Here is a 144,179-nt window from a genome sequence, read left to right on the forward strand (position 1 = left end):
AAAAAGATCTTGCTGTGATTTATGTCAAAGAGTGTTCTTCCTATGTTTTCCTCTAAGAATTTTATAGTGTCCGGTCTAACATTTAGGTCTTTAATCCATTTTGAGTTTATTTTTGTGCATGGTGTTAGGGAGTGTTCTAATTTCATTCTTTTACATGTAGCTGTCCAGTTTTCCCAGCACCACTTATTGAAGAGGCTGTCTTTTCTCCATTGTATATTCTTGCCTCCTTTATCAAAGATAAGGTGACCATATGTGTGTGGGTTTATCTCTGGGCTTTCTGTCCTGTTCCATTGATTTGTATTTCTGTATTTGTGCCAGTACCATATTGTCTTGATTACTGTAGCTTTGTAGTATAGTCTGAAGTCAGGGAGCCTGATTCCTCCAACTCCGTTTTTTTCCCTCAAGATTGCTCTGGTTACTTGGGGGTCTTTTGTGTCTCCATACAAATTTTAAGATTTTTTGTTCTAGGTCTATAAAAATTGCCGTTGGTAGTTTGATAGGGATTGCATTGAATCTGTAGATTGCTTTGGATAGTATAGTCATTTTCACAATATTGATTCTTCCAATCCAAGAACATGGTATCTCTTTCCATCTGTTTGTATCATTTTTGATTTCTTTCATCAGTGTCTTATAGTTTTCTGAGTACAGGTCTTTTACCTCCTTAGGTAGGTTTATTCTTAGGTATTTTTATTCTTTTTGTTGCAATGGTGAATGAGATTGTTTCCTTAATTTCTCTTTCTGATCTTTCATTGTTAGTATATAAGAATGTAAGAGATTTCTGAGCATTTATTTTGTATCCTGCAACTTCACCAAATTCATTGATTAGCTCCAGTAGTTTTCTGGTGGCATCTTTAGGATTCTCTATGTATAGTATCATGTCATCCACTAACAGTGACAGTCTTACTTCTTCTTTTCCAATTTGTATTCCTTTTATTTCTTTTTCTTCTCTGATTTCCATGGTTAGGACTTCCAAAGTAATGTTGAATAATAGTGGTGAGAATGGACATCCTTTTCTTGTTCCTGATCTTAGAGGAAATGAGATTTTTAATCACAGTTTCAATTACATTACATGTGATTAGTCTGTTCATATTTTCTATTTCTTCCTGGTTCAGTCTTGGAAGGTTATAGTTTTCTAAGAATTTGTCCATTTCTTCCAGGTTGTCCATTTTATTGGCATAGAGTTGCTTATAGTCATCTTTTAGGATGCTTTGTATTTCTGTGGTGGCCATTGTAACTTCTCCTTTTTCATTTCTAATTTTATTGATTTGAGTCCTCTCCCTCCTTTTCTTGATGAGTCTGGCTAAAGGTTTATCAGTTTTGTTTATCTTCTCAAAGAAGCAGCTTTTAGTTTTATTGATCTTTGTTATTATTTTCTTTGTTTCTATTTCATTTATTTCTGCTCTGATCTTTATGATTTCTTTCCTTCTCCTAACTTTGGGTTTTGTTTGTTCTTCTTTCTCTAGTTCCTTAAAATGGGATCTTATATGCACACTGTCTGAAACTTGGAGTATTCTTTGGAAAATAACCATATTTTCTTTTAAAAAATTTTTATTGAGTGTAGCTGTTTTTCAATGTTGTATTATTTTCTGGTGTACAGAAAAGTGATTCAGTTATACACACATATAATTTTTTATATTCTTTTGCATTGTGGTTTATTACAGGATATTGAATATAGTTCTCTGTGTTATACAGTTGGAACTTGTTGTTTATCTGTTTTATATATAGTAGTTTGTATTTGCTAATCCCCAAACTCCTAATTTATCCCTCTGCCACCCCCTTTCCCATTTGGTAACCATAAGTTTGTTTGTGAGTATCTTTCCGTTTTGTAAATAAGTTCATTTGTATCATATTTTAGATTCCACATACAAGTGATATCATATGGTATTCATCTTTCTCTTTCTTACTTACTTCACTTAGTATGATAATCTCCAGGTCCATCCATGTTGCTGCAAACAGCATTGTTTCATTCTTTTTTATGGCTGAGTAGTATTTCATTGTGTATATATGCCACATCTTCTTTATCCATTCATCTGGTGATGGACAATTAGGTTGTTTCCATGTCTTGGCTATTGTAAATAGTGCTGCTATGAAACTTGGAGTGCATGTATCTTTTTGAATTACAGTTTTGTCCAGATATATACCCAAGAGTGGGATCACTGGATCACATGACAACTCTACTTTTAGTTTTTATGAGGAACCTCCATAGTGTTTTCCATAGTGGCTGCACCAACTTACATTCCCACCAACAGTGTAGGAGGGTTCCCTTTTCTCCACACCCTCTGCATCATTTGTTATTTGTAGATTTCTTAATGATGGCCATTCTGACTGGTATGAGGTGATACCTCATTATAGTTTTGATTTGCATTTCTCTAATAATTAGTGATGATGAGCATCTTTTCATGTGCCTATTGGCCATCTGTATGTCTTCTTTGGAGAAATGTCTATTTACATCTCTTCCCATTTTTTGATTAGTTTGTTTTTTTGATATTGAATCATATGAGCAATAATATATATTGGAAATTAAGCCCTTGTCTATCGCATTGTTTGTAAATATTTCCTTCCATTCTGTAGGTTGTATTTTTGTTTTGTTTATGGCTCCCTTTGCTGTGCAAAAGCTTAAAAGTTTGATTTGGTCCCATTTGTTTATTTTTGCTTTTATTTCTATTGCCTTGGGAGACTGACCTAAGAAAACATTGGTACAATTTATGTCAGAGAACATTTTGCTTATGTTCTCTACTAGGAGTCATGGAATCATGTCATTTTATGGAGTCATAAAATCATGTCATGACATTTTATGGAGTCATATCTTATGTATAAGTCTTTAGGCCGTTTTGAGTTTATTTTTGTGTATGGTGTGAGGAAATGTTCTATATTCATTGATTTGCATGCAGCTGTCTAGCTTTCCCAACACCACTTGCTGAAGAGACTATCTTTTCTCCTGAATATTCTTGCCTCCTTTGAATGACTGTATTTTTGTTCTTTGGGGATAAAATTGATTTTCAGACAGAAAAAATAGCACTAGATGTTTTGATGGTCAAAAAGATAGTGAGACTACCTAACTCTAACAGAGACTTTACAAAAATGGTTCTTTGCCCTGTTCACAAAATGTATGGAACCTTAAGGTGTCTACTTTAAATAATATTCTTTTGGATGTATGCATTTGCAGTTTACTTTTCAAAGTCTCATTATTTTATGGTTAAACTTTGATATTACAAATAAACTGGAATTAACATATATATACCACTATGTATAAAACTGATAAGTAATGAGAGCCTACTGTATAGCACAGGGAATTCTACCCAGTGCTCTGTGGTGACCTAAATGAGAAGGAAATCTAAAAAAGAGGGGATATATGTATACATATAACTGATTCACTTTGCTGTACAGCAGACATTTACACACCATTGTAAAGCAACTATACTCCAATAAAAATTTTTTTAAAAATGAATAAGCTGGAAAATAAAGTACTTACTTGAAAATCTCCAGTGAAGCTAGAGGAATTTTGTCACTAAGAAAATCATGAAAGGAGTGTTGATTGGGTAGCAGCTGAGCTGGACATGGCCACTGCTTTATTAACCCCAGTCTCTCCTGCTCCTCTTCATCTGAAGGTCCTCTGGTGCCCCTCAGATATGGGAATAATTGTAAAAAGAAATCTTAGCACACTGGAACTACTGGGGAGTAGCCAAGAATCCTCAGTTGTAGATGCTCTTAACGTAAGTGAGAAATGTTTATTTGAGCTGCCTCACTCTGTACTAATAGCAAGTTCAATGGCTACTCAAAGGGCCTGTGTGTATGTTGTGTGTGTGTGTTTAGTGAAAAAAACTTTTAATATTCTTAGCACCATCTTCTATTTAAAAAGATACTGAAGAAAAGGGTGACCAGAACCACGTGTTACAGATTTTCTCCTAATTATATTATTTTTATAATTTTCTTTGTTGTGAAACTAAGTTTACAGTACTATTTAGGCATTATTTAGGTAAATTAATTTAGTATTTAAATTAAAAAGGTGTGACATCTGTCCTAAGTACAGTTCTTTGGTTGCAAGTAACGAAAACCAACTCTGGCTAATTTAAACAAAAAAGGAAATTAGTAGAAGGATATTGTTGCCAGAACTCAAAGTGCCTGGTCTCTAAGAGGATGGGAATTAGAATAGCTCCAGGAGTAGAGGTAACAGGAATCAGCGGACAGTTCTTAAGGTCACTGCCATCGGAATGAATGAACTTGAATTTATCTTAGTTCTTGTTACTTGCTCAAGATTCAGATTCTAGGAAGAGAGCCTCAGATTGGCCTAGTCTTGATCACATGCTCATTTCCTTGATTTCAGTCCTCTCAAGGGCATAGCCAATGAATGAGACTTGGTCTCCCAAAGAGGAACAGTTAGTAGATGCTGAGTGGGCAAAAACAACAGATGTGCGCTTCTCAAAAGCATCTTCACTTGCAAAAATATAAAGTGCCACATAAGTAGCATTTCCGTTGTACTATGCACAGTGATTCTTGAGCTTGAAATTTTGATTAAGATTCATGCCTATGAAACTATGATTGTCATGGCTTTTTTTTTTACCCATTAGTACTTACTTCTAGATTCTAATTAATGTGGTCCAGAATGCAGACACTCAAACACAGAGATACTTCTGTATCAAACGTTATTCTTATATAAATGCAAGTTACATGCCTACCTTGAAAACCAGAAAAATAAACAGTTTTCCAGAGTCACATGCTAAAGTCTTCTCAAAGATAAATCACAATTTTAGTCAAATTACATGGGGTTGGGAGACAGAACCATAATCTTTTCAGGACTTGGAGTCAGCCCTTAGCAAGAAAGGAGGCAGAAATATGAGTTGGGAGAGTGTTGAAGCAGTCTTGATATGAGATCGTCATTTAAAAAAAATAATAAATTTATTTATTTATTTTTACCTGCGTTGGGTCTTCGTTGCTGTGTGCGAGCTTTCTCTAGTTGTGGCGAGCGGGGGCTTCTCTTCATTGCATTGTGCGAGCTTCTCATTGCGGTGGCTTCTCTTGTTGTGGATCACGGGCTCTAGGCGCGTGGGCTTCAGTAGCTGTGGCATGCCGCCTCAGTCGTTGTGGCTCACGGGCTCTAGAGCGCAGGCTCAGTAGTTGTGATGCACGGGCTTAGTTGCTCTGCAGCATGTGGGATCTTCCTGGACCAGGGCTCGAACCCGTGTTCCCTGCATTAGCAGGAGGATTCTTAACCACTGTGCCACCAGGGAAGTCCCCAAGTCATTTTAAATTAGGGTTATGATGATGGAGATGAAGACAAATATGTAGATTCAAGAGATATATTGGAAGTGGGATTTATAGGATTCTACATTGTAAATAATTTTAGAAGTGAGAATCTGAAATGACTGTGATAATACTATGAAGTATTTGCTTTTAAAATCATCTTACCTGGTACTGTAAAATGTCCCTCTGAGTATGAGTAACATTATTATTACTACAACTCTGCAAATACAAAAAGAAGACCTGCACGTATTTAGAGCTTTATACAAGATGAAAATGGAATCCTGTCACCTTCTTTTATATTGTCAACTTGTTTTATATTGTGTTATAGCACATGTGGTATCTCATTTTTCTTCGTTTTTCTTAACTATAGGTTTTCAAGGCACTTCCAGTTACCTTGCTACCTTCAAAATCAAGACGTGTTCATCTATCTGTCTAAAAGCCCCCATTTTTTTGTGTGTTGTTCATTTTGGAATGGAAGACAACAGTATATACATTTTCAATGAGGAAACGGACAGCATATCACAGAAATCAGGACCTTTTCAAAAACCTGCTTGGAAATTCTACTCCTTTTATATCTGTTTTGTCATATTTTGTTCGTTCTGACAGTTAGTTAAGATGATGACAATTTTCATGAAAAATGTTTGTTAGGGAAGAAACCCATCATGATTGCTTTTTACCACATCTACTATGTGGAGACTCTACAACTGCAAAAAGACAGATGGCAAAAACCATGTCTGCTCTGCTGAAAACATGAGGTTTCTTAGCATTTGTTTAATTAAATACGGCTGCTTCCACAGCGTCTGAGCTGATGTTTTGAAGAAACAAACTCTCTTTAAAGAAAAACTTATTCATTTCATTTTATTTGCACAGTTGATGCCAAGTTTTCCAACCAACTTTCTTTACAGAGCTGTAATAATATCCAGGAGAACTCAGGGAAATATGTGAAAAATGGGTTGACTATGGAATGTTTAGAGTAGGGATTTGGGTTCAGCTCTGGGTGCTCACAAGTTCGTATTTAGCACTTGCTGGTGGCATTTACAGTTTGCCTGATTTCTAGCCATTGGAACACACACCCCGAAAAATCCAGTTGCTGAGGTTGTGATGCTTGTTGGAAGGATTTAGTGGATTAGACTAAAGGAAATGGGGTTTTGGTTTCTGGCTCTGTTAGTGATGTCTGTGTGACTTCAGACAAGTTACTTAGCTTCTTTGTGTACCCCTCTCCCACTTTTTCCCCCAGCAATGAAAGGGGAAGTGAAAAATAGAGGGGAAGAATATGATACTAACATACATTTCAGGGCCAACATAAGTAAATCTGAGTTGATGCTTCGTGATACATTGTCTCTTTGTGATCCAAAAAGAAAAGAGTGTGATTAAGAAGTCATCTTATGTAACATGGTCCTTTTATTTACACTTTCAGAGGACTCTTTTATTATATACTTCCCTGCATTGTTGAACTTCAAGATTTCAAAATTCATTTCAATCAGGTTCTCTTGGGTTATATCTATCTGAACCCCATAATCTGAAAATGTATCTCTTTTTAAGAGATCCTTGTCCATTATTATTTTTTGCAAAGGTTTTTATTGTTCTATTTCATGCCTGACAAATTTCACTCAGAGGAAAAGATAATAATGACTGATGTGTCAAAGGAAGTTTGTTTGGGCGTGCATTAAGGATACAACTTGACGTTTTCATAAAATACTGTGCACAATAGAGCAATAGATCTAGTCCAGTGCTTGCTTTTAGCAGATGCCTGGTTCTAAAAGAGAGCGTTAGTTTTTGTCTGTGGGCAGTAAAGTACTTGGTAATTGATCATCTGCAAGTATATTTTGCCTTTTACAAGTGATCACTTTGTGATTATTTGTTCCTCAATTCCCTTTAGCCTGGGAGCATTTACCCCAGTTGAAGGCATGGAAATACACTTAAGCCATATGCCATGATGTCTAAACTTGGGGACTGTGTAGTTTTCCTTAGTCCGGCTCAGGGCTGTGATGTTTGTTGCTCCCAGTTCAACTGGGTTGACTCCATCCCCTGGCATTATGGTTGGCACATGGCCCAGGACTCACTGATGAAGGTGCCACTCTATCCCTTAACCGTGGTGACTGGTTCAGTGGTGTGTGTGTGTGTGTGTGTGTGTGTGTGTGTGTGTGTGTGTGTTATCCTATCCAGGCAGTGACAGTCAGTTTGGGAAAGAGAGGCTCTTTTTGCTGGCACTGCTATGCTAGTAGGATGTAAGCCTAAAGCTAATATTGCCCATCTTTGCCATCATAGTCTATTCATTTTTGTAAAAAGACGTAAGTTTGTAGGGTGGAAATTTCTGTAATTTTTTTCATACCCAGGACTAATTTATTTTGTAACTGAAAGTTTGTACCTCTTTCGTTCCCCTCCCCAGATCCCTCCCCTCTGACAACCATGTTTGTTCTCCATACCTATGACTGTTTCTGTTTAGTTATGTCTGTTCATTTGTTTTGTTTTTTAGATTCCACATATAAGTGAAATCATACAGCACATCTTTCTGTGACTTGTTTCACTTAACGTAATACCCTCTATGTCCATCTGTGTTGTCACAAATGGCAGGATTCCATTCTTTTTTATGGTTGAGTAATATTCCACTGTGTGTGCACGTATGTATATATATATATATATACATACGTGCACACACACATATATAAAGCATCTTCTTTATCCATTCATCTGTTGATGAAACCTTATGTTGCTTCCATATCTTGGCTGTTGTAAATAATGCTGCAATGAACTTAGGGTGCATATATATCTTTCCAGATTAGTGTTTTCATTTTCTTTGGTTAAATACCCAGGAGTGGAATTGCTGAAACATATACTCTTTTCCATAGTGGCTGTCTGTAATGTTTTTTGAAAGCAATTGAAAATACTTATCAATATTCTTTGTCAATATCATATTCTTTGTCCCAATAACTGGGAAACTATTCTAAAGAAATAACTCTAAATACAGAAGAGTTTGGGACACAAAACCAGAAACAACTAATGTCCAAAGACAAGAAAATATTAAATAAATTACAGCAGATACATTTGACATTTTGAAGTCAAGTGAAGAAAGAATAAAAAATTGTAAACTCATCATCCCTAAATGCCATTTATATTATAATTATAATTGATTTGTTATAAATATGATTTGTGTCTATGATACTTTCCTTTATAATATATATTAAACACTCACTGTTGTCACTTTAAATATCTTTTCCCCCATATTCCAAGTGCTAATGTGCTGTCTCAGCCAGTGGTACCTAGTGGAGTCTATAAGACCTTTAGCTTTAGCTCGCCCACATTCAGTATATTGTGCAGTGGATGCTGTTTATTCTTCCAGGGTCTCTCTTCCTGCCATTTAGTTTGTACTTAGGGAATAGTTTTGCCTCAAAATGGTTGACAAGATGTGTGCAACTAGGAGTGGAGCAACTGTTTCCAAGCATCAGATGTTAAAACTCAAGTTTTCTGGAAGCTTGAGGAGTCTTCAAGGAAATGGCAGAGGCAATAATAAATAAATAAAAATAAAATAAAATAAAGAGGATCAGGAAATTAGGGGTTGGTGGAAATCCTTCAACCGTTCAAAAGTATATACACATCACTACAAGTGAGTAAACATTTTTAGGACAGAATTCCTCTCTGTGAGAAAATAACTTTCTGGCTATGTAATTTGTAATACATAATAAAGGCAAAAAAATCTCTACGTAATACACTACATAATAAAAACACTTTCTGACTACATAATTTGCAAGATAAAAAGAAAAATGTGGAGCCCTTGTTTAGAAAGCAGGTGGAAAAGTAAAGGTATATGAAGCACCTCCCTGGTGGCACAGTGGTTAAGAATCCACCTGCTAATGCAGGGGACACAGGATTGAGCCCTGGTCCACGAAGATCCCACATGCTGCAGAGCAACTAAGCCCGTGCACCACAACTACTGAGCCTGTGTGCCACAACTACTGAAGGTTGCGCGCCTAGAGCCCATGCTCCACAATAAGAGAAGGCTCTGCAATGAGAAGCTGGTGCACTGCAACAAAGAGTAGCCCCTGCTTGCCGCAACTAGAGAAAGCCCGTGTGCAGCAACGAAGACCCAACACAGCCAAAAATAAATAAATAAATTTATTTTTAAAAAAGAAGATATATGAGAAGCTTTTTCCTTTTTGCCATCCTCTCTCTCTTGACCTTGCCATGGTGGTTTTTTTTTTAATTTGCTATTTAATGTCATTCTAAGTAAAGAAAAAATTCGATATTAGATAAAAATTAGATATTAAATGAGTATTCTCACTTATCTTTATATTGCGCAATGTCCATTTTAATAAATATCAGAGCACAGTATAAAAATGAAGTGGAAATATTTCCTGGCTCTCGGGGGCCAGAAGAGCAAATACCAGCGGTACTCAGGAGGAAGGAGGAAGAGAGGGCCCCCCTCTAGACAGGAGCTGGGGGTACTTGTGGGGTGAGTGCAGCCCCTCACAGCTGCCCAAGGTCGTGTGTGCTTGGGCTTGACAGTTACCAGCTTCTGCTTCTGGCAGCTGTCAACCCAGGCAAGGTGCCTCGGCTGGGGAAGGAGTCTAGGGAAATTGAGGCCACAGCAAGATGGATGACCCCCTGAGATCTTTAAACCTCAGGGCCTGCAGGTGCTCCGGATCTGGATGAGGGTAGGGAAGAGGTTCGCCCACGCCCAGACGCAGCCTCTGGCCGGTTGCCCAGCAGATGCTGCTGTCTGCCGAGGGCGAGCAATGGCCACCACTCATCCCTTCCGTCCCCACACTGCGCCCGGGCTGCTGTCAGTGGAGAGGGCGTTAGCAGTCCTAGGCCGGGAAGGGGGAGGTGGGACTGCCTAGTGTGTGGGGCGTGGGCGTGTGAGGGGGAGAAGGCCGTTGCGAAGCAGTCCCGGGAAGATGGAGGTGGGGGGTATCACGCTGGAGCTGAGACGCTAAGATCCTGGCGCCTGCTCCATTGCCTCGTTGGACTTCACTCACAAAATCCAGATCCAAAGGTAACATTATTAAGAATTTCAAGACAGCAACCACAGAGCATTAAACCCCAATTGTGGGACCCTTCCAGCACCTGGACCTGTGTGACTGCGCTGCTTTCACGGCCCTGTCTTTTTGTGGGAGGCCCCTGGCCTAGTTAATCTTGCCGCAGTCTTCCAGTTTCAGGGTATGTGGTTCCAGTCTAGGTCACGTTTCTGTCTCTCTGTATGCACATGGCATTTAAGATTATATAACCTAATTTAGTACTTATTAAAAAACATTGCCCCAGTAAAACTACCTGGACACCAATTAGACCGGTAGTGTGGACAAGACCAATGTGAACGTTATCTATTTATTTTCTTACGTGAAAGTCTGTCTCCCCAGCTGGCTTGTTAATGCCTTGGAGGGCAGAGACCCTGTTTTATACTTCTTTAACCCCCTCATCATCACCTCATCATTGCCTAACATGTGACTTGGGTCTTCTGTGTATGATGGTGGTAAAGTTTGCTCTCTCCAGATGAGGTGTAGTTACCTTATTTAGAGCAATAAACACATACCTAGTCTTAGATTAATATTTATGATTCATTAAAAAAGTATATTGAGTCCTATGATTTTAAAGCTGGAAGGAAGATGGGAGAAGTGGGTTTGCATTACTGGTCTAGAGTAACACAGCTTATTATTGACAGGTTCAGGACTAGAAACCACGTCTCCAAATTCCAACTCAAATGCTCTTTATAATGTATGATACCCCTTCTGCTGCAAGTTAAATTAGCAACCTACTTTGAATCTTCATCAGCTCAGAGCTAGTTGTACTATACACAACGAGGAGATGACTTAAGTTATATCTGAGAAACAAGAACAAATTGTGAGAGTTATACATGTTAGAATATGATTCATTAGCAACTTGAGGAGGATAATGAGAAAAAGGAATGGCTATTCACATAATATAAATAATACTGCTATTTGTATTTTCCTGTTAAATCTCTGCTACCTCCATGAAGTGTATTCTTTGTAATATAGAAATGGAAAATGTAAATTCCAGACCAGCTTCCCCCATCATTCCCCATCTCTCTGGCAGACTTCCTTCACCATCTATGATGCTAATGTTAACCTTAATTTGCTGCCCCTCCAAAGATATCTCAGTTGATTTCCCCCAATTATTCAGTGCTTATTTAACTCAACACGTTTTTGCTGAAAACCTATACTGTGTTAGCTACTGTGGAGCATATAAAAATAATTAAACAAACAAATCTAAAAGACCCCATTTTCAAGGAGCCCAGGAACAAGGAAAGGGGGCACCGAGTTTATTTGCTATTTTGTTTAATCCAGCTCACTGCTACCTCTTACTATGACTAATCAAAAGTTGAGGTGTAATAGAAAAAACTAACAGCAGATGGGGAAGCTGGAGACATGGAATCGAATTCTTACTCAACTTTTAATTAGCTGTATGACCTTGGGCACGTCACTTAATCACAATGGTTCTCCATATATATATATTTTTTATCCCTAAAATGAGAGGTTTAGACAGGAAATAATTTCAAAGCGCCCTTCAGAGTCTATAAAGTCTCAATTTATGATTACAATATATTTATGGGAACTAAGCAATCTTCTAATTTATTCCAGATTATGCCAAAATTAACATAATTAACTGATGTTACCCTCACTTTAATTTAGAACACTGAATAAAACTGAAATTACAAATTGAAATCAAAATGAAACAAAGGTTTAGTGTTAGTGATGTTGGCAAGAAAGTTGGTAGTTAAGGTTCAAATGACTACTATAGATTCTTTTTGTTTAGCTTTTGCCCAATCTATAGTTGCTGAGCCCTACTGTCTGATGTCTTTTTTTTTTTTTTTTTTTTTGTGGTACGCGGGCCTCTCACTGTTGTGGCCTCTCCCGTTGCGGAGCACAGGCTCCTGACGTGTAGGCTCAGCAGCCATGGCTCACGGGCCCAGCCGCTCCGCGGCATGTGGGATCCTCCCGGACCGGGGCAAGAACCGGCGTCCCCTGCATCGGCAGGCGGACTCTCAACCACTGCGCCACCAGGGAAGCCCTCTGATGTCTATTTATTGTGATTTAAGGTACAAAGCATGTGCGTGCGTGTGCGCACACACACACACACGCACACACCCACATACACACAAATCCTATTTAAGGACAGAGGAAGGTAAAAGAAGGTATTTTGACCCTGGGCTCACAATTTACCTATTCTTTGCACCAAATGAGGGTTTCCTCTTTCAGCTGCGGTTAGTCTTGGTTTCTGTGTGGAGCACTGGACAGGCTGGTACAGATGCATATACAGCTTTGCCACAGATCATGCCCTTCACAGCTAAAAACTGTACATTGGTGGTCCTGACCCTTAGGAGCCCTATTTGACAGGGTGCAGTATAGAAGAACTCACATTCTTGTTTGTGTCCTCAAAATTGGTGTGTGTGTGTGTGTGTGTGTGTGTGTGTGTGTGTGTGTGTGTTTTAACATTTCAGCATATCTTTGCTTTCCTTTGATTCTTCTGAGGTTTAAGGGTGGTCATTGGCAGAATTACACAAATAGAGTGTTCACAGCTCAGCAGTCGTTGGATCCACATTTGGAGTTCTACGTGGGTGGCACAGGAATAAATGCCAATGAGAAGCCAGGACAGATCTGTTAACAGAAATTAAATGACTCAGGATACAGCTCTGAAAGCTTCCATTAAAAAGCCTGAAACACTTAAAAATTATAATAGTAGGAAAAAGGCTGATTTAAAAATTGCTTTGAATCTATTAATCTTTTCAAAAGCATATATCTTTTCATATGTCCAATAATTAGTATTTTTAATATTTTAAAAAGTGAGAGGAAAAGTAGCCTTCAGAATTGAGTTTTGCTTCACTTTAGATTTTTAAAAATTGAAGCCAGAAACAGAATTTCTTTGTGTTCCTGCTCTGGCAAAAATGGGGTTGTGGGAACATATCGAAAGATGAGAAAAATATTACCCAAAACATAGTCTATGAAATACAGCCCATTCTTCTAAATTTATACCTTTCTATGGGATGTTATCAGTTATACTGATGCAATCAAAATTGATTTCAACATAAGTATTTCGTTCCATTTCCAGAATCCTAAGTAGTGAAATATCAATGATCTGTGCCCATCTTTCTTTTTTCAAAAATATTGAGCTTGGCTCACCTCACTATTAATACGTAGCTTGCTCAAGAGTTTCACTCAAAAATTACAATGATTAAACAATTCATTTTGCATATGTGTAGAAGTATAGACATATTTTTCAGAAAATAGTCTCAATTTTAGCTTTTAGGGTAGCAGCTGTTTCTGGTTCTGCTTCTGTCTGGTTGCAGGCAGGATAAATACTGAAATATATGGTAAAAAATAATTAATTTTCCATATTTTCCTTTAACCATTGAACATTAGAAGTATCCTAGGTTGAGACTATCCCCGCAGTTGCTGCCCACCTGGTTTGCTGGCCACCCATGTTGAGAAGCCACAGACCCTGATTTCTGTAGTGAAGCATTATTTTCCTTCAGTGGTCACCATACCATGCGAGGATTGCCATTAAATGATGGCCTTAGGGCTTTCCTGAGACACTGTAATGTGTTCTTCCCTGCCTCATTGCCAGGGAGATTATTCTCAGGAAAAGCTATTTCCAGGGAGATTATAAGAGACGTGCTGGCTGCTCAAGAAGGAATTTTGAAAAGAGCTGTGGTGCTGGAAGAAATGATCCTGACCACATGTGTTCTCTGAGATATCACAGAGAGCAAAGCCCAGAAAAAGAGGCCATTTAGAGAAGACTTTTTCTACTGTTCTTCCCACTGAAAAGCAATGGGGCCTGCCCCTGTGGAGTTACGGAAGAGAGATTTAGGATGGGAAGCAACATTCCCCTCTGCAGATCATGGAAGGGCTAGTGCCTTTCATCTGTAATTTAACAAGTCAGAAGGTAACTGACATTGAACTGGAGTCCATTGGCTCTATTGTCTGTGGAGATGCACTAGAGGAAGCCTGCTCATCAAATTATTATCTATGTCATGCAGCTTCAGCTTCTTCATAGATTTTCATGAAGATGAGCAGGCATGAGGATATCAAGCCCCAGGTGACAGTTACTGAACACTTGCCTTGGGAGGATTGTTCCTCCTGTGTCCTGTTGACCCTCACAACCTTCCTAAAAGCCACATAGGCTCTTTGTAGAAGAGTTTGTGGAATCCAAAAACTCAGGTGAATTGCTTAAACTCATCCTTTTTAGGCAAGTTGGGGCAAAGGAGAAAGACTAAGACTCTTACCTCCAAACCCTATGGTCTGTATGCTAAAATTCTCAGGCAGTAAGACCTTTGGCCAGAAAAACTCCTTTTCCCTCATGGCCCTAGCAAAACTGGGTAGTGAGCTCTGTACTTTTGGCGACTATTCTAGTTATCTGTGCCATGTTACCCGAAAACTTGGTGGCTTAAAATAACAGCATATTTTATAATATTTTGTGGTTTTTATGGGACAACAATTCAAGAAGGGCTCAGCTAGGTAGTTCTGTCTCAGAATCTCTCATCTAATTATAGTTAGACAGTGGTTGGAGCTGGAATAGTAGACAACTAGAACATCTGGAAGCTGGCCAGTCATCTCTCTCTTCCTATAGTCCTAGAGGCCTTTTCTTGTGGACTGTGTGTGTAGGTTTAGTTTGGGCTTCCTCACCGCATGGCAGCTAAAAGGTAGAACTTCTTAACATGGCATCTCAGGGCTTCAACACAAGTGTTTCAGCAAACTGGGTGGGAGCTATATCTGAGATTGTATCCTGGCTGGAATTTAGTCATACGCCTCTCCCTAGGTACAAGGAGAACTAGACAGTATCATGCCAGCTTGGCAGCCATGGGTTCAATTAAAATGTGAGATTCAATTTCTAAAAGGGAGATGTGAGGATAGTGTCAGGGACAATAAATAGTCTCTGCCACAAAACTCTCATGGAGTTACAGAGTCCACATAGAAATGCTGGTAGAAGGTATGATTACAATGATGATATCGTACCCTCTTCACTCTTGTCTGAGCCACTGCAACCATATCTAGTCTGAGTATATTTGCAGAATATCCAGATTATAAAAGGGGTCTGACTGAGAATCCAAAAGGAATGGAGCCAGATAGCTGATCAGCTCGATTTACAAGGGACATTTTTTACTTTGTGGTATTTCTTTTTTTAAATTTTATTGAAGTATAGTTGATATACAATGTTGTGTTAATTTCTGCTGTACAGCTAAGTGACTCAGTTAAACATATATATATTCTTTTCCATTACAGTTTAGCACAGGATATTGAATATAGTTCCCTGTGCTGTACAGTAGGACCTTGTTGTTTATCCATTCTACAGATAATAGTTTGCATCTGCTAATCCCAAACTCCCAATGCTTCCCTTGCCCTCCCTTCCCCTCCCTTGGCAACCACAAGTCTGTTCTCCATATCTTTCAGTCTGTTTTTGTTTTGTAGTTGTTTTAGATTCTACATATAAGTGATATCATATGGTATTTGTCTTTCTCTTTCTGACTTACTTCGCTTAGTATGATAATCTCTAGGTCCATCCATGTTGCTGCAAATGGCATTATTTTATTCTTTTTAATGGCTGGGTAATATTCCATTGTATATATGTACCACATCTTCTTTATCCATTCATCTGTCAATGGATATTTAGGTTGTTTCCATGTCTTGGCTATTGTAAATAGTGCTGCTATAAACATTGGGGTAATGTATCTTTTAGAATTATAGTTTTGTCTGGATATATGCCCAGGAGTAGGATTGCTGGATCATAAGGCAACTCTATTTTTAGTTTTTTTTAGGAACCTCCATACTGTTCTCCATAGTGGCTGTACCAGTTTACATTCCCACCAACAGTGTGAGAGGGCTCCCTTTTCTCCACACCCTCTGCGACATATATTATTTGTAGATGTTTTAATGATGGACATTCTGACTGGTGTGAGGTAGTACCTCATTGTAGTTTTGATTTGCATTTCTCTAATAATTAGTGATGATGAGCATCTTTTCATGTGCCTGTTGGCCATCTGTATGTCTTCTTTGGAGAAATGTCTATTTAGGTCTTCTGCCCATTTTTTGATTGGGTTGTTTGGTTTTTTTTCTGGTTATTGACTTGTAGGAACTGTTTGTATATTTTGGAAATTAAGCCCTTGTTGGTCACATCATTTGCAAATATTTTCTCCCAGTCTGTAGGTTGCCTTTTCATTTTGTTTCAGGTTTTCTTTGCTGTGCAAAAGCTTATAAGTTTGATTGAGTCACATTTGTTTATTTTTGCCTTGGGAGACTGACCTAAGAAAATATTGCTATGATTTACATCAGAGAACGTTTTGCCTATGTTCTCTTCTAGTTTTATGGTGTCTTGTCTTATATTTAAGTCTTTGAGCCATTTTGAGTTTATTTTTGTGTATGGTGTGAGGGTGTGTTCTAGCTTCCTTGATTTACATGCAGCTGTCCAACTTTCCCAACACCACTTGCTAAAGAGACTCTCTTTTCCCCCATTGTATATTCTTGCCTCCTTTGTTGAAGATTAATTGTCCATAGGTGTGTTTATTACTGGTCTCTCTATTCTGTTCCATTGGTCCATATGTCTATTTTTGTGCCAGTACCACACTGTTTTGATTACTGTAGCTTTGTAGTATTGGCTGAAGTCTGGGAGGATTATGACTCCAGCTTTGTTCTTTTTCCTCAGGATTGCTTTGGCAATTCTGGGTCTCTTATGGTTCCATATAAATTTTACGGTTATTTGTTCTAGTTCTGTGAAAAATGTCATGGGTATTTTGCTTTGTGGTATTTCTAGGGGACCACTTTGTCATTGATTGTATTGAATAAAAACATAAAGAAACACTAATCTGTTGAGCACCAAAGATAATGCAGAGCATTGCCTTGGGAACCTGAGAGATAAAAGGAGTATGAGATGATACTTGTCTCCAAAGAACACGAAGTCTACTTGTGTAGACTCAATCTTGAAAAGTTAAAGAGCCACGAGGTTACAAAATGATGATTTAACATTTCTTTGGTTACTGTTCGTGTGCTCTGTAACACAAAGGAACCCTATGGCCTATTGAAGATCCATCTAAGCTCGCTATTAGATGGGCTGTCTTATGTAGGCCAAAGACAAGAAAGCCAAAACAACAGTACTGAGTGGTAAGGAGCTGGAGAGAGAAGATGCTCTAAGAGTGTGTAGACTGGGGATCGACAGCCTCACCCAATTGCAACCATCTACCCCCTTAGTCCCACTCATAGCCTAATGAGTTCTATAGAGAGAAGCACAATGGAGTCCAAGGATAGAGGGCCTTTTGGAGATTGAAGTCCTCTTAAGAAGTTTCCTGAAGAAGTAAATGTCACCTGGAGAATGGATAAAATAGAGAAAATAAAGGAAGTCTTTTGAGATTAAGAGACAAAAAAGGGAAAATGAGAGGCATGTTCTAGGACTAGTTAGTTATGACAGTTGACTGGAGAGAAAGGTCATGCAGACACAGAGTGTGAGGAACAAGGGCTGAGATCAGTGTATGAAGGACCGTGAAGAAATCTTTCTAATGTGCTGTCTGTTGTGGAAAGCAACAGGCTGGGCTTGGCAACAGATGTTTTTAAATAACATGCTACACCTAGACAGTGCAGGCACACCACTTAGCTACATTGAAATTTAAATGTTAGCTGGAAGTTGTTAATCACAGTGGTTTCTTCTGGAACCTGGGGGCATATACACAAAAGTTCCATTTTGAAGAGATCTATATTTAACTAGCTAAGCATCTTTTTCCAGACTTTGGTCTTTGAGTGTTTAATCAGTTTTTGTTTATTCTGTTTGATGAGCCTGCTCTCACAGAGCTTTCTTTGGGGCTTCCGAAGTATGAGTGTCTTCAGAAGGGAGAGGAGCAGGGGTTCACAGACATCTCTCCAAGCCTGACTCTGCCTCGAGGGGGCGTGGGAGCTGCTGTGCCATTGCTGTTCTTAGCACAGAACCACAAAAAGACAGACGTGAGGCCTGCGCACTTGTGCCTTCAGGGCTGAAGGCGGTTCCGCTGCTAACAGCAAGTGACATTACTTTCACTAAAGATCAAAACAAAGTGATTTTAAAAAGTTTGCTTAGTCAGAGTATGTCTACTCTCAGTGACGTTAAGAAAAGGTGGAGAGTAAGGATCAGGTGTAACTTGGAGCCTGCATTTCTAGCACCCTTCCATAGGTCAATGAAGAGGATGTGGCTAATATTTGTTTGATAAACACATGTAATGTATGTGTAGTAGTGCATTGCAGTGCCAAGCACAGTGTCTGGGACATAGGAGATTCTTAATAAATAGCACTGAATGACTGAATTAAGTAACCTACATAAAATAGCTGTGGAAACAAGTATCAATAAGAAGAATCGTTAATTATGTTTCTGCTTGTAGTATAGTCTTCTGTTTGTTTGCTTTTGTTTTAAACAGCTCAGAAATTTTTTGGGGGGGTGGGGGAGAAGAAACACATAAAAAATAAAAAGAATCACCTCTCATTTCACTTTTCAAAGGTAATCACTTTCAACATGGAGGTATATTTCTTCCAGTCTTTTTCCTATGTATATCTTTGTTCATATATAAATTGTAATTTATTTAAATCAAGTATATAACCTGAAGAACAGAAGCAATAATTAAAGAATACTATATGGATTTATTGTCTTCTCTGCTCTAGTCTGAAAACATAAAAAAGATATGTAAATATATACCTATATTTTATGTGAGTCACCATTAGCTTAATCACACATTTGGAGCCTGCTGTATCAACACACACACATCATATTATACATGTGCTCCTTTTTGCTCTCGATTTTAGCAGCATTCATTTAAAGTCGAATTAATATTAAACTAAAAACAAAATCCAAAACAAAAAGGCAGGCAAAAACTCACAACGTTTTGAGGCCATTCAGCCTTCTAATTAGGCAGCTGTTCAGCGTGTGACCATTAGTCAGACCTTGCCTTCCTCACTAAGGCTTATGCAAAAGATGTTAGAGGTCTGTGTATTGATTGCCCCCTTGTTAGTTATTTTGCTGAGACATGATTACAGCCTCTGAAATTGGCTTGTAGAGGGAGCCTCCAGGCCAGAGATCTATGGTGAAGATAGCACAGGAGCCAGCAAAATATTTTAATACATTGGCACTATAAAATTGGACAGTATCCTTGTTTTCCATAAGCCTTGGAAGGCTGTCCACGTACTTGATGTTAAGGGTTTTGAGTATCCCCACTCTGTCAATATGCTAGGAAGATAATGGGCTTTTCTTAGTTATGATATAAGGGGGTTTCCATGAAGGGCATTTACTTGTGCAGTTGGGATGTTTTGCCCTCCTTTTCCTCCTGCTTTTCTATCTAGCTGCACAGGAGGTAGGATAAGGCGCCCAGGAGGGGTATGAGGTGGCTGGTATGTGCTCTCCCAACCCTTCACCACAAACCCAGCTGCCTAAGCTGAAGCAGCCACACAGAGAGCTAAGGAAACTTTAAAAACTTAATTAAGGGGAAAAAAGCAAACAAAATAATGCTATAGTGGATTTACTTAGTGCTGTAGCCTTGCCAGGGAAACCACAGAGTCTGCATTTATATAAGACATATCTAATTAAAACGGGAGACGGGACAACAAGCTTTCTTTTAAGTTCATTTAAATACATGTTTATGTTGTGTTTAAGTTCCCTGTGGGGTAATGTAACGCTGATCCCAAGGCATAAAAGCAGTTTCATTAGGCAACTGTAGGTCTTCGTGAATACTTTGAGCCTTAAGTACTTAAGACTTAAGCTCCCCCATACCCCATACCAAGGTTATCCACTGAGGCTGGGCGAGCCCCACCCCTGAAGGCAATACTTCTGAGGCTGGACTGATTCATCTTCCCTTTGTAGTCTCCTTTCTCTCCTGCCTTGGTTCTTTAACTCAAGGTTATCATACTTGAGCCTTATTTTTGTTCTTCTCTGCTCTCAATGATTTATGTTATCCTTTCGGATGATATATTTATTTAACAAAGAATAACTCTCCTTTCTCTTTGCTTCTCATACCACTTCTTTTTGAGGGCAATGCAAATATTTTAAATAGGACTTCAATTTGGAGAAATTTTAAATGTTTACAAGTCAGCCAGAATATCCACATTCGATATGTATCTCAACAAGAAGATGAAGTTTGGGGAACTAAAATGTCATTCTCTGTTTGCTTCTGATATGTATTATGTTTTAGGTCCTCACTTCTTAAAGCGAGTCGTCCAGCAGCATTAGCATCACCTGGGAGCTTGTTGGAACTACAGACTCTCAGGGCCATCCCCAGGCCAACTGAACTGGAATCTGCATTTTAATAAGATACCCAGATGATCAGTGAGTACATTACAGTTGGAGAAGCCCCAATTCCCTCAGACTCATCTCCTTGAGATATTATGTAGATTCTCCAGGAGAAGACTGTGGAAAACATTCTGTATGCTCAGGTTAGATTCTTCCTTAGGCATCTTGAATGGCCTTTTTATGGACTCATTAGAAGTCTGCTACACAGAAGAAAAATGAAGAATCACTGCACAAAGTTTTAAGTCTCCCCTTTAATTATGTCTGAATTTAATTTATAATGATTCTGAACTATAATTAGTACATTAAAATTGATTTACTATTCATTTACAAATACATTTAAATTGGGTACTTGTGAACAAAAAATTTTCTTTAATATTATATACCTATATGTGGCAAAGTAGCTTCTCTATAGAATGTTGATTCTGCCACAGATTTTGAAAAAGGCTATAATCACATCATATATCCATAAAGGAACACTAGAGTTATGTTCTTCTTTTTAAATTTTTCGTTAATATAGACCCTATTTGCTCTAACTGAAATGAATATTTCATCACTGGCTGCATGTGTTGTCACATTCTTGAGAAAGAATGTAACAATTTTAAAATAATCTCATCTGCTTAAGAACATTATTGTACTATCTGAAAGGCCATTTGGGATTCGATTAAACAAAGTAATTAAAATAAATTTATGATTTGTTCTAAAACGTGAGCTGAATTTAAGATGTATATGATATTTGCTGTTATATTTTTAAAGAAATACTGTAATCTTTTGTTGCCAAAGTCTTGTCTAATGAAGGAAGAACAAATGCTTCTTTGTTTAACCACTCTTAATGCAATCTTGAAATTAATTTTTAAGAAGTTATTGGTTCAGGGCTTCCCTGGTGGCGCAGTGGTTGGGAGTCTGCCTGCCGATGCAGGGGACACGGGTTCGTGCCCCGGTCCGGGAGGATCCCGCATGCCGCAGAGGAGCTGGGCCTGTGGGCCACGGCCGCTGGGCCTGTGCGTCCGGAGCCTGTGCTCTGCGGCGGGAGAGGCCGCGACAGTGAGAGGCCCGCATACCACAAAAAAAAAAAAAAAAAAAAAGAAGTTATTGGTTCAGAATTATGTAGTTTCGATAGTTATACAGCCCCTACTCTTTATTCTATAGATAAATGATCCTCCTTCCTCATCCTCATGGCTACAGTATCGTAGACAGAGACTAAACACTAATTTTCCTTTAATTTTTTAGTCATTCCCAGCCATCATGAGTAATAGCAATTCAAGTGATTTCACAACACAAGCCCAAGACTGAAAAGTTCCGTTCCCATTGTTGATGCTGAGGGCTTGTTAGATACTGCGGGATTTATCTTGAATCAATAAACACAGTCCAGATTTACAGCAGATTCTTACCCCAAGAGCAACTGTCCTTGTTGCTCAAAGGAAAGCCATCATGCTTGTGTATAGTAGGGGCTCAGGCACAAATGTTGGTTTATAATTTTAGGTGTCACAGTGTAATTGCATTATATCATTTCAGTTAGTTAAAGTTTCATACCTCTAAGATTGTTGTATTCTGAAGCAGGAAACAGTTTTAAAAAACCTTAAACTAAGATTCACAGTTTTTACTGGCTATCATTTTATTTTTTTTAATTTTTAAAAAAGATTTATTATTTATTTATTTTTGGCTGCATCGGGTCTCAGTTGTGGCATGCGGGCTCTTTGTTGTGGTGTGTGGGCTTCTGTCTAGTCGTGGTGTGCGGGTTTTCTCTCTCTAGTTGTGGTGCACAGGCTCCAGGGCACGTGGGCTCTGTAGTTGTGGCTCACGGGTTCCAGAGCACCTGGGCTGTGTAGTTTGCAGCACGTGAGCTCTAGTTGAGGTTCGTGAGCTCAGTAGTTGTGGTGCGTGGGCTTACTTGCCCCGTGGCATGTAGGATCTTAGCAGGGATTGAACCCGCGTACCCTGTATTGTAAGGTGGATTCTTTACCACTGGACCACCAGGGAAGTCCCCTGGCTATCATTTTATGTCATCATCATCATTGCTAACACTATGCGCACTTTCTATATGCTGCAGACAAACTAGTCTAAATCCCTTTTACATATCAAATCATTAAAACACACAGGAAGCTTTTTAGGTACATGTTATTCTCATTTTAAGAGAAGGAAACTTGCGACTCAGAAAGCTTAAACAACTGGTCCAAGATCACATAGTTAAGAAATCGTAAAGCTGGAACCTAATGGTATATGAATATAATTTAGTCACTTTAAATTTGTGAGCATGAAGAACACATACTGTGAACTTATTCTAATTTGGGGGGTGGGGAGAGGAATGCCTTCTCTTGTAAGACAATTACTTTTTGCATTTGTTTTATTATTTACTTACTTTTGCTTTCTGCAGGTTAAAAGTATAATGGCATTATAAAATTGAAATCTCTGAAGTTATCATTTAGGATTTTTCCTTCAATTTTAAGAAAATTGTATAATGTATAGTTGTATATTATAATGAAAATATAATTTTATACATTACAATATAATGAAAAAGTAGATCAATAATAGCTCAGCTGCAAGTCTTGCCTTTGGTTGCAATGTGATTTTTTAAATACAATTTTATATTCTGGGGGCACATACTTTACCCTGAAGACAATGGAAAATCTTTCGAATTTTGAAGAAAGGGAATCCAATCAGAAGACTGTTGTAGTCATTTAAACAAGGGATAGGGAGTCAAGGCAGGTGGGTCAATGACATGGGAAAAAAGTGACTGATTTACAAAAGAAGTCTCAACAAGGGCTCCTCAATAACAAGATACATGAAGAGGGTGAAAGGTGTTACAGAACCCTAAGTCTTGAGCCTAGGTAAATTTAAGAATGGTGGCAAGAGAATGGTCTTTGGAGAAAAATGATGAGTTTAATTTGGGACATAGACTCTGAAGGAATGACAGGATATCCAACTTGAATTTATCCAGTGCTTAGCAAGGAAGGTTGAAACTGTAGAGAGGTCGGGGTGGGTGGGAGAGTTGGTTAACATGTCCTTACCCTTTCCAGGTAAGGGTCCAGAGAGGACCTCCAAAATGGTTAGAATGGGGTTGGCCAGGAGGGGGCAGCAGAGCATCACCAATTGCTGAGGACAGCTGGCCGGGACAAGGGCGCTGACACTGACGTTTGAACTGATGCATTCTCATTTGGATGCAGGAAGAACTGCAGCTAGGTAAGGACACAGAGACAGTGGGGCCCTAGAGGTGGATCACCTGGACAGTACAAACATATGGAAGCCGAAAGATGGAAAGATTTCTAGAAGGTCAGCGGAGGGTAGATGTGTGAACAGAAGCAAGTAACTAGGGAATTTGAAGAAAGTGATTATAGAGTAGTGGGGACAATAATAGATTTAAAGGGATTAAGCAGGGAATGAGAACGGAAATGGAGAAATATTTGTTTCAAATTTTCCAATGAAGGAAGCAGGGTGATAGGATGGTGGTTTGAGGGGGAGGTAGAATAGATGGAGGGATTTTTTAAAAATGTGAAGTGTTCTTGTGAATGTTTATGAGCTGAATGGACTAGTCTTATGAAGAGAATAATTGAAGATGCCAGTGAGAGAAAGAATGAGTAGATAATTATGAAGCTACCTCTCAGAAGAGTTGGGATACAATCAAGAGCTCTAGTGGAAGGCTTGTGTTGGAGGAGAGTACAGATGATAGAGCTTTTGTGGATTTTTATTGAGTGCCAACTTTGCATAAGTAAGCTGTGTTCTGAATGTTCATTACTTATTTGGAAAGCTTGAACCATGTCCTCTGGGAGACACGGTGGTGCTTGTGGATGTGTCATGTGGGAAGTGGAATGATTCTGGAGTGAGCTCCTCAGATAGCCCTTAAGTTATTAATCACCTTCTGTTGATAAATGCATATAGCCCGGAGTTATATAACTTATTTTTCACTCTTACATTCTCTTTCTCAGAGATGTTTTACTTTTTTTCTTTCTTTTCGATTATGGTTTTTAAAATTTTTATTGCAGTGTAGTTAATTTACAATGCTGTGTTAGTTTCAGGTGTACAGCAAAGTGAATCAGTTATACATATACATATATACACTCTGTTTAGATTCTTTTCCCATATAGGTCATTACAGAGTACTGAGTAGAGTTCCCTGTGCTATAAAGTAGGTCCTTATTAGTTACTTATTTTATGTATAGTAGTGTGTATATTTCAATCCCAATCTCCCAATTTATGCCCCCCATTTTACTTTTATGTTTAAAATATTTTTAGCTATATGAAAATCTTTATCCCCATTGTTGCAGGAACACTTTAATATTGAAGGACTGGATATTTAGTAATCAGTTTTTAACAGTGTCAATAACTTGGGTACTATTCCTGGAACCCAGATGTTTCCAAGTTGCAAACTTAGGCCATTGGTTATCAATCCTGGCTGCACAGTAGAATCACTTGGAGGGGTTTCTAAGCAATAGCCACGCCTCACCCCACTCGCAAAGATGCTGATTCAAGTGGTTTGGAGTGGGCCTTATCAGTTTTTTAAAACCAGTTTCCCAGGTGATTGTAATATGCAGCCAAAGTTGAAAACCACTGACTTAGACCAACAGCACTTTTACTATTAGGCAACTTGTTCAATGCATCATTTAACATAGGCTGTCCCTGCAAACTCAATATGACAAAAGTAAAACGCACTTCCAAAAGTAATTTTCCCTCTGGGTTTTTCTTTGTCAATTGCACTTCCATAAAGGAAAACATGGAGACCTCTGATTCAAATTTTGAGGAGTTTCCCCTTCTTAAACAAAAATCTTTTCAAAGCAATTATTTCAGAGTGGGTACATATCTGCTGCTCCTTTTACAAAAAATTTTGGAGGGGATTGGGGAGAAATCATGATTAGACTAGCAGAGTTGAAAGGAACTGAGAATTACCTAACCCAATTTATTTGACATGTGAGAAAATCGAGGTGCAGATTGCTTGAGTGACTTGCTGAATAACTCACAGGAAAACGAATTACATGGAGGAAGGATAAAGGAAAGGCCTGCATGAAGTGTACTGATCTGATCTGATTAGTGGCCAGGAATAGAACTCAGATCTTATTTTCAGTTCATGGCTATTTTGACCACAAGAGGAAAACTGGTCAGCCTAAGTTGGAAGGTCAAAGAAACAGAAAATTTTGTCCTCAAAACATAACTCATTGTCCAGCCCACTGTAAAAAAATAAAGGTCATCTACCATTATTCTCACTGTTATTCTTGATTCCTCTCCTCAAGGCCTAACCACACCATTATGTCTTGGCTTTTCTCTTACCCATCATTTGTCATTTTTGAGCATTGATTACCCAATGCTTTATGGACCTTTTCTGCTCCCTTTATGCTGAATTAATTCTTTTATTGTTATGTTTTGTTAATTTACCGGCAGAATTTTTCCCCACATTTTTAAAAGAGCTTTGGCTCTAAAAGAAGCATTTATTATACATGTACTTTAACCCCAAAGAAAACCAGAAAAAAGTAAACTGGAACAAGAAATTAATTTTTAATTTACATGGATATTAAGAGATGAAGTATGGTTAGAAAAAATTTCCTGAAGTAAAATAACCATGCTGCCATTCAATCCTTCATAAATGTGGTTTGTCAAAAAACCAAATTAAATCCATTAAAAAAATGTTCTGTGTTCTTTTAAACAAATATTTTCCTACAATTTAAGCAAAAGGAAAAAGTCCATTCAAGGGAATAAATATTAGAGTGCTTACTATTTGTAAGGCACTGCGGTGGACCCTGAAAAGAATACCAAAATGAGTAAGTCCCTGCCCTTGGTAGAGGGTTGTGTGTCTTTTTGTCTTTCAAAAAGTCTTTGCATAAACAAAAATCTGGGGTCTCGGAGGGAATCACATAAATTTTCCCACATTCTTACCCTTTCATCAACAGCAGGCCATATAAATCACTTGACACCCTTAAAATCACAAAATCCCTGCCCTCCAGGAATTTGTAATCTAGTGGGGGCAAGGCGGAGGGGGCAGGCAATAAGCAAACAAGTAAAATATGTATGTGTTACAGAGAAAAATAAAGCAGAGAGGGGGCTTAGGGAGTTCTTAGCATGATGTTGTAGAAATATCAAATATGCTTGCCAGGGAGGATCTTAATCAGAAAGAGACCTGAAGTAATGAGCTGAGTGAAATAAAGGTATTAGCCAAGAAAGATACCTGAAGCAGAACATTCCAAGCAGATGGAAGAGCCAATACCAAGGCCCTCAGTTGGGAGAATGCCTGGCCTGTTCAAAGATGAATTAGGGGCTTTGAAGACGAGTGTGGCAGGAATCGGCCAACTAGGGAGAGAACAGTAGGAGAAAATTTAGAGAGCTAAGAAGTGGAGAGTCTTTGCATTTTACTCTAATGAGAAGCCACTGGAGGATTTTGGCGAGCAGAGTAGTGACATTTTTTTTTAACCTATTAATAATTTAATAAAAAGCTATGTAAAAAGGTGTGGTCAGAGTGTTGGGAACCAGCAAGGATTTATAAGGCAGCCAGATGCTACCAGTAGCAGAGGCTGTTACAGTTTCGGTGGATCTTGATCAAAGTTTGATCGTGGCAGAAGCAGAAACACAAAAAGTGACTACAGCATCCGGTAAAAAGAGACGATTGTGCAAGAGGGAGTAGTGAGAAATGATCAAATTCTGCATACATTTTGTTGGTGGAGCCATCAGGATTTGTTGAAGGTCCAAAGGTGTGATGGGACAGAAAGAACGAGGCTAAACTGCTGCCAGCTTTGATTGGTCGCACTCTCAGTATCGCCGTTGTAAAAGGTGAAGATTTGTGAACGTTCTGATTCTACGTTTTCATCTCAGACTATTTAATCAGAATCTCCTGGATCGTGGCCTTGGACACAATACATTTAAAATGTTCTCTATTCTTCTAAAGCCAACTTGACATGAGCTAAGGATTGAAACCTGCTGGCTCAGGTCTCACTTGAGTTACATGAAACAGGCCACACCTTCAGGGTACAAATTAGGAGCACAGCCCTGTGCAAGGTACGTGGGTGGGTGGGCTCGTGAATGGAGAGATTAATCCCATTCGGATCCCTCTCGCAGAACGCAGGAACACTGCGAAGACATCTGAAGTGTCTTTAGCCAACCATGGAAGGCTTCCTGGAGGATCCCGATTTTGACGAACCCTTTCTTAAGCCTTTATCAGGAGGGAAAAGGGTAAGATGAATGGAAAAGATGATGGGGTGTAACTGAGGAGTGACAAGCGCCCAAGACAGACTCCTGGTGGATGACCCCTCCGCCCCAGACGCAGCCCTTAAGTAGTCGCTGCGCTGGCGCTCCACGAAATCTACGCCCCTTTCAGAGAAGGACCGGCCCATTTCTGCCCGCCGCTGCAGCTCGCGTTTCCGGAAGGTCCTGATATTAGAACGGACCCAACCGGATGAAAGTCGCGCGCCCTCTTCCGCTTGTGTTTGGGTTACTTATACTCGGCTTGTAAGGAGAGGCAGGCGCGCGTGGTCTCTCTGCGCAGGCGCGGCCTGTGGTTCACGCGCGGAGTTATGCCAGCTCGGCACGTTTCGCGTGTCCGGGCCTTGTATCGGCGCGTTTTGCTGCTGCACCGGGTTCTGCCCCCAGACCTCAAAGCCCTTGGTGACCAGTACGTGAAGGACGAATTTAGGAGACATAAGACCGTTGGTTCTGACGAGGCCGAGCGATTCTTGCAGGAATGGGAGGCAAGTAACTGCCCCTTTTTCTTCGCCCCAGATCTTTGAGGTCCCTCAGCTGTGTCCCGGTTTGTCTCTGGGAGAGACCGCCTGACCCGGCTGGTTTCCCCGGGCCTCACGAGCTGGAACACAGCGGCAGCCTGTTCCGTTTGAATTAAACAGCGCAAAGCCGTTCAATACTTCCCAAAGCCCACGGGCTCCTCGCTGGAGCACATCCCGTTACAACAGCGTGTCCAATTCAGTTCAAGTTTTGCCAGGCGCTGGAGGGGTGAGGATGGAGGTTACAAAATTGAATAAGTCACCGTCAAGTGCTTAAAGAGCTTACCGTTTGGCAGCTTTTTTGTCTCCTCCAATGCCTTGCACGTATCAAGCGCCTATTGATAAATTAATGGTTTTCTCGTTACTAGTTTTCAGAGTTTTAGAGGCTTGTTATAATAATTACTATCTTTAAAATCCCAGTGCTCTTTGTTGGGTCTTGATAATATTCTCAGTTGACTGATACAGAAATCGGATAAGACTGGGGGTAATTACAAGCGGTGGGCAGAAATGCTGGTCAGAGGTAAGTCAGGTGAAAGTGGTTTTTTCGTAGTCTCAAGTCACGGTATTCTGTTGAATTGCTCTGCATCATTGCATTAAATCTTAATCAGACACATGCATTAGGGATTAACCCTTTGACTTTCCCTCCCTTTTTTGAGTGAAGTCAAATGATATTCAGAGTATTTAATTTAGAGTATTTCGTGGGGTTGGGAGCCATGCAGCACTGCCCTTAGTTATTTGCAAATAGCAAGAAATGAATGAAATTGGCAATTAGAGCGACAGGTGTTTGAAAGTATGAAGCAGTGTTGGTTTAAGAACTGAGGTAAGCAATTCTTCAGCCTAAAAAGTTGATGCCTATAGAGATTATTGAAGTCGGTTTTTTAAAAAAAATCATAAAGAGTGAACATTAGGGTGAACACCGAACTTTTTCACTGAATTGCAGAGTTTTTTATTGTGGACTCATTGACGCTTGCAAGAGGGACATTTAGGACAATGGTGAAATTTAGAACTTGCCTAAAAATCATGTGTATTAGATGTAGTGAGGCTGCCTAGAGCCAGGGAAGTTGAATCTTAAAATGCAGACTGCTTTCTTTTAATATGGTAACTTGGTCTTGAAGCCAGAAGAACTGGATTCAAATTCAGGTACCGGCATTTATTAAATGTCAGATCACTTTTCCTAGTCTTATTTTCTTATCTATAAAATCATAACAGTATTTACAATATGCACCTCTAAATTAGTGTATGTAAGTGTAAGTGACATCTTTTAAGCCAAGTCAGTTTGTGGCAGGACAGGAAGAAGTCTAGCTCTATGTTGGGAAGAAATAAGGGCACTTTGGGAGGTCCTAAGAACTGGGAAGCCTTTTAGGGAAAGAGTAGGAACCCAGAATAAATTGATAAAAGGCGAGAGGAAAGAGACTTTTTTTTTTTGCGGTACGCGGGCCTCTCACTGTTGTGGCCTCTCCCGTTGTGAAGCACAGGCTCTGCACGCTCAGGCTCAGCGGCCATGGCTCACGGGCTCAGCCGTTCCGCGGCATGTGGGATCCTCCCGGACTGGGGCACGAACCCGTGTCCCCTGCATCGGCAGGCGGACTCCTAACCACTGCGCCACCAGGGAAGACCTGCTTTACTCTAAAAGGCAAAGTTGGTTACGGATACCACTGGAGAAGAGAAGGGAAGGATCAGGAATATGAGAGGACTCAGTACTGGGAGGAGAGTTCTCTATTCCCTTCATCTCTATTTGCTTTCATCTATTCCCTTCTGATCACAGAAAACTGTGGCAAATATTAGAGCAAATTCATCGGGGGAAATTTCTGTTCAAGGACCTTTGGGGGAAGGTAAGAGCTAAGTATTTCATTTTATCTCAAGGATAAAAATGTAAATGCATATTTACAGAGTTAATAGTGAATTTATATAATTCCTTACCATAGAGAAAAAATGTTAAGTTCAGGGAGAGATGTTTGATAACTGGTTAGTAAAATACCCCTTGTAATCTTATTCCCAAGCCTTTTAGGGGACAACTGTTAAAAGTGGATTTGGGGCTGGGTAGATCAGGGGGTCTTATTATGGCACTTCTAAAGTTCTGACTATTTTCAGTTTTGAAGAATAGCTGTTTTAGGTAATGCTTTCCATTTTTCTTTCTGTGCCGACCCAATTGTGGAGAGAAGAACTTCTTACCACTATTTTCTCGGAAATTAGAATAAACGTTGAAAATTAAATAGCAAGTAAAAGACGTTTGTGTTAGAATGTGAGACAAAACACAGCTCCTTTGGAGCCACTTTGAAAAGACTCTGTGTGTTTGATTTTTCATTTTTTTGCCCCATTTATTTGTGTTTGTTGCTTTCTTGCCTGGTTTCCATTGTTTTCCTTAAGTAGCTGTTTTGCTCTGTGTCTCTTCGGGGAGGTTTATAGTGGAAGTTTCTGGAAAAAGCAAAATGCTTAAACATTCTTTAAGTAGTTATTGATCACTTACTGCCAGGCAAAGTGCTAGGCATTGTACGACACAACAATGAATAATATATGTATTTTACTTTTATGGTGTCCAAGTTTAGAGTATAATAGATGGTTATAGTATGAAAGGGTGTCTCTGAAGTGCTGCAGGGACAAGCAGGGAATGGAGGAAGCTGAGGCCACGTGTAATGTCTGAGCTGAGGTTTGAGCAGGTAACAGTTACCTTGTCAAGAAAAAGACTCTCTAGAAAGAGGGAATAACCTATGCAGTGGTATTGAGGTAAGAAACAGTATGACTTTTTCCAGGATCTGCAGTGGTGTGTTTAGAATTTAGTGTATTACATGGGAGATACGGAAGAGATAAAGCTAAAGAGGTGACAAGAGACAGGATATTCTGCTAAGGATTTTAGGTCTTTATTTTGAATCATTGAAAGATTTTAAGCAGTGGTGAAAATGATTCAAATTATATTCTAGAAAGATCACTTTAACAGCAATAGAAAGGAATGATTGAAGAATGAGACAGATGGAAGGTAGGGAGAACTGTTAGGAGAGATGTAGTAATCCCAAATATGTATGTGCCTGAACCAAGACAGAGGTGTTGAGGATGGAGAGTATGGGTTTTTGTGTTACCCTTTTTAAGGTAGAATGGGATTTGACTTGGTGACTGATACAGGATTAATTAGAGGGGAGGCCATAGAATGGATAACTCTCAAGTTTTGGAATACAATACCAATAACCAGAATAAGTATATAGGAGGAGCAGGTGGGGGATGATTTCAGTATGGTACATTTTTGTGTTAAAAATTCTGGTGGGACAGTCAAGTGGAGATGTTCTGAGATATATTTAGTCTGATACTCAGGAGACAGATTGTGGCTGGAGATAGAGATTTGGAATTCATTATTTGTAATTGATGGTCCAAAGGTGTGAATTAAAGTGCCCAGGCTGGGTATAACGGGGGAAGTTAGATAGATAGTGGTCAAAGATAGACCACTAACATTTAGGAGTTAAAGAGGATGAAGGTAGTAGTGTAGTGCCGGAACTGTTTTGTTCTTTTCTTTCTGTACTCAGTTGTTCCTAAGCTACTTCTGCAAAGGAACATACTTTTTCCCTTCCTGGTTATGTTTGTCTTTAGATTTGTATGATAGTCTTTATCATAATATTTGCTTTTTTGTTTTATTTTGTTGTATTCATTTTAGAGAGGAGGAGATGCTTCTAATTTCATGTAACTGTCCATTTGTAACTCATGTGGGATATCTTATGAGTTTGAAGTGGATCATCAGATTAAAAAATGTATGATTACGTTGCATGTCATCTATATTTAGAGTTTCCTTAACTTAATATAATTAGGGTTGGATGGGTATTTTGCAGTTTTTATAATTGTACATCTCTCTTACCTAATTTGAGGACCTCATTTTGTTGCTTTTGAACATCCTGATTTGAACTTTGTATTTTAGTTTGTGGGAGAAAAGGAATGAATTACCTCTCTGTTCAATAGATGGATTATATGTGTGGGGGATCATCTACCAAGTATGAGGGAGTCATCTGGGAACCTCTTAGTTGTACTGTTTATTCTGCATGTTACTCAGTGTGGTGTTTTTGTGATGGTTTATTGGATGGTGATGGTTTATTGAATGGTGATATGTCACACATGTGTGTTTTCTACATTAAGCTTTACCATTTAAAAAATTTTAGCCATACTGTGGTCCTTAACAAATGGTTGAAAAAGGGGTGAAGGTGAGGATTTGAAGCAGGATATCCTTGGAACATAAAATGTTTCTTTTTTTTTTTCATTTCTGAAGTATTTGGAAGCTTTTATGATATTTTTTGTTTAGAAATACTTAACTTTTATTGGTGTCAGATGTGTTATAACAGTGCTTATGTTATAAAGTAACTTAAGATGTTTTTAAAAATCATAGTTTGATCAACATTGCATATATTATTGACTTTATACTATATTACTGGAACATAGAGGTACATCCTTTTATTTAAGTGATTTTAAAGTTATTGGAATTTATAGATTTAAAATAATGGTAATAGCATGATAATATTAATATGCTAGTAGTTATGGTTCTAAAACAGATCTGTGTGTGTGTAGGGGTGTGTGTATGTCTATATACCACACAGACTTAAGAATTTGAAGTTTTTCTGTAGAATTTAATAAAAGGATTATATATATATGCATAATATGGATTTTACTGGTTTACTTATTTTATGAGATAAATTATTTTACGGTTGCTTAATAAGAACAGATGTCTGAAATTTTACATAGGGAGTATTAGAATTGATTGAAAGGGGCTTCACATTGCTTCAGTAAACTTGTTTTTTCGGTTAATGCTCTTAAGCTTTTTTGAAAAACCACAGTAATGTATGTATGTGGTTAAAAAAAAATAGTGTGGGAGGGCTTATAATAAAGAGCAATATATTTTTTCTATTCCTTAATTTATCTGTTTTGGGGACATTTTTCATTTTATTTTGGTGTCTTTCAGGATTCAAGTATCTTGTGAATTTGGTTATCTGTCCAAATTTACAAGTAAAGCATTAAGAAACTGAGAACTCTGCATATAGGTAGGCTTGTTGATTAGAAAATTACTTTTAGGATTACAGAGTTTCAGTAAATCTCCCTTGGATTTGCTTCTTGCTCCTCATTTTCTTTACCTCCCTGGTGTTTGTGTTCAGTTGGTTCTGGCAGTTTGGCTTTATCTTCAGCTGTTATTCTCTGTTTTGTTTTCTAAGCTGTGGCTGCTTCTATGGAGGCTGTTTTATTAGTTAAACTTCTCCACCTGCTTTCCATCTTGAGAACCTTATGGAAATCTCTTGGCTTCTAATGGCTCCTTTCTTAGTCATTATGGATTGCTCCTTTAAAAGTTTTTCTATTAATTCAGTGGAGTTTTGGAAGGGAGAAGAAATAAGAAATAAGCTTCTGTGATTTCTCCAATCTGCCATCTCCAACTGGGGATTCTCAGTTTTTTCATTTTAAAGATGAAGAAACTAAGGCCTGTAGAAGTAAAATGACTTGTTTGGTGCCTAGGTACGATGAAAATCTTGTGCTCTCACCTCATGAAAATCAGTTAAGATTTTGGAAAATAATGTTTCCAAAAGACTATTCAACTTTTGTTCAATGTAAAATGATTATATATTTTTTAATTTGAATTTTGCTTGTTTGCTTATTAGTTTATTTGTATATTTGGTTTATTTTCCATTTTTGGTATTTTTCATAAGGTACAGGGAAGTTTTTAAAATCATGTTTCTATCTAATACACCTTTAGCATAATTAGGAAATGTTTAGGTATTGTTTAGGTAATGATTTATTTGTATGTTTATTAGCCCAAGGTGCTAATTGCGACACATTTTTCTCAAATATTTTTTTCATTAATGACATGAGAATAGAAGTTGCTGCAATGTAACTGTTAAACTATTGTGCTAGTGAGGCACATATATTTCCTGTGTGATTTTTGGCTTCAGTTGTCTTAGTAGGGGAAGTAATATTTTACCCTTGAAATTACTGATGGACCAAAAAGTTATCTTTTACCTCTAAGATATGATTATATTAGGAGATGAGTTAAAACTATATCAAACGGCTTAACCCACTTTACACTTTTCATTGGCACCACTGATTTTTCTCTTTAATCTTCTTTTAGCTTTAGGGTTATGTGTTACCATAGTAATACCACGGACAATAAAAATACAGTACATTTTATTTCTCTTTGTAATACTTACCATTAACATAAAATTAATAATTCCTGAATTAAAAAATAGTTAAAAGGCAAATGGAATGTATTTGGGATTAATGTGGTAGGTGATTGATAGCATTAGTATAAAAAGAACTTAGCTTGGACTGGGAAAACACTTAACAGCTTTAATACCGGAATGGGCAAAAGGGACTCTAATAAGAGGTCATTCTCTGATTTATATATGAATTTAACTGCTGTGTTGAATGTATATGGTAATAGTGAAAAATTTAAATCAGTATACATGTCCAGTGATGGCAGAAGAATGAAATTATAACATAGCCATATGATGGATGGGATAGTATGCAGCTCTTAGTAATGGTGTTTCAGAAGAATTAACGGTATACAAAACTGCTCATGATACAATAAAAAATAAACAGTGTTTATCTTTGGGTGCTGGGATTAAGGATGATTATAATTTTCTTCCTTGTACCTCAGAATTCCAGATCATGTGCTACTTTAGTAATTATAAGAAAGCCAATAAATGTGATTTTAAACAATGCAGTTGGATATACTCAACATTTTTGTTACCAATCTTGTGTCACAAAGCACAGGAAAACACATACATTGCATCAGCTAGCACCTTATAAATATAGTTCCTAATTTTGCCCTTTAAATTTTGTAGGTTAAACTTAGACTTCTTCATGTTTAATAAATAATGTCAGCTATATATTTTAATTATTTCTTGCTGAGTTTTGTAAAATTAAAACAATCTAAATGTGTAGACTTTTTTACTCAGTATTGTAAATGGCCACTGAAATAAGAGAAGAAATAAAAGGCATCCAGATTGAAAAGAAAGAAATAAAACTGCCTTTATTCACAGGAGATATGATTATGTAGACAATTTGATGTAATCTACTAAAAAACTTGTGGAATTTAATAAGTCAGTTTAGCAAGGTTGTGTGATACATGATCATTATATAAAAATTAACTACTTTTATATACTAGCAGTGAAAACTTGGAAATTAAACTTTTTAAATATCACCATCAAAAAATATGAAATGCTTAGGGAAAATTCAGACAAAGGATCTACAGACCTCTACACTGAAAACTACAAAGCATTGCTGGGAAAGAATAAACATGTATAGATTAAAAATTAAACTTTATCTAGTTACTCTTTTTTCCTTAACAACTAGAAGACATTTAGAATTTAGAATCTTTAGGGCTCTAAACTGAAATCAGAAAAGAGTCATCAGGGCCATCTATCTGGTATAATTTTAAGTCTTTTTAAGCAACGTGAAGATCTTCTCATGTTAATTTCTTAGAGATCATACTTAAATAGTCATAATTCTCCAATAACTTACTTTAATGAAAATTAAGTTGCTGCTTAATAACTGTTAGAAATCTATTTTAATTTTTTACCTTTTCTTTTTGTAAGTTTTGTAAAAGGTTGCATGAAGGCTGACAATGTATTAGGATTGGGAGAGGAAACTGTTTAACTGTTGGTTTGTCTTCAGGCAGGTGAGACAGAGGATGGAAGGTGGCTTGGAAACCAGTAGGCTTAGGAAGGAGATTCTAGGTAGGTTTGTGCCACCCAAGATTGTCATTGTAAGTCCTGGTAATTGATCTTGTACATTTGGAATTGGACTTTATCAGCATACCCAGAGATGATCGAATATTGACTTCAGATTCACACTAACTAAATTTATGTAATACTGAAATATAAGCTAGAATGCTGATTTCTATGGGTTGGGGAGTGGGGGCTGATGAAGAGGGCTCTCCTTTTCCAGGAGTCAGAATATTCATATTTAGAACCAGGGACACTTCTTTCAGAGGTGTCTCAGAATTTAGAATTTTTTAGATTTTAGAAAGGTAAGAAGGAGTATGATTGAATTTTAAGACACACCCCTGTGGGATCTGGAGTGGTACCCTGTAATCAAGTACATTAATATTTCTGAAGTAAAGCATTTGACTGTTAATATTAAGCAGAGTAAATAAACACTTCACATAATCCATTTAGGCCCGGATTTGCTACCAGATGAGTTCTGAAAGAGCTTTTGTTTTTTGAAACTTTGACTTCAGAATGGCAAGTAAGGGATTGTGGACCTCTATTAAGCTTTCTAGGAAACTGAATTAATGTTTAGAAGGTTGCCTGGTAAACATGGAATTAAAATAATGGGAACTGGCCTTGCAACCATCAGTTGCTTCTGCCCTTCTGATCCCATACCTTGGTGGGTTCAGTTCCCTAACCCCTCTCGTCGATTGTTGCTACACTTTGAGCACCCGCCGCGGCTGGCGGCAAAGTCCCACTTAACGTAGAGGGTATGCCCTTCTCCACAACCCCTTCAGCATTAATTGTTGGTAGTTTTGGTGCTGATGGTTCTTCTGACTGTTGTGAGCCGATACCTCTGTGGTTGGATTTGATGTGTCTCATAAAAAGCCTTGAAATTGAACTTTCAGGGATGTCCTTTTTTTCTTCAAACTGTGTGTGTAGCTTACCTCATCACATTCTTTTCTTGAAGTATGTGCCACATTTTGAAATATTTTGGCCAGTACCTCCCTCAAGACATTTTGAGGGCAGGTTTCATTGACAGCCCTCCAGTACTTGTGCACATGAAGTGACCATTAGCATGGGTTTTCAAGCTGCTGTTGCAGGTAACGGCCAGAGGGCTGCAGCATTTCTGCATTTCCCACTCTGGTAACTAGTGAAACAGACCTTCCTGCCAGTGGTGTTCCTCGGTTATCAATTACGGTGGAATGTGTCTGGAGAAATCCCCAAAAACTGGTGTCTCCTTACTTATATCTGTTTTTAAAATGGAATTTCTACTTTTCACTGGAGTACTATTCCATTGTGTACATGGACCACTTCTCCTTTCTGCATTCCTCTGTTGATGGACATTTTCATTGCTTCCAAGTGTTGGCTATGGTAAACATTGCTGGATTGCAGGATTGCCAGCCCGTGTCTTTTTGATTCTCATCCTCTCAGGTGATAGACCCAGCAGTGGGTACGCTTGATTGAACGGTCGCTCAATGTTTACTCTTTCCAGGCAACTCCACTGTGTTTTCATTAGGGGCTCTTACCACGTCCCACTTAGAACCGAGGGTACGCATTTCTTCACCACCCCTTCAGCATTTATTGTTTGCAGAAGTTTTGCTGATGGCCGTTCTGTTTTGATTCTCATCCTCTCAGGTGATAGACCCAGCAGTGGGTATGCTAAAAAGAAAAAAAATAATAATAATGGGAACTGGGTAGGCATGAGAGATTTTTCATCTGGCCTTGTAGTAAAAAAACATCCGTTTAATTTACAGTAGAAAACATTGTGGGTCCTGATGCTTCACTGCCCTTTTTTCCTGGACAGTGCTGAACACACATGAGGAAGTTTGCCCCCTCTTGATACTTTATTTTTATTTTAAGCACATTTTTTTCTGCCAAAGCATATTATTATTATCAGTGTGTTGATAGATTAAGCTACCTAATTGGTCTTCTGGGCCTGAGAGAATTCAGATGTTTCCCATTGTGTGTTGATTTTTTTAGCTCAGTTCCCAAGGGAGGATCATATTTATCTTATTTAGAAGTTTTTGGTCTTCCCTAATCCTAAATTAGTAAACTTGAAGCATTTCTAAAATAAATTGAATTTTGACTTCTAAGTTTTCAAACAGTAAAATATTTATGCTTTATTTGAATAGATTTTAAACATATACATGGTCAATTTTTTTTTAAAAAAACATTTCATCATTATAAACAAAAAAATAGAATGTTGTATGTTTAAGTAGCAAAGCTTTCTGGACTTTGTTGCAGTGACTCTTCACTTTGCTGAAGATGATGTTGTCTAGTTTGTTTAAAACTATCCCATTGAATAAAAAAAAAACCACACGCTTCTCATAGGAACTTTCCCCTTTCCACGCTAAGAATGACAGCTGATGGCATGGCAAATACGTATATATAAAAACAACTATAGGGCTTCCCCGGTGGCGCAGTGGTGCCAATGAAGGGGAACTGGGTTCGAGCCCCGGTCTGGGGAAGATCCCATGTGCTGCGGAGCAACTAAGCCCATGTGCCACAACTACTGAGTCTGTGCTCTAGAGCCCGCGAGCCACAACTGCTGAAGCCCACACAACTAGAGCCCGTGCTCCGCAACAAAAGAAGCCACCTTAATGAGAGGCCACCACACCGCAACGAAGAGTAGCCCCGGATCGCTGCAACTAAAAAGAAAGCCTGCACACAGCAACGAAGACCCAATGCATCCAAAATAAATAAATAAATAAATTTATAAACAAACAGACAAACAACTATAATAACATCAGCATGCAGCATCAATGGGTCTAGCCTCACAGCACAGACCCAAAGCTCTAACCCCTCCAAAAGGTACCTTGTTCATTGTCTCACACTTCCCAGCCTGGCTGCCTACTTATTCATTCTGTAAGGTATGAATACGTACAGTTGATAATGCAGGATTTCTAGCCAATAACCATAGTTAACACCACTTCAAAAACGCCATGAACATATTTAAATGCCTTTACTAGGCTAAGCAAGATGCACAGAGTGAGAAAAATGTCTTATTTTAAAATATTTGGAAATACATACAACTTTGATATAGTTTCGGGGTACTAATAACACCCTTGGCTACTTCACGTAAATTACTTTAAATTTCTAGTACACTTTTAGAAACTGCAATATGATTATGTTCGAATTTTGTAATTAAATCTAATGAGGGCAGAGCCATCTCAAAGAAGTTTATTGTATTTTTCCCTACTCTGGAATTCATGTGGAGTTAGATTCTCAAGTTTATTTCTCTATCCTCCTCTTTCTCAAACCCCTTCTTCTTTAATTCCTCCTGTCATCCTCTTCATCTTCCTTTTTTTAGGCAACATCTGTCTCCTTTGCACCGTCAGATTTCCGTGAGTTGGCTAAACCTTTTTCCTATTTCTCCTTTAGCCTCGCTACCTAATTATTGTAAGGCTCCTTTTTTTGCTATCAGATTACTCCACATCTGTTTGGTCTTCAGTGGAGATGCCAGGGTTTGTGGATTTGATCTCAGGGTGGAATTCTGAACAGAACCCTCCCAGTAGTGGCTACTCGGGAGCATTAGGCTCCTTCCTGCTTCCCGTAGTTGTTCCAAAATGCTCCATTTCTGGATCATCAGATTTGGATTTCCTTTTCCCAGACATTGTCTTCTATATCTCAGAGCACTTCTTAGAAAACTGCAAAGGGAAAATCAAAAACAAGCTTCAACGCTGATGGGATCTCTTGGATTTTTCTTCTTTTGTACCTCTGGCTTGCCTGCACAATGAAGGCAGAGAAGACCCTTTGCTCTGTGGTTTCTTAGGTCACCTTGAGCCATATTGATTCATTGTTTGCTAGCCTCTGCATGCAATTTTACTGCACGCAGTAAAGAAACAGTTGACAAGAAACCTGTGTTAATGATTATGATAGACATACATGTATATAGTTAAGAACTATATAAAATTTGCTTTTCTGTGCTATTTTCAGCTATTTAATTTTTTTGTGTCACCTGCTAAGTTAGTCAAGTGATTGGGACAAAGATTGTAATACGTTTTGGAAGCTTGATAACTTTTGTAACTACTTTTATGCTATGAGTGTATTTCTGAAAAGTTGTTTATAAGTTGATTTTTAAAAATTTTAACTGTATTTTAAGTATACTGGCAGATGAACTATTTAAAGAAATTCTTTTGTTAATCCTTTTGTAAAATGAATAATCAGGCCATAATTTCCTTCTTTGTGTAAACCTGCATTTGCATACATGAAATTTGTTTTAAATAGGGTTTGTCTACAAATGTCGATGCATGTGTCTAAAAAGAAGAAAATTTAATTTCTGTTTGTAAAGAACAAATTCAGATTTGGCACTTTTGATAAGTAAGACATACCAGATTATTTTAGTTCTATTCTTTTCAACTAAAGCATATTTTAGATAGCATTTTGCTATCTAAAATATGCTCTACACCTTTAATTAAGGGGTGGCAAGAAGTTCATATGTTAAGATTGATTGTAGTATATATATATTTTTTGCGGTACGCGGGCCTCTCACTGTTGTGGCCTCTCCCGTTGCGGAGCACAGGCTCTGGACGCGCAGGCTCAGCGGCCATGGCTCACGGGCCCAGCCGCTCTGTGGCATGTGGGATCTTCCCGGACCGGGGCACGAACCCGTGTCCCCTGCATCGGCAGGTGGACTCTCAACCACTGTGCCACCAGGGAAGGCCTGTAGTATATTTTTAAACTATATTTTCTTAAATAGTAATAGAGCTAGTGTGAAGTTATATAAAATTTAAAAAGTTTTTTAGTAGTTTTATCTTTTCTTTCTTAAAAGCATTACTGGAATCTCAAATCTTAATGATTTTTTTCTTTAAAAATTTTGCTTTATCTTAGTCTGTACTTGTAGATGTATATGTTGCTTTTAATTATGTTTGTTAGCTTTCTACTTAACTGTAGTTTGGTGATACCCAGCAGTTTACTCCTCTGCTTGATACTTGGATGATAACTCATCCTTATTTTAGTTTGGATACTGAAATCTTGTTAACCAGTATTAACCATAAACAGCCATTTAGTCCACAGTATAGCATAAATATGGTACATTTATGATGAAAAAATTAAAATGTAATTGCCATTGTGTAATATTTTAACTGTACTGTGGTTAAATAGACTTTTTCTGCAGGGCTGTCTGGGAGCCTTACTACTGTTTGTTACACTGTTTTTCTGGGAAAGTATATACAGATTAAAGTCTAGAGCATTGGGAACTTGACCCCATCTCTTAGACCAGCTGCACCACCTATTGGATAGTCAGTCAAAGGAGAAGCCTCTCATGATTTAACATGGGTACTGTTTGATTCCATGGAAAGTAAAGCCTTTCCTCGATAACTGAGGAAGAAGTCGGTGGGTTAGAGAGCCCTTGGAAACGTCCTGGGATCTAGTAGAGACACGTCTTCTAATATAAATAAGGCCAGCCATTTGTTTCTTCATGGCCTTAACAAGTTGAGTGTCAGGGATAATCTAGAAGACATTATTAAGGACAAAAACTGGAAAGAAAGCAAAGAATCAGGAGGAGAGGTTTCAGCAACAGGTTCAAGGTGGGACATGGAGAAATTGTTCCAAATGTAGGTCTTGAATTGTGTGAGGCTGTTGGTCACACTACTAGGGAGGACTAGACAGGAGGAGCCAAATGAGTTTATTTGTTCACTGATTCATTCAATGCCTACTATTTTTCAGGGGATACAGAGATTAATGGTCAGTATCCGTAAGGAGTTCATAAGTCTGGTACAAGTCTGTATAAGATAGAAGACTCATTGTGCTCTAAAGAATAGTAGTTGGAGAATGTTGGTCTTCTGGCAGCAGGGCAAACAAAGAGTGATGTGATTACAGGAGGAAACTTCTCTTTCCCTTAGCCATTCAATTTATGATTGTTAAGCAGTTCTCTAACCAGTATATCTACCCTGTCACTCGCTGTTCCTTAATCTGACTCTGTTCTGTTGGATTTTGAAGATCTTTTTATCTTTGAGTTTCTTTTTAAAATATAATTACCCTATGAGAGATTCCATTTTAAATTATTGGCAGCTAACACTTTAATGATTAACAATGACATTGATTAACATCCAGCTACTTACTGTGTGAACTTGGATAATTTGATTAACCACTCCAAGCCTCAGTTTCCCCATCAGTGAAATGGGAATACCAACAGTATCAAATAAGATAATATATTATCTTATTTAAATATATTATCGTATTTAAATTGAATACGATAATATATGTACAATAGTTGCGTTGTACCTGGTAAGTTCTCAATAAGTGTTAATTATTTTAGCTGTAGCGTGTGGTAGGAAGCAGATTTGATAGGAAGGAGTTTTGAAGGTACTGAAAACAAATTTTGTAATTTCATTATTCTTAATTCTTCCTTCTTTCCTATCTTCCATATCCAGTTAGTTGCCAAATCTGGTTGATTCCTTTTACCATATCAGAACTCTGACCTGTTGTCTCCATTCTCTTTGCCTCTGGATGTTTGTAGTAATTTCATAAATAGTCTTGCCTTTAGTCCCTTTTAAATGTCAGTTTATAAAACACAACTTTGATCATATTATTGCCTTTGTCAAATGCCATCACTGTTTTCCCATTGACCTCTCTTGAACCCGAGTTCAAAACTATGCAAAATCTGACTTGAATATGTTTTTCCTACCTTACATCTCAATATACTTTGTCAAGTTTCCTAAGTTCCAGTCATACTCAACTGAGCATTGTTCTCTGAATGTGGCCTTAAGTTGTCTTGGCCTCACTATTCATTTGCCCTGAATGTTTTCCTGTCTTTTTCTGTATAGCCAAATCCTAAAATGTCTTTCATAACAGCTCCAATCCTTTGCTATCACCTGTTTCTTGATTAATTCTCCCTGTAAAAAGCAAAACTCTGTCTTCTAATTTTCTAAAACATAATTTTGTATTTTTGTTTTCTTAATGCTTTCTACAGTGTATTATAATTATTTGTGTACATCCTTTTTGGTGCTAGTTGAGGGTAAATTCCTTGAGGACGAAAACTATGTTTTACTTATCTTTGTGTACCTTAAAGCTTCTGAGACAGTATTTTGCTTATGATAGATGCTCAGTAAATCTTGGTTTTTTTCCTCCAAAAGAAAAATGTGTGATTTTTCAGATGAGGACCAAACATGTTGGATAAAAAGTTAACCAAATATGTGAATTATAGTTTATAAAGATTAATAGTTTAAGCAAAGGCTTTTATCCTGATTATGGGAATTCTTAAATTGTATTTCATAAATAAATGAGAATTCAGTGTTATATTTCATAGTGTACTAGGCTTATTCCAAGCACTTTAGTCCATGTTTTTATCTAGATATGCTGTCAAGTCACTAGGCATATGAATGCATGAATAGCTGGTTCAGTTTTTTTTTTTAATTAATTAATTTATTTTTGGCTGTGTTGGGTCTTCGTTGCTTCACGCGGGCTTTCCTAGTTGCAGCAAGTGGGGGCTACTCTTCGTTGCGGTGCGTGGGCCTTCTCATTGTGGTGGCTTCTCTTGTTGCGGTGCATGGGCTCTAGGTGTGTGGGCTTCAGTAGTTGTAGCACACGGGCTCAGTAGTTGTGGCTTGTGGTCTCTAGAGCATAGGCTTAGCTGCTCTGTGGCAAGTGGGATCTTCCTGGACCAGGGCTCTAACCCGTGTCCCCTGATTTGGCAGGTGGATCCTTAACCACTGCACTACCAGGGATGTCCTGGTTCAGTTTTATATATGTATATGTATATATATATATTTTGCTATGTGTAAAACTTATATCAAGTGTCTGTGGTTCCTAATGATTCAAGACAATTTAAAGTAGCTTAATATCTGTTTCTTTTTCCATTTAATATAGTGTTTTAAGTGCCTAAGAATGGAGAGAGATAATTAAAGAGTATTTAGGAAATTTAAGATCATGAACTGGGAGAGTCCTAGGACAGGCATAATTGCTAAGAATCTTGGAAACAGAAAAAGAAGTTGAGTGTCTGTCATGCAGTTTCCTTAAGCTACAATGAACACCATCTTGTCTCCAGAAGAAGAGAGAAACTAGGAGCAACCGTGCATGGTCATTTTCACTAAATTCTTCTAAGAATATTTACCTTGTTTACAACCAGATTCATTCATTCCTTCTAGTATTGACTGGAATACTCCAGTCAGATACAGGAATTTTTTGTGTAAGTGTAATTTCAAAAATTTCCACATGATGGCAGAAGATATCTGGAAACATGTTATTGAATGAAATTCAGAAAACTTTGTATTTCAATTTTATCTGAAATAGTGTCTTTTCATGTTTCTACTAGTAATTTTCACACTTGTATTGTCTGATAGAGATAGTTATTGCTGTTTAGAACATTTTAAATGTTTTCACTAATTTTAAAATTTTAAAAAGAATTTTTCCCCCAATTTCTTTTACATAATTTAAATTCATTTTTGAAGGTTTCATGGGTTTCCCCTGAATAGTGTTTTAAATACTTGTTTTGGTAAATGTCTTTTTTCTTAGTAAGACAGTTTAGCGGAGATTGAGTTCAGTTATTTACTATTTATAGATAAATGTGTGAAACCAAATACATGGACTTTTATTTAACTTTATTTTAGAAATTAAGGAATTGATTCAACATACATTCTTTTGTGTGAATGTGAATGCACCTCATGCTGTCTTGACTGTTTTGTTTTTTGCCTCCCTTCTCTATCACTGTCAGGTCTTCTCTGAAATCTTCCCTGTCTTAATTTAAGAAATTCATTCATTCTGGGGCCTTCCCTGGCGGTCCAGTGGTTAAGACTCCACACTCCCAATGTAGGGGGCTAGGGTTCAATCCCTGGTTGGGGAACTAAGATCTCACATGCTGCACAGTGTGGCCAAAAAAAAAAAAAAAGAGAGAGAGAGAGAGAAATTCATTCATTCTGTATATGTTTGTTAAATATTTACCACGCTTCATATACTGCCCTCAACATTGATAATTCATAGTGTTAAAAAAAAAAATTCACCTGATTTAATCTTCATTTGCTGGAGTTCACAATCTTACAAGGCAGATAGCTACCAAATACATTATTGTGTTTGAGTTAATGTTTGTAGTTCTTATAAAGCAGTATACTTTGCATAAAATTTTAAGGAGTATGCAGCTTTTACACAGTTATGGTAGATTACTTCTGAAAGCGTGAATTAGATGAAGAATGACCTGAAAAACATCAAAATAAAGATTTGGAAATTTTGTGAAAATGTAAATAGACCAAGGTATTTTGTTTGTTTGTTTTTTGAACACTAGGCGATAGATGATGTAGTTAAAAAAGAGAGGGGGAAATAACATGGCATTTTTTGTTTTGGCTAGTAACATTCTGTTTTTTAAAAAATTATGTGTATCAAGAAGCTATTTTATTTTTACATATTGATGTTCATTAAGCTTTTTAAAATTTTTTATTGAAGTATAGTTGATCTGGTCTTTTTCAATGTGCAATTTTATCTTATGTCTGAATTTGATTGTATAATTTGTTGTTAAAACTGGGACACTTGGAAGTTTAGAAGTACTAAAATAAAATCATAAAACACACATACACATCTGAAATGTATATTTATTGACTTATAAATTTGGTTTATTATATTGATAGAGCTATAAAATAGTTCTTTATGAAAACTGTTTTCAAAAATAAGTTTTTAAAATGTAAAAATTATATATATCTGTTTAAGGCCGAAAAATTGGCCTTTATAATGGTTATATGACCATTACAAAAAGAACATAAGTAGAATAATTACTCTTGGGATATATTAAAGTACTTTCTTTTTAGATGTTGTTGTCTGTAATGTGTCATTTTTTCTGAAGAATATAGGTTTTGCAATATGGTTTTGTTATTTAAATTTTTTTCTTAAAATTGCTTGCAACAAGCTTTATCAAAGTTACATTTTATGACTAAAGTATTTGAATTGTTGACTTCTTTAACTGAGAAAACTTTCTATAAATGTTGAGATATCAAAGGAGCTCAGGGCAAATTCTGCTCAATGGAGGATATTTTCAAATCAATATTTTTTGTATTGGAATTCTATAAATATTTAAGCCACAATATTTTAACAGGTACTGTCTTTATCATCATTTATAGTAGCTTTTTTTGACAAATTTTTTTTTTTTTGGCCATGGCACGTGGCATGCGGGATCTTGGTTCCCCACCCAGGGATCTAGCCTGTGCCCCCTACAGTGGAAGTGTGGGGTCTTTTTTTTTTTAACTTTTTAAAAATTGGAGTATAGTTGCTTTACAATGTTGTGTAAGTTTCTGCTGTACAATGAAGTGAATCAGCTATATGTATACATATATCCTCTCCATCTTGGACCTCCCTCCCACCCACCACCCCCATTCCACCCATCTAGGTCATCACAGAGCACCAAACTGAGCTCCCTGTGCTATACAGCAGGTTCCCACTAGCTATCTATTTTACACATGGTAGTGTATATATGTCAATCCTAATCTCCCAATTTGTCCCACCCTCCCCTTCCCCTGCTGTGTCCACATGTCTGTTTTCTACATCTGCGTCTCTATTCCTGCCCTGCAGATAGGTTCATCTGTACCATTTTTCTAGATTCCACATATATGCGTTAATAAACAATATTTTTTTCTCTTTCTGACTTACTTCACTCTGTATGACAGACTCTATGTCCATCCACATCTCTACAAATGACCCAATTTCATCCTTTTTATGGTTGAGTAATATTTCATTGTATATATGTACCACATCTTTATCCGATCATCTGTTTTTGGACATTTAGGTTGTTTCCAGGTCCTGGCTATTGGAAATAGAGGTGCAATGAATGTTGGGGGTACATGTGTCTTTTTGAATTATGGTTTTCTCAGGGTACCTGCCCAGTAGTGGGATTGCTGGGTCATATGGCAGTTCTATTTTTAGTTTTTTAATGAACGTCCATACTGTTCTCCATCGTGGCTGTATCAATTTACATTACCACCAACAGTGCAGGACGTTTCCCTTTTCTCCATGCCCTCTCCAGCATTTATTGTTTGTAGATTTTTAAAACGATGGCCATTCTGACCAGTGTGAGGTGATATCTCATTGTAGTTTTGATTTGCATTTCTCTAATAATTAGTAATGTTGAGCATCTTTTCATGTGTCTCTTGGCCATCTGTATGTCTTCTTTGGAGAAATGTCTATTTAGGTCTTCTGCCCATTTTTTGATTGGGTTGTTTGTTTTTTAATATTGAGCTGCATGAGCTGTCTATATATTTTAGAGATTAATCCTTTGTCCGTTGATTCATTTGCAAATATTTTCTCCCATTCTGAGGGTTGTCTTTTTGTCTTGTTTATGGTTTCCTTTGCTGTGCAAAAGCTTTTAAGTTTCGTTAGGCCCCATTTATTTTTGTTTTTATTTTCATTACTCTAGGAGGTGGGTCAGAAAATATCTTGCTGTGATTTATGTCAAAGAGTGTTCTTCCTATGTTTTCCTCTAAGAGTTTTATAGTGTCCAGTCTTACATTTAGGTCTTTAATCCATTTTGAGTTTATTTTTGTGTGTGGTGTTAGGGAGTGTTCTAATTTCATCTTTTACATGTAGCTGTCCAGTTTTCCCAGCACCACTTATTGAAGAGGCTGTCTTTTCTCCATTGTATATCCTTGTCTCCTTTGTCATAGATTAGTTGACCATAGATGTGTGGGTGTATATCTGGGTTTTCTATCTTGTTCCATAGTTCTATATTTGTTTTTGTACCAGTACCATATTGTCTTGATTACTGTAGCTTTGTAGTATAGTCTGAAGTCAGGGAATCTGATTCCTCCAGCTCCGTTTTTTTCCCTCAAGATTGCTCTTGCTATTCGGGGTCTTTTGTGTCTCCATACAAATTTTAGGATTTTTTGTTGTAGTTCCAGAAAAGATGCCATTGGTAATTTGATAGGGATTGCATTGAATCTGTAGATTGCTTTGGGTAGTATAGTCATTTTCACAATGATTCTTCCAATCCAAGAACATGGTATATCTCTCCATTTATCTGTGTCATCTTTGATTTCTTTCATTAGTATCTTAGTTTTCTGAGTTACAGGTCTTTTGCCTCCTTAGGTAGGTTTACTTGTAGGTATTTTATTCTTTTTGTTGCAGTGGTGAATGGGATTGTTTCCTTAATTTCTCTTTCTGATCTTTCATTGTTAGTGTATAGGAATGCAAGAGATTTCTGTGCATTAATTTTGTATCTTGCAACTTTACCAAAGTCATTGGTTAGCTCTAGTAGTTTTCTGGTGGCATCTTTAGAATTCTCTATGTATAGTATCATGTCATCTGCAAACAGTGACTGTCTTACTTCTTTTCCAATTTGTATTCTTTTTTATTTCTTTTTCTTTTCTGATTGCCATGGCTAGGACTTCCAAAACTATATTGAATAATAGTGGTGAGAGTGTACATCCTTGTCTTGTTCCTAATCTTAGAGGAAATGCTTTCAGTTTTTCACCATTGAGAATGAGGTTTGCTGTGGGTTTGTCATATATGGCCTTTATTATGTTGAGGTAGGTTCCCTCTATGCCCACTTTCTGGAGAAACCCATTACTTTTTATCATAAATGGGTGTTGAATTTTGTCAAAAGCATTTTCTCTATCGAGATGATCGTGTGGTTTTTATTCTTTGAATTTGTTAATATGGTGTATCACATTGATTGATTTGCACATAATGAAGAATCCTTGTATCCCTGGGATAAATCCCATTTGATCATGGTGTATGATCCTTTTAATGTGTTGTTGGATTCTGTTTGCTAGAATTTTGTTGAGGATTTTTTGTCTGTGTTCATCAGTGATGTTGGTATGTAACTTTCTTTTTCAGTGATATCTTTGGTTTTGGTGTCAGGGTGATGGTCACCTCATAGAATGAGTTTGGCAGTGTTGTTCCCTCTGCAGCTTTTTGGAAGAATTTCAGAAGGATAGGTGTTAACTATTCTCTAAATGTTTGATAGAATTCGCCTGTGAAGCCATCTGGTCCTGTACTGTTATTTGCTGGAAGAGTTTAGATTACAGTTCAATTTCATTACTTGTGATTGGTCTGTTTATATTTTCTAATTCTTCCTGGTTCAGTCTTGGAAAGTTGTACCTTTCTAAGAATTTGTCCATTTCTTTGTGGTTGTCCATTTTATTGGCACAGAGTTGCTTGTAGTAGTCTATTATGATGCTTTGTATTTCTGCAATGTCTGTTGTAACTTCTTTTTCATTTCTAATTTTATTGATTTGAATCCTCTCCCTTTTTTTCTTGATGAGTCTGGCTAAAGGTTTATCAATTTTATTTATCTTCTCAAAGAACCAACTTTTAGTTTTATTGATCTCTGCTGTTGTTTCCTTCATTTCTATTTCATTTGTTTCTGCTCTGATCTTTATGATTTCTTTCCTTCTACTAACTTTGGATTTTCTTTGTTATTCTTCTCTAGTTTGCTTTAGGTGTAAGCTTAGGTTGTTTGTTTGAGATTTTTCTTGTTTCTTGAGGTGAGATTGAATTGCTATAAACTTCCCTCTGAGAACTGCTTTTGTTGTGTCCCATAGGTTTTGGGTCATTGTGTTTTCACTGTCATTTGTGTGTACGTGTTTTTGGATTTCCTTTTTGATTTCTTCAGTGATCTCTTGGTTATTTAGTAGCTTACTGTTTAGCCTCCACGTGTTTGTGTTTTTTACAGATTTTTTCCTGTAATTGATTTCTAATCTCATAGCATTGTGGTTGGAAATTATGCTTGATGCAATTTCAGTTTTCTTAAATTTACCAAGGGTTGTTTTGTGACCCACAATGTGATTTATCCTGGAGAATGTTTTGTGTGCCCTAGAGAAGTACGTGTATTCTGCTGCTTTCGGGTGGAATGTCCTATAAATATCAATTAAATCTATCTTGTCTATTGTGTCATTTAAAGCTTGTGTTTCCTTATTTTCTGTCTGGATGATCTGTCCATTGCTGTAAGTGGGGTGTTAAAGTCCCCAACTATTATTTTGTTACTGTCAATTTCCCCTTTTATGGCTGGCAGCAGTTGCCTTATGTATTGAGATGCTCCTGTGTTGGTTGTGTAAATATTTGTAATTGTTATATCTTCTTGGATTGATTCCTTGATCATTATGTAGTGTCCTTCCTTATCTCTTATAACAGTCTTTATTTTAAAGTCATTTTATCTGATATGAGTATTGCTACTCCAGCTTTCATGTGATTTCTATTTGCATGGTACATCTTTTTCCATCCATTCGCTTTCAGTTTGTATGTGTCCCTAGGTTTGAAGTGGGTCTCTTGTATACAAGCATATATATGGGTCTTATTTTTGTATCCATTCGGCCACTCTGTGTCTTTTGGTTGGAGCATTTAATCCATTTACATTCAAGGTAATTATTGATATGTATGTTGTTAATTGTTTTGGGTTTGTTTTTCTGGGTCTTTTTCTTCTCTTGTTTCCCACCTAGAAAAGTTCCTTTAGCATTTGTTGTAAAGCTGGTTTGGTGGTACTGAATTCTCTTAGCTTTTGCCTGTCTGTAAAGCTTTTGATTTCTCCGTTGAATCTGAATGATGTCCTTGCTGGGTATTGTAATCCTGGTTGTAGGTTTTTCCCTTTCATCAGTTGAAATATATCCTGCCACTGCCTTCTGGCCTGCAGAGTTTCTGCTGAAAATATCTGCTGATAACTTTATGGGGATTCCCTTGTATGTTACTTGTTGCTTTTCCCTTCCTGCTTTTAATATTTTTTCTTTGAATTTAATTTTTGTTAGTTTGATTACTATGTGTCTTGGTGTGTTTCTCCTTGGGTTTATCCTGTATGGTACTCTGCACTTCCTGGACTTGGGTGGCTATTTCCTTTCCCATGTTAGGGAAGTTTTCGACTATAATCTCTTCAAATATTTTCTCAGACCCTTTCTCTTTCTCTTCTTCTGGGACCCCTGTAATTCATACGTTTTAGTGTTTAGTGTTGTCCCAGAGGTCTCTGAGATTGTTCTAATTTCTTTTTATGTTTATTTTCTTTATTCTGTTCCTCAGCAGTTATTTCCACCATTCTATCTTCCAGCCCCCTTATTTGTTCTTCTGCTATTGATTCCTCCTAGTGTATTTTTCATTTCAGTTATTGTGTTGTTCATCACTGTTTGTTCTTTAGTTCTTCTAGGTCCTTGTTAAACATTTCTTGTATTTTCTCAATCCGTGCCTCTGTTCTATTTCTGAGATTTTGGATTATCTTTACTGTCATTACTCTGAATTCTTATTCAGGTAGGTTGACTGTTTTCTCTTCATTTATTTGATCTTGTAAATTTTTACCTTGCTCCTTTGTCTGTAACATTTTTTTGTCATCTCATTTTTTTTTTTTTTTGATGGGTGGGGCTGTGTTCCTGTCTTACTGGTTGTTTTGCCTGAGGTGTCCAGCACTGGAGTTTGCAGGCAGTTGGGTAGAGCTGGGTTTTGGTGCTGAGATGAGGACCTCCAGGAGACCTCACACCAATTAATATTCCCCAGCGTCTGAGGTTCTGTGTTAGTCCAGCAATTCAGATTCAGCGCTCCCACCACAGGAGCTCAGGCTTGACCGCAGGCCTGAGAACTATGATCCTGTAAGCTGTGTGTGGGGAAAAAAAAAAATGACAAAGAATAAAATATAAATAGAAAAAGAAAAAATATGTTAGAAAAAATAAAAATATAAATGAAAAAAGAGCCAAAAAGCCCAGAAAAGGCCTTGGTTGGGGCGGGGGGGCACAGGCAGGGGTGGGGCTTAGGTGGGGGTGGTGGGGCCTAGGCATAGCGCAGATGAAGGGGGCCCTGAAGGCAGAGGTTCAGTCCTGGGACCCCAGCAGGCTCGTGGGGGCCTGAGTGGACAGGGGAAACGCTGGTTGTATTCCCCTCTGATCCCTGGATGGTCTCTCGTCATTCCTGTGAATCCCAGCTCTGTGGGTGGGCCCCTCAGAGTGTGCGAACTCCTCCCCCCACCACCCCTCAGGGGTGCCGGTCCCTTCACAGCTCCACTTTTCCTCCCCGTCTCCCTCACTCCCACACCATCAGGACCCACTCGGCCAGAGGGGAGCCCTGGAGGGCTGAGGTTTAGGCCCAGAACCCCAGCTGGCTCGCCGGGGCCCAAGTGGTCGGGGGAGTCACTAGCCATGTTCCCCTCCAATTCCCTGATTCCCTCAAGGTCTCTCCCTGTCCTCACTGATCCCTGCTCCGTGGGTGGGCCTCTTTGATCTTGGGAACCCCTCTCCTCCTCCAGCCGCCCCTCAGGGGTGCTGGTCATGACCCGCCTCTACTTTAACTTTCCCCATCGTTCACCTCCCGTGTCCTACCCAGTTGCATGGGGATTTCTCCCGTCCCTCTAGGTGTCCGAGCCCCCACCTGGTATGTGCCCTAGTTGTGAGGAAATGTGAACTCCGCGTCTTCCTATTCTGCCATCTTGACTTCTCCCTCACCCCAAGTGCACAGTGTTATCTACTGGACACCAGGGAAGTCCCAACAAATATTTTTATAAGACAAAACTTGTTAGATAAATTGTCTTTTTTTATTGATTATTTTGAATGTTTTGTCAGATTCAGCTGGCCCAAAATCACAGGCCTTTTAAATTTTCATCCATTTTGGTATGAATATAAATACATCCAACTATAAATATTGGAGATCCTTCAAAAGATTGTTCCCAGGAGGCTTCCCTGGTAGTATAGTGGTTAAGAATCCGCCTGCCAATTCAGGGGACATGGGTTTGAGTCCTGGTCCGGGAAGATCCCACATGCCGTGGAGCAGCCAAGCCCATGCGCCACAACTACTGAGCCTGCACTCTAGAGCCCATGAGCCACAACTACTGAGCCTGCGTGCCACAACTACTGAAGCCCGCGTGCCTAGAGCCTGTGCTCTGCAACAAGAGAAGCCACCGCAATGAGAAACCCATGCACCACAACAAAGAGTAGCCCCTGCTTGTCGCAGCTAGAAAAAGCCTGCACGCAGCAACTAAGACCCAACACAGCCAAAAATAGATTAAGTAAATTAAAAAAAAAAAAACAACGAAAGAAGTTACCTTGTTTTAAAAAAAAAAAAAAGATTGTTCCCAGAAGTTGAGATAAATATGCAATAATAGAATTTCATAGTTAGGTCTTGTATACCATTTGTGTTCTTAAAATTTAATTTTAATTTATTTATTGTTTCTTTCTTGTTTTTGTAGCATTAAATCTCAGTCTTCCTGTTTAGAAGCTTTATTTTCAAAAAATGCCATTTGTTAAGAGTTAAAAGGTTAAGCTTTTTGCTTCTTTGTCTCATATTTGAAGAATTCCTACTGATTTGAACAAAATGCAACCAAAATGTAAGGAACTCCTTTACAAAGAAGTTCAGTATCTTTGTAGGACACTTAAGTTGATTTATAAATTAGGTTTTTAAAAGGTCCAATATTTCTAAAATTTGTATGTGATAGCACAAAGAAAAAGTTCGTACAGCAATGCTGAATTGTTGCATTCAATGTCAGCCTTGTTATAAAGATTTTATAGATTATTCTTTCTGTATAAACTACAGAGTTTTAAAAAAATGTATCAGTTTTGACAACAGATTCTGCTTTGATTAGTAGAATATCACAGTTTGGGCATAGTTATAAATTATGTACATAGCACAACCAATGCCAAGTATATTGCTTCTCTAAGGGTCTCTAAATTTAATAATAACTTTTTTTCTTGGCATTTTGCTCTACCAAAATTTATATTCATATTATCACTGTAAAAACAAGTAATTTTATCTTTCATGTTGAACTTTTAAACAGAATTTATAGTAGCTCAATGGTGTCAGATATTTCACCTTTAAGAATGAATTTCTGGGCTTCCCTGGTGGCACAGTTGTTGGGGGTCCGCCTGCCGATGCAGGAGACACGGGTTCGTGCCCTGGTCCGGGAGGATCCCACATGACGCGGAGCGGCTGGGCCCGTGAGCCATGGCCGCTGGGCCTGCGCGTCCGGAGCCTGTGCTCCGCAACGGGAGAGGCCACGGCAGTTAGAGGCCCGCGTACCGCAAAAAAAAAAAAAGAATGAATTTCTAATAGCTTTACTTTGATTCCATGAATTGGATAAAGAAATCAAGCTATTATTTAATTGGTTTTCTATTTGAAGCATCTGGTATCACTGATACCAAGCTAACATCATTTAACTTTTTGCAAAGTTACTCTTTTGCAAACAGTTTAACAGTGATTGCTTTTTATTTAAGCATATGATAATCTGGAGTAGAAATGAGTAAAATTAATTCAGACGATTAGGGATTTGATCTAATTGAAAACATCCTTCTAGTGTAATGTGTAAACATAGTATCTATAGCTACATATGTTAGGTTGTCTCCATGCACAGTCTTCTTAAAATACTTCATTATAACTTTAAAGTAGATACTGGTGCTGAATCAGTGAATTTGTATCTGCTGCTTTTCATGTGGTCAGTGATACTGCCTGCAGTAGTATCCATGTTGCACATTTATTATCAAATTATTTTAAGAAGTGGAAATTCTGTACTTAATTTTTTATTCAAGATGCATTTTTTTAACACTGGTGCTAAAAGTTGATGACAATATAAAAAAGCATTGCCAGGCAATATACATAAATAGTTGTAGATTTGTGCTGTATGTTAAATGATGAAACTACTCTGGTAGGTTCAAACTCTGTTTTTTTCCCTATATACTCTATTTCCCTTACATACCTAACCTATAATTTCCCATGTTTCCTGCTGAGCCTACTGAATGGCAGCTTTGTATTTGGGTGAAGCACAGACCAGAGCAGAACTGCCTGGTAGACTAAGTATCTGGTAAGGGAAGTAGAGACAAAAACTTATTTGACTGTTCTACTCCCAACCAGAAGGAGTTATATCTCTGGACCCTCTGTGCCTCAGTGCACTTGATTTTATTTGTTTCATAGCTGGCCAAATCTACAGGCTCCGATCCTATTAAAAATTGTTTAGGGGCTTGACTGGTGGTGCAGTGGTTGAGAGTCTGCCTGCCGATGCGGGGGACGTGGGTTCATGCCCCGGTCCCGGAGGATCCCATGTGCCGCGGAGCGGCTGGGCCCGCGAGCCGTGGCCACTGAGCCTGCGTCTCCGGAGCCTGTGCTCTGCAACGGGAGAGACCACAGCGGTAAGAGGCCCATGTACCGCCAAAAAAAAAAAAAAAAAAAAAAAAAAAAAAAATTGTTTAAAATTTCTTTACTTGACATGTAATTCTGATTTTAAGTAACTAATTTTATCAGTTCTTTTTTAACTTTTGAAAGGAAACTTATCAAAATCAGTTTACTAAAAATGTCTCTTTAGATTGTCTCTTATCTTAAAAATACTTTTTTACATGACTGGGACCAATCAGCAGGGGAAACCACACAGTAATTTGAATAGGAAAGTGTAATATAAAGAATTAGTAATTATAACAGGAGATTGGAATAACAAGAGATTGGCTAGGAAGAAGTGAAGGGAATAGGAATAACATAAAAGGAGCAACCACTCCCCTCAGGGCTGAGGGAGAGTGCACAAAGCCATGTCCCCCCAATCCAGCTGAGAGCCAGACCTTGTTGGAGAGGGCACAGCAATAGCTGTCTGGATGGCAGAGAAGTTGCTGTGGTGCGCTGTTGGCAGAACTTGCCAGAAATTAGCACCTAAGAGTGCTGAGGAAAGATGTTTACAGGGAGGTGTCTCACTGGGGACCTCTGATGCGGGTGACTAGAGGAGCTGTGGGCTGCTGATTGTTGCTGGTTACCAGGCACTGCAGGAGATGCGAGTGCTACAGGAGCAGGTCTGGAGAAACCTGTGCATGCTTAAGCACTCCAGAATAAGGAGGCAAAACTCCTCCTGCACTCTCTCCCATGCTCTCTCCTGACACAGCATAACATCCACCCTGCTGGCAAAGGAAGAATAGTTAAAGGGCCCAGATGCATTTCTCAGAGCAGGCTTTGAGCGAATTTGGAGCTGTGGCTGTAAATTAATAACCAGCACAAAAACAGCCTTCTCATTTTGCTATGCTCTAGTAAATTGCAGTTGCCACTCATCATGAAATTTGTAGTACCTTCTAACAGTCTTTTTTTTTTCTTTTTTAATGTTTTGGTCATCATACTAGCTTTTGCATCTACTCGATTCTGCATCAATAATATGCCTTTCTATTAAATTTAAAAAGTTGTCCATACTAAATTTTTAAGCTTAAAAAACAAATTTAATTATGTTTTAACTTTAAAAGTATTTTGATTTAATTACCAATTAATAGGTATCACTGTAAGTCATTCTGTCTTGCATAAAGTATTCTAATACATGTTATCTTGGTGCCTATAAAAACATCACTTGAGCTGAACCAATCCATTCACACTAACTGGATTCGTTAATATGCTTGTGTGTAATACAAGAAATAATGCTTGCACTCCCCTTCCCTTAGTATGATACAATAATGATATCTTATACAAAGCAACTGTTAAACCGAAATCAAAACAAGAAAGTTGTGTTTACTGGGAAGATATTTTATGCTAGTAGTTTTTTTTAAAGTTTATTTTGAATTCATTATAGATTCATAGGAGGTTGCAAAGAAATGTACAGGGGTCTTGATCCATCTTTGCCCAGTGTTAACATCGTGTATAACTATAGTACAATATCAAAACCAAGCCACTGGCATTGTTTACAGTCCAGAGAACTTATTCATATTCCTCTAGTTATAAGTGCACTTAGTGTGTGTGTGTGTGTGTGTGTGTGTGTGTGTGTGTGTGTGTTATAGATCTGTGCAATTTTATATGGATAGGTAAGTACCACCACAATGAAGATAGATATGTACCATCACTAGAAGGCTTTTTTGTGCTACCCCTTTGTAGGCACATTTACCCCATTCCTAATCCCTGGCCACTAATCTGGTCTCCATTTTAATAATTTTGTTATGCAGAAATGTTATATAAATGGTATCATTTTTGAGGTAACTTTTTGAGGTTTGCCTTTTCCCTTAGCACAGTTCCCTTGAGGTTCATCCAAATTGCTTTGTGTAGCAACAGTTCCTTTTTATTGCTGAATAATATTCCATGGTGTAGTTGTACCACAGTTTATTTAACCATTGTTAAACCACTGTCCACTGAAGGACATTTAGGTAATTTGCAGTTTTTGACTGCTATGAATAAAACTGTTATGAACATTTGTATATAAACTCCTATATAAAATGTCCTCATTTTTCTGGGTTAATTCCCAAGAGTACAATTGCTGGGGTATATGGTAAGTCCATTTGAAAGGAATTTCCAAGCTATATGCTAGTGACTGCCATTTTATATACCTATCTGTAATGTATAATTGACCAGTTTCTCTCCATCCTCATTAGCGTTTATTGTCACTGTTCTTAATTTTAGCCATTTTGATACGTGTGTAGTGATATCTCATTGTGTTTTAATTTGCATTTTCCTAAAGACTAAGATGGTGAACATCTTTTCATGTGCTTATTTGTCATCTGTATGTTGTCTTTGGTGAAATGTCTATTCATGCCTTTTTGCACGTTTTCTAATTAGATTTTCTTTCTCCTGAGTTTTGAAATTTCTTTATATGTTCTAATACTAGTCTTTTGTCAGATACATGGTTTGTACATATTTCTTCTAGTCTGTAGTTTGTTTTTCATCCTCTTAACAAGATCTTTTTCAGAGAAAAAGTTTTAAATTTTGATGAAGTCCAACTTACTGTTTTTTTCCTTTTATGGGTCATGTTTTTGGTGTCAAGTCTAAGAACTCCTCATTTACTCCCAGGTCCTGAAGATTTGCTCCAGTTTTTTTTATTTTTTATTTTTTATTTTTTTTTGTGGTACGCAGGCCTCTCACTGTTGTGGCCTCTCCCGTTGCAGAGCACAGGCTCCAGACGCACAGGCTCAGTGGCCATGGCTCACGGGCCCAGCTGCTCTGTGGCATGTGGGATCTTCCCGGACCGGGGCACGAACCCGTGTCCCCTGAGTCGGCAGGTGGATTCTCAACCACTGCGCCACCAGGGAAGCCCTCCAGTTTTTTTTAAATGAAAGTTTTATAGTTTTACATTTAACATTTAAGGCAATGATTAGTTTTGAATTAACTTTTGCATATGGTGTGAGGTTTAACTCAAGGTTCATTTTTTGGCCTATGGATGTCAAGTTACTTCAGCACCGTTTCTTGAAAAGGCTGTTTCTCTTCCATTGAATTGCTTTTGCACCTAAAAAATCAATTAGGTATGTTTCTGTGAGTCTGTTTCTGGGTTCTCTGTTTTCCATTGATCTTTGTGTCTATGCTTCACCACACTGTCTTGTTTGCTATGGCGATATAGTGAGCCCCTAACATCAGGAAGTGTGATTCCTGTCCCTTTATTTTTCTTTTTCAAAACTGTTTTGGCCATTCTAGGGCCCTTTCTTTTCCATATACATTTTAGGATAAGTTTGTTTATGTCTAAAAAAAAAAAATTTCTGGGATTTTGATAGGAATCGTGTTAAAACTTGGGGAGATCAACTTAGGGAGCATTGACATCTTTACCATGCTGAACTGCTTCAGTTTTTAAATTTAAATTTTAATGAAATAAAATTAAGAATTCAGATTCTCAGTAATCATATTTCAAGTACTCAATAGTCATGTTGGTTTGTGCTACTCTGTTGGACAGTGTAGCTCTAGGCTCCTGTACCTACTGTTCCCTGTTTCTGGAACACCTTCTTCCTCTTTAGCTTTAATCAACTTCTTATTCTTTTAGACTCAGCTTAGATGGCACCTTGTCCTAGACACCTTCTCTGCCCCATGTCTCGTTTCTCAGCCCAAGTTCTCCCATTGAACTCTGTTCATCTCTGTTTATGGCGATTGTTATGTACTCATTCCTCTTCATTATTACATTGTATGTTAATTACCTTTCTTACTTGTCTGCTTCATCACTAAATTATAAACTGCCTTGAATCAAATTGTGTGATTATCCTTGTATCTCTAGTACTTCACATTAAGTGTGTGCTCAGTAAATAATTGGTGAGATATGAATAGTAGTATCACATCTAGTTAATTTACTTATTTTCTAGAATTGTGGTCTCACCTTTTGGAGCATGTATTACATACGTGTATATATATTTATTATAAAATCTGAACATGTCTTATGATTAGCTAATATCTGCAGCATATTATAACTTAGGGTAGAGCATTCATCATTAACAACAGTGGATGTCAATTTGTATTTCAAATAGTCTTGATACTTCTGAAAATTTGTGGCTGATTTTTTTTAGATCTGATTATATTTCCATTTTTTTAAAAAAGTATGGTACCTCTGTCACAACTAATGAACAAGTCTTGGTACACTGTTGCTTACTAAAGTCCATTCTTTATTCATATTTGCTTAGATTTTACCTAAGGACCTTCTTCTGATGTAGGATCCCATCCAGGAGACCATATTACATGTCTCCTTAGCCTCTCTGCTAGACTGTGACAGTTTCTCAGGCTCTCCCTGTTTTTGATGACCTTAACAGTTTTGAGGAGTATAAGTCGAGTATTTTGTGTAATGTTCTCCAAATGGGATTCATCTAATATTTTCCTCATGAATAGACTGAAATTACAGGTTTTGGGGGGAAGACCACAGAAGAAGTAAATACCATTCTCATCACATATCAAGGTACATTATTGCCATTGTTTTTACCTTGTTAATGTGGCTGATGAGCTTGTACTCGTCATTGGAAAAGTGTCCATTCTCCATTACCTTCTTTGCTTGTGCTTGCATTATTAATATTGTCTTCAACCAGAAGTTTCTCTATAGGCATCTCTTAAAGCCGTTGTTCATTTTATGAGTTAATTAAACTAGATAATATAAATTATAAATCTACTTAACTGACCCATCACACTGGAGCACATCCAAATACTGTACACCAGAAGCAGATGCACGGGTTATAGGGAGAGGTCTCTGTCAGTTCGGTTACATGGGGGAACTGGAGAACTAACCTCATGTTATTTTTTGCCTGAATCCTGTATGAGCTTGACTATATTACACAGTTATGAGGATGCCAGTGACAGCTTGTAATTTAAATAGCAATAAAATAAAATTTCTCTTATATTTGAATGAAAAGCTTAAATAGAAACTCTGATATTTTCTTCCCTTACCCCAGTGGATTGCCTTGCTGTAATCCCTGTATCCCTGAGGTGCTCACATCTGCTCCGGAGATGAATGATCTACTGGAAGAATTTCAGAGATCATTTTACTACCTCCCTAAATTGATTCTTTTCTATATTCTCCAGACTTCCTCACATTATTATTCCTTTGTGCACAGTTTCCTTGTTATGACGTTTCCTTCTGTTTTCTGATAACAAGACTGGATGTACATTACTACATTCCAGTTAGTTAGAACCTGGGAATCCATATAGAAATCCCAGCCATTGCTAGATTACTTGTCTTAAAAATTTTGGGGGGGGGAGTGGGTTAATTAGGAGGGTACTTCTAGGAGGCTGACATTTATATTCTCTAGGAATATAGATGAATGCTTTCACTCTTGCCTTTTTTTCAAAACAAGTCTTCATTTCTTTTCATCTTATAAACACTTTCCTATTTTCCTAATGTTTATGAGTAATTCTTCGAAATGGGAAGATGCATGTGCTGTAACACTGGAAAAAAAATTAGAAAATAATATAGACCAAGATCATTTTAAGGAAATCCAGTGTATAGCATATAAAGCTAAATCATGATTAATTAGGACTATTTTATCTCCGAAGGGATTTTAAAATGTTAACAAAGTATTTAGGAAGAAACCCTTTCATTCTGTAGTTCATTTAATATATTTCAACTTATCAAAATTTGACTCATGAAACTTTTTCAGAATTTTCCACTATAAGTGAGGCATATATCTCTAGGCATTTATGACTAATTCCTGTTGTTAAGGGATTCCAGTTAATGGATTCTACATAAAGCAATATTTGGGCAAGCTATGCTACTATATATTATTATACTTCACATGTGTAATAGTTAACGATACATGTTTTGTTGTGGGGGGATCTTGGGGGGTATCTATAATCTTTTCAAGGAAAATAAGTATAATATATTCCATTTTATACAGTATTACAAGTATTGTATAATATTTCTATGTGACTTTTACTTATTTCAGCATTTACGGTCTATGTAATAGTCTGAAAATTCTAACCTAACATTAACTATATAATACTAAATGCTAAGTCTCTAAATATGAAAGGTAAATTGCAAAATTCAGTAACTGGCATTTTGATGCTGCTATAAGGAGAAGAAATTCATGATACTTTTAAGTGTGACGTATGGCAGCATGCTCAAGGAAGTTATTAGTATTTTATGTCTATTTGACATTTTTGAGATACTGTTTCCTGAATTATTTTTAAGTATATGTTTCAGTGAATTTTGTGAAACTCTTGTTATTTTTTTTGTTTAAAAATATTTATTCAAGATGAATGCAGGTTTTGGTCATTCCAGGTAAACTGTTAACAATTGCATGTTTTTCCATTCGTTACTTTGCCTTTCCATTGTTTCAGATGATTCTCTTTTTATTATTCAGAGCTATTCTCTTGTCATATATTCCTCATCTAAAGCATTTTCAGAAGAGCAATTGAATGGATTTGAATAGATATGTATTGACTATGTTACTCTACAATTTTAGCTTGAAAAAACTAGTCATAGTTATTATTTTCACAGTTACTTCTGCCAGATGTTAACACTAAAACTCTGACTCAGATGAAACTCACCTTGTAAGATAAATTCTAGCAAAGTTACATTTGAGCATATATATTTCCATTTACTTAATGACTTATATTATGAAATACAAGATTTGGTTGGGCTGGCCAACATACACTGCTCTAAGTAACTTATTGGAAAGTATATCTACCTGTAAAGACATTTAAACAGCCTTTTTTTTCCTTTTAATGTTTTTGTTAATCAACAATATAAATAAAATATATTATTTGCTAAGAGCCTAATTAAACAAGAACATAGTATAAAGAAGTCACTCATTTTTCTTTAAACAAGTTCTTTATTTTACAGCAAAATAGCATGCATATCTTCGAGGTTTTTTAGATTCTAGGTCTCAATTACTCATAGAATTAACACCAACTTCTGTAACAGATAATCCCCAAATCTCGGTGGCTTAATATAAAAATTTGTCTTGCTCTTGAGAAGTGTGTGTAGATGTTCCTATTCGGATAGCTTTCCCAGAAGGATCTCCTCTAAGCAGTGACTCTGGAATCTAAACTCCGTCAACATTTTAGACATGTGGCCATTTGCATGACCTTTTAAATTCTCAGAAATATGTGGGTGTTTTTCAAAACCCTTACTCCCCAAAGGCATCTCATTCCTCAGCCTTTCCTTCTAGGGTTTTTGGTTAGTCTGTTGCTCGCCTCAACTGTTATCCCTTGCCCCAGGTATCAGTGTACATTTGCCTTACATGTTTTTGACAAACGTGCCTTGGTGGTCCCCAGCACTGGGTGATTTCCGAGTAGGACGAGATAAAGAAACGCTGCTCCTCCAGGGAGTCACCAAACAGGTCACAACAAATAATCCCAACTGTTTAAGGTCTGTTCTGTTCCCTCTGATACTGGGTACCCATTCTGGGACCGTGAGCTGTTGTCTTCAAGACCAGCCCAAGGCTCTCTCACTGAGATTCAGCTATTTTTCCTTGACTAAACATTTACCTGGTTACTGCAAGCTTTCCATTCGTTTCCAGAATTCTGGAAAAGTTGGTTTTGACAATTTTTGCCAGTGTATTTGTTGCGTTTGTGGAGGAGTTAACTATTGGGGGGTTCCCTACTCCACCATTTTTGCTGACATCTGGTTCTCCAATTTTTAATGTTTAAGAATGGTTCTATCCTGAGGACATTGGGAAAGAAGAGGTAATAATGACAAGGAGATGTTGCCCATTTGATACTAATGGAAAAGTACCCAAATGGAGATGCACTGTAGGCAGTTGTAAATGTGGAACTGTAGTGAAAGGCAGAGGCGTCAGGGTTTTGAGATTAGAGTTTGGATTTGGTAACGTTGAACCTTTGGAACTCAGAAGCGAATTTGTAGAAAGAATAGTAAAGGGCTTCTGAGGCCTTAGGTTTGGAGAACAGTCTATAGTTGTGTAAAATGAAACTGAAATTGGTGTGGTGCGGTAGAACTTTTTCAAATGGGAAAATTATTTTTGGAATTTGGTGTAAACTAACACATTAATTTCTCCTTGTGCCAGTTTCTTTGTCATTTCTGAAAAAGATATTTAGTGTATAGAGTCTTTGGGACTCTACTTCACAATTAGGTGCCATTTGGTTGGGATTGGAAGAAGGAATGTTATCAATAGTAGTGTTTCTCTGCTTAGTTTTTATCAGAGAATCACTGATTTGTTACCTTTCTTTTACTTTCCCAATTTCTTACCCCTCCTCAAACTCAGGTAGATGATTTGTAGTAACTATTAATACCAGAGTTTTTTAATCTCTGCTGAATCATCTTGAACAACCAATTTAGCGAAAGTAACTTTCTGTTATCTAGCCAGTCCTTCAAGTATTCAAACCAATCTTACCGTTTTCCACTTCTTCTCATTATCCTTTCCCTTCCAGTTTTTGCTTCTGTCATATTTAACGCTGTTTATTACAGGCTTATAGGCATTTATGAAAAGGCAATGAGATGAAATTTATTAAAAATTCCAGTATACTTCACTAATTTCCAGGGTGAAATACCAGAGGCTTTAATTATTTGCAACTGCCAAAAACCCCATTCAATTTCAAAATTGTAGTTCATAAATATAGACTGAATCATAACCTCTTGGGAATTGCAAAATAATTTCTCTAGTGACTGGTAAGTTATTTGTCTTTTAAAAATCAATCCGTAATTAGACTGTAAAAGAAAGGATATGATCATGAAAGTTTTAATTGCTCCCTATGTGTATTTTACCAAAGTAATAACATTAAAAAAAAATTGGAATAGGACAGTATACTCTAGACTGTGTTGTCTAGACAGTATACTCTAGACAGTGTTTCCCCTAGCATATTGGTTTAGAACATGTTAATTTGTATATCGACTAATGAAGTATAGAGGTTTTAAGGAAATTCTGTTTAGAGTTGAATATTCAATTTTATGAATATGTATTCTTTAAAGTATTCTTACTCTGTTGTATGAGGAGGAGTATAAAAACTTACATTAATCTGTATGCACTGGAGAATATGTGCACGCCTTGAAGGCTGGTTTCATTATAAGCCCAGGGCTTAATTCAGTGAAATGGGGAAGCTTGTTAAGGGGCATGGGGGCAGGAATCCTGTGGAGTGCAGCATCTCCAGTTCTCAGAATTTTCTTACTATCTTAGTATGAGCTTAACTGGGAAATGAGGAAGGTGACAATTATAGCATGCTGGCAGGGTTCCCCTTTACTCACTTGGCAGCATGGGAGACGGGTCCAGCCTACTCAGTCATTGTCTCATTCTTGGAACCTGGAGGGACTAAGATTTTTAGTAACTGTAGTGGTTCTGATCTCAACTTGCTTAAAATTGTGGTCTAGCAGGGCAGGCTGCCTTTGGGAAAAGATCCTAAGGTCCAGTTCACCTAGGAGGAGTGTACATCAAATTTAACCCTGTGTGACCTGTATGTCTTTTCATTATTCTGATGATTAAGAATTGCCATTATGGAAATTAATAATTTTTACACTTTGAAATTTTATAGTTCAGTTGTATTTAAGAGGCTTTTAAAGATAGGTTCCTAATTCTATTTGAGAAGTTATTTTCTTTAAAAAGAATGGATAAGACTATATGAAATGGCACTTTTGTAGAAGAGAATTATTTTTCTTAAGCTGATTTTACTACAGTATGGTATAACATTTATGAGGAGTAAGCCAGAACTTACAGTTGAGCTTGAGTAGGTGCATGCATTATAAATAATCAGAAATTTTTTCATGGTTTTCGTTTTGAGTCATTTTAGTGATTGACCATCATGCAGATGTGTCCAGTTTTTCTTTATTGTGATTAAAGTGTAGAATTTTTACTTAATAATGGTAGAATTATTTGATACATGTAATGTAACATGTACCTCTTAGTTTCTAGTAAATCTAGGCTAACGTGTTTATGTCCATGAATATCCCAGAAATTTTCCTGTGCTAAATATGATATATAGAAATGTGTATATTGTAGAATGTTGTTCTTACGTTAATAATGAATTATACCTGTTATTTTCATCCTGAGATCATATTGAATACGTTAAATTGCCATTTTAACATATTGAATAAAGACTTTATTGAAGAAAGTAACCCTTCTCCAAGCCCTTGATAGCATCTGAATGTTAATATTTTTGTGTTTGTTTAAAATGTTTTGAAATTTAAGATATACCAAAGTAGAATAAAATTACAAAAAACTCTTGCTAATTAAGACTCTGGCCTTTAGAGTCACTTTAATTTTATACTGATAATTTTTTAGAAACTAAAACTGCCAACAGACTATGATCACAGTACCTCTGTTGAAATTTACTTTGGTACTAAGTTAAGCTCCATTTAACTATATTACTTCCTTTTCCAACAGACATTCAGTTGATTTTAATGTTCCAGGGTCCATATTAGCTTTTTATCTTTAGAATGGGAGTTGACTTTTCCAAATATTTATTGTTGTGAAGTACTGAACACACTTTATGATGTGACATTAAAAAAAATAGTATTTTTATTTGAATTCTTTATTAAATTTAAGCTGTCTTTCTTTGCTATTATAAAGCTTTATAATTTTAATTTAAAAATAATCCTTAGAAGCTGTGTTTTGGTTTATTAGCATTTATGAACATATGCTATAGGACATGTTCTGTGGTTTTATTTGATTGTAAGAATTAAGAGAAGGTAAGTAAAAGTGGTCAAAAATGTGATATTTTATGTACACCCAGTTTTTTTACTGTTATAATAGTTGTCTTTGTTGTACCTTACAGTTAAAAAGGTTACTTTTATTTGGTGACAAGTTCTCCAGGGCATCCTTTTCATACTATTTCTTTTCATTAAACACTTATGACATTTCAAATTTATCATTAAACACCTATCAGTTCCTGGATATTAGAGGGCAGAATAAAGAGCAGTGTTTATCATAATTGGTGCCTTCTCCCCAGGTATTTATGTTAAGCAGAACTGATCTGTGTGGGCTGTGCACTTACATACATGGTTGTGTGGAAATTGACAGATTGCAGCCTTGGTGAAGGAAGGAGTCAGGAAAAGAGAATGTTGAACCATTGTAGTAGTCATTCTCAAACTTTAGTGTACATAAGAATCATGTGGAGGGCTTCTTAAACACAGATTGCTGGATCCCAATTGAAGTCTCTGCTTCTGAAGATCTGGGATGAGACATGATTATTTGCATATTTAGCAAGTTCCCAGGTGATGCTGACGCTGTTTCCTGTTTCAGAGACTTAAGACAGATAAGGCTGACAGGAAAATCAGAAGGAAGACTACACTTTAAAAATGAAGGCAGATTGGAAATCTAAGAAGCAGTTAGATACAGGATTATGGAAAAATTGGTTCTAGTTCACAAACACCTACCCTACCTGCCAGAGAGGCAATATCATCACATGTTCTTTTAAATTTTTTTTCAGTTTTAAGTTTACATAGCTTCAAAAGTCAAGTAGTACCAAAACATTTATAATAAAAAAAAGTCATTACCCTATCTTATCCTTCTCCACGCCTGCATTTTTGCTTCCCAGAGGCAATCACTTTTTATTAAGTTTTAAGTCACATAATTAGATGTTCAGCTGATAGATCTTACATATAAACACAAAAATGCCTTTTTACTGTATGCATATTACCTATAACGAAGAAAAATTGGTAAGCATCTGGTTGAAGTACAGAAAAGGGAAAGGGGAAGGCATAAAAATTTCTAATATGCAAATAAATAGATTGAATAAATTTGATTTAATATATATCTAATTGATACCTTATTTAATTAGCTGTCTAGTATTGTTGTTCTATTTAAAGTATGAATCCCAAAATACAAAGGGCTTTTATAGCTGCAGTTTCAGTCTTGGTCTCTCTATTATCCTGTAAGGTTTTAGATTAATAAACAAGAAAAGAGATGGCATTTCAGGTGGAGAGAATAGCTGGAGTAAAAGTTTAGAAGCAGGACAAAGCAGATATAGAGATGGATCTAATGAGAAAGGTGATTTGGTATTTGCTTGCTTATTAGTTCATTCATTGATTGTTCATTGTCTATTATGTGAATAAAACATCTTCCCTTCCAGGGAGGAGCTTTAAGTCCAGTAGCTGTGATAGGTATATAAATAAAAAATTAATAAAACTGTGATAAATGCCAGAGTAGAGTTTTATATATATAACTGTGGGAGTAGGGAATACCAATTAAATTTAAGTTGAAAATAATTTTGGACTGGTTAACTGGGGTTGGTTGATAGAATTTTAATTTGATCCAGTGGGAACTAGGACACCATTGTGGTTTCTAACATAAGAGAATGACTGTGTTAATGTCATTGTTTCTAAATGTATAGTGGAAAGGTAATAATTACCTCCAAACTAAACACAGGGCGATTCATGGTTCTTTTATATAGCTCTGACAGTTAGGCCACCAGCCATGTTGATGAATTGTTTTGAGTTGTTCACAGTGAATAACTGGGGGTGAAGTTTTAGAGTGAAACTAGTCTACCAGTTTGGGGAAGGAGGGAGGACAGACTAACATAATTTCTTATAATTTGCTGCATACTGAAGCAATATATTATTATCGTGTAAATAACTATATAGTGAACTTAAACTACAGGAGAGATGGCAAAATAAATATATTAGGGAACATAGTTTAAAATGATGTATCATGGCTATGAGGAAATTCTAATGGAAAGCAATAGTTTGGAGTTCTTTGATCAGTGGAGTAACTCACTTTTAAAAATATTAAACTGTAGCTGGCTGAAAAGCAAAGAGACAGTGTCTCCATGAGAATCATCCTCTGAAAACAGTGGTTTTTTGTTAAGCAGTCTTTTAGATTTATCATCATTTGAAAAAGTTTACACATATACAAAGTGGCTACATTGATACTATCCTTTAAATAAAAATAAAAGCTAAAGGAAAGTGATGTGATAAATTATTTACTACAGAGAGTATTTTTAGTGATGCAAGTTTTACGTGTATAGAGAGAAAAGAGAAGAGGAAGGCATGGACATCCTTAGAACTGCTTTGAGGTTGAATTTTTAAGAGATCAGACTACACTTGTATTTATAAACTGGCAAAATAAATTTCTTGATTTCAAATTAGAGTATCTGAAACTTTTTTCCTGTTTGTTTTGTTGCTTGTTTCGCTTTCATTGTGGTTACTGTTTAGTATTCTGTTAGGCAGTTTTTAAAGTATTTTATTTATTTGAAAAATAACATTTGACTTTCAAATGTGGCATTAAAGAGACCTTTCTGCCTCTTTAATAATATTTTTTGATTAAAAAATAACGTGGGGCTTCCCTGGTGGCTCAGTGGTTGGGGGTCCGCCTGCCGATGCGGGGGACGCGGGTTCGTACCCCGGTCTGGGAGGATCCCACGTGCCGCGGAGCGGCTGGTCCCGTGGGCCGTGGCCGCTGGGCCTGCGCGTCCGGAGCCTGTGCTCCTCAATGGGAGAGGCCGCAGCGGTGAGAGGCCCGCGTACCACACACAAAAAATAAGTAAATAAATTAAAAAATAAAGTGATATTAGGGGAGATTTTGTAAAACAGTATAAAGGAGAAATTAAAACCACTCTCAAATAATCATGTTTATATTGATCCTCACTGAATATCCTCATTTTATTGGGATAAATCAGGGTCTGAAATCTGATGTTTAAATTTGCAAGTTCATTCAGATTTGTCAAGTTCGGTGTGTTTTTGTGGTAATTTAGACTGTGGTGTTAAATTGGCAATCTCCTTTGTGAAACCTTCAAAGTGTGACACAAACAACATAACATATATGAACTTCCTTAAGATGTGTGTTATAGGAAATGTGTACAGAGTGCCAGCAGAGCGCTAAAGGCAAACCTGGAGTGAGGGTACAGACATCATGGAGAAGAAAGTGATGAGCTCAGTCTTGAAGTTGTATGCCATGAAATAAATAAGGACAGTCCACATAGAGGGAATATATGGATGTTGATTTATGAACGAGCAGGAATATATTTGGGAACTATAGGCAGTTTGTAATGAGGCTGGTGACATCAGCAGGGGCCAGATAATGAAGGATCTTATAGATTAGTAGAAATAATAGTTACCATCCTTGCAATTGGAGGAATCAAATGCATGTCTGAAAGTTATTCATTAAGCATACTCAGAGCGATGTAAAAGAACTTTTACGATTAAGCTTTTACAGTGATAAACCTTCTTTCCCTCGAAGGTCGTGTTCAAGGATAAAAATGCTCATTTGGCTGATCTAGGCACCCTCTCACTTGAAAAAACGTGGTAACATTTTACAATATTCAGTGCCTTTTTTCATGCCAAAGCAGTTAAAGAGGGATGTGTTCAGATGGATTTACACTTTGGCTCTGTGTTTTCCTCATACCTTTTACTTTTTAAAAAATCATTGCTCTATAAACTAATTTTTGTTCCCTCTTCCTGTTATTTTTCTTTTTAAACCTATCTATAAATATCCTGAGTTCATTTTTTGTATGCTTAATCATGTAGTCTCCTTTAGTGATTGAGTTATTTTTGTTTGTTTTGTTTTTTGGTTTAGTTATAGACATGTAGCTTCTGGGTAACTCATGTAACATAACTGTCATAATGATAATGCTACACTCCCTCATTTGGTTCATTCAAACAATATTTAAATGTAGAAAATAACTGTTAAGACATAGTATATTTTAATTTTCTGTTAAAATTTGTCTTTCAGAAATAAGTAGTATTTAATGTAATAATAGCCTGCTTTGGATCATGGCACACAACCCCAATTTGAAGTGTGGAATTACTGTCAGTTTCATCTGTAATTTTTAAAATACATTATTTAACTCGATAGACTAACTCACTTGATCTTTTAATAAATTGCTTTGGAGAGTGTCTGAGAATTTTGTAGGTTGCTATGGATTTTTTTCATGCAACCCAGAATATTAAGCAGTAATTAGTTAGAAAACATACTGCTTGTTTTATTTTCTTGATAAAATCTCGAAGATTTTCTAAAAAGTTTACACGAAAGTGTAATTTGCATCATTTTTCTTAGTTTATATAATTGTTTATTCTTTTTTTAAAAATGGAATTATCCTGCATTGTAGATAAACGGATAGTAAAAGAAATTCTCTATTGGTAAATGCAGAAAATTGAGTTTTGGAAAAATATATAGAATTTATACAGCTTTTTATTTACAAAATATGTGTCTGTAGAGTGAAAAAGCAATAAATTATAAAAATTTATCATTTTAGTTCTTGTATGTTTTTGTGATTTTTTTTTTACCTTGTATAAATGAGATAACTGGGGGGGGGATGTATCAATTTAAGAAGGAAAACCAAAGTATAATGTTGAATTCTGTATATTATTATCTTCATTTTTTTTCTATTTTCTTTGATCAGTGTATCAGCGATGTAAGCTGTTTCTGTTCCCTATGATTTATTACATCAATTGGGTATATGCATTCTTACTTCACTGTATTCTTGCTATCTTTATTATAGTTAATTTTATTTCCTTGCTAATTTTCTGAACCCTCCCCCCTCCAATGCCATCAGGTTGCGAATAGGGAGTAGGTAAGGATGGGTTGGCTAGTTCCTTTTTCTTAACAGCTTTACTGTGGTACCATTGATGTACAGTGAGCTGCACATATTAAAAGTGTGTAATTGGATGAATTTTGGCCTGTGTATATACCCATGAAGCCATCACCACTACTAAAGTAACAAAAGATTACTAATTTTTGTTCCCTCTTCCTGTTATGTCTTTTTAAACCTATGAATAAATATCCTAAGTTCATTTTTTGTATGCTTAATCATGTAGTCTCCTTTAGTGACTGAGGTTTTTTTTTTTTTGGTTTAGTTATAGATATGTAGATTCTGGGTAACTCATGTAACATAATTGTCATTTGTCATAATGATAATTCTACACTCCCTCATTTGGTTCATTCAGATAATATTTAAATGTAGAAAATAACTCCAGAAAGATTCCTTGTGCCTTACTTTATTTTATTTTCTTTATTGCACTCCACCTTCCCCCTTGGGCCCAGGACAGCACTGGGTTGGTTGGTTGGTTGGTTTTTTGTCAGTACAGATCAGTTTATATTTTCTAAAATTTTATATAAATGGTATCATACAGTAAGTACTTGTTTTTGTCTGGCTTTCACTCAGCATAATTATTTGGGGGATTTATCAGTGTTGTAGCTGAGTAATAATACATTGGCCATAACAGAATTTGTTTATTCATTCACCCCTTGTTGAACAATTTGGGTTGTTTCCAACTTTGGTTATTATAAACAATGCTGCTGTGAGTATATGTATACAGGTCTTTGTGTGGGCATATGCTTTTATTTCTCTTAGGTAAATAACTAAGATTGAAATAGCTGGGTCATTTTTTTCACACTTTAAGGAGCTACCCTGCTGTTTTCCAAAGTGGTTGTACCATTTTACATCACCCCCAGCACTGTTTGAGAGTTCAGGTTCTGCATCCTTGCTAACACTTGGTATGGTTAGTCCTTTTAATTTTAGCCATTCTGATGTGTGTGTAGTTATAGCTCAGTGTGGTTTTAGTTTGCATTTCCTTGATAACTAATGATTTTGAGCATATTTCCATGTGCTTATTGCGATCCCTATATTTTCAGCGAAGTATCTGTTCAAATCTTTTGCCTCCTTTCCCTCCCCTCTTTTCAAATTGAAATATAGTAGATTTACCATATCGTGTTAGTTTCAGGTGTATAGCACAGTGATTCAGTTATATACTTTTTCATATTATTTTCCATTATAGGTTATTACAAGATACTGAACTTCATTCCCTGTGGTATACAGTAAATCCTTGTTGTTTATCTATTTTATATATAGTGGTGTGTATCTGTTAATCCCATACTTCTAATTTATTCCTCCCTGCCATCCCCATTGGTAACCATAAGTTTATTTTCTATGTCTGTGAGTCTGTTTGTTTTGTAAATAGATTCACTTATATTATTTTTTAGATTTCACATGTAAGTGATATCATATAATACTTGACTTACTTCACTTAGGATATGGATATACTCTAGGTTCATCCATGTTGCTGAAAATAGAGATATTTTATTCTTTTTTATGGATGAGTGGTAGTCCATTGTATATGTACACCACATCTTCTTTATCCATTCATCTGTTGATGGACACTTAGGTTGCTTCCATGTCTTGGCTGTTGTAAATACTGCTACTATGAACATTGGGGTGTATGTATCTTTTCAAATTAGAGTTTTTGTCTCTTCTGGATGTATGCCCAGGAGTGGGATTGCTGGATCATATGGTTTTTTTAGTTTTTTAAGGAATCTCCATCCTGTTTTCCATAGTGGTTGCACCAGTTTACATTCCCACCAACAGTGTAGGAGGATTCCCTTTTCTTTACACCCTCTCCAGCATTTATTATTTGTAGACTTTTCGATGATGGCCATTCTCACCAGTGTGAGGTGATTGCTCATTGTGGTTTTGATTTGCATTTCTCTAATAATTAGGCATGTTGAGCATCTTTTCATGTGCCTTTTGGCCATCTGTATGTCTTCTTTGGAGAAATGTCTATTTAGATCATCTGCCCATTTTTTGATGGGTTTTTTTTTTTTTTTTGATACTGAGTTGTATGAGCTGTTTATATATTTTGGAAATTAACCCTTTCTCAGCCACACCCTCCTTTTTAAATTGAGTTGTCTCTTTATTACTGAATTATGAGAATTCTTTAAATGTCCTAAATACAAGTCCTTTGTCAGATATGTTTTGATGAATATATTCATCAATCTGTGGCTTGCCTTTTCATTTTTCTAACAGTGCCTTTAGAAAAGCAAACCCAGTTTATCAATTTTTTCTTATGGATTGTTTTTAGTGTTGTATATAAGAAAGTTTTGTGACCCCAAGGTCACAAAAATGTTTCCTTGGTTTTTTTTCTAGAGGTTTTAACTTTGGGGTATATGATTAATTTTGACTTAATTTTTGCTCATGGTGTGATGGAAGGATTGAGTTTTCACTTTTTTGCATATAAATGTTCAGTTGTTCTAGTATATTTTATTGAAAAGATGATCCTTTTTCCATTGAATTCCTTTGTGCCATGTAAAAAATCATTTGGCTGTTGGGGCTACTTCTGGGTTCTCTATTTCATTCTGTTGTTCTTTGTGTCTGTCTTTTTTGCCAATACCACACTGTCTGGATTATTGTACTTTCATAGTGAAGTCTTGAAATCAAGTAAGCAAGTCTTTCAACATTGTTGTTCTTTCTCAAAACTGAACTTTTCTAGTTCCTTTGACTTTCCATATGCATTTTAGAATCAACATGTCAATTCTTACAAACACCCTACTGTAATTTTGATTGGGATTACATTGAATCTGTGAATCAGCTTAGGGAGAATTGTCACAGGTATGTCTTTGATTTTTTTTTGTGTGTGTGTGTGTGTGTGTGTGTGTGTGTGTGTGTGTGGTGCTATTCATTTTGGTACTAACTCCTCTTTCCTGAGTGCCTGTATTAATCTTAATAGTTTTAGTCATTTTTTAAAGTTTTCTTGATAACTATATTATATACAAATCACTTTTCCTCTTTTCTAATAGTTTTATCTCATTTATTTTATATCTTACTGAATTGCCCATACATCTCATTTTGACATGTTTTCTCTCAAATAGAAATCAAAAAGACTTGAGTTATTTTTATAGATTTTATTTATTTTTATTTATTTTTTAACATCTTTATTGGAGTATAATTGCTTTACAATGGTGTGTTAGTTTCTGATATATAACAAAGTAAATTAACTCTACATATACATATCCCCATATCCCCTCCCTCTTGTGTCTCCCTGCCACTTTCCCTATCTCACCCCTCTAGGTGGTCACAAAACACCCAGCTGACCTCCATGTGCTATGCAGCTGCTTCCCACTACCTATCTCTTTTACATTTGGTAGTGTATATATGTCACTGTTACTCTCTCACTTTGTCCCAGCTTACCCTTCCCCCTCCCCGTGTCTGCAAGTCCATTCTCTACATCTGCTTGTTTATTCCTGTCCTGACCCTAGGTTCATCAGAACCTTTTTTTTTTTAGATTCCATATATATGTGTTAGCATATGGCATTTGTTTTTGTTTTTCTCTTTCTGACTTACTTCACTCTGTATGACAGACTCTATGTCAATCCACCTCACTACAAATAACTCAATTTCGTTTCTTTTTATGGCTGAGTAATATTCCATTGTATATATGTGCCACATCTTCTTTATCCATTCATCTGTTGATGAACACTTAGGATGCTTCCATGTCCTGGCTATTGTAAATAGTGCTGCAATGAACATTGTGGTACATGACTCTTTTTGAATTATGGTTCTCTCAGGGTATATGCCCAGTAGTGGGATTGCTGGGTCATATGGTAGTTCTATTTTTAGTTTTTTAAGGAACCTCCATACTGTTCCCCATAGTGGCTGTATCAATTTACATTCCCACCAACAGTGCAAGAGTGTTTCCTTTTCTCTGCACCCTCTTCAGCATTCATTGTGTGTAGACTTTTTGATGATGGCCATTCTGACCAGTGTGAAGTGATACGTCATTGAGGTTTTGATTTGCATTTCTCTAATGATTAGTGATGTTGAGCATCCTTTCGTGTGTTTGTTGGCAATCTGTATATCTTCGGAGAAATGTCCATTTAGGTCTTCTGCCCATTTTTCGATTGAGTTGTTTGTTTTTTTGATATTGAGCTGCATGAGTTGCTTGTATATTTTGGAGATTAATCCTTTGTCATTTGCTTCATTTGCAAATATTTTCTCCCATTCTGAGTGTTCTCTTTTCGTCTTGTTTATGGTTTCCTTTGCTGTGCAAAACCTTTTAAGTTTCATTAGGTCTCATTTGTTTACTTTTGTTTTTATTTCCATTTCTCTAGGAGGTGAGTGAAAAAGGGTCTTGCTGTGATTTATGTCGTAGAGTGTTGTGCCTATGTTTTCCTCTAAGAGTTTTATACTGTCTGGCCTTATATTTAGGTCTTTGATCCATTTTGAGTTTCTTTTTGTGTTGGTGTTAGGGAGTGTTCTAATTTCATACTTTCACATGTAGCTGTCCAGTTTTCCCAGCACCACTTATTGAAGAGGCTGTCTTTTCTCCATTGTATATTCTTATCTCCTTTATCATAGATAAGGTGACCATATGTGCATGGGTTTATTTCTGGGCTTTCTATCCTGTTCCATTGATATATATTTCTGTTTTTGTGCCCGTACCACACTGTCTTGATTACTGTAGCTTTGTAATATAGTCTGAAGTCAGGGAGCCTGATTCTTCCAGCTCCATTTTTCTTAAGATTGCATTGGTGCTTCGGGGTCTTTTCTGTTTCCATACAGACTGAATTTTTTTGTGGTAGTGCTGTGAAAAATTCCATTGGTAGTTTGATAGGGATTGCATTCAATCTACAGATTGCTTTGGGTAGTAGAGTCATTTTCACAATATTGATCTTCCAATCTAAGAACATGGTATATCTCTCCATCTGTTTGTATCATCTTTAATTTTTTTCATCAATGTCTTATAGTTTTCTGCATACAGGTCTTTTGTCTCCTTAGGTAGGTTTATTCCTAGGTATTTTATTCTTTTCATTGCAGTGGTAAATGGGAGTGTTTCCTTAATTTCTCTTTCAGATTTTTCATGATTAGTGTATAGGAATGCAAGAGATTTCTGTACATTAATTTTGTATCCTGCTACTTTACCAGATTCATTGATTAGCTCTTTTAGTTTTCTGGTAGCATCTTTGGGATTCTCTATGTAGAGTATCATGTCATCTGCAAACAGTGAGAGTTTTATTTCTTCTTTTCTGATTTGGATTACTTTTATTTCTTTTTCTTCTCTGACTGCTGTAACTAAAACTTCCTAAAACTATGTTGAATAAGAGTGGTGAGAGTGGGCAACCTTGTCTTCTTCCTGATCTTAGTGGAAATGGTTTCAGTTTTCACCATTGAGAACATCTTGGCTGTGGGTTTGCATATATGGCCTTTATTATATTGAGGTAAGTTGCCTCTATGCCTACTTTTTGGAGGTTTTTTTTTTTTTTATCATAAATGGGTGTTGAATTTTGTTGAAAACATTTTCTGCATCTGTTGATATGATCATATGGTTTGTATCCTTCAATTTGTTAATATGGTGTATCACATTGATTTGCGTATATGGAAGAATCCTCACATTCCTGGGATAAACCCCACTTGATAATGGTGCATGATCCTTTTAATGTGCTGCTGGATTCTATTTGCTAGTATTTTGTTGAGGATTTTTGCATCTATTTTCATCAGTCATATTGGCCTGTAGTATTCTTTTTTTGTGACAGATTTGTCTGGTTTTGGTATCAGTGTGATGGTGGCCTCGTAGAATGAGTTTGGTAGTGTTCCTCCCTCTGCTATATTTCGAAAGAGTTTTAGAAGGATAGGTATTAGCTCTTCTCTAAGTGTTTAATAGAAGTTGCCTGTGAAGCCATCTGATCCTGGGCTTTTGTTTGTTGGAACATTTTTATTCACAGTTTCAATTTCAGTGTGTGATTGGTCTGTGTATTTTTTCTATTTCCTCCTGGTTCAGTCTCGGATGTTTGTGCTTTTCTAAATGTCCCTTTCTTCCAGGTTGTCCATTTTATTGGCCTATAGTTGCTGTAGTAATCTCTCATGATCCTTTGTATTTCTGCAGTGTCAGTTGTTACTTCTCCTTTTTTATTTCCAATTCTGTTGATTTGAGTCTTTTCCCTTTTTTCTTGATGAGTCTGGCTAATGGTTTATCAATTTTGTTTATCTTCTCAAACAACCAGCTTTTAGTTTTTTGATCTTTGCTATTGTTTCCTTTATGTCTTTTTCATTTCTGATCTGATCTTCATGGTTTCTTTCCTTCTGCTAACTTTGGGGTTCTTTTGTTCTTTTTCTAATTGCTTTAGGTGTAAGGTTAGGTTGTTTGAGATGTTTCTTGAGGTAGGATTGTATTGCCATAAACTCTCAGAACTGCTTTTGCTGCATCCCATAGGTTTTGGGTCTTTGTGTTTTCATTGTCATTTGTTTCTAGGTAGTTTTTTATTTCCTCTTTGATTTCTTCAGTGATCTTTTGGTTATTTAGTAGTGCATTGTTTAGTCTCCATGTGTTTGTATTTTTTTTTACAGATTTTTTCCTGTATTTGATATCTAGTCTCATAGCATTGTGGTCGGAAACAACACTTGATACGATTTCAGTTTTCTTAAGTTTCCCAAGGCTTGATTTGTGGCCCAAGATATGATCTATCCTGGAGAATGTTCCATGAGCACTTGAGAAGAAAGTGTATTCTGTTGTTTTTGGATGGAATGTCCTATAAATATCAATTAAGTCCCTCTTGTTTAATGTATCATTTAAAGCTTGTGTTTCCTTATTTATTTTCATTTTGGATGATCTATCCATTGGTGAAAGTGGGGTGTTAAAGTCCCCTACTCTTATTGTGTTACTGTCAATTTCCTCTTTTATGGCTGTTAGCATTTGCCACTTGTATTGAGGTGCTCCTATGTTGGGTGAATAAATATTTACAATTGTGATATCTTCTTCTTGGATTGATCCCTTGATCATTATGTAGTGTCCTTCTTTGTCTCTTGTAATAGTCTTTATTTTAAAGTCCATTTTGTCTGATGAGAATAGCTACTTCAGCTTTCTTTTGATTTCTATTTGCATGGAATGTCTTTTTCTATCCCCTCACTTTCAGTCTGTATGTGTCCCTAGGTCTGAAGTGGGTCTTTTGTAGACAGCGTATAGATGGGTCTGGTTTTTGTATCCATTAAGTTAGTCTATGTCTTTTGGTTGGAGCATTTAATCCACTTACATTTAAGGTAATTATTGATATGTATGTTCTATTACCATTTTGTTAATTGTTTTGGGTTTGTTATTGTAGGTCTTTTCCTTCTCTTGTGTTTCCTGCCTAGAGAAGTTCCTTCAGCATTTGTTATAAAGCTGGTTTAGTGGTGCTGAATTGTGTTAACTTTTGCTTGTCTGTAAAGGTTTTAATTTCTCCATCAAATCTGAATGAGATCCTTGCTGGGTAGAGTAATCTTGCTAGTAGGTTTTTCCCTTTCATCACTTTAAATATGTCCTGCCACACCCTTCTGTCTTGCAGAGTTTCTGCTGAAAGATCAGCTGTTAACCTTATGGGGATTCCCTTGTTTGTTATTTGTTGCTTTTCCCTTACTGCTTTTAATATTTTTTCTTTGTAATTAATTTTTGATAGTTTGATTAATATGTGTCTTGGCATGTTTCTCCTTGCATTTATCCTGTATGGGACTCTCTGCACTTCCTGGACTTGATTGACTCTTTCCATTCCATGTTAGTGAAGTTTTTAAGTGTAATCTCTTCAAATATTTTCTCAGTCCCTTTATTTTTCTGTTCTTCTGCTGGGACCCCTGTAATTCGAATGTTGGTGCGTTTAATGTTGTCCCAGAGGTCTCTGAGACTGTCCTCAATTTTTTTCATCCTTTCTTCTGTATTGTGCTCTGCTATAGTAATTTCCACTCTTTTATTTTCCAGGTCACTTATCTGTTCTTCTGCCTCAGTTATTCTGCTATTGATTCCTTCTAGAGAATTGTTAATTTCATTTATTGTGTTGTTCATAATTGTTTGTTTGCTCTTTAGTTCTAGTTCCTGCTAAAACGTTTCTTATATTTTCTCCATTCTATTTCCAAGATTTTGGATCATGTTTACTATCATTACTGTGAATTCTTCTTCAGGTAGACTGCCTATTTCCTCTTCATTTGTTTGGTCTGGTGGGTTTTTACCTTGCTCCTTCATCTGCTGTGCTTCTCTGTCTTCTCATTTTACGTAACTTACTGTGTTGGGGGGGTCTTCTTTTTTGCAGGCTGCAGGTTCGTAGTTCCCATTGCTTTTGGTGTCTGCCCCTCGGTAAGGTTGGTTCAGTGGGTTGTGTAGGCTTCCTGGTGGAGGGGACTGGTGCCTGTGTTCTGGTGGATGAGACTGGATCTTGTCTTTCTGGTGGGAAGGACTGCATCCAGTGGTGTGTTTTGGGGTGTCCGGGAACTTAGGATTTTAGGCAGCCTCTCTGCTAGTGGATGGGGTTGTGTTCCTGTCTTGCTAGTTGTTTGGCATGAGGTGTCCAGCACTGGAGCTTGCTGGTTGTTGAGTGGAGCTGAGTCTTAGCATTGAGACAGAGATCTCTGGGAGAGCTCTCACTGATTGATATTACAAGGGGCCAGGAGGTCTCTGGTGGTCCAGTGTCCTGAACTCGGCTCTCCAACCTCAGAGTCTCAGGCCAGACACCCGGCCACATGGCTCAGAAGAAAAAGGAGAAAAGAAAAAAAATAGAAAAAAATAAAACGAAGTTATTAAAATAAAAAATAAAAAAGCAATTTAAAAAAAGGAAGAGAGCAGCCAAACCAATAAATAAATCCACCAATGATAACAAGAGCTAAAAACTGTACTAAAAAATCATGGACAGACAGAACCTTAGGGCAAATGGTAAAAGCAAACCTATACAGACAAAAATCACACAAAGAAGCATACACACACAGTCACGAAAACAAAGAAATATATAAATATTTAAATGTAATATATATAAATCTAATATGTATATAAAAAAAGGGAGAGAGCCACCGAATCAATAAACAAATCCACCAATGATAATAAGCTGTAGATTGTAAACTAAGATAAACATAAAGCTAGAAACAAATTATAAGCAGAAGGAACACCCCTAGTGTACAGTTGCTCCCAAAGTCCGCTTCAATTTTTGGATGATTCATTGTCTATTCAGGTATTCCTCAGATGCAGGGTACATCAGGTTGATTGTGGGGAATTAATCCACTGCTCCTGAGTCTGCATGGAGACATTTCCCTTTCTCTTCTTTGTTCTTACAGCTCCTGGGTTTAGCTTTGGATTTGGCCCCACCTCTGCATGTAGGTCGCCCTCTGGCGTCTGGTCTTCACCCAGACAGGAGGGGTTAAAGGGGCAGCTGACTTTGGGCCTCTGGCTCACTCAGGTGGGGTAGTGGGGGCAGGGTAGGAAATGCGGGGTGAGCCTGTGGCAGCAGAGGCCAGCATGACGTTGCACCAGCCTGAGGTGTGCCATGTGTTCTCCCGGGAAGTTGTCCCTGGCTCCTGGGAGGGGAGGTGTGGATAATGACCTGTGCTTGCACAGAGGATTCTTGGTGGCTGCAGCAACAGACTAAGCGTCTCATGCCTGTCTCTGGGGTCTGCGCTGATTGCCGTGGCTTGTGCCCATCTCTGGAGCTCGTTTAGGCGGTGCTCTGAATCCCCTCTCCTCGTGCACCCCGAAACAATGGTCTCTTGCCTCTTCGGCAGCTCCAGACTTTTTCCCCGAATCCCTCCTGGCTAGCTGTGGTGCACTAGCCCCATTCAGGCTGTCTTCATGCAGCCAACCCCAGTCCTCTTTCTGGGATCCGACCTCTGAAGCCCGAGCCTCAGCTCCCAGCCCCCACCTGCCCCTGCGGGTGAGCAGACAAGCCTCTCGGGCTGGTGAGTGCTGGTTGGTACTGATCCTCTGTGTGGGAATCTCTGCTTTGCCCTCCGCACCCCTGTTGCTGCACTCTCCTCCATGGCTCTGAAGCTTCCCCCCTGCCACTCCCTGTCTCCACCAGTGAAGGGGCTTCCTAGTGTGTGGAAACCTTCCCTCCTTCACAGCTCCCTCCCGGTGGTGCAGGTCGTGTCCCTATTTTTTTGGTCTCTGTTTTTTCTTTTTTCTTTTGCCCTACCGAGGTATGTGGGGAGTTTCTTGCCTTTTGGGAAGTCTGAGGTCTTCTGCCAGCGTTCAGTAGGTGTTCTGTAGGAGTTGTTCCACTTGTAGATGTCTTTTTGATGTATTTGTGGGGAGGAAGGTGATCTCCACATCTTACTCCTCTGCCATCTTGAAGGTCCTCTCCTAGATTTTATTTTTGTTAAATCCTTATAGCAGATAATTGACAACTAAAGTAAGCATTTAATGAAAGAAAAATGCAAAATCATAAAGAATAGTGGGTCTTCTCTGAGGCAAGTTGGAATCTTCATTTTAAAGTTACTGATCATTGTAATGTTTTTTTCAAGTGTGTGCTTTGAGGTCTTTTTAATCTCTTCATTGAAGAGGTTCTATAGACATGTTTTTGGAACATTATGTTAAACAGTTTTATAATTTTCCTTTTTTAAAAAAAATTTTGGTACTTTTCAAACCCTTAATATACTAGTGAATAATCTCTAAGATGGCACATAGTATGCAGCATATTCCAAATACCCCTAAACAGAGAATTCTCTTTTCTAAGGAAGAGCATATAGTGGGATTAGAGATCCATGAAAGATACTTTGGGAAAGACTCTTAACAGTGTAACTGATGGTGCAAAACCAATCATGGGTAAAACTGCTGGCACCTGAGCACAATTGTGTCAGGGCACAGGTAGTATTCTATTCATCTGCCTTGCACTTGTGCTTTTTAATGCTGATTTTAATACTGGTCTTAACAAAACAGTAAAGATTATTAATTTTATTAAATTTTGATATTTGAGTACATGTCTTTTTAATAAAGAAGAATGGGAAGCACTCAAGAAGCACTTTGGTTTCATACCAAAGTATCATGATTGTCATGAGTAAAAGCATTTATGCATATATTTGAATTGTATGTTAGTCACTTTTTAAATTGTGCACCATTTTTATCTAATAAAACAACTGAAGAATAATCATTATTCGGACTTGGGTATTTGCATTTTCTCAAAAATGACTGGAATGAGCCTGTCACTTCATGGAAAATAACTGGCATTTATTGCCAAAGATAAAATTTGAGCTTTCAAGTAAAAATTAGGATTTGGAAAGGTTATATCTACCACTGTAAGCTTGACAGTTCCGAACACTTAGATTTCCCTCATTTTATCAGTGGTGATATTAACAAATATGTATATATTATATACTATAATAAAATGTCAGCATTTGGGAGATCAGCATAAGCCAATGTTTTTCAAATGACCAGTGCATGATATTACAGAATTATGTATGGATTAAAAAATGCATTCAAAAGGTGAAATACAGCAATGGATTTTTATGTAATAGAGTAAAAAAAGTTCATTGATATGGTATATTGCAGCTAACATTTCAGAAACTACCACTTGTCCAGTTTTGGTGTGGTGTCAAGGAATAATATCTATAGCTATCAGAAAAAGTATTAAAATACTATATTCCCTTTTCCAACTGTTATGTCGGTGTGAGGATACATTTTCTTCATATATACTTCAACCACAATTATATATCACAACAGATATGAGAATCCACCTGTCTTTTAGTAAGCCGGACATTAGATTTGCAGAACCAGAAAACAGTGCCACTTTTCTAAGAGGTTTTTTGTTTTTGGAAAAGTTTTTTATAAAAATGTGCTGTTTTATTAATTTATTTGTCAAGCTTATGAGTTCATGGCTAATACCTATATTATTTTTAATTAATTTAAAAATTTTAAATTTCTTATATAGTAAATATTGATAGATAAAATCCACGTAACAAAAATTCTTTGTTTTTTTTAAAAGAGTACAAAGGTATTCTGAGACCAAAACATTTGAGAACCACTGAGCAGAGAAGATAATCTTTGAAAATGTCATCAGTAAGAAATAGATTACTGAGGGGAGTATGGTTGTTTCCATAAAGTGAAAATATCAAAATCTTATATTATGAATTCTTTTAAAAAAACTAGATTAAAAAATAAGTGTATTTGAAGATTAGGCATTTGACATTGTGCTTGGAAGAGTGGTTTCTGTTAGATGTTTGGACAACATTCATTTATTCATCATTAAGATGATCACTACTGAGCACTTTTTTTTGATCCAGGCACCATGCTAGATCAAGGGAATTCAGTAGTGAAAAAGATAGATGTGTCCCTATTTTTTTTGTGGAGTTTTCATTCCAGGAGTGACGTAAAATAATATCAGAGTAGGGTAAGTGCCAAGCAGGAAAGTTAGGGTACTGAGAAGGAGAGTAACAGGTATACATAGGTGAGTAAGGAAGCCATTTCTAAGGAAGTGACATTTAAGCCTGTGACCTGAGGGAGAAGTAGCAGCCAGCCACAAGAAGAGCATTTCAGGTAGGAGTACTCCCAAAGATACATAACCCCCAAGAGAATTCTATAGTATTTTACAGTCTGGGTACAAATACCTTTTAAAAATACTGTTTGTCATTTAATTCTCACAATAGTCTTGTATGGTACACATGTGGTAGGTCTAATAATGATGTCCAGTTAACTGGAATGTTTGATAACATTGTTTAAATCATTTTTCAGTGTCCCATGTTAATGAGTCACAGTATTATAGATTTAATTCTATTATCTATAACATAAGTATTGTAAGACTTAGGCAAATTATATCACAAAAGAATAAAGTTACTATATAAAGCATAAAATGTACATATCCATTTACTTTCATAGTTCTCTAAATGGTCAGGAAAATGTATATTTAAAATTACTTTTGTGAATCTATTTTTAGGTGGTGAAGAGTTGCCTTTAAGTAAAATGTTACGTAATATTTACCTTAAGTACAATCTGTTATTATTAGGCTTCTAGGAACTTTTGAATGAATTTCACAAAGAGGAATATTTATTTGCACTGACGTCTAATTTCTGCCATCATGACATATTTGATTTGTATGTGTCTACAGAATCACAGTAAACAACTGTAAGGAGCATTTGTGAACCAGATTGTCTACATTTCCTACTATTTTCCTAACCAAGAATCTTCCATGTTCTTGTTCCAGTCTTTTTTTCCTGCTTTAGGTAGTAATTAGTACCTTTTTTGTTCATCCCTGGAGTCACAGGTAAGACCTGAGTTTGCTTTACTGCACTGGGCAGAGGAACCTGGGGAACTTGATTCCAGGGAGGCCTAGCTTCATGGCCACCTGAAAAATACACGGATTGGTGACACTGGTGCTACTTTCTGTTCTTGGTTGTTTGTATTCTGTGAGTCAGTGTGATGTAATAAAAGTGTTTGGGGGCTAAGAAATAGCATAGGTGGTTATTTGATATTTTTTGTGCTATAAAAAGGGATAATCTGTCATAAGTGACTTGAAAATCATAAAACCTGATTAAAGAGAGCCAAGAAATCAAATTTATTATTATTGCCAACATGGATTCCTTTTTTCTGTAATATAAAGTATTCTGTATTAATGACTTAGGCAGCTATGCTTCAAATCCCCAAGGTGTCTTTGAATTTAGTCATTGTAATTTGGGTAACTTCAGGTTTCGTACAGAGCAGCTGTTTTTGTTGTTTTTGTTCCTTGAGGAGGAGGAAGCATGGCATTTTTAATCAGTTCTCTGGGGAAAGCTTGACTAAATGCTCCAAACTTAAGTTTATTGGTTCAATGTTGCTAAATAAAATTTTTAAATAATTCAGTAATTTGGGGAGAAAGGTGATTTTTTCCTTTTAGATCTAGTGGTTGTCCTTTGTGAGTTTACACTGAAGGAGTATAAATAATTTAGTTTGCCAAAACTCTGAAAAATTATTGTCATTTTAGCTTTCCAGGAAATTGTGGGCATGGCAGCACCATATATGCCTATCTTGTAATGGAATTAATAATATGATTTATATAGTTCAAAAGAAAGATATATTAAACCATTTGGTTTCATTAAAGGGGGTCTATGATAAATGCTTTTCTAAGTATGAATATCCTTTTGAGACGCAATCCTTTTATTTACAGAGGTTGACGGTTTGGATTGTCATATGTCATGGTTTCTTACAGAATCAGAAGTGTTTCTGACTGTGCTTTGGGGATATTTAGTTGTAATTTTGTTTTAAAAAACAAAGAAGGACAAGTAGTAGGTATGTGATTAAACAAAATAATGGAATTTGAGTTTTCTTTTGTTAATCTTTATGTCCAAGTTAATTAAGCACAATAGGCAAATTGATTTGGTCTCTGCTGTTAGGATAAATCATGAAAAATCAGAGTTGTAACTTCCTCCATTCCAAAATTTCTCATAGAAGCTTCTCTACGCTTTCTTTCCCTCCCATTTAACTACTTAAATAAATATTAACTATTAAAATAATGTTCATTATAAAAGATCAAAACAGTACAGAGGTGAGATGTTCAGAACAAAATATGGAAGACATCCCCCCAAACTTTTGTGGGCATTCTTTCAGCTTCTGTATTTACATAAATGTATAAAAATTCTATTACATATATAAATTTGTACATATTTTAAAAATATATGCAAATGGATTGTATTTACATAATATTCTGCAAGTTGCTTTTTTTTTACTTGTCTTGGGGAGCTCTTTATGTCAGTACCTTTTTTACTTTATTCCTTTTAATTGTTGCATACTATTCTATAGAATAGATGTACCATAGTTAATCTGACCAATCCTTATATTTTTTCTATATACATGTATTTTTTTAAGATATGAATATGTCCAGTATCTTTTCTGCCCACATGTTCCTCTTACTTGCACTTAAAGTCTCAATTCTCTGAATCTATACCTTCTGGGCTTTCTGAGATTCCATCACCATCTCATATTCAATCCCATTCTCTTCTCTTCTTGCCAACTGTGTTTCTCATTGGCATCTTAAAAAATTGTGGCCCAGCTTTGTTAATAAGAACCAATCAGGGGCTTCCCTGGTGGCGCAATGGTTGAGAGTCCGCCTGCCGATGCAGGGGACACGGGTTCGTGCCCGGGTCTGGGAGGATCCCACATGCCGCGGAGCGGCTGGGCCCGTGAGCCATGGCCACTGAGTCTGTGCGTCTGGAGCCTGTGCTCCGCAACGGGAGAGGCCACAACAGTGAGAGGCCCGCATACCACAAAAAAAAAAAAAAAAAAAAAAAAAGAACCAATCAGTCTCAAGTTTTGAATGTCAGGTATATAAGGAATTTTATTCTACTTTGATGCTAGCCTGTGGGGCAGGTAGCACAAATTCAATGATTCACATTAATTATAAATACAAATGGTAATTAAGTGGTGCACAAAGTGAATTTAATTAACAGTCACAAGCATGTGTTAAAGTATCAATTCAAAACTCTATTCTTTTGGTGAGGAAATTGTTGTGAAGCCTATGTAAAAATGATTTTGGTATGTTTTACTTAGATTTTAAAAGTATGTCTGCCTTAAAATTATAGTAATTCTAAGGTGTCTAGAATATTGTCAGAAACAGAAAAAAGAAAAATGGATGATGAATGTAGGGTTTCTTTAAATTAAAGAACCTTAGTGTGCTCTCTAGTGAACACTTAATAGAGAAGAAGGAGAAACCTAAGGAAATGGTTAATTGGCACAGGAGAGACTGAGGCTCAAATAAGATTAATTAACAAGAACTAAAAGGGATGAAACTTTGTTACCCAGGTAATCATTATGACCTTATTGGAAACAAAGTTCTCAGGACTGAGAAGAGATACCCTCAAAGCTAACTAGTTTTCTTATTTGAACCCTGCTGAATCCACAAAAACAAACAAAAACCCGGAAGGGTATTTTAGAAGTTGAGATGGCAAAGAACAAATAATATTCGAATCTGAATAAAAGTTTGCTTTTTTTGATGCTGATTCATAAAAATTAATTTAAATTTAGCATTGAAGACACCTAATATCTCTCACTCATTTAAACAAAAAGAATTGAGCGCTTTGATTTTTGGTTTGAGAAGTTAAAGCAACATGAGAGCACTCTCTAGATTTGCAGGCTTGGGGTTAGATTAGGCCAATGGTAGCGTTTCAGTGTCTGGGAAGCTTTGGAGGTAAGTTAAATTTCATACTCATATTTGAAATTTATAAGTGATGGGAATAGTTTTAGTTTAATGCTATTTGTACACAGTTAATTCTGTTTGTTATATGTTATATATGCATAAGTGTATATGTATGTACATATTTTTTTTTAGTTAATGGAAAAAAATTCAAACGTATACAAATATAGAGAGAATATAAGGAACCACCATGTACCTATCACTTGGCTTCCAACATTTTAACATCAGTTTAAGGCCAGTCTTGTTTCATCTGTACTCCCACCTACTTTTCCTCTCACCCCTAGGTTATTTTAAAGCAAATCACAAGCATATAATTTTATTCACAAATATTTCAATATTTAAGAGACTTTAAAATAATGACCATAATACCTCCAAAATTAGGAATAATTCCTAATTCATGTATCATCAAACATCTAATCAGTTTTTAAAATTTCCTAGTTGTCTATTTGTTAATAGCACTTTCGTTTGAATAAGAATCCAAATAAACTGATGCATTGTGATTAGTTGATATGTCCATTAAATCTCTTTTAGATATTTTTTCTTTATTTTTTTAGCTTCTTAGAGTTATAGTACAATTATCAAAAGTAAGCAATTAACATTGGTGCAATATTAGTTACTAAGTGTATTCAGTTTCACCAATTTTTACACTAATATTCTTTATCTGTTCTAGGGCCTAATCTAGTATTACACATTGGATTTGGTTGTTATGCTGCCTTAGTTTCCTCTAATGTGTGATAGTCTTTCCTTGTCTTTTGTGACATGAAAGCTTTTGAAGATTCCTGGTCTGTAATTTTCTAGAGTGTCTTTTTAAAATAATTGATGGCTGTGTTGGGCCTTTGTTGCTGTGCGCAGGCTTTCTCTAGTTCATGCGAGTGAGGGCTACTTCATTGTGGTGCACTGGCTTCTCATTGCGGTGGCTTCTCTTTATTGTGGAGCATGGGCTCTAGGCACGTGGGCTTCAGTAGTTGTGGCTCGTGGCTTTGGAGTGCAGGCTCAGTAGTTGTGGCATATGGGTTTAGTTGCTCTGTGGCATGTAGGATGTTCCTGGATCAGAGGTCAAAGTGGTGTCCCCTGCATTGGCAGGAGGATTCTTAACCACTGCGCCACCAGGGAAGTCCCTCTAGAATGTCTCTTGAGGTTTGTCTGATATTTTCTTATGATTAGATTGAGGTTGTATATTACTGAGACGAATATTACAGAGCTTATATACTCATCTCAGTGTTATTATCTAAGGGTCATGATATTAATATCATGCATTATTTTTTATTTTTCTTTATTGAAGTAACATTGGATTATAACTTCATATGTGTTTTAAATATTTGTACATTATATTTCTACTTCTCTATACACTACATTGTGCTCACCACCAAAAATTTAGTTTCCACCTGTAACCATACAGTTGATCCTCTTTACCCATTTCACCCTGCGCTGCCAACCCTTTCCCTTCTGGTAACCACTAATATGTTCTCTGACCTATGTGTTTCTGTTTTTTGTTTGGTTTGGCTTGTTCTTTTATTTTGTTTTCTTATATTTCATATATGAGTGAAGTCATATATTTGTCTTTCTCTCTCTGACTTATTTCACTTAGCATAATACCCTCAAGGTCCATCCATGTTGTCACAAGGCAAGATTTCATCTCTTTTATGTCTGAATGGTTATACACACACACACACACACACACACACACACACACCATTTCTTCTTTATCCATTCATCTGTTAATGTACACTTAGGTTATTTCCATATTTGGCTATTGTAAATAATGCTGCCATTAATATCAGGGGTGCTTATTTCCTTTTGAATTAGTGTTTTCATATTCTTTGGATAAATACCCAGAAGTGGGATAGCTGGATCATATGGTAGTTCTGTTTTTTGAGGAATCTCCATACTGTTTTCCCTAGGGACTGCACCAATTTACATTCCTGCCAGTACAGTATGAGGGTTCCCTTTTCTCCAGATCCTTGCCAACACTTGTTTTTGACAATAGCCATTCTAACAGGCAAGAGGTAATATTTCATTGTGGGTTTGAGTTGCGTATCTCTAATTATTAGTGATGCTGAACATCTTTTCATGCGTCTGTTGGCCATCTTTGGAAAATGTCTATTCAGTTCCTCCCATTTTTAAATCAGGTTGTTTGTTAAGTTGTATACCTTCTTTATGTATTTTGAATATTAACTCCTTATCAAATATGTGATTTGAAAATATCTTCTTCCATTTGATAGTCTTTTCATTTTGTTGATGGTTTCCTTTGCTGTGCAGAAGCTTTTTAGTTTGACGTCCCATTTGTTTATTTTTGCTTTTGTTTCCCTTGCCTGAGGAGACATATCCAGAAAGATATTACTAAGACTGATGTCAAAGAGTGTACTGCCTATAGTTTTTGTTTATGAGTTTTATGGTTTCAGGTCTGATATTCAAGTCTTTAATCCATCTTGAGTTAATTTTGTGTATGGTATAAGATAGGGATTCTTTTGCATGTGACTGTCCAGTTTTCCCAAGAGACTGTCCTTTCCCCATTGTATAGTTTTGGCTCCTTTGTCATAAATTAGTTGACCACATATAAGGGGTTTATTTCTGGGCTCTCAATTCTGTTCCATTGATCTGCGTATCTGGTTTTCTGCTAACATGCTGTTTTGATTACTATAGCTTTGTAATATAGTTTGAGACCAGGGAGTGTGATACCTCCAGCTTTGTTCTTTTTTCTCAGAATTGCTTTGACTATTTGGGGTCTTTTGTGGTTCCATATGTATTTTAGAATTTTTTTGTTTGATTTCTATGAACAATGTCCTTGGGATTTTGATAAATATTGCATTGAACCCATAGATTGCTTTAGGTAATGTGGACATTTTAACAGTGTTAGTTCTTTCAGTCCATGAACATTGACTATCTTTCCATTTATTTGTGTCTTCACCAATTTCTTTCAACAGTGTCTTATAGTTTTCAGTGTATAGGTTTTTCACCTCTTTGGTTAAATTTATTTCCAGGTATTTTATTCTTTTTATTGTGATTGTAAGTGGGATTTTCTTTTGTTTGTGATGAGTTTTAATGATATGGATTAATTTTATGCTTAAATATTTAATAAAGAGCAGAGTATGAAATGATAAATCCATGAATTAACAATGTAAAGAAAAAGCACATGTAACTTTTGTCTATAACATTTTTATGGGATTGTTTTCTTAATTTCTCTCTGCTAACTCACTGTTAGTGTTAGAAACACCACAGATTTTTTTTGTTGATTTTGTATCCTGCAATTTTATTTTGTTTATTATTTATAATAGTTCTTTGGTGGAGTCTTAAAGTTTTTTTAAATGTCATCTGCAAATAGTGACAGTTTTACTTCATTCTTTGCAGTTTGGATGCCTTTTATTTATTTTTCTCTTGCCTAGTTGTTCTTGCTAGGAGTTCCAATACTGTGTTGAATAAGAGTGCTGGGAGGTGGGCATCCTTGTCTTGTTAATGATTTTAGAAGGATCGCTTTCAGTTTTTTATCATTGAGTATGATGTTAGCTGTGGGTTTGTCATATATGGCCTTTGTTATGTTGAGATATATTTCTTCTATACCCATTTTGTTGAGAGACTTTATGATAAATGGGTGTTGAATCTTTTCAGATCATTTTTATGCATCTGTTGAGATGATCATATGGTTTTTATCTTTCATTTTGTTAGTGTGGTGTATCAGGTTGATTGGTTTAATGATGTTGAACCATCCTTCATACCTGGAATAAATCCCACTTGATCATGTTGTATTATCCTTGTAATGTATTGCTGTATTGGGCTTGCTAATAATTTTGTTGAGAATTTTTACATCTCTGTTCATCAGAGATATTGGCCTGTAATTTTCTTTTGTGTTGTCCTTGTCTGGCTTTGGTATTAGAGTAATGTTGGCCTCGTCAAGTGAGTTAGGAAGCATTCCTCCCTCTTCAGTTTTTTGGAAGAGTTTGAAAAGGATAGGTATCAAATTTTCTTTGAATGTTTGGTAGGATTCACCAGTGAAGCTGTCTGGTCCTGGACTTTTGTTTGCTGGGAGATTTTGATTAGTGTTTCAATCTCTTAACTAATGATTGGTCTATTCAGATTTGTATTATTCAGTATTTAGTCTTGGAAGGTTGTATGATTCTAAGAATTTGTCCATTTCTTCTAGGTTGTCCAACTTGTTGGCATATTGCTGTTCATAATATTCTTATAATCCTTTGTATTTCTGTGCTATCCATTATTTCTTATCTTTCATCTCCGATTTATCAGAGCCTTCTCTTTTTTCTTAGTGAGTCTAGCTAAAGGTTCATTGATTTTATCTTTTAAAAGAACCAGCTCTTAGTTTCATCGATCTTTTCTGTTGTCCTTTAAGTTTCTATTTCATTTATTTCTCCCCTGATCTTTTATTTTCTTCTTTCTACTGACTTTGGGATTTGTTTGTTCTTTTCCTCATTCCTTTAGGTGTAAGCTTATTTATTTGAGATTTTTTTCTTGTTACTTGAGGTAGGCCTATATTGTTATAAATGTTCCTCTAAGCACTGCTTTTGCTGTATCCCATAGGTTTTGGTATGTTGTATTTTCATTTTCATTTCTTTTCAGGTATTTTAAAATTTCTTTGAGTTTTTCATTGGTCCAGTAGTTGTTCACTAGCCTGTTGTTCAGCCTCCACATATTTCTGATTTTGCCAGTTTTCTTCTTAGAGTTGATTTCTAATTTCATACAACTGTGATCAGTAAAGATGCTTGATACGATTTCAGTCTTAAATTTATTGATCTTGTTTTGCATCCCAACATATGGTCTGTCCTTAAGAATGTTGCATGTCCACTTGAGAGGAATGTGTATTCTGCTGCATTTGGATGTAATGTTCTATAAAAACATATCAAATCAATCTGGTCTAGTGCTTCACTTAAGGCCACTGTTTCCTTTTTGACTTTCTGTCTGGATGATTTATCTGTTGATGTAAGTGGGCTGTTAAAGTCCCTTACTATTATTGTGTTCCTGTCAATTTCTCCTGTTAGGTCTGTTAATAATTGCTGTATATATTTTGTGCTCCTATGTTCGGTGTATTTACATTAATAACTGTTATGTTTTCTTGATGAAATATCTCCTTTATCATTATTAATGTCTGCCTTTGTCTCGTTACCTTTTTTGGCTTGAAGTCTATTTTGTCTGATGTGATTATAGCTATGCGTGCTTTCTTTTGGCTGCCATTTGCTTGTAGTATCATCTTCTATCCCTTCACTTTTGAGCCCAAGTTTGTCTTTAGAGCTGAGATGAGTCTCTTGGAGATAGCGTATAGTTGGGTCGTGTTTTATAATGCATCTGTGCACTCTGTGTCTGTATTGGTGAATTCATTCCATTTACATTTAGGATGGTTATTAATAAATGAGAACTTAGTATTGCCATTTTATGCTTCATTTTCTGGTTGCTCTCTATCTCCATTGTTTCTTTTTCCTTATGTTTCTGTCTCCCATTTTCCTTTGGTGGTCGTCAATGTTTTCTGTTTCCTCTTTTTCTATATTTTGTGTCTATGTTCTGGATTTGTATTTTGTGGTTAACATAAGTTTTCTATACAATGTCTCATAGGCAAAATAGTCCTTTTTGTGATGACAGCATCTTGTCTTCATTTGCCTATATGGGGTCTGTCCTTTTCCTCTCCCCTGCCTTTGTTTCTGTTGTCTCAAATTATCCTTTTCTATATTGTGAGTTCGTTACCAAATTGAAGTAGCTCTAGTTATTTTTGCTGCTTTTTTTCCTCTTTAGCCTTTATTCTATAATGTGTTAAAAAACCTATTCTGATGTAGAGTTGAAATGTTCAGATTTCTCACTTTATGCAAAGTTTTGTGTACTCTGGCCTTTTGTTTTTGGTAGAAGAGCTCCTTTCAACATTTCTTGTAAGGCAGGTCTAATGTTGATGAGCTCCCTCAGAGATGGGAAAGTCTTTATTTCTCCTTCATATCTGAATAACTTTGCTAGATAGAGTGTCCTTGGCTGACAGTGTTTATCATTGAGAATTTTGAGGTGATCATTTCATACTCACCTGGACTATAGAATTTCTGGTGAAAAATCTGCTCATTTCCTAGTGGTGGTTACTTTGTCAGTTATCATACATTTTTCCCTAGTTGCCTCCAAAATTTTTTGTCATTGACTTTTGACAGTTTAAATATAGAATGTCTTGGAGAAAGTCTTTTTGCATTTAGGTAATTAGGTGTTCTCTTAGCTTCATGGACTTGTATATCCAGTTCCTTCCCCAGGATTGGGAAGTTCTCAGCTATTATTTCTTTAGATAAACTCTCTGTTTCCTTCTCCCTCCCTTCTCCTTCTGGGATACTCATTATCCTAATGTTGCCTTTCCTAAAAGAGTTGGATAGTTCTTAGAGAATTTCCTCTTTTTAAAAAATATTTATTATTAATTTTTATTGAAGAATATTTGATTTACAATGTTGTGTTAGTTTCTGCTGTACAGCAAAGTGAATCAGTTACACGTATAAATACATCCACTCTTTTTTAGATTCTTTTCCCGTAGAGGTTATTACAGAGTATTGAGTAGAGTTCCCTGTGCTGTACAGTAGGTTCTTACTTAGTTATCTGTTTTATATGATAGTGTGTTTATGTCAGTCCCAATCTCCCAATTTATCTGTCCCTTCCCCCTTTCCCCCTTGGTAACCGTAAGTTTGTTTTCTACATCTGTGACTATTTCTGTTCTGTAAATAAGTTCATTTGTACCATTTTTTAAGATTCCACGTATGTGATATCATATGATATTTGTCTTTCTCTGACTTCACTTAGTATGACAATCTCTAGGTCCATCCATGTCACTGCAAATGGCATTCTTTCTTTTTTATTTTTCAATTTTTTGGGGATCTTCATTCTTTTTCTTCTTTTACCTGTATTATTTATAGATTTCTATCTGCAGGCTTACTAATTACTCTGTTCCATGGGGTCTGCTCTGTTTTTAGTGCTTTCTAATGCAGTCTTCATTTTGATTATTGAGTTCCTCATCTCCAGAATTTGTTTGGTTCTTTTACCTTTCAATCTTTTTGGTAAAGTATTCCTCCTTGTCATTAATTTTATTCCTGAGTTCATTTCAGAGTTTTCATGAAGCTTGTTATCTTCTTCATGACAGCTATTTTGACTTTTCTATCAGTTAGATCACAATATTACATGCCTTTAAGTTTGGTTTCTGGAGAATTGTCATTCTCTTTTTGTGATATAGTGCAGGGGTCCCTAGCCCCCAGGCCACAGACTGGTACCAGTCCGTGGCCTGTTAGGAACTGGGCTGCACAGCAGGAGGTGAGTGCTCGGCAGGGGAGCAAAGCTTCATCTGTATTTACAGCTGCTCCCCATTGCTCGCATTACTGCCTGAGCTCTGCCTCCTGTCAGATTAGCAGCAGCATTAGATTCTCATAGGAGCATGAACCTTACTGTGAACTGTGCATGTGAGGGATCTAGGTTGCATGCTCCCTATGAGAATCTAATGCCTGATGATCTGAGCAGAGGCTGTGATGCTAGTGCTGGGGAGTCGCTTCAAATACGGGTTATCATTAGCCGCGAGGTTTGACTGCACAGGGACCATAATAAATCAGTTGCTTGCAGACTCATATCAAAACCCTATCAGTGAGTGGCAAGTGACAATTAAGCTGCATCTTATGGAGTAGACTAGAAATAAGCAACACACTTCAGGTGTCACTGTCTCCCATCACCCCCAGGCAAGACCTCTAGTTGCAGGAAAACAAGCTCAGGGCGCCTACTGATTCTGCATTATGGTGTGTTGTAAAATTATTTCTTTATATATTACAATGTAATAATAGTAGAAATAAAGTGCACAATAAATGTAATGTACTTGAATCATCCTGAAACCATTCCCATTCCCACCCAGCCCTGGTCCATGGAAAAATTGTCTTCCACAAAACTGGTCCCTGATGCCAAAAAGGTTGGGGACTGCTGATACAGTGTTACTGTGGTTCCTCATGGTACCTGATGACTTGTTCCTCTGCTGGTGCATTTGAAATAGCAAACATCTTTCTTCTTTAAAGTTATTGGTTTTAGTTTTGGTTTTTTAATTTAATTCTAAGGATTCAACAGGTTAGAAATTAGAGTCCTTTCTTTTGTTTTCCAGGGGGTGACACTATGACACAAGTTTTTTGTTTTTACCTTAGATGCCTCTGGTTATATTTGAGAGTTGGCACTTTCCACCCTCTACCACCTGTCATAGGTGTTGCCAGTTGACCTTGTTGCTGCTTGTGCCTTGAGGGTTGCTGCTGCAGTATTGCTGGCATTGCCACCAGGGGCACTGGGATGGTAAGCGCTTCTGCTGTGTCCACGATCTCCCAAGCCATAGGCTCTGCTGCTGTGGGGGGAGGGGAATGGGGAGGAACTGGGGCAAGGTTGCCTCTGCTGTGTCTGGGGTTGTCATGTTTGCAGGCACCACTGCTCTGAGCAAGGGGTCAGAGTGGTGGGTGCCTCTATGGCTGGAGGAATGTGGTCATAGGCCCCTTTGCTGCTGCTGCCCAATTACCATGGCCAGGAGTGCCAACATGGCCAGGTGTCTGTGGAGTCATGTGTGCTACCTCCTCTGCTGTTACTGGCCTCCCTGGGGCTGTGGGCTCTGCTGCCACAACCAGGTAGCTGGGATGACAGGCACTGCCTTTGCTCTTTTTCTGGTTCTGTCTTCTCTATGTGTTCCAGTCTACCCACCTTTAGATGTACAGATGTGTGGATCTCTGGCATCCTGATGTGTTGGGCAGAGGTACCTTTGTTGAGGACAGATGTTTTAGTGGTTGCAGATTGAAGAGGAGAGATAAAGGGAGCATCTTACTCCACCATGATGGTTTCAGTATCACTTATTACTGGTAATGTTAATCTTGATCATTTGGTTAATGTGGTGTCTTCTAGGTTTCTCCACTGTAAAGTTATTTTTTTCTTTATTAGCTCTAAGACTGGGATTGTTTGTTTTTGTAGCTTTTCATAGTCTGTATTCTGCTGATTGAATTTCCATAGTGATATTTAACATATTCTGTAAATTGGGTTAAATGTAGAGGATATTCAGTGCAGATAGATTTTCTGTGTTAAGTACTTCCATCAGGAGGCCCATAATACCTGGTTGTTTCTCTTGTTGAGTTATTCCTTTAGTTTTTTTTTTTTTTTTTTTTTTTGCGGTACGCGGGCCTCTCACTGTTGTGGCCTCTCCCGTTGTGGAGCACAGGCTCCAGATGCGCAGGCTCAGTGGCCATGGCTCAGAGGCCCAGCCGCTCCGCGGCATGTGGGATCTTCCTGGACCGGGGCACGAACCTGCATCCCTTGCATCGGCAGGCAGACTCTCAACCACTGCGCCACCAGGGAAGCCCTAAGAGGCCATTTTTAAGTGTGAATAATATTCCATTGTATGTTCATACCACATTTTATTTATCTATTTATCTGTTGTTGGATATGTTTCCACATATTTGCTATTGTGAATAATGAATGCTGTTATGAACGTACAAGTATCTGTTTGAGTTCCTGCTTTCATTTATTTGGGGTATATACCTGTAAGTTGAGTTGCTGGATCATACTGTAATTCTTTAACTTCTTGAGGAACTGCCAAACTGTTTTCCACAGTGGCTATACCATTTTATATTCCCACTAGCAATGTACAAGTTTCCAGTTTCTTCAAATTCTCGCCCATGTGTTATTTTCCTTTTATTTATTGTCTATTATTATAGTCATCCTAGTGGGTATTAAGTGCTATCATTGTGATTTGGATTTTCATTTCTCTAATGACTAACTATGTTGAGTATCTTTTCATGTCCTTCTTGATGGTTTATGTATCTTTGGAGAAATGTCTACTCAAGTCTCTTGCCCATTTTTTGAGTTGTCTTTTTATTGTTGAGTTGTAGGAATTCTTGACATATTCTGGTGATTAAATGCTTATCAGACATATAGTTTGCAAATATTTTTTCCCATTCTGCAGTTTCTTTTCACTCTTAGTGTCTTCTGATGCACAAAAGTTTTTAATTTTGATGAAATCCAATTTATCTAGTTTTTCTTTTGTTGCTTATGCTTTTGGTGTCATATTTTAGACTTGTTGCCAAATCCAAAGTCATGAAAACTTAGCCCTGTTTTCTTCTAGGAGTTTTATGGTTTTAGCTCTTATGTTTGTTTTTCATCCATTTTGTGTTAATTTCTGTATATGGTGGGAGGTAGGGATGCAACTTTACTCTTTTGCATGTGGAAATCCAATTTTCCCAGCAGTATCTGTTGAAGAGATATTCTTTCCCCCTTTGATGGACTTGACACCATTGTCAAAAGTCAGTTGGCGATACATATAAGGGTTTATTTCTGGATGCTTAGTTCTATTCTATTGGTCTATATATATCTACCCTAAAGCCAGTAAGTTTTGAAATTGGGAACTGTGTATGCTCCAACTTTGTTTCTTTTTCAAGATTGTTTTGGCTCTTCAAGGTCTCTCACATTTTCATATGAATTTGAGTATTGGTTTTTCTATTTCTACAAATGAATAAATTTTTTTAACTTGCTTTTTGGATTCTGATTATTTTAGAGATTTATTCATGTTAATACAGACATTTAATTCACTTAATGGATTATAAAGAAGTATCTAAATAAACACTGTTTATTAATAAACAATGTTTTGCTTTTATAAGGAATGCCACAATGAACATTCTTTGAATGCCCCTTGTCCACATGTTGGAAAGTGTCTTTAGGACAGTAGTTCTCAACCTGGGCAGTTTTGCTTGCAAGGAAACATTTGGCAGTCTTTGGAGACATTTTTGATTAGCAGGACTTAAGAGGAGGGGTGCTGCAGCATCTAGTGAGTAGAGACCAGGGACACTATTAAACATCCTACAATGCAAAAATAGATTTTCACCTACACAAAGTATTATACAATTTGTTAATAGTACTGAGGTTGAGAAACTATGCTCTGGGGCATATACTTAGAAGTGGAATTTATAAAGCCTTAGGGTGTGTGCAGTTTTTTGGTATTATATGAAATGGGTTTCTGTAAAATGTGACAAAGATATTATTTCCAATTCAAATAAAGGTTTGGAATATCCGAAATTAAAGTTTCTTTGGTGACGCTGGTATCTAACAGTTATAAGCAATTTAATTATCTTAAACCAGATACAATAGCAGCAGCATCCAGAGTTAACTAATTTGTTTAGAGGGTGCACATAATTTAACTTCATGAACTAAAATACAGTGGTACTTCCTGCCTGATTAAAATATTGATTTTAGAGTGAGAATCTGCTTTTAATTTGTGCTAGATAATGGGAGTTGGAAAATTAAGTTGAAAATGAAGACTGAATGAGAGAAAAATTACAGTGAAAAATGTAGAATGTTTTTCTGGCAAAGTTGGTTGTTAAATATTGAAAGAAAGGTTTGAAAATTTTTTCTAAGTGTGATTTAAATTAGTTTTTAAACTGAAGACAGGGGAATGAACCTAAAGAATTTTGAGACCCACTTTTAAGCTTATAAGACCCCTGGCTCCCCCTTTGATAATCTGATGAAAGTTATGGCCCCAGAACTATGTGCATGTTTGTGTACATACAATTTTGTGTATGATTTTTGGGTGGTTTATGCATGCTCCTGAAGCCCATTCATGGAGCACTCCTACCTGCCTTGAGCCTTATAGGATTTCCAGATTCAGGACTTTGGTAATACAACTCTTAAAATGCTAAAAATAAGATATTTGTATTTGAAATTATCACTGAATAGTAAAGACACAGCTCTATACTGTTCGTGTCTTATTTGCCAAATGCACAAGACTCAGTGGTAGAATTCTTTAAGTTCTTCAACATTAAATGAATGAATACAGATCTCATTTTAATATCTATAACCTACAATTTTTTTCTTTTTACTAGGCATATGCAGCAGTGCTATGGCAACAAGCTAATGAAAACAGACACAATTCAACTGAAAAAGCATGTTTTGGAATCTCCCTACCAGAAGAAAAACTTAATGACTTTAGTGATGAACAAATTGGACAGTTGCAAGAGCTGATGCAAGAAGCCACTAAACCCAATAGGCAGTTTAGTATTACTGAGTCCAGGAAACCAAAATTTTAGTCTATACAATAAAGTTTAACAAAACATTTCAAATTCAGAGCCCCTTATTTTAACTGTCATTGGTTTTTAAAATTTATTTCTTAAGCTTTTAGGCTTTGAGAATGCCTGGTGTTAATGAAATATTCTTTTATCTGGGGATGAATGCTCTTTGTAATATACAGATCAGGATCATAAGTGGATGAAACTATTTTTTTAAAAATTTTGATTTATTTATTTACTTTTGCTGTGTTGGGTCTTCATTTCTGTGCAAGGGCTTTCTCCAGTTGCGGCGAGTGGGGGCCACTCTTCATCGCAGTGCACGGGCCTCTCACTGTCGCGGCCTCTCTTGTTGCGGAGCACAGGCTCCAGACGCACAGGCTCAGTAGTTGTGGCTCACGAGCCCAGTTGCCCCCCAGCACGTGGGATCTTCCTGGACCAGGGCTCGAACCCGTGTCCCCTGCATTGGCAGGCCGATTCTTAACCACTGCACCACCAGGGAAGCCCGAAACTTTACATTATTGAAGTAACAGCATTTGCTGGATAGGATTTGTTTTTGGGGTTGAACAAGAAAGAATGAGTCTAAAATGGACAAGCTTGTGAAATTTTGCCAAAAATTTTTTTATGTATAAATTCGTTTTAATGCTATTCTTGTTCAAGCATTAGCTTCATGGCTTTAGCTTTATATTTATTATGATAATGATTGATGTAGAATTCTGAGGTTATTATTTAATTTCCATTTGCATGGAATATCTTTTTCCATCCCCTCACTTTCAGTCTGTATGTGTCCCTGGATCTGAAGTGGGTCTCTTGTAGACAGCATATATAGGGGTCTTGTTTTCATATCCATTCAGCCAGTCTGTGTCTTTTGGTTGGAGCATTTAATCCATTTACATTTAAGGAAATTATCGATATGCATGTTCTTATTGCCATTTTGTTAATTGTTTTGGATTTGGTTTTGTAGGTCTTTTTTCTTCTTTTTAAAAATTTTCTATTTATTTATTGGCTGTGTTGGGTCTTTGTTGCTGTGTGTGGGCTTTCTCTAGTTGCAGTGACTGGGGGCTACCCTTCGTTGCAGTGCATGGGCTTCTCATTGCAGTGACTTCTCTTGTTGCAGAGCATGGGCTCTAGGCTTCAGTAGTTGTGGGCTCAGTAGTTGTGGGCTCAGTAGTTGTGGTTTGCAGGCTCTGAAGCACAGGCTCAGTAGTTGTGGCGCATGGGCTCAGTTGCTCTGTGGCATGTCCCAGACCAGGGATCAAACCTGTGTCCCCTGCTTTGGCAGGCAGATTCTTAACCACTTTGCCACCAGGGAAGGCCCTTCCCACCCCCCTCCTCTGTTGTGCTCATCTCTTGTGATTTGATGACTATCTTTAGTGTTGTGTTTGGATTGCTTTTTCTTTTTTGTGTGTGCATCGTAGTTTTGGTTTGCAGTTACCATGAGGTTTTTTTTTTTTTTTTTTTTTTTTTTTTACCATGAGGTTTTGATTTAGTAGTCTATATATATATATACAAGATTGTTTTAAAGTTGCTGGTCTCAATTTCAAATGCATTTGCAATATCCTGCATTAGTAACTCTTCATGATTGCTGATTTTTTTTTTTTTTTTTTTTTTTTTTTTTTGTGGTACACGGGCCTCTCACCGTTGTGGCCTCTCCCGTTGCGGAGCACAGGCTCCGGACGCACAGGCTCAGCGGCCACGGCTCACGGGCCCAGCCGCTCCGCGGCATGTGGGATCTTCCCGGATCGGGGCACGAACCCGTGTCCCCTGCATAGGCAGGCAGATTCTCAACCACTGCGCCACCAGGGAAGCCCATGATTGCTGATTTTGATATATTTGTGTGTGGATGGTTTCCTGCCTTTACTGTATGTTTGCCTTTACTGGTGAGCTTTCCCATTCATAATTTTCTTACTGGTGAGCTTTCCCATTCATAATTTTCTTGTTTCTAGTTGCAGCCTTTTCTTTTCCATCTAGAGAAGTTGCTTTAGCATTTGTTGTGAAGCTTGTTTGGTGGTGCTGAATTCTCAGCTTTTGGTTGTCTGTAAAGCTTTTGATTTCTCCATCAGATCTGAATGAGATTTTTGCCAGGTAGAGTATTCTTGATTGTAGGTTTTTTCCTTTCATCACTTTAGTTATATGTGCCACTCCCTCTGGCCTGCAGAGTTTCTGCTGAAAAATCAGCTGATTGTGATTTTGGAGTTTTTGCAAGAGGAGGTGAGCTCAAGTCCAGCAAGGTTATTATTTAAATACATTGTTGTCCTGAAAATTTCATCACTTCTGCTTTAATAATACATGATTATTCTTTTAAATGTCCCTTCTCCCTAAGTCATTTTTTTTTTTTTTTTTTTTGCGGTATGCGGGCCTCTCACTGTTGTGGCCTCTCCCGTTGCGGAGCACAGGCTCCGGACGCGCAGGCCCAGCGGCCATGGCTCACGGGCTTAGTTGCTCCGCGGCATGTGGGATCTTCCCGGACCAGGGCACGAACCCGTGTCTCCTGCATTGGCAGGCGGATTCTCAACCACTGCGCCACCAGGGAAGCCCCTCCCTAAGTCATTTTTATTTACAATGAAAAGTTAAAAAGAAGCTTTAGGATTCAGTATTATACATATTACAATTTGTCTATTGATTTTACAATGTTTAATACATTTCTCTGGTGTTTGTTAATAACAGATGACCCCTTAAATTAATTTGTAGTTATCTTGAGAATCTCATTTATGGCCTAATTCATGGGGAGATAAAAACACTTTCATTATATTTTTCTTACACGTAAGTCGATTTAGACACTGAAAAATTAAGCATTTTAGAATGTGACTGGGATTATGAATTTAAAAAAAACATTGTATACTAAAACAACTTGCATATATAATTATGTATGTGTACTCTGAGATTTTTTTAACACCTTTATTGGAGTATAATTGCTTTACAGTGGTGTGTTAGTTTCTGCTTTATAGCAAAGTGAATCAGTTATACATATATATATGTCCCCATATCTCTTCCCTCTTGCTTCTCCCTCCCTCCCACCCTCCCTATCTCACCCCTCTTGCTTCTCCCTCCCTCCCTATCTCACCCCTCTAGGTGGTCACAAAGCATGGAGCTGATATCCTTGTGCTATGCGGCTGCTTTCCACCAGCTATCTATTTTACATTTGATAGTGTATATATGTCCATGCCACTCTCTCACTTTGTCACAGCTTACCCTTCCCCCTCCCCATATCCTTAGGTCCATTCTCTAGTAGGTCTGTGTCTTTATTCCCGTCTTACTCCTAGGTTCTTCATGACCTGTGCTCTGAGATTCTTAAGTGATCATTTTTCAGGTGCAATTGTGGTTATGTCAGCTTTTTAAAAAATTAATTCATATTTGCTCTGTTTTTCTGTCTTGTGCTTTCTCTATGTGTATGGCTGCTGGGTCCCTCAGTCCTTTCTTCCTCTCTGATCAGTCTGTAGACTGATCAGTGAGTCTTTTCTCATAAGTCAGTCAGTAATTAGTCTTTACATTATAACAGGCTCCAGGAATAAAACAATGAATAAGATAAAGCTCTTGCCCTGAAGTTAGTCTTAACTGCATTCAGGAACCCTGTTTCATCATGAACGAATATGTTATGTCCTCAAACTCTTTATAGTACTATCTTTTTCATCTTCTTGGTTAATAGAAACCTAACACCTGTGAGGACACTACTTTGTGTCTTGTGATGTGGGAGTTGGGGATCCTTTAGAACTCACTGTAACATAAAACCCCCTCCTGTTGTCCCTTTCAACCCATCACTGTGTCACCCTTACTTAAGAATTCTTTCATTTGTAGTATTTTCTTTTTGGTTATACATTTTCTTGTTCTTTGGTACCTGGCTCATACCTCTTCATCTCCTGTCTTGCCATCATTTTGGTGACATTGGTACTAATCTATGTGGTTGACTTACCTAGTAGCCAGATGGTTCTTCGATGGTTCATTATTCACTTTCACTAATCCAACCACCCATTTTCTTGGCTACACTTAAACCTACTTTATTCAAAACTGAATAAAGCTCCAATTCTGAAATTATGAATTACTACATTCCATGCTTTTGTCATTGCATCTTATTTTTTTTTTTGTGGTACACGGGCCTCTCACTGTTGTGGCCTCTCCCACTGCGGAGTGCAGGCTCAGTGGCCATGGCTCACGGGCCCAGCTGCTCCACAGCATGTGGGATCTTCCCAGACCGGGGCACGAACCTGTGTCCCCTGCAACGGCAGGCGGATTCTCAACCACTGCACCACCAGGGAAGCCCTGTCATTGCATCTTAATGTGATTAGTTTTTTACTCCTTCTGCACCTAGACATTCTTTCAACAAATACCAAAGAACCTTCATATGCCAGGCATCATTTTAGAGACTGGGATACAGCAGTTATCAAAGACAAAATATCTATCCCTATGGAATTTACATTCCAAAGGAGGGAAACAAAATACATAAATAAAATAGGTAGGGTGGTTAGAACTATGAAGAAATAAAGCAAGGATAGGGGATAGAGCTGTGGGTCCCAAAATATGAACTGAGATGCCCCAGGGCACCACAGAAAACCACAGCAGTGCTGCAGGATATTTCAAATTTTTCAGGAAATCACAACCATATTTATTGGACACCACACAGTTACTAGCTTGAGGTATTTCAGTTTTACTGTTGTATTGCAACATTCTTTTGGGTGATATATCTTTGTAAACCTGGGCTATAGCAATTGCTGTGAGAAAAGCAAATACCACACAAAAATTAGTGACAGAAAATGTCCATTATGATTACAGAGTTTGAGAAGCTGTGTAGTGTCCAGTAGGTGCTAAATTGTTTGTTAGTACTTAAATACCTACTGAGTTGTTTGAACTATGTAGTGAAACTGTTGTGGGGTTTTGTTTTGTTTGCTGTAGGTGTGCTGTGTAAATACTGAGACACTAAGAGTATGGGAACTGATGAAATCAGCAGCATGTCAGAGAATGGTCTGTAACTGTGAACTCATTAGTCTTTTGACCACTCAGTTTGTTCAGTTTCATTCCTTTACTGCCTTCATTTCCATCCCAATCTCCCCTAGTTTCTGTGATCTTTCACTTCATCCAGCCATTTAGCAATACCCTCAATGTCACTGTCTCCTTTTCCTTTTACCTCATCTGTTGCTCTCACCAAGGTAACCACTCACTTGCCAAAATTAATAGTGTATTAATCAGTATAAGATTGATATGTTAGGGACTTCCCTGGTGGCACAGTGGTTAAGGATCCGCCTGCCAATGCAGGGGACACGGGTTCGAGCCCTGGTCCAGAAAGATGCCACATGTTACAGAGCAACAAAGCCCGTGTGTCACAAATACTGAGCCTGTGCTCCAGAGCCCACAAGCCACAACTACTGAACCCTGTGCACCTAGAGCCCATGCTCCACGACAAGAGACGCCACCGCAGTGAGAAGCCCGCGCACCGCAACGAAGAGTAGCTCCTGCTCGCCCCAACTAGAGAAAGTCTGCACACAGCAACGAAGACCCAATGCAGCCAAAATAAATTTTAAAAAAATTTTTTTTAAAAAGATTGGGGCTTCCTCCGTGGCGCAGTGGTTAAGAATCTGCCTGCCGATGCAGGGGACACGGGTTTGTGCCCCGGTCCGGGAAGATCCCACATGCCGTGGAGCAGCTGGGCCCGTGAGCCATGGCCGCTGAGCCTGCGCGTCCGGAGCCTGTGCTCCGCAACGGGAGAGGCCACAACAGCGAGAGGCCCGCGTAACGCATAAACCCCCCCCAGAAAACAAAACAAAACAAAAAAAGATTGATATGTTATCCTGTGAGGCTTGATAGTATTATTTACTCTCTCCTGCTTTTAACTCACTCCTGCTTGGTTTGTATACTGCCTAACACCTTTAGGTTACAATTTTTCTCGTTTTTAAAAAAGTGATGTTCTCTGGGATTTCGTCTTTAGCACTCCTACTTTACACATCCATTGCTTCAGATATTAGCTATACTCTTAAATCTATAACACCAACCTAAATCTCATTTCTTACCTTCACATCTGTGTTTAAAATTCTGTTTGGCATTTTCAAACTCATGTTTAAAATTACTTTTCTTCCCTCCTCAGGGAATGAATGATATTAACATATACTCAGTCCAGAATTCTGTAATTTAGCCTAGATTTTCACAATTCTCCTGGAGGCCTCCCTCTCATTATTCAATTCTGACAATTCCATGTGGTGGACTGCAAAATAGCCATAGTTCTCTAGCGCTCCTAGTACCCATGCCCACTGCAGTGTGACTTTGCAGTTCCTCTCGTCAGGAATTCCATCCGTTTTAGAATTCCCCAAACCTGGAACTGGCCTTGTTTCTTGATTTGCTAAAAAGAATGTGGATAATGACAGTATGCCAACTCAGGCTCTAGGCCTCATAGCCTTGTACACTTCCACCTGCACTACTGGAAACCTACCCGGCTACCATGTGAACAAACTTGGTCTTGTGGAGAATGTGGAGCGGAGATGAAGCCATCCTAGATAGACCAGCCAGCTCTCAGCCAACTGCAGTTACATGAATAAGCCCAGCCAAGCCCAGAAGGATTGCTCGGCTGATCCCAGCCCAAATTGCCAATTATAAGTTAAGTAAATGGTAGTCCTTTTAAGTCACTATATGTTTTGTGGTGGTTTGTTATATAGTTAAAACTGATACACTCTACTGCTTTACTATTTCAGAATCATTACCTTTTCTCTACCTAGTCTGATATTTCAGACTTAGAAACTTTTTCTAGAAATGTTTTCTTTTTCTGTAGTAAGTTATATATGGCTTCCTTGTCTTTGGCATACTCCTTAATATATTATTCTCCATTTGGCTGTAAACATTGCCTTATTGACATGCAAATCTGATCTAGAGATGGTTCAGTTATCAACTTACCATTGGTGGTGGTGGTGGTTGAGGGGAATCTAGTACAGTTTATAGAAATTGGCAATGTGTATTGAGAACTTTAAAAATTATCATACCTGGGCTTCTCTGGTGGCGCAGTGGTTAGAATCCGCCTGCCGATGCAGGGGACACGGGTTCGTGCCCCAGTCCGGGAGGATCCCACATGATGCAGAGCGGCTGGGCCTGTGAGCCATGGCTGCTGAGCCTGTGCGTCCGGAGCCTGTGCTCTGCAACGGGAGAGGCCACAACAGTGAGAGGCCCGCGTACCACAAAAAAAAAAAAAAAAATATATATATATATATATATATATATATATACCTCTTGGACCCATTAACTCTATTTCTAGAATTCTGTGCTAAGGGGGGAAAAATTAGAAATGTGGACAAAGTTTTTGATATAAACATATGATTAGAATTGGTGTTTAAAAGAGTCAAACTTTGAGAACAAAAATTCCCCAAACATCAGAAAGGTTAAGTGAGTTGTGATAACATGTATAGTCAAACAATTTAAATTTAGATTTACAAAGGGTTTTTAACAACATGGGAAATTACTTGACATTGATAAGCATGAAAAGGATGCTACGAAATAGACATTTCACAAAGACGTTAGATTTGTTTTTCAGTAATGTGGCAGACTTTGTTAATCTGAGCATTTCTCCTCATGAGAATGAAAACTTTTAGGTAGAATATAAAAGCATTTTTGAGAAGCATTTAGAGTTGGCAGTATTCTAAGAGATTAAGTAACTACAAGGCCAATATCTAAGTGAAACTGCTGAAGCCTCTGGCTCTGACGGTGAATTTCAGCTTTGGTTTTGATAGTCCTTTGGAACAGTAGGCAGAGGACAAAGCATGCAGCCCTCCAGAGGTGGAGAAAGCCAGCCGCTAAGGACTACACTATCAGGGTAAGAGTGAGCCAGAAGCAAACCTGCTCCAGTGTTTGCGCAAAGTGAAGTCACCCCAAATTCAAGTTATCTGGGTGCTAAAACAGACAAAATTTGAGCTATGAATTTAGTGGCCCCAGAATGAATGCCTGGCAGATGTAAACAAATCTTTGGAGGATGCTAGACAGTTTTCCTAGGAAATGAATGCCTTAAGTGTAAATAAAATCCATAAGGAAGACTAGCATTATGAAAGGCAGCAAAGATACAAGAAAATAACTTTGGAATTAGCACATGTATAATATAAAACATCTATGTTTATATGTTTAAAAAATAAGTTTTAAAATATCTACAGGGAACAAGGCATTATAAAAACTGACCTAGCATATTGAAAAAAGAACCAAATAGAAATTCTGGAAATGGAAAATAGAAGAATTAAAAATAAGCCAATGTGGAGGTTTAACACAAGATTAGATGGGCCTGAAAAGAGTATCAATGAGTACAAAATAGAAGAAATGATCCAAAATGTACCATAGAAGAGAAACTTAAAAATATCAGAGTGGAAGAACCCAAAGGGTCTAATATGTAGCTAATAATAGTCTCAAATAGATGATGGGGCACAAGCAATATTTGAAGAAATCATTGCTGAAAATTTTTAAATCAATGAAAAATACCAGTCCACAGATTTATCCCAAGTGGGATAAATATGAAATCCTCACTTAGATAAATTGCAGTGAAACAGTGGAATGCTGAAGACAAAAACTTGTAAAAGCAGCTAAAACAGAAGTCGCGGATAACATCTTCAGAGCAACGTCAGCTAGACTTTTCTTTAGCCGATTTGGAAGCCAGAACCCAGTTGGATAACTGTAATGCGTGAGCAAAAAATAACTTTCAACTTAAAATTCTGTACTTAGCAAATATATTTCAAGAATGACAGTGGAATAAAGACAGTTTCAGACAATGAAGCATGAGCACAGTTGCCACCTGCAGGTTCTTACTAAAGGAAATTCTAAAGGATGTGCTTTGTATAGTAGAAAGGTGATGAAAGAAGGAATAAAGAACCAAGATTGCTGTAAATATAGATTAAAGGAACATTTACCATATGGAACAATAATGATGTTTCCTGGGGTTAAGAAATGAGGGATTTAGAAAACAATAATATGTAAGTTGGTAGGGTAGTGATTGGAATAAGTGCTCTAAGTTTGGATGGACTGAGAAAAGAATAAAAGTACTGATTAAGTGGAAATGTGATTTCTAGTGTGTAATTCATTTCTGTATAACATGTTAGTGGTTGTTACATAGAAATGAGTATATAACTTCCAAGCTAGTAGAGGGGAAAAATGAAATAGGAAAAAATAATCATTATAAAATAAGGAAAGAAAAAAAACATAGAAGAGGAGATAACTAGAGAGAGAAAAATTGAGAGATATAACTCAAAACGTCAGTAATTATCTTAAATGTAAATGGACTATGTTATCCAGTTAAGGGCAGATTGTTAAACTGGTTAAAAAATGAAACCAATTATATGCTATGGTAAGAGACCACACCTGAAGCATAAAATACAGAACGTTTGAAAGTAAAATGATGGTAAAAGTTATACCAACCGGAAATAAGCTGATGTAGATATATACATATTTGAAAAAACTTGTTTAAGGCAGAGAGATTGCTAAAGAAAGTAACTTCATAAAATGAAACGTTCAGTTTACTAGGAGGATCATTTTAAATTGGTATTTACCTGGGAAGTAAGTGATTAAACAGCCCCATATTCTAGGAAGCTAACAGTTCCAAATAACCCAGGAATTAATCAAGAAATCCTAATGGATCCTAGAATATAAGTGAAACTGAGCACTAGTGGAATACTTAATAAAATATGTGGGTTGTAGCTAAAGCAGTAGTTGAAGGAAATTAATAGCCTTAAATGTGTCTAGCAGAAAGAAAGAAAGAAAAGAAAGGCTGAATAATAATGAGAGAAGCATCTAACTTAATGAATTAGAAAAACAGCATAAAATAATCTTAAAGGAAAGAAGAAAATCAAGATAAGGGCAGAAAATTTAAAAAAAAATCAAAAGTTCATTCTTTGAAAAAAGACAATAGTGACAAGTCTGGTGAAGTTAAGAAAAAAAAGTGGGCACAAATAATATCAGGAGTGAATAAGAGGACATAACTATTTCTGTGATTTTTAAATATATGAGCAACTAAAAACCAATAATTTTGTATCATGTAGAAGAAATGGACACATTTTTAGAAATATATAGCTTGCCAAAATAGAAGAATGGTTTTACAGTTATTAAATTAATAAATATTCCTAGAAAGAAAATTCTACGCCTAAATAACTTCTTTCATGAGTACTGCCAAGTTTTCAATAAATAATTCCAAACTTAAGCCCTTACAGAGAATAGAGAAAGAGGGTTGCTCCCTAACTAACTTTATATCAGACTGGCAAATTCCTGATAGCAAATGATAAAATGGAAAATTACATGCCAATTTCACTTAGGAACATAGCTGCAAAATCCTAAACTAAGTATTCATCATGACCTGGTCAGGTTTATGCCAGGAATCCAGAGTTGTTAGAAAATCAATTACTATGATCTGCCGCATAATCAAAGGAGATTTACTCATGATCATCTCATTAGATATAGAAAAAGCATTTGCTTAACATTCAGCATCAATTAATGATAGAAATTCCCTTAACAAAGTAGGTGTAAAGGTTACTTCATCAATCTGATTACATGGTTTCTACCAAACATTGGCAGCAAACATGATGAAGAATCCTTGAAAGCTTTCTCCCTGAGGCTGGGGAAAAGACAAGAATGTCTGTCATCACTGCTCTTCAAGTCAAAACTCTTAGTCTCATAATATTACCATATATGTAGAAAATCTAAAGGAATCTATAACTCATTAGAATCAATAAGAGAATTTAGCAAGTTTGTTAGATTTTAAAATTTCTATATGAAAGTCAATTGCATTCCTATATAGCAACAACATGAAAATTTATGAAAGTATCCTTAAAATAATATCAAGTATTAAATACTTAGAAAGCAGTTTCACAAAAGATATTCAAAACTCTCTGGCGAAAATTGTGAAATTTTACTTAAAGACACTAAAAGAAGACTTAAATGAAGTTGTACTCCATGCTCAAAGATTTAAAGATTGAATATTGTAAATAAGTATCCCCATGTGGTTTGTAGTTTCATTGCAATTTTCATCAAAATTCCAGATGATCTTTTTCTAATTGACAAGCACATTTTAGAATTTATATGGATATGCAAACACCAAGAATAGCCAAGGCACACTCTAAGAAGAACAATGTAATAGGATTTACCCTGCCTGTGAGATATCCAAACATAACTGAGACAGGCTGGGACCTGGGACCCTTTGCTGCAGTGCTTGCACCTGGACAAACGTCTCCTCAAGCAGCAGAATACAAAGAAACTACAAGGGACTGAAAAGTAACTGCGTGCATGTACATTTGGGGCAAATTATGAAAAACAAGAAACAAGAAAGACCAAAACCCAACCGCCCTTCTGAGGTGCTGGGAGCTAAAGCAGGCTACTGTGCATGATCCCAGCACCACCAAAGGGGTGGGCAGGCCACCCAAGCCGCTCCTCCTGTCCGACCCCCGGACCTGCCCCTACCCTCACCCCATTTAAGGGACAGCTCGCCCACACCCCAGAGAGCTAGCAAGGGAAACTGTTGCTTGCTTTCACTCCCTTGTGCTGCAGCACGAGTCCCAGTAAAGCCTTGCCTGAATTTCTTGTCTGGCCTCTTAATTTCTATTGATTAAAGATTTGAAGAACTCCAATCCGTAACGTAACTATAGTTATTAAGACAGTGTAGCATTTAATTATATGGAGGTTTGGTTTATGGTGATGGTGGTACTGCCATTGCCGTAATGGTAGTGGAGAAAGGACTCCCTTTCAAAAAATGGTTCTGGGACAATTGGGTATTTTTGTGAAATAAAAAATACAATTTTTTTTGGTGCCTAGAATTGGCTGTAGGTTTCTTAATTAAAGGCAAAATTACAACACTGTAAGAATATAATACAGAGCATATCTTCAAAATGTTGGGGTGGTAGAGGATCTTTAAAATAAGACACAACCAGTTCTAACTGTAAAGGAAAAAAGTAAATAAATCTGAATATATTAACGTTACTTTTTTTCATTAAAAGGAGTAAAGTGTGCAAATGCAAGCCTTAGAGTGTAAAGAAATGGTTGCACCTCATAGTGGCCGAAGAAATAGTATTCAGAACATCTAAAGAATTCCTACATATCAATGAGAAAGATGTAAAATCTAATAGAAGATAGGCAAAAAACTTAAACAAGAAATTCACAAATAGGAAACCCACATGATCAGGAAACATAAAAAATACCCTTTGCCTCATCTGTAATAGAGGAATACAAATGCAAATCACAATGATATTGTATTACACAACCTCCGGATTAAAATAAGGAATTTGACAAATAACAAGTGTTGTAAAAGATAGGAAATAATGGAAACTCTCTTATCCTACTTGTGGGAGTATAAATTAGTATAACCTCTTTGGAAAACATTTTAACATTCTCTTACAAATTTGAAGATGTTTATTGCCTATACATACTATGATGTGGTAGTTGAGTACAGAGTCTGCTGCCAACTATATGGATTTGAAGCCCATCTTTCTAGTTCTGTGATCTCGAGCATATGACTTTATACATAAAAAGAGTAAGATTTTGTCCTCCTACCCTGCCTCCAAGAATCAATTTTTGCCCTTGTGAGGATTAAGTGAGTTAATGCTCAGAACAGTTCCTGGAAACTAAACACTATAAAGTGTTGCTGAACTGCTCAGGACAGTTCCTGGAAAGTGAACTGCTCAGAACAGTTCCTGGAAAATAGACACTATAAAGTGTTTGCTTCATTGTTATTTGCTAGTACTGTTGTTATTAATATTACTTTACCACTGACAAAATCACTCCTACATATATGTACACTTGTGGAGGATTAAGATACTATACAAGAATGTTCACGTAAGAATTATTTTAGCAGCTGCCAACTGGAAACAAACCTAATGTCCTTCAACAGTAGAATGGATTAAAAGTTATGGTATAGTCATATAACAATGAAACAATGAACTATAGCTTCTCATAATACTAACTGAAAGAAGTCAAATACGAATGAATACATATGGTATGAATCCATTTGTACAAAGTTCAAAAGCAGCCAAAATGAAACAAAATTGTAAGAGATGAGGATATTAGTGGTAAAATTGTAAGGAAATAACAGTCATAAAAATTGGAAGGATGGTTATTTCCATGGGAGTGAACAAGGTTGTGACTGGTAATGGACATATGAGGGTTTTCGGCGGTCCTGGGTGGCTATGTTTTATATTTTGACTGGGTGATGTTTATGTGAATGTTTATCATTATTCTTCAATTATACATGTATTTTTTTATACATTCTTCTGTATATCTGGTATACCTCATTGAGTTTCATTTTTTTAAACTAGTAAAAACTTTGGGAGTGGGAAAGATAGCTGTTGTTTAACAGCAAAGGCAAGAGAAATAATAAAATAAAAATCTCTAAATAGACTGTCTGAAAGGCTTTTGGAGACACTTGCTTAAGATCATAGGAAGAAAAAGATATCAACAACCTCTTGCCCTGCCTGCCCCACAGGCATAGTGGGACTTATTTAAAGAACATTTTACCATTGTGTATGATGTTGGATTTTTAAAAATACAAATTACTGGGTGCCTACTCTGAAGATTCTATATGGGATAGGGCCTGGGCACTTAAGAGGGTTAGACAGTTTTTAAAAGCTCTCTAGGATATTTTGACGAATTTCTGAGATTGTTTTTAGTAAAGCAGTAGAACTCAAACAACCACCACCCATGATTAAACAGGAAAATAATTATTTTGTTTCAATTAAGGATCAACAAGTTTTTTTTCTTTTAATTAGCTCCCCTCTTTCTTTTAGCCTAAACAAACCCTCCACAATTTTGATGTATTCATAACATTTTATGAACTTGGTCAGTATGGTAATGTAAGAACATACCTGTTTGCGGGGAAAATAAAGATAATGTTACTTTTGTGTCTGTCCTTGTTGCTTTAATTCATCTTTTATAAAGGTCTTTGCTTTCTAGCCCTTGGCACCAAGTTAGTTGATGTGTTTCAAATAAACTTGGCATTGCACTGAACAATACTTGAGGGTTGTTTGCATTTTCTCTTGGTTTCTAATTTTGTTCTTTTGGTAAGAGACCTGATGGAGAAGGGACTAGAGGATATTTGTAAGGTCAATTAGATTCATATAAAATTACTGAATTTGAAGATGGTAAGTTTATCTAGCCTAATCTCATTTTTCATCTTTTCATTTTCTGAATTAATTAATTAATTAATTAATTAATTAATTAATTTGCGGTACGCGGGCCTCACTGTTGTGGCCCCTCCCATTGCGGAGCACAGGCTCTGGACGCGCAGGCTCAGCGGCCATGGCTCACGGGCCTAGCCGCCCCGCGGCATGTGGGATCCTCCCGGACCGGGGCACGAACCCATGTCCCCTGCATCGGCAGGCGGACTCTCAACCACTGCGCCACCAGGGAAGCCCCCAGAATTTATTTGATTAAGAAATTCATTTTGACACTCAAGATTAGTGAATTTGAAACACTAATTCACTTATTCCAACTAGTTTTGTGTTCTGGATATCTCTTAAGTTTGACAGAAACATGTAGAAATGCTGGGTTCAATTGGCAATTATGGGCTTTAATAAATGTATCATTTTTGTACAAATTGTAAGATTAACTGGTGCTATTTTAGCAAAGAAATAAGAGTTGAAAGCTAGATACCTGAAATAGTACACCTTCTTCGGGGTTTCAAAACATCTTTGTGCAAAAGCTGGTAAGAGCTGGATATCGAATAATTGTTGCTAAGCAACTTCGAAAGAATATCTGCATAGTAACAACATATCCAATGAATACCGCCACTCACCCTACATGACTGAAATGGTACCAAGCACCAGGATAGTAAAGAATAGTAAAATTTTAAATTTAAAATATATATCATGATGAACTTACAAGACAAGCTCACTCAAAAGCAATTTGACTTTAAAATATGATTAAACAAAAAGATTGTGGTAGAAACATTTGAAGGAACTGGTTTTGAATTAGTATTTTAAACCAACTTTTCTAAAGTAAGGAGCAGATGTGAGTTTTATCTCAAAGCTTAGGTTTATGAAACATGTGAGGGACACCTTGTGCCTTCTAGAGCCTAAGAGACATCTCACATCATTTAACTCCGATGCCCCAATCTTCCTATAGAGAATACAACTTTCCTAGGGCAGGAATTTTGTCTTGTTCACTGATGCTTTGTTACTACTTAGAACAGTGCTGCCCACATTGCAAGAATTCAGTAAGTATTTGTTGAATAAAATATCTAAAAATAGTGTATGAGGGTCCATTCTGGAGACAGAAACTACCATTAATTTGAATATGAAAGGTTTAAAATTTAAAAAGTATTAAATATAAATATTAAATAAATACTTCCCTATTAAATATAATAGGGAAGTAACTCTAAAGATGTAAAGGGAACTCTAGAGAATAGCCTAGGGCTGAGGGAGGGTACCCAAGGAAGGACAAAGTTGGAGTGAAGCACCCTCCCCAAGGCTGGGATTCTGAGCTCACTGGAGAAGGTGTGGTTGCCACGCACACAATAGCAGAGATGTTTGCTGTGTTGCCCAGGCTAGAGCTAGTCTGTATTTTCCAGGCAAGCAGGAAATTACCCTCCGGCAGGTATGCTGAGGCAGGCTGGCTGGCAGGCCGGCAGGCTTGCAGAGGAAGTTGGGGTATTGGGATCCTGCTCACTGGCAAGGCAGTGCGCAGCCTGGGGTGTGCAGCGTGCATGTCGGGAGGGCCTTGGAAAACAACTCAGGGAGTGCCAGCAGGCTGAGGCTGGCGGCAGGCACACAGAGCGAGCTGGGGCATCAGAAGCCTATCTGTGGGCAGAGTGCCACAAGGCCTGGGATGCTCAGTATCTATGTTGGGAGGGCCATGTGAAGTGATCACCACTTCAGGCCAGGCTACATACAGCTGGGGCAAAGTACCACTGGATATCCCAACACACATGCCACTGACAGCCACACAGCAGGAGCAAGAAGCGAAAATGGCAGCATACCATACTCTGGGAGAGAAATCCCATCTCCTGCAAAATCCCTCCATTGATAAAGCTTAACACTGTGCTCACTGCAAAGGAGAAATATTTAGATCTTCAGTGTCATAGAGCCAGTAATGCAGGCTGACTTTGGAGAGGAGCCTAAATAAACTGATATCTAGCACAGATAGCTCACAGAGAAGGCTTATTATATACCAGGCATTGGGATGTATAAGGATTTTCTCATTTAAACGTCAACTTCCCTATGATTGGGGTTGCTATTACTTTCACCACTTCATCGATGAATAATCTGAAGCTTAGAGGAGTGAGGTAACTTGCTGGAGGTCAAATAGCTGCTCAATGCAAGGTGCTGGGATCAGCTCTTTTAGTTTGCCTATCACCTGTGCCTTTAACCATTACACCATTATAATCCTCAAAGGAAAATATAATTGAATTGGTCAAGGTAATAGATTGGTCCCCTGTTGGGTCAGCACCTATATGCCATGTCCTGTCAAGTGGCCCTTTAGATGCGGCTTTGCAGTAGTCTAACTCCCTCAGAGGTCTCATGTTGCCCACAGGGTCTCAGCATTCCTTTGGCACCTCTGCATCAGTTCCTCAGAGATGAGCGCCCCACACTGGCCACCTAGGAGTCATACCAATGAACTAGGCCGTCTCCGCTAGAATCCCCTATGCAGGGAGACACTGGCATGGCAGTGAACGCTAGACGACAGCATAGCAACTATCCCAAAAGGAGGAGATTGTGAAGCTCCTTTCTGAAGTCCTTAGGTCCCACAAATGGGCCCTAAATCTGAACAGGGCTGATAGTACCTTTCAAGTTCAGAAATGGAGAGAACTACAACTGTTTACTCCAAAACCACACCAAACATCCTCACATTGTGTTTCAGGGTTTTGACCTTAGACCTCTTCTCACTCCCTTCTCCCTCTGGACACTCCATCAACTTTTGCTCTCTTACCAGGCGTTTTCATGACTCCCAAATCTCTATCTCCAGGTCAAATCTACTTCTCGTGAGTTCCATATCTCTGAATCCAACCACCCCTAGATGTCCTAAGACCCAAAGACCACATTTCACAACTGAATTGATGTGACTGCCCTAAACCTGATTACCCTTCAGTGTTTGGGCTTCTTTTTCTGAATTGAATCACCAGCTGTCATTACATGAGGGGCTGTGTATCATCCTTGATAGCTTCCTGTCTCACCTCCATGTGAAATAAATTCCTTTCCCTCCTTGCTACCTTTAACCAATTCATCACCAATTCCTGTTAATTCTAATAGTATTCGATATTTAATAGCTCTTACTTACATTTACTCAGTTTTTTCTATCAACACTTTTCGCTTCTTCAGTTCAAGCAAGCATCTCGTCTGGATTTCTGCCACACCTTCTTAGCCACCTCTAGTATTGACCCCACCAACCTATTCTCCTGAATTCAGCCAGGATAATCCAATTTGAATTTGAGAAAAATTATGTCACTTTCCTGCTTTAAAAACCCTTCAACCATCTTGTTGAGGGTAAGTCCAAACTTCTTACCAGGTATTGTACGATGCTTTAAGATCCAGTCTGTGCATGTCTTTTGAAGCAGGTGCCACTCAGGAGATAGAAACCATACCAGGCACTTCCACTGAGATAATTTAATATAAAGAATTGTTAACTAGTTATTGAAGAACTGATAAAGCAAAGAGAGAACCCTAAGATATCAAAGAGAGAGATTCCAGAAAGCAGCTATCAATTCTAGGGCTGGGAGAATAAAGGGAGAGGTTGAAATTATTAAGCTTCAGAAGCTTCGAGATGGTGATTTGAGCAGCTGAAGCTCAGACCTCTGAGGAGAGCGCAGGGGACAGCTAGTGGTCGCGTCTCTGAGACGGTCTGATGAGGACAGTTTGCAAATGGCAGAGAATGAGCTGCCACTTCTAAAGGGAAGTGAGGCTGCGCTGACCCTGATAGAAATGAAGAGCAAATAAGCAGCACACAGTAAGTAACAGGAGGGAGTAAGCCTCTTCCTCCCTGGCCTGTCCAGTAGTTTTTCTCTAGCGCCCCCTATTGGCAGAGCCTAACAAAGCCTTGCGGCAGAGCAGAAATGTGATTTGCAGAGTGGCAGCCCCAACCTCACAAAGCAGACGGTGGGTTTGAAGCTGAGAGATCATAAGCTAATCACCGACAAACTCCTCCCTTTGGCTGCTCAGCACACATACACATCACTTCAATGCCTATTTGTCTTCCAAACAACGACAAACACAACTCTATGTTTTTATGCAGAAATGCAACTATCCTTTGTTCAAATAAAGATATTCTCACCCTTTTCTCAAAATGAGGGGCCCAAAGTCTCAACCATAAATGAATCCACCTTCATTAGCAGCCACGCTATGTACCTCTGGGCCATAATCATTCCCCCAATTCAGTCACAATTCTATCTGAATATTTGGTCACCTAGAGTCTAAACAGTAAACATATATAAAATAGTACGTGGAAGGATGTGAAAGAAAAATAAACTTGTATTTACAAATACACACAAATACACCCATTCATACAAAACGCAAAGAAGACATAATATATAGCCATTTAGTCATTGTTTCTACAACTAGTCACAGGGATATGTTTATAACTTCCTTCCACTACCCATCTCATGTTTCCTTGCCTCTCAGCCATAACTTCAGAAGGTCAAGGTTTTGTGCGTGGTGGGATGTTCTAAACCTTCGTTCCTGAAGGGTCAGAATCTTCAGTGGACCTGCTTTTTTTGCGGGGGGTGGGGGGGCGGAGAAATTCCTGCATTCCAAATAATCCTCCCTGCTCTAATGTAGAGCAGCGATCCAATTTCCTTTTAGTAATCAGGATCAGTCCTCTCAGCAGTAGATTAAGCCCATCTTTGCCTATAAGATCAGTAGCATGAGGAGCTAGGTGTCGGTCTTAATTTCTAATTCAGTAGAACCATCATTGTGTGCAGTGATGGAAACATTTCTCCTTTCTACACTGGCAAAGTCCAAGGTTGTGGGAACAGGAATCAAAAATTCTGCACTTGGATTATTAATAGTGAGGGGAACCACGTGGAATTCCATATGTCGGTTCCTGGACCTGTAAGCAGCTCTTTGCAAGAAATCGCCCTCAGCAAGAAGCCCCTTTAGCAAAGTTTTATTGAAACTAACTTTTTTTTTTTTTTCGATACGCGGGCCTCTCACTGTTGTGGCCTCTCCCGTTGCGGAGCACAGGCTCCGGACGCGCAGGCTCAGCGGCCATGGCTCACGGGCCCAGCCGCTCCGCGGCATGTGGGATCTTCCCGGACCGGGGCATGAACCCGCGTCCCCTGCATCGGCAGGCGGACTCTCAACCACTGCGCCACCAGGGAAGCCCTGCTTGAGTCTTCACATGCTGTCTTCCCTCTGTGTCCTTATAAGGACACCAGTCATATTGGATTAAAAGCCCACCATACTCCAGCATGCCCTCATCCTAACTACTTAACATCTGCAACGACCCCATTCCCAAAGAAGGTCACATTGTGAAGTACCAGAGGGATAGGACTTCAGCGTATCTTTTGGAGGGGGGACACAATTCAACCCATAACAGATAGTAAGGATCTTATGGGAAATTCCATGGAAGGCATGGTGTGTGCCTTCCACACCATCTTTTTACAGGTGAATTCTGATTTAGAGTTAAGATCACAGGCAGCTTTAATAAATAGCATGTGGAAAGTGAATGTTAGAGAAAGTTTGTTAAATGAATGAAAATTAATTTATAATGGTCAAAGGGGATGAAATACCATTTGCTCTTTACACAAGTCTGATCCAGATATTAGAATCATAAATATTCACTGTCATATTATGCTAACCAAAATATATTTGATGATTTATCAAAGTGTTGGCAGCTTACATTTAAATAACCTTTGTAAATAACAAGAGAAAAGCAGGTGAATTAATTCTTGAGGACAGTATGGGAATACTGAAAAGGACATTGTGATGTTAAAAGTCTAAGATGTTAGCAGCATGGGTGTTGGAATCAATGGCAGGTGGCATCCTGGGGAGACCTCAGCACCTTTAACCTTCAGTCATTGGCAGCCTTGCCCTGGCTAGGAACGACGGTGGGGACATCTTGCAGACCCTGCCATTGGGGTCCCAGCACTGGTAGAAACCACCACCACGCTGAGCTGGGACAGCTGAGGAAGTGAATGGCAAGTGCCAATAGGTAGCACAGAGGCCTTGACATGACACGCATCAGATGCCCTCTTCAGGTCTAAGGACCATTTGAGAGGAATTAGACAAACCTTACTATCGAAGGTTTCTGCAAAACACTGTGAGAAGAGCCAGACAACTGTGGAGCAGTGACATTCACAGTGACATTATTTTACCTCCAGCCTTTCCTGGCCTTAAGTTCCTAATTTTACAAAGAAAGCAAGTAATAAAGATCAACCAGAGGGCCTGAGGGAGGAAAAAAAAAAGAAGAAGAGCAGAGGGCAAGAGAGAAAGGTGATGTGAGGGGAAGAAGAAGATAGAATGAGAAAAGGGAAGAGAAGTGTCCCAAGGGAGAACAGCAAGGCCTAATAGTCCATCAGGGATGCCCTGAACACAGAGCACACATGTAATAGGGAGTAAAGGCTGGGAGGATGTTACCAGGCTTTCTGTCTAAGGAGCATGTTAGAGGGAGGGGAAAGATGGGTGAACAAACGTTTTGTCTAGAAGATGGGAAGTGTGTGGAGAGTTTGTAGTGCGACTCTGAAAGGTACAATGGCAGGAGAGAAACTGGGGGTCTGGGGCAACTGGTGTGTGGAGAAGGGGACGACTAGGGAAGGTTGGAAGGATGTGGCAGGAGGGCTGTTGATGTGCTGTCCCGAATGTCCCTGTATGCCGGGGGCACGGCTGTTGTGCCTTGTTGTGCGGGCGAGGTCATGCACAAGGGCAGCTGGCTAAGGGGATGTGTGGGGTTTACCATCCACCAAGACGTCACCCCTTTGGAGGAAGGGGGGAGACTTTCTAAAATTCATAAAGCCTTGTGTGGACTTAGCATAGCCACTAGCATTTTCTCTGGTCATTTTTGACACATGAACCACTAATGCTTCTTCCTCCATTACTTCCCCTATTTGGAAACACCTCCCCTTCTACCTCACCCATTCTGTAAAGCCTGGGGACTTTGCTGATTTTCCCAGTCAGCTCTGATAGAAGTATTGACACAAACGTGAGAAAGCTTTATGCTGTGGCTCCGTGTCAAGCTTCCCCGTCAGTTACTGCTGAAAACTTTCTTGCTTAACATCTGGGTCTCATTTTCTACACTGGCCAGAATCTTCACAGTACCTCACATGTTCAGGGTTCATCCTTCATCCTCAACAAGCTCCTCCTACCATTCACTCAGGGTTGACCTATGTGCCCGCCCACCCCCCCGCCGCGTGAATGGCATTTCTCTTTGCCTTTCTTAGGCTAAGGCTTTCTCTTTTGGGTCTTGAACCTATTTGAATATTTATAAAGCTATGAACTCTCTCTCCACAAAAGTACACACAATTACATATACATCTTCAGGAGTTTCCGGATTCTGTAAAACTCGTTGACAGCACTCCCTGAGAAGGTAGGTCCCAGCTCAAGAGACCATCTGAGGTAATTGTTGACTCCTGTATGCTGTCTACTGTATTATTATTACTATTTTTGGTAGAACTCAGCCTCAAATGCAAAACAAAATCCTGAGGTAACCAAATGTCTATGGTGCCTAGAGGCATTTGCATTTGTGGCCACTGCTCTGAGAATAGTCTACTACTATGATTTTGCTGTAATCTATTGCCTGGTCTTCAACTTCATTCCCTGGGTTTAGGCCTTAATAATTTGTAACCTGGTTCATTACACATGGCCTCTTCATTTATTATCTTGATTCTTACCCTAACTCATTCCATGTTCCATTTTGGCTTCCAGAGTGCTCTTTGTAAAATAAAATTCAGATATCATTGCCTTGCTTAAAACCATTCAAGGATGTGATTGTACACTTGTGACCATCAGGCCTTCATAGCTCAAAGTGTGAAGATTTGATCCATGGGTAAAATCAGTTTTTGTTCCAGCTGAGGGCACATGGTGAGGTCTACCAGAGAGAACGTGGAGCTGAGAGTGTCATGTAATTCAGTGCAACTGGGGCAGAGCTTGCTGTGACGCTGACATCAAGCCAGGCCAAACGAAGGGTCATGTGCTTCCTGAAACTGCAGTTCCCTTGTCTTGGGAGTGTGGAAGAAAGCTCAGGAGTGGAGCAATAAACAGTGCTACCCAAAGGGCAGCACATTGCTGAGGGATGACCAGAGTTACAGTCTGGTAGTTTGAATCTCTGCAAATTGGGATAGTTTACCCTTACAATCTCCTGTACTCTTGCAATGGATGAAAAAAAAGGAAAACCAGTTCTCTTGAACATGAAATGAGGCCTACAGTTTTTTCCTCCTAACATTTCTAAAGTACACAGAATACATGAAAATCGCAGACCCTGAGGCAAGGATTTATTTGGGAGGTTGCGGGAGGAGGCATGGCGGGCAGGGGCACAGTGAGATGGGGAAGGACAGAGCCACTCAGGGGTGCATTCATGCGCAGTGACTGCCGTGGGGGCCTCTGCAAGAAAGCAGAAGGCAACCTGAGAACCGTCTCTCTAAGGGTTGAAGGAAGCAGCAGTATTTTCTCACTAACACCCTTCCTTCACCCTTTGAGAGGTGCCGCGGGGCACTCCTGGGCTCTCTGGGCTGGTACTTTTAGGTTCCTTTGGCAGGTTGAAGAATGTGTTTTTGCCACCAGAAAAAGCCCTCCATTAGAGACAAACCTCACTTTAAAATGCAAATTAAAATTATGGTACTTATTACTACGAGAATATAAACATTTGTTTTCTTTATATATTTACACACACAATACTGTATATCTTCATAGAGTTTTTAACCATGATGTGTCACCATGTTGTTTCCCATTGACATCTCTACCATAGACTCAGAAATTATTGGAAACCATTGGCTTGAAGACTAGCAATCAACAAGTCAAGTCCCTCATGATCTGTCCCCAGCCTTGTCATACCCCCTATGACCCGTCCCTCACGTGCTTTATGGCCCAACATGACAAAACCCTTACAGTGTTGTTTCATACTCTTGGGCTTTTTAAACACGCTAGTTCCTCTCCGTGGACTGTTTTTTTTTTTTTTTTTCCTGCTTTATTGACTTCATCCTCCAACCCCCAATTTAGTCATCTTTTGTGCAGTCTTCTCTGGCTGTCTACCTCCCTGCAGTCATTCCCTGCTTTGCCTCACCTCTCCATGTTGAATGCACTTTTTTTTTTGCATGTATCTCATTGTTACATGTTACAAGCAATAGTTCTGTAACTACTGATTTATATATGTCTCCTCCTCTATGTTTTATATACATTTATACCCCCATCATCTACCATGAACTTGACAATGATAGGTACTTAATAATATTTAACTAAATTGAACTATATTTTCTAGATCTTTGTAACAAGCTACATTGCTGCTGAGTTGGATAGATAGATCCATTCAGGCTTATAAAGCTAAGGTCAAAAGAAATAACACAGGCAAGCAAATCCTTTTTCTTTTTTTCTTCTCTATTGTGGTAAAGAGTTGGGATTTTACTCTAAAAGCAAAGGAAAGCCATTGAAGCAGAGAGTCACACGATTCAATTTGCATGTTAAATATATCACTCTGGTATGCTTTCATTTCGATACTAAAGAAAGCATTTTTCGTGGGTACTGAACCATTTACACCATACACATTATGCAAAAACAAGTCCACATTATTGAAATCTCCAAGGAAGACTAGATAGAGAAATTTAAATGTGGCAAGTCAGACAAAGGTATTAACCTGCCACCTTCATATTCTCCCATGTGTCAATTTTCTATCGGGAATTCATAACCTTCCCAAATAATATTTCAGCTAAAACAAAGAAGAATGTCTTGTAAGTCTTTGGCAGAAAACTGAACGGCAGTGCACAAGGTAAAACATATACAATGTTCTAATGATACACGTGTTGGAAGTATTTAAAAATGGGCAGGGCTTCCCTGGTGGCGCAGTGGTTGAGAGTCTGCCTGCCGATGCAGGGGACACGGGTTCGTGCCCAGGTCCAGGAAGATCCCACATGCCGCGGAGCGGCTGGGCCCGTGAGCCATGGCCGCTGAGCCTGCGCATCCGGAGCCTGTGCTCCGCAACGGGAGAGACCACAGCAGTGAGAGGCCCGCACACCGCAAAAAAAAAAAAAAAAAAAAAAAAAAAAAAAAAAAAAAAGGGCAGTGTTCTTCTTCCTGTGTGTCATCATCAGGGCCTCTGGCAGGCTCCACCAGGTGAGGAGCTAAACAGTGGGGTGATGGCCTGAGCCAGCCTTCCCATCTCCAGGAAGGTGAACTCCACAGTGTTCCTGAAGCCAGATAGTGCCTCTTGATCCTCCATGTCTATTGTCACCTGTCCAACATTGCCCACTCTGTGACCAGCTCCGAGTGGACATCTTTCCTGAGCTCTTGGTCACTAGCAGCTACCTGGGCACGTGGCACTGACTGGGATTTCAGAACGAAAACCATTCTTCCATGAAAACTGAACGTAAGTAAACTTCTAATACATTTACTAGTTATTCACAGAGAAATGTGAACCTAATTTCAGGTGCTTTGTTTGGTGACATTCTGAAAGCAGCAGCCTTTTACAAGGCCAGCATTAATCTGACGCTAAAGCCAGACAAGGACACTACAAGAAAAGAAAACTAGACCAATATCCCTGATGAATACAGAGGCAAACAATCTCTACAAAATATTAGCAAACAAAATTTCAACAACATATTAAAAGGATTATATACCATGACCAAGTGGGATTTATCCCTGAGCTGCAAGGACGGTTCAACATGGCCAAATCAATAAATGTGATACACAACATTAATAGAATGAAAAATAAGGGCTTCCCTGGTGGCGCAGTGGTTGAGAATCCGCCTGCCGATGCAGGGGACACGGGTTTGTGCCCCGGTCCGGGAAGATCCCACGTGCCACGGAGCGGCTGGGCCCGTGAGCCATGGCCGCTGAGCCTGCGCGTCCGGAGCCTGTGCTCCGCAACGGGAGAGGCCACAACAGTGAGGCCCGCATACCACAAAAAAAAAAAAAAAAAAAAAAGAAAAATAAAAATCAATAACTGCAGAAAAAACATTTGACCAAATATAACATCCTTTCATGATAAAAACCCTCAACAAATTTGGTATAGAAGGAACATAACTTAATAAAGGCCATATATGACAAACCCACAGCCAACATTATACTCAACAGTGAAAAACTGAAAGCTTTTCCACTAAGAACAGGGATGGGACAAGGGTGCCCACTCTCGTCACTCTTATTCAACATAGTACTGGAAGCCCTAGCTAGAGCATTAGTCAAGACAAAGAAATAAAAGGCATCCAAATCAGAAAGGAAGAAGTAAAACTGTCTCTATTTGCAGATGATGTGATCTAGATATATAGAAAATGCTACAGACTCAACCAAAAAACTGTTGGAACTCATCAATGAATTCAGTAAACCTTCAGGATATGAAATCAACATACAGAAATCAGTTGCATTTTTATACACTAGTAACAAAACATCTGAAAAGGAAAACTACCCCATTCACAATAGCAATAGAAACAATAAAATACTTAGGAATAAATTTTACCAAGGAAGTGAAAGATCTGTACAATGAAAATTACAAGACTTCATGAAAGAAACTGAAGAATACACAAGAAATGGAAAGATAGCCCATGTTCATGGATCTAAGAAACTAATATTGTTAAAATGTTCACAATTCCCAAAGTCATCTATAGATTCAGTGTAATCCCTATCAAAATTCCAATGGCATTATTCACAGAAAAGAGATAAACAGTACTAAAATATGTATGGAACCACAAAAGACCCCCAACAGTCAAAGCAATCATGAGAAAGAAGAACAAAGCTGGAGGCATCACATTTCCTGACTATAAACTATTGTACAAAGTTATGGTAATTAAAACAGTATGGTACTGGCATTAAAAAATAGACAACAGGCCAATGGAACAGGATAGAGCCCAGAAATAAACCCCTGCTTTTATGGTCAACTAATATTTGACAAGGGAGCCAAGAACACTCAATGGGGAAAGGATCGTCTCCTCAACAAATTGTGCTGGGACAACTGGATAATTTCATGCAGAAAAATGCAATTGGACTGCATCTTACACCACTAACAAAAATTAACTCGAAATGAATTAAAGATTAAACATAAGACCTGATACCATAAAACTCCTAGATGAACACGTAGGGAATAAGCTCCTTCACAGTGGTCTTGGCAATTAATTTTTAGATGTGATACCAAAAGCACAAGCAACAAAAGCAAAACTCAAATAGGACTATGTCAAACTAAAAGGCTATGCATAGCAAAACAATCAAAAAATGAAAAGATGATCTACAGAATGGGAGAAAATATTTGCAAACCATATATCTGATAAGGTATTAAAGTCCAAAATATATAAAAATCTCATACAACTCAATAACAAAACCCAAGAATTCTATTAAAAATGGGCAGAGGAACTAAAAAGACATTTTTCCAAAGACATTCAAATGGCAAAAAGATACATAAAAAGATACTCAATAACACTAATCATCAGAGAAACGTAAGTAAAAATTACAGTAACATATCATCTCAAACCTGTTAGAATGGCTCTTATCAAAATTAGATATAATAAGTAGTAGGGAGGATGTAGAGAAAAAGGAAGCACTGTATATTGTTGGCGGAAATGTAAATTGGTGTAGCCACTGTGGAAGACAGTATGGAGTTTCCTCAAAAAATTAAAAATAGGACTACCATATGATCCAGCAATCCCACTTCTGAGTATACATCCAAAGGAAATGAAAACTGGATATCAAAGAGATATCTGGGGCCTCCCTGGTGGCACAGTGGTTGAGAGTCCACCTGCCGATGCAGGGGACACAGGTTCATGCCCCGGTCTGGGAAGATCCTACATGCCATGGAGCAGCTAGGCCCATGAGCCACGGCTGCTGAGCCTGCGCTCCGCGACGGGAGAGGCCACAACAGTGAGAGGCCTGCATACCACACACACACACACACACACACAAAAAAAAGAGATAGCTACACTGCACTCCCATGTTCATTGCAGCGTTTTTCACAATAGTTAAAATATGGAAACAACCTAAATGTCTGTCAATAGATGAATGGATAAATAAGATATTAAAAATATATATTTACATACATGCACATACAAATATATACACACATGTATATATACACACATAATGGAATATATTTCAACCATAAGAGTGTAGAAAATTCTGCCATTTGTGACAACCTGGATGGATGGACCTTGAGGGCATTACACAAAGTAAGAAGGGTCAGAAAGACAAAAACTATATGATATCACTTATCTGTGGGATCTAAAAATAGCCAGATACATAAAAACAGAGTAGATGGGGAGATGCTGTTAAGGGTACACATATGTAACCAGTAGATAAATAGGCCCTGGAGATCTAATGCACAGCATAGTGATTAACATCAATAATACTGTATTACAAACTTCAAAGTTGCGTGGAGACTAGATCTTAAAAGAAATGATAATTATGTGTTGTTATGGAGGTGTCATTGATGCCACAGTAGTCATCATACTGCAACACACAATGTATCAAGTGGATATCTTCTACACCTTAAACTTACACAATGCTATACATCAATTATATTTCAATAAAAATAAATGAAAAAACACAGGTCAGAGAACAGTTTTATCAAAGGCAGAAGTAGAAACTTTGCTGAATATATACTTAGGAAAAGGGCATTTTCTGACCACTAACAGTGATTTGAGGTAGAGGAAGACAGGGATTTGTTCTCAGTTTTTGTTTTTTTCTCCCTAAATACTAACATATTACATAATCTTTATAAATATAAAATAGATTCAGAAATCTGTAATATGGAAGGTAAATTTGTCCCATAAAACAATTTCTTCAACATTTTGTAGGCTTTGCTCTACCGTCTTTTAGTTAACATTTTCTTTTTCCTGTTGAGAGGTCTGAGATCATTCTGATTTCTGATTTTTGTGAATATGGAGGATGATGATGTTTGAAGGCAACTGTTACAGATTCTGAAGGTAATTTAGAAAGAAGAATTTCAAGTATATATTGAGCTATGGTAGCATAATGGAGCTAAGTGTATTTTAAAGTGACTCCTTTGAAAGAAAAAACACTCATTGGATGGATGAACCAAGATTCAGTGTATTTCTTCCTGGGCCTGCAATATCCTTTGGCCCATTGATAACTTCCTGGTTTTCAATGACAGGAAAATGTGGAGAGAGAAGTCTGAAATCACAACATGCCATTTATCACAAGCTGGCAAAGAAATGAATTAGTGAAGTAAAACCCACAAATGCAATTCTGATTTTTACAAATGTGCTTTATCATGTCATGCACATATCATTACATCCTTCAAGCACAAGTCAAATGCTACCTGTTTGCTTATTGTTCAGGGAACACCTACTAGGTGCCAAAATTATCTTCCTGGTACATAAGATCCAACAGCAAGTAGGATGTAAATAATCTCTATCCTCACAGATCTTCCTTTATCTGTATTTCTTTAATGACACTCACTACATTTTTGTCATCTGTGAACATTTTATACTCCTACAACACAGTGAGTGGTCTGATGCTAGCCTTATTTTAAAATTTATCAGTGTTTCCCTGTGGCACTTATCTCAGTGCTTAAGAACTACAAATGGTCAATAATGTGTTGAATCAATGAATAAATGATGTTTCCCAGCATGCTTTGTTGGTATAATCCAATAAGCTTCTCTCCTGCTAAGCTGTTAGAAGTGAACTTAATTCTTATGTTCATATTAATTCTTAATTCATATTAAGAAGTTGGCACCAAATAAACCATTAAAATGGAATGATATTACAAAAATCAGCCTTAAAATTTTTTCTTTGGAATTGTAGAATACTTTTATGGCTTAATATTAGTGAGACATGTTTATACAAAAAGATTATAAATGCACAATGATATATTTATCCAAGAGGTTTAACATCTATTTAGAATACATTACCATGTACTAGAAAATAATAAAATTTTATAATATTGCACTTTTATAAGAATGCTCCAAATACATCTTTGTGATTGATAATGAATACATGAGGGAAAACTTTGAAATTATCTCTTATTTTGATTTGTTTTATAGAGAGTTTTTAATCTTTTGTGGAATCAAACTCCAAAGGTAAGTATTTTGGAGAATTAAAAATTGCATCCTCAAACTTCCCGGGGAGAACACATGGTGCACCTCAGGCTGTTGAAACATCACACTGGCCTCTGCCGCCTCAGGCTCACCCCGCATTCCGTACCCATCCCTACCCTCTGGCCTGAGTGAGCCAGAGCACCCTAATCAGCTGCTACTTTAACCCCATCCTGTCTGAGCGAAGAACAGATGCCCTCAGGCGACCTATACGCACAGGCAGGGCAAAATCCAAAGCTGAACCCCAAGAGCTCTGCGAACAAAGAAGAGAAAGGGAAATTTCTCCCAGCAGCCTCAGGAGCAGTGGATTAAATCTCCACAGTCAACTTGATGTACCCTGCATCTGTGGAATACCTGAAGAGACAACAAATCCCAAAGTTGAGGCAGTGGACTTTGGGAGCAACGATATATATATATATTTTTTCCCTTTTTCTCTTTTTGTGAGAGTGAATGTGTATGCTTCTTCTGTGATTCTGTCTGTACAGCATTACTTTTACTATTTGTCCTAGGGTTCTGTCTGTCCTTTTTTTTTTTTTTTTTTAGTATAGTTTTTAGTGCTTGTTATCATTGGTGGATTTGGTTTTTGGTTTGGTTGCTCTCTCTTTCTTTCTTATTACTTTTTAAAAATTTTTAATAATTAAAATTTTTTTTTATTTTAATAACTTTATTTCATTTTTTTTCTTTCTTTCTTTTATTCTCCCTTTTCTTCTGAGCCGTGTGGCTGACAGGGTCTTGGTGCTCCAGCTGGGTGTCAGGCCTGTGCCTCTGAGGTGGGAGAGCTGAGTTCAGGACACTGGTCCACCAGAGACCTCCCGGCTCCACATGATATCAAATGGCAAAAGATCTCTATCTCAACGTTAAAACCCAGATCCACTCAACGACCACCGATGGACACCCTATGCCAAACAGCTAGCAAGACAGGAACCCAACCCCACCCATTAGCAGAGTGGCTGCCTAAAATCATAATAAGGTCACAGACACCCCCAAACACACCACTGGATGCGGACGTGCCCACCAGAAAGACAATTCAGCCTCATCCACCAGAACACTGGCACCAGTCCCCTCTAACAGGAAGCCTACACAACCCACTGAACCAATCTTAGCCACTGGGGGAAGATACCAAAACAAACAGGAACTACAAACTGCACCCTGCAAAAAGGAGATCCCAAACACAGTAAGTCAAGCAAATTGAGAAGACAAACACACAGCAGATGAAGGAGCAAGGTTAAAACCACCAGACCAAACAAATGAAGAGGAAATCGGTGAAAAAGAATTCAGAGTAATGATACTAAAGATGAACCAAAATCTTGGAAGCAGAATGGAGAAAATATAAGAATTGTTTAACAAGGACCTAGAAGAACTAAAGAGCAAACAAACAATGATGAACAACACAATAAATGAAATTAAAAATTCTCTAGAAGGCATCAACAGCAGAATAACTGAGGCAGAAGAACAGATAAGTGACCTGGAAAGTAAAATAGTGGGAATAACTACTGGAGAGCAGAATACAGAAAAAAAAATGAAAAGAATTGAGGAGAGTCTCAGAGACCTCTGGGACATTAAATGCATGAACATTCGAATTATAGGGGTCCCAGAAGAAGAGAAAAAGAAAGGGTCTGAGAAAAATATTTGAAGAGATTATAGTTGAAAACTTCCCTAATATGGGAAAGGAAATAGTCAATCAACTCCAGGAAGTGCAGTGAGTCCCATAAAGGATAAATCTGAGAAGACACACGCCAAGACACATATTAATCAAACTATCAAAAATTAAATACAAAGAAAAAATATTAAAAGCAACAAGGGAAAAACAACAAATAACATACAAGGGAATCCCCATAAGTTTAACAGCTGATGTTTCAGCAGAAATTCTGGAAGCCAGAAGGGAGTAGCAAGACATATTTAAAGTGATGAAAGGGAAAAACCTACAACCTAGATTACTCTGCCCAGCAAGGATCTCATTCAGATTCAACGGAGAAATTAAAACATTTACAGACAAGCAAAAGCTGAGAGAATTCAGCACCACCAAACCAGCTTTACAACAAATGCGAAAGGAACTTCTCTAGGCAAGAAACACAAGAGAAGGAAAAGACCTACAATAACAAACCCAAAACAATTGACAAAATGGTAATAGGAACATACATACCAATAATTACCTTAAATGTAAATGGATTAAATGTTCCAACCAAAAGACACAGACTGGCTGAATGGATACGAAAACAACACCCATCTATATGCTGTCTACAAGAGACCCACTTCAGACCCAGTGACACATTCAGACTGAAAGTGAGGGGATGGAAAATGATATTCCATGCAAGTGAAAATCAAAGGAAAGCAGGAGTAGCAATACTCATATCATATAAAATAGACTTTAAAATAAAGAATGTTACAACAGACAAGGGAGGACATTACATAATGATCAAGGGATCAATCCAAGAAGAAGTTATCACAATTGTAAATATTTATGCACCCAAGAAAGGAGCATTTCAATACATAAGGCAAATACTAACTGCCATAAAAGGGGAAATCAACAGTAACACAATCATACTAAGGGACTTTAACAACCCATTTTCACCAATGGACAGATCATCCAAAATGAAAATAAATAAGGAAACACTTAAATACCAATTAACTCCATCTTGTTTAATGTAAAGCTTTAAGTGATACATTAAAGATGGACTTAATTGATATTTATAGGACATTCCATCCAAAAACAACAGAATACGCTTTCTTCTCAAGTGCTCATGGAACTTTCTTCAGCATAGATCATATCTTGGGTCACAAATCAAGCCTAGGTAAATTTAAGAAAACTGAAATTGTATCAAGTGTCTTTTCCGACCATAGCACTAGGAGACTAGATATCAGTTACAGGGAAAAAATCTGTAAAAAATACAAACACATGGAGGCTAAACAGTACACAGCTTAATAACCAAGAGATCACTGAAGAAATCAAAGAGGAAATCAAAAAAACCCTAGAGAAAAATGACAATGAAAGCATGACAATCCAAAACCTATGGGATGCAGCAAAAGCAGTTCTGAGAGAAGTTTATAGCAGTACAAGCCTACCTCAAGAAACAAGAAACATCTCAAATAAACAACCTAACCTTACACCTAGAGCAATTAAAGAAAAAAGAACAAAAAAACCCCAAAGTTAGCAGAAGGAAAGAAATCATAAAAATCAGATCAGGGGACTTCCCTCGTGGCACTGTGGTTGAGAATCTGCCTGCTAATGCAGGGGACACGGGTTTGAGCCCTGGTCTGGGAGGATCCCACATGCCACAGAGTGACTAGGCCCATGAGCCACAACTATGGAGCCTGCACATCTAGAGCCTGTGCTCCACAACAAGAAAGGTCATGACAGTGAGAGGCCTGCACACTGTGATGAAAAGTGGCCCCCCTTGCCACAACGAGAGAAAGTCCTTGCACAGAAATGAAGACCCAACACAGCAAAAATAAATAAATTAATTAATAAACTCCTACCCCCAACATCTTCTTTAAAAAAAATAAGATCAGAAATAAATGAAAAAGAAATGAAGGAAACAATAGCAAAGATCAATAAAAGTAAAAGCTGGTTCTTTGAGAAGATAAACAAAATTGATAAACCATTAGCCAGACTCAAGAAAAAAAGGGAGAAGATTCAAGTCAACAGAATATTAGAAATGAAAAAGAAGTAACAACTGACACAGCAGAAATACAAAGGATCATGAGAGATTACTACCAGCAACTATATGACAATAAAATGGACAACCTGGAAGAAATGGATAAATTCTTAGCAAAGCAAAACCTTCCTAGACTGAACCAAGAAGAAATAGAAAATATAACCAGACCCATCACAAGCACTGAAATTGATACAGTGATTAAAAATCTTCCAAAAAAAAAGCCCAGGACCAGATGGCTTCACAGGTGAATTCTAGCAAACATTTAGAGAAGAGCTAACATCTATCTTTCTCAAACTCTTCCAAAATATAGCAGAGGGAGGAACACTCCCCAGCTCATTCTATGAGTCCACCATTACCCTGATACCAAAACCAGACAACGATATCACAAAGAAGACCACAGGTCAGTATCACAGATGAACATAGATGCAAAAATCCTCAACAAATACTAGCAAACAGAATCCAACAGATCATTAAAAGGATAATACACCATGATCAAGTGCGGTTTATTCCAGGACTGCAAGGATTCTTCAATAAACACAAATCAATCAACATGATACACCATATTAAGAAATTGAAGGATAAAAATCATAAGATCATGTCAAAAGATGCAGAAAAAGCTTTTGAAAAAATTCAACACCGATTTATGATAAAAACCCTCCAGAAAGTAGGCACAGAGGGAACTTACCTCAACATAATAAAGGCCATATAGGACAAACCCACAGTCAACATCATTCTCAATAGTGAAAAACTGAAACCATTTCCACTAAGATGAAGAACAAGACAAGGTTGCCCACTCTTACCACCATTATTCAACATAGTTTTGGAAATTTTAGCCACAGCAATCAGAGAAGAAAAAGAAATAAAAGGACTCCAAATCAGAAAGGAAGAAGTAAAGTTGTCACCATTTGCAGATAACATGATACTATACATAGAGAATCCTAAAGATGCTACCAGAAAACTACTAGAGCTAATCAATGAATTTGGTAAAGTAGCAGGTACAAAATTAATGCACAAAAATCTCCTTCATCCCTATACACTAATGATGAAAAATCTGAAAGAGAAATTAAGGAAACCCTCCCATTTACCATTGCAACAAAAAGAATAAAATACCTAGGAATAAACCTACCTAAGGAGACAAAAGACCTATATGCAGAAAACTATAAGACACTGATGAAAGAAATTAAAGATGATACAAACAGATGGAGAAGTATACCGAGTTCATGGATTGGAAAAATCAACATTGTGAAAATGACTATACTACCCAAAGCAATCTACAGATTCAATGCAATCCCTATCAAACTACCAATGGAATTTTTCACAGCACTATCACAAAAAATTTCACAATTTGTATGGAAACAGAAAAGACCCCGAAGCACCAAAGCAATCATGAGAAAGAAAAATGGAGCTGGAAGAATCAGGCTCCCTGACTTCAGACTATACTACAAAGCTACAGTAATCAAGACAGTATGGTACTGGCACAGAAACAGAAATATAGATCAATGGAACAGGATAGAAAGTCCAGAAATAAACCCACACACCTATGGTCACCTTATCTTTGATAAAGGAGGAAAGAATATACAGTGGAGAAAAGACAGCCTCTTCAATAAGTGGTGCTGGGAAAACTGGACAGCTACATGTAAAAGAATGAAATTAGAACACTCCCTAACACCATACACAAAAATAAACTCAAAATGGATTAAAGACCTAAATATAAGGCCAGTCACTATAAAACTCTTAGAGGAAAACATAGGCAGAACACTCTATGACATAAATCATAGCAAGATCCTTTTTCACCCAAAACAAAAATTAACAAATGGGACCTAATGAAACTTAAAAGCTTTTGCACAGCAAAGGAAACCATAAACAAGACCAAAAGACAACCCTCAGAATGGGAGACAATATTTGCAAATGAAGCAACTGACAAAGGATTAATCTCCAAAATTTACAAGCAGCTCATGCAGCTCAATATCAAAAAAACAAACAACCCAATCCAAAAGTGGGCAGAAGACCTAAATAGACATTTCTCCAAAGAAGACATACAGATTACCAACAAACACATGAAAGGATGTTCAACATCACTAATCATTAAGAAATGCAAATCAAAACTACAATGAGATATCATCTCACACCAGTCAGAATGGCCATCATCAAAAAATCTACAAATGATAAATGCTGGAGAGGGTGTGGAGAAAAAGGAACCCTCTTGCACTGTTGGTGGGAATGTAAATTGATACAGCCACTATGGAGAATAGTATCGAGGTTCCTTAAGAAACTAAAAATCGAACTACCATATGACCCAGCAATCCCACTACTGGGTGTATACCCTGAGAAAACCATAATTCAAAATGAGTCATGTACCACAATGTTCATTGCAGCTCTATTTACAATAGCCAGGACATGGAAGCAACCTAAGTGTCCATCGACAGATGAATGGATAAAGAAGATGTGGCACATATATACAATGGAATATTCCTCAGCCATAAAAAGAAACGAAATTGAGTTATTTGTAGTGAGGTGGATGGACCTGGAGTCTGTCATACAGAGTGAAGTAAGTCAGAAAGAGAAAAACAAAAACAAATACCATATGCTAACACATATATATGGAATATAAAAAAATGGTTATGAAGAACCTAGGGGCAGGACAAGAATAAAGACGTAGACATAGAGAATGGACTTGAGGACACGGGGAGAGGGAAGGGTGAGCTGAGATGAAGTGAGAGAGTGGCATGGACATATATACAGTACCAAATGTAAAATAGATAGCTAGTGGGAAGCAGCCACATAGCACAGGGAGATAAGCTCTGTGCTTTGTGACCACCTAGAGGGGTGGGATAGGGAGGGTGGGAGGGAGATGCAAGAGGGAGGAGATATGGGGATATATGTATATGTGTAGCTGATTCACTTTGTTATACAGCAGAAACTAACACACCATTGTAAAGCAATTATACTCCAATAAGGATGTTAAAAAACAATTGCATCCTCAAACTTAGGCTCTAAGGAAAAGTATAGAAATCGGCTGATATTGTCATCTACCCAGGTGTGTTCTCTTCCACAGAGTTATTAATTTGGAAAGTTTCATTTTCCTCTCTGTAGCTATTTTTTTCCCTATATGTTCTACCCAATAACAGTATTTTCATCTTCTCTTCCATCCCAAACTATATTATTTTTGTGTAAGTTATTTTAGTTAAAGTATCATGTGTGAGATCTTAAAAATAAGATTTAAGTCACTTAGCAGACCCCTTAACTGGTTTCCTTTTGGAGGTATTTCATTAAACTCTTGAATTTGCTTAATGTTATTCAGTTTCTAAGGGATAGGCCAGGAGAAGAGGCATTATTACAGTTTTATAATTTTCTAGAATTTGAAGGTAGTGTCATCCTGGTACCTATAAAACAGACACATAGCTCCTCACATATTTAAGTACCTTACTCTTTCTTCCTAGAATCGAGGTGTTTATGTTAGAAAGAGACAATTATCAGGCCATAGACATCACTTAGCTGTCAATTTTCTAGGCTGTTATCTGAAGAGAAAGAGAGGATGATGGAGCTCTGGTAGGCTTTATCTTGAATCCAGTAACTTTTAGACAATTTTTCTATCACAAAATGCAAAAAATCCAGAAAAATATATGAAATTCCTCCATATTACCTGTTTCACTCTGCAGCTAGATACCCCAGTAATGGTAAGCCATATGTTTCCCAAGACTCACCTTGACTTTACCCACTATTTTATAAAGGGCTCTTACAAACTCCCAGGAAGCAGAAGTGAGACTATGGTAAACCATCACCTTCTTTTCCTCGGAGCCCTCATGTAATAGATTCACCAGTTCCTTTTCTTTTCCCAGCTAGCTTTAAACTGCTACTCAGTTTTACAAAACAAAACAACCTAAAAAGCGACTCTTTATTTCCTGCTTCTAAACTGCATGGGCCACTTCTGGCTCTCCAGGGAAGATCAGAGTAGAAGAAATGAGTTCCCTGTTGAGAGCTATTAAGGGGTCTGAGATTTTACTCTACTTGGAAGCTCACAAGTTATCCTGATGCAGTTTCATGGATATTGGCAGAAGTCATGAGATTCCTGGGTCAGAGAGAAAGGACAGTTTATTACTCACAGCAATATCAGAAGCTATCAGCTACCAGTGGTTTTTTTGTTTGTTTTGAGCTAATTTCCAGAGATTTGACTCTATTAAGGGATGCAAAGAAGAGCAAATGGCAGCTGCACATATGGTAAGATGAGTTATAGGAGAAGAATCCTGAGGTTAGGGTACCTAAATCTCACTAATAGACAGTAAACACGTCTGCCCTTTACTCTAGGGGGAGACACTATCTTTATACAGGTATATGTCAGAGATATTGTGGGTTCGATTCCAGACCACTGCAATAAAGTGAATATCACAATAAAGCGAGCCACATGAATTTTTTGGCTTCCCAGTGCATATAAAAGTTATGTTTACACCATACAATATAGTCTATTAAGTGTGCATTAGCATTATGTCTAAGAAAACAATGTACATAACTAAATTAAAAATACTTTATTACTAAAAAAAGCTAACCATCATCTGAGCCTTCAGTGAGTTGTAATAGTAACATCAAAGATCACTGATCACTATAACAAGTATAGTAATAATGAAAAAGTTTGAAAAATTGTGAGAATTACCAAAATATGAAACAGAGGCATGAAGTGAGTGAATGCTGCTGGAAAATTGTGCAGATAGACTTGCTCAAAGCAGGGTTGCCGTAAACCTTCAATTTGTAAAAAAAAAAAAATGCAATATCTGAGAAGCACAATAAGTTGAAGTGGAATAAAACAAGGTATACGTGTATACCAAGACTTTTTACTACAGAAACAACATTTAATAGATAGTCTAAAACAAAGAACAGTAAGTATCTTGCTGGGAAGATGTGCAGAAACCTGAGAGAAATACAGGAAACTATCTTTCAACATTCCCTCAGCTGATTCAGGCTTATGTGAACATTTCTTGCCCATTGCCTATCCTCTCCCCCTCCCCACCCAATTCCATCAGGTTCTTATTTCATGGAGTCAAAATTTTCTCTCATCCTTTTCAGGATAAGAGGTTTTCCTCCTCCCTGCATAGTTTGTTTTCTCCATATTGGCTTATTTTCATTTTATTATTGTGTTATTTCTGGTCTCTGTATTCCATGTTGAGAACTTCCCTAGGCTGTATACTCATGATTAAGGACAGGAGAATAACTACCTTATTGGAAGCTCTGAACACATGGGTAGGGCTTGTTGACTATGGACTTAACTGTTGGGTGATCCCATTGAGCCTCTGGAGTGAACACTTGATGTCAATATGTTTAAGTTTTTCCTTTAGGTTGATCAGCTTCCCTAGATAAATCTTTCCAATCTTCTGCTGGGATGGTAAAGCACTAGTTTTCAGGGTTCTGGGAATGCAGTGGGAAGCACCATAGATTCTTAGCATTCATGCAAACATTAACATTCTCCTTGTTTAAGTATTTTCCAAATCATACATTGCTAATTCCTAATAAGACTGAGAAATTTTAGGGGGGGTCATATTTATTGGCAGTGTGTTTTCTCATCTGTGAGCTGCTTGTTCATGTCTTTTGCCCATTTTACTATTAATTTCTTTGTCTTTTTCTTTTTAAGCAGTTATTTGTGTGTTCCTGATCCTAATCCTGTGTTACTTGTATGTGTGATGAGTATCTTCCACCAGATTATGTTTCCTTGTCCTTGCTTTCTGCCTCTGCTGAGCATTTCCTTCAATCTATAGCCTTTTCTGATTCTTAGCTTTCTGTGGAGTGGTCTTTGGTCCAACACTCTACCAATGTCGGTTCAAGGTCTAGTCCTCAGCACCACCCCATCCTCACTGCTCCTCCTAGACCCTGTGTTCCTAGAGGTCGACATGCTATCCTTTTTGGTTCCTGCCTTCTGATGATTTTTTAAAATTTTTATTTTTTACTGTCTTTCAAGTTTTTCCATTGATTTAAAAGATTTTACCCATTTTATTCTTGTATTTTTGGATGTTTGGTAGCCAGAGTACACAGTGATCTCTTGTTGCCAGAAAAAAAAAAAAATGCAGAAGTCTGTACTTAATTTTTTTGTTTTTCCTAAACACTCTACCCATTCAGGTTGGAACTTTATAGAAATATATATATCTTTTAGTTAGGAATTTGAAATGTAAAATTGAGTTTCTGAATTAGGTGTTAATATGTTCCTGTTTTTAAGGGGATCTACACCTCTTTTTAGTATAGTTGAGAACTTAATTACAGCTAGAACTCTAATGTATTAGTTAATTGTTAATCTGGATAAAGTTGGTGGGTAAAGTGTATTTTAAGTGAACTTACTTGTGCAATAATATTTTAATAAATGCTTCCTATGATAAACATCCTTAGCCTCAAGTTTACAACATGACAGTCTTTGGAAATACTGAAACAAAACTTTCCATGTTTCAAGGAAGCACTTTGTCTTTCTGAGAAAACAATCTAAGAAATTCAGATTTTACTTAATGCTTATGGCAATTGGTAGTTTCTAACCTTTTCTTTATCTAACAAGATGCAAAACTGCCTGATGTGTCTTCTCAAAGTCCTGTGTCAAGTTTATCATTCTTTCAAGAGGCTCCCCATTAAAGTTCCTTGTACAGCAGCTGTATTTCTAGCCAAGGCTAAGTTAAAGAACATTAGGCTTACAGTTATGTACTCCCACAGGAGAAATAGGTACATTAAAACATTGTTTAAAGAAACTCATTCCTGAGTAAAAACACCCCACACAGGTTAAGGCAGCTAGAGGTCAAAATGCAAAGGTAGCATTAAGCCTGGATGATAAAAGCTCTGAGAAATTACAAGATCAAGATTCCTGTTTAAATCTCCATTTCTCTGAGCAATTCATCTCAGTGAATTACTAAAAGCAAAGGAGAATGCCATCAAAATTCTAAAATTTTATCTATATGAATTACATTAGACAAATGGGATATTTTCATCCCATAAATCACTTCTCTATAAAATTAGAGCAATTTTACCATCAACAGTGTCTGCTAAGTAAGGTCCTCAGGTTCCTTCAATTGCCTATGGGAAACCTAATGAATAAGGGCACATACACAAGATTAGTGTGTATGTGTATCCTTCTGTTGCTATATACTTAGTGCAGTGATACCTGCTGGGGGTGCTGGTAGTGGAAATAAACTGTTGTGGGGCTGAAAGCCACAAAAAAATGACTTTTGTGATTCAAAATATGCATCATTGTTGAAGCAACAACATAAACAAATGAAATAAAATATAATGGCAGGGTATTCTTAAACATTAATGTGCATATAGATCAATTTATCATGTACATAAAAATGCATATTCCAGGCCCCTGCCACCAGAGATACAGATTCAATAGATTTCGTTTAAGGCCTAGATATATGCATTTTTGAAAATGCTCCAAGTTATTCATTTGGAGGAACACTATAATTGGAGATTATCAAGTACTCAATAAAAGCTCTTTTAGGTCAAATATCTGTCACGAAGATTTCAAAGATAGTTGAGACCCCGAATAGCCAAAGCAGTCTTGAGAAAGAAAAATGGAGCTGGAGGAATCAGGATCCCTGACTTCAGCTTATACTACAAAACTACAGTAATACAAACAGTACGTTACTGGCACAAAAACATATAGATGAATGGAACCGGGTAGAAAGCCCAGAAATTAACCCACACACCTATGGTCAATTAATCTATGACCATAGAAAAAAACAAATGACAAAAGAGGCAAGAATATACAATGGAGGAAAGACAGTATCTTCAATAAGTGGTACTGGGAAAACTAGACAGCTACATGCAAAAGAATGAAATTAGAACATTATCTAATTACCATACACAAAAATCAACTCAAAATGGATTAAAGACCTAAATGTAAGACTAGATACTATAAAACTCCTAGAGGAAAACATAGGCAGAATGCACGTTGATATAAATTGTAGCAATGTTTTTTTGGATCCACCTCCTAGAATAATGGAAATAAAAGCAAGTGGGACCTAATTAAGCTTAAAAGCTTTTGCACAGCAAAGGAAACCATAAACAAAACAACAAGACAACCCACAGAATGGGAGAAAATATTTGCAAATGATGCGATGGACAAGGGATTAATTTCCAAAGTATACAAACAGCTCATGCAGCTCAATATCAAAAAACAAACAACCCAATCAAAAAATGGGCAGAACTGAATAGACATTTCTCCAAAGAAGACATACAGATGGCCAAAAAGCAAATGAAAAGATGCTTCACATCGATAGTTATTAGAGAAATGCAAATTAAAACTACAATCACCTCACAGCAGTCAGAATAGACATCATCCAAAAGTCTACAAACAGTAAATCCTGGAGAGGGTGAGGAGAAAAGGGAACCCTTGTATACTGCTGGTGGGAATGTAAATTGGTAGAGCCACTATGGAGAATAGTATGGAGGTTCCTTAAAAAACTAAAAATAGAGCTACCACATGATCCAGCAATCCTACTCCTGGGCATATATCCAGAGAAAACCATAATTTGAAAAGATACATGCATCCCGATGTTCAATGCAGCACTATTTACAATAGCCAAGACATGGAAGCAACCTACATGTCCATCAACACATGAATAGATAAAGAAGATGTGGTATACATATACAATGGAATATTACTCAGCCATAAGAAAGAGTGAAACAATGCCATTTGCAGCAACATGAATGGACCTACAGATTGTTATACTAAGTGAAGTAAGTCAGAAAGAGAAAAACAAATATCATATGATACCACATATGTGTAATCTAAAAAAATGATACAAATGAACTTATTTACAAAACAGAAACAGATTCACTGACTTCAAAAACAAACTTATGGGGCTTCCCTGGTGGCGCAGTGGTTGAGAATCCGCCTGCCGATGCAGGGGACACGGGTTCGTGCCCCGGTCTGGGAAGATCCCACATGCCGCGGAGCAGCTGGGCCCATGAGCCATGGCCGCTGAGCCTGAGCGTCCGGAGCCTGTGCTCCACAATGGGAGAGGCCACAACAGTGAGGCACACATACCACAAAAAAAAAAAAAAAAAAAAAAAAAAAAAAACAAACTTATGGTTACCAAAAGGGAAAGGTTGGGGGGAGGGATAAATTAGGAGTTTGGAATTAACATATACACACTACTATATATAAACTAGATAAACAACAAGGACCTACTGTATAGCATAGGGAACTATATTCAGTATCTTGTAATAACATATAATGGAAAAGAATCTGAAAAATAATATATATATACATATATGTATATATATAACTGAATCACATTGCTGTATACCTGAAAGTAACAAAATTTTAAATCAACTATACTTTAATAAAAATGATTTATAAAAAAGAAATGTCATGGGTTTTTATGTCTGGAGAGGAGAGATGAGTTTTTCACATGAAAATAATATGAGCCAGGGCCTAGAGGTGGGAATGGGACCAATGAGAAGGGACAATGAGGAGAGGTTGTTCTAAGGCACGAAGTCATGCTTGGATGCAGAGGTCATGATGGGATGCACTGAGAAGATTGGAAAAATTGATGTTCAATAAATGATTGACATTTTTCCAAAGAAGACATATAGATGACTGACAGGCATATAAAAAGATTCCCAGCATCACTAATCATCAGGGAAGTGTAAATCAAAACCACAATGAGATACCACCTCATACCTGTCAGAATGACTATTATTAAAAAGACAGTAATGAATGTTGATAAGGATGTGGAAAAAAGGGAACCCTCACGCACTGTTGTTAGGAATGTAAATAGGTGCAGCTGCTATGAAAAACAGTATGGAGGTTCCTCAAAAAATTAAAAATAGAACTACCATGTGATCCAGTGATTTCACTACTGGCTATTTACCTGAATAAAGCAAAAACACTCAGTGGAAAAGAGATTTGCACTCCTATGATCACTGCAGCATTATTTACAATAGCCAAAAGAAGAAAGCAACCTAAGTGCCCTCAACAGATGAATGGATAAAGAAGATGCAGTATATACATACAAAGGATTATTACTCAGCCATAACAAGGAATGAAATCTTGCCATTTGTGACAACATGAATGGACCTAGAGGGTAGTGTGCTAAGTGAAATAAGTCAGACAAATACTGTATGATTTCACTTATATGTGGAATCTAAGAAACAAAACAAATGAACAAACATAACAAAACAGAAACAGACATATACAAAGAGAACTGATGGTTGCCAGAGAGAAGGAGGTTGGGGTGAGGAAAGAAATAGGTGAGGGAGATTAAGAGGTATAAACTCCCAGTTGTAATATTAATGAGTTGGTTGTGAAATGTACAGTGTGGGGAGTATATTTAATAACTATATAATATCTTTGCATGGTGACATATTGTAATTAGACTTATCATGGTGTATAGAAATATTGGATCACTATGCTGTGTAACAGGAACTAACATAGAGTTGTAAATCTATTATACTTTAAAAACAAACCAACAAACAAACTCATAGAAAAAGAGGTCAGATTTGTAGTTACCAGAGGTGGGGGACGGAGGGAGAGGGAAGTGGATGAAGGTGGTCAAAACATACAAACTTCCAGTTATAAGATAAGTACTACGGATGTAATATACAATGTAATAAATATAATTAACACTGCTGTATGTTATAGATGAAAGTTGTTATCACAAGGAAAAACATTTTTTCTACTTTAATTTTGTATCTGTATTAGATGATGAATGTTCACTAAACTTATTGTGGTCATCATTTCATGATGTATGTAAGTCAAATCATTATGTTGTATACCTTAAACTTATACAGTGCTCTATGTCAATTATATCTCAATAAAATGAAGAAAAATAACACACACACACACACACACACACATGTACCTGGATAAAACTGTTGGCTTCTAGGTAAAATTTGTAGCCAGCACAGATACAGGATTTGAAGTGAGAAGACAATTTCCCCTGAATTATCTTAGTCTTGGGTGCTCATCATCTACATATTTGGAGCATTAAGTAAAAATTTTTTCTTCTCCATCTCATTTTCTTTTTTCTTTTCTTTTCTTTTTTTTTTTTTTTTTTTTTGCGGTATGCGGGCCTCTCACTGTTGTGGAGCACAGGCTCCGGACGCGCAGGCTCAGCAGCCATGGCTCACGGGCCTAGTCGCTCCGCGGCATGTGCGACCCTCCCGGACCAGGGCACGAACCCATGTCCCCTGCATCGGCAGGCGGACTCGCAACCACTGCACCACCAGGGAAGCCCTCATTTTCTATTAAAAGCCATCATCTCTCTCTTTGTCTCTATACCTCTTTTAGGGAAGTGTGTACTGCCTATCTCATTGTAATTCATGACTTCATCTTGTCTCCTTCATTAGATTACAGACTTTTTGAGGGCTGGTCCTAACTTACTCATTTTACTGTGTGTTTCTTTTTATTAATAGTCCATAATGTACTGCTATGAACATAGGTGGGACTCAAAACTCTTGTTTAAAGAACCAATTGATGACTTATTACTTCATCAGTGAGTATATGTCATGTGCCAGACACTATGCTAGGTACTTTGTATGTAACACCTCACTTGGTTTTTACAAACCTAGTATAAGTTTGGCAGAGTTATTCACACATTTCAGGAAAGGATATTGAGGTCTGAAGTCAAGTACTTGTCTATCACCACACAGCTACTAAACAGCAGAGGCAAAAAACCATGTAGAACTGGAAAGGGTCAGACTCAAAAGATGTACTCTTTCACTTTTGGATGGAACAAAGAAATGAATGAATGAATGAATGGGGAATGTAAAGGTAAGTAACTCATCTTAAGTGAAGAGTAAGTGAGATTTTAATCATGTATAAACTGCAATCTGCTTATTCTAGAGGTGGAAGGAAGGTAGGCAAGGAACTTTTCTGTCCATTTCTGAGCTCTTTGACAGAAGGCTGACAGTAGGTGCCAGAGCCTAGAATGTGCAGTTCGAAGGTACCTAGACTGCACTGTAGGGCCACTGGATATTCTATACCTGAGTTGATAGGGAGGGAGGCCCAACTGTCGACACAACTGTATTGCGTGACAGTATGAAAGAGGAAGAAAACAGTCTTTTGATGGAAGTCGGTTGTGGGTGAACAATCACCCTAGTGACTGGTAAAAAAAAAAACCAAAACAAACAAAAAAAACCAAAATAATACCCAGGCCCTGTCTCGAGATGTTCTGATTACATTGGTCTGGGGTGAGTTCCAGACATTCTAAAATGTAATGTGCAGCCAAGGTTGAGAAATCCTGTCCTAAGATTTCACTTAGTTTCCCGGACACTAGGATTTGGTATCACTGATTTCACAGCTCTGCCTTGCAGAGGTATCCTTCATGGTAAAAAAATCACCACTGAAGTTACTGTCTCCTGATGTTAAATAAAAACAATATGATTATTCCCAGGGAACTGCTTTGTTCTCACTAGATGGGAGTCATCTTTTTCTGAGCAAGTCCTGCATTCCAAGTAATTTTGCATCTGGGACCAAATTATGCAGTCACTGGCATCAGTCTGGCTTAGCAAAATTAATGAGAACGTAATTAAGCAAGTTTCCCTCAGCTGTGCTGTTTGAAGGGTCCTTATAATTTTTTGATAGTAAGATAAATTAAGAAAATGATTGTTTAAATTACAAGTCAGGCATTCAATTAAACTCAAATTATATCTCTAATGAAGTGGATCATTAATGATAATTTCAAATTATAAAGCCAGATTTCAGTAATAAAGCATGACTACCTCTAAAATCTGACTTTGCAGTATTAGATGCATAACTCTGGAGAAGACATGTGAAGTCGAAGCATGAATAAATTTCCTTATTTATAAGACGAAGATAATAATCCATGCAGTGGTGTACTGGTAATTGCATAATGAACCAGTTCTATGGAGGGGAGGCTGATATTGTGGTATTGCCAATTTCTGACCTGTCAATACTCCCATGATGGCAGACTTCAAGTTACCAAGAGGACTGGCTCACAAATTTCCTGAAAATTTAACAGTGACCTCTTGTGAGTACCACTAAGTTAGTATGGTGATAAAATGAGGTATTGTGTAAATCATCTAACTCAGTGGTCAGCCCAGACTTGTTCAAGATGTAGAGTGTAAC

At 37.5% G+C, this 144,179-nt stretch overlaps 1 protein-coding gene across 2 annotated transcripts; it reads left to right on the top strand.

Moving 5' to 3' along the window:
* Window positions 1-27,878: 27,878 nt before the first annotated feature.
* SDHAF3 (succinate dehydrogenase complex assembly factor 3) lies at window positions 27,879-98,431 on the top strand. Of its 2 annotated transcripts, XM_059074746.2 has the most exons (3): window positions 27,879-28,141; window positions 29,937-30,003; window positions 98,195-98,277. In XM_059074746.2, exons 1-3 carry the CDS (start codon window positions 27,968-27,970, stop codon window positions 98,224-98,226), a joined length of 273 nt encoding a protein of 90 aa, XP_058930729.1. In that variant the 5' UTR covers window positions 27,879-27,967; the 3' UTR covers window positions 98,227-98,277. The 2 variants fall into 2 exon arrangements, with proteins under 2 accessions (XP_058930729.1, XP_058930728.1); XM_059074745.2 differs by lacking the exon at window positions 29,937-30,003 and having other exon boundaries at window positions 27,884-28,141; window positions 98,195-98,431.
* The last annotated feature ends 45,748 nt before the right edge of the window (window positions 98,432-144,179 follow it).

The sequence above is a fragment of the Kogia breviceps genome, chromosome 9 (assembly GCF_026419965.1).
Source record: "Kogia breviceps isolate mKogBre1 chromosome 9, mKogBre1 haplotype 1, whole genome shotgun sequence".
Lineage (NCBI taxonomy): Eukaryota > Metazoa > Chordata > Mammalia > Artiodactyla > Physeteridae > Kogia > Kogia breviceps.

Coding starts and splice junctions, on each gene's coding strand:
- SDHAF3 (XM_059074745.2), top strand. CDS start 27,968: ATGCCAGCTCGGCACGTTTCGCGTGTCCGGGCCTTGTATCGGCGCGTT. Junction 28,142..98,194: donor GATTCTTGCAGGAATGGGAG/GCAAGTAACTGC, acceptor TCTTTTTACTAG/GCATATGCAGCAGTGCTATG.